Here is a 142,449-nt window from a genome sequence, read left to right as displayed (position 1 = left end):
GCTTTTAGCAGCCTGTTATGCTGTCTCAGGGACAGGGGTGTTTTGGGATATTAGAAACCGTTTTTGTGTCCAGCTTGTCTGGGCAGAAGGACGCTCCGCCTGTAGGACTGTGTAGATCTGCATGGATTTGAGGTAAGCTGTGAGGTGATGGTGCCAGCCCCCCGTCTGGCTCAAAGTAGACTCTGCCATATTGCTTCCACCAGTCCTGTGTAGAACACCCCTGCAGAGATCCGGAGAGAACTTCAGCCAACTCCTACACAGTTTGCTGTGCGTACTGTTACGTGCGAATCCTCTTAGGAATAGTTTTTTTTTTCTCCCCCAAACCATTAGCTTTTGTCATTGCCTCAGTGTCAGTGACAGCCCCCCCCCCCCAACCACCCACCTTCCTTCCTGTGTGTCTGATGTCACAGTTGTGCGCTGGTTGTTTTTCCACACTTCCCTCCAACACCATAGATAACATGCTATTACCTCCCCATTGGCTGTGAAGATTAGGCTTCAATTAAAACTGGCGATAGGAAACAGTTCATAATAGAAAGGCAGCAACAAGGAAAAAGGTCATGTGTTTGATTGCATTATAATAGCTTTGTTTGTGTGCTGGCGGTGTGCCCCCCCCCCCTTTCTTCATTGTGATTGGGAAGATTATTCTGCATGTGGTTGCTTATTGTTTGAGAAGGAGGGAGGGATTATTTTTTTTCGTCCTCTCTTCTTTCATTTTCTCCATTTTGAATTTCCTTGACTCACCCCCCCCCCCCCCCCCCCCACGCTACTCTGTCTCTTAAAATCTCTCTCTTTCTCTCAACACGCGTCCACACGACGCGCACACTCCCTCGGTGAAGATGTATGGCCCTGCATGAGGATGTGGAGAGTGCTGGAGCAGGGGGCGAGGGGTTAACATCAGCATGACTAATGGCATGCTGAGATAAGGTGGAGATAAGAGCTTCTCCGGCAGAATGAATGGGCTGTCAGGCCCTGGCACGACAGGCACACACACACACACACACACACACACACACACACACACAGGCGCTCTCACATACGACACACGCTCTCATATATGGGACACACAATTACATCTGTTTTCCCCAATGCGATGCACCCTCACACACACACACACACTTGCTAAAGGAAACACCTGGAGCGTGTTAGAGATCCTCCTAATCCATGCATATTGATGAGGGGTGAGGGGGGGCGGTGAGGGGGGGGGGGTGACGAGGGGGTGGTGAGGGGGGGCGGTGAGGGAGGGCGGTGAGGGGGGGCGGTGAGGGGGGGCGGTGAGGGGGGGCGGTGAGGGGCGGCGGTGAGGGAGGGGGTGAGGGAGGGGGTGAGGGAGGGTGGTGAGGGAGGGTGGTGAGGGGGGGCGGTGAGGGGGGGCGGTGAGGGGGGGCGGTGAGGGGGGGTGGAGCGGATCTGTTTTCATACCTTCTCTCCCTCTTTGTTTCCGTCTCTCTCTCTCTCATCCATTTTCATTGAGATCATGCCATGACCTCTGAGTACACCTCTCCTACCTTTTTTAAATGCAGTGTACATTGTAAATGCCTTGTTCCTGTCACTCTTTCTCCCTATCTCTCTTTAAGGTTATTTCTATTTCGCTCTCTTCCTTGCAATCTCTCTCTCTCTCTCCCCTTTTCATATTTCCTTCTGTCTACTCCCTATTCCTTTCGCATGATTGAACTATTTTTTGTCTTTTCTCTCTCCCTTTCATTGCTAATCACAAACCAAGCATGTATACTGTACAACGTGTGTATGTATGGGGCTGTGTGTGGGGGGTGAGTGTGCATGTGTGTGAGTGTTTATGGGCCTGTATGTGTGTGTGTGTGTGTTTCCCAGCCTTCATTGTTCCTTCTCCTCCGGGCCTGTCACTTCTAATAGTGCTGCCATGCGTCCTGCCTGCTAGGGACTGTGCTGCTGTGTCAACACCAAAGGGAGGGAGGGAAGGAGGGAAGGAGGGAAGGAGGGAGGGAGGGAGGGAGGGAGGGAGGGAGGGAGGGAGGGAGGGAGGGAGGGAGGGAGGGAGGGAGGGAGGGAGGGAGGGAGGGAGGGAGGGAGGGAGGGAGGGAGGGAGGGAGGGAAGGAGGGAAGGAGGGAAGGAGGGAAGGAGGGAAGGAGGGAGGGAGGGAGGGAGGGCTTAGTGTTTGTCTGGAATTCCAAAGAAGCGGTACGATTTGAACGATAAAGGAAGGCTTGAGTATGCATAATGCATCAGTTGACGGCACGCGTGCGGTAATTCCAATTAGGCGTGCGGCAGAGTTAAAGAGAGGAGAGAGGTAGAGGGAGGGGGATAAGGGGAGAGTTAGTGTAAGGTTGTGAATGACTAATTATGGGCTATTTACCATCCTGATCAGGAAATGTTTAGGAGTGCTAAGTAGACCCTGTAAAACTGCAAGGACCCCTTCCAGCCGTGGGAGGGGAGGGGAGGGGAGGGGAGGGGAGGGGAGGGGAGGGGAGGGGAGGGGAGGGGAGGGGAGGGGAGGGGAGGGGAGGGGAGGGGAGGGGAGGGGAGGGGAGGGGAGGGGAGGGTCATGTAATGATGAGGGTTCATTAACTCAGAGTGGGTGTGTGTATGTATGTGTATGCGTGTGTATTTGTAAACACAGCAAACAGATGAGACATATCCTTGTCATTTGCTGGGCGATGCAGATATTGTTTGATCATTCAAAGAGGACTCTGAAGGGACACACACACACGTACAAACATACACACAAAAATAGACACACACACACATTTTGTTTGCCTCTACAGGACCCTTGGGACAGGAGGGCCATGGATCTGTAGTCAGGCTGTGTTCTCTCTGGAAAGGGGTGGGGGGGGGGGGTGAGAGATGGATGTATGTATGGATGGATGGAGGGAAAGAGATGAGGCTGAGAATGAGGTTTACCTAAGAATCCAAAACACACAGACAGAGAGGGGAGTGCGAGGGGAGCATGAGGGTTGCTGTGATTAGATCATGCTGACTGTTGTGTGTGACCTGATATCGAGATGGAAGCCCTCCCCAGACAGACATGGTTGTCTGGTACACAGGCAGGCCTGAGGAAGGACTGTATTGAGGGTTAATCTGAACATCTCCAGCCAAACGATACAACTCACCTTCCTGGTAAAGAACCCCCCCCCAGAGAAAGGCGTATTTCCTATCCCCTCTGCATCTCGGTGTGTGTTATCAGTATTCTTCTCCATACCTCCATCCCTCCCTCATTCTCTCCCTCTGTCTTATTTTGACAACTGTTTTCAGCTGGCTGTCACTCAGTCTGAATCTAAGACTGAAATCTCCAGCTTTCACTGACACGGTCAAGCAGGAATTCTCATAGCAACCAGTCAGCCTTCAAGCTTTGTGTGTGTGTGTGTGTGTACACGCTTATATGTCTAAACTGATTGCTTGCATCTATCTAACTGGACGTATGGTTTGTGTGGGTGTGGGTGTGGGTGTGGGGGTGTGTGTGTGTGTGTGTGTGTGTGTGTGGGGGTGGGTGTGTGTGTGGGGGTGGGTGTGGGGGTGGGTGTGGGGGTGGGTGTGGGGGTGGGTGTGGGTGTGGGTGTGGGGGTGGGTGTGGGGGTGGGTGTGGGGGTGGGTGTGGGGGTGTGTGGGGGTGGGTAAGGCTGGTCTGAGTTTTCTCTCTAAAACAGTGGCATGTGAGCTGGGCTCAGGTGACAGAGTTGCATAACCTGCCAGTACATCTGCATATCCACAATCCCAGTGACGCGTCTATCAGTCTAGCTCTCTCTTGCTCCCTCTCGTTCTCTTGTCTTGCTCTCGCTCGCATTCTCTTTCTTTCCGCCTCTGTCTCTCCCGCTCTTTCTCTCACCTTTCATTCCCACTTCCCCTCTTCTAAATGTCGTTCTTTCTATAAATATATCTTCCTCTCCCCACCTCATTCTCTCTTTTTTCATCCATTTCCCTACACCTGCACAGCCACCACCCTTTCATCTCTCCTCATTTTTCTCTTTTCACCTCTCCTCACTTCTTTTCACCTCTCTCCATCTCATCTCTCACTGTGTCTCACCCCGCTCTCTCTCTCTCTCTCTCTCTCTCTCTCTGTGTCTCTGTGTCCCTCTCTCTCCCTGTACCTTCCTGGTTTCTGCATGGCACATATAGCACAACATCTCATTACTACTCAAGCATAACACGTCTGTTTCACCACTTGTTCATGTTTCACCTCTGCTGTGCACGCGCATGCTCTTTGGTGTACACACATACACGTGCACACGCACTCCCCTTTTACATCCAGAGGATGTTTTAAGGCTCATTACTCCAGTTTCCCTGAACAGAGGAACAGAGAGCGTGTAGCTTGTTCAGGAACGGAGAGAGACTGAAGAATCGAGAAGGAGAAGAACCCCTCGACTCCAGCTCGACTCCAAACACAACCAGACTCCCTCTGCTCCACATACACTGCAGCCCGACACAAACTCTACATTTATAATTGATACTTCTCTCCCGTGAAAACATCCCGGGAGGGAGAGTGAAGTGGTGGGAGAGAGGGAGAGAAAGATGGGAAAGGGAGGAAGTAATTGTGTGAGAAGAGCAAGAGAGGTGAAGTGGCTTAGCGTGGAAGAGCGAGTGAGAAAGAGAGAATGAAGCAGCCCGGGCGGAGCCTGTGCGCGCGTGTGTGTGTGTGTGCGCGTACGAGTGTGGAACGGCCGGTCTTGAGGGGCAATCTGAGGTCACAGCACAGGATGTGACCTCACGCTGGCCCCATCAGAGCCCCATCAACCCTGTCACACTGCCGACGCTCCACACAGACTCCAGAAACTCGACACAACTCGACGAGCACACACACACACATTTACATTTAGTAATTTTGCAGATGCTCTTATCCAGAGCGACTTACATTCCCCCCGAGGCAAGTAGGGTGAAGTGCCTTGCCCAAGGACACAACGTCATTTTGGCGGGGAATCGATCCGGCAACCTTCTGATTACTAGCACGACTCCCTGACCGCTCAGCCATCTGACTCCCACACGCACACTACAAACAGGCCGCACACAAACACACACCCACAAACCCCATCGTGTGTGCGTGTGTGTAACCAGGCGGTCTCCTCTCCCCCGTCAGGTGAACGCCTCGTGCTGTGACTCGGAGCTTCTCTCCCTCCTGCTGGACGGAGGGCTCCTGGTGGGCTGCGTGTCCTCGGCCCTCTACCCCGCCCTCAGCACCCACCTGCTCTCCAACCACCAGGAGGGGGGCTGGGACGTCGAGGGAGCCGCCGCCAAGCTCCTCCAGGCTGGCCACGAGGCCCAGGCCGGCTCCCTGCTCCTGGCGCACCGCGGGACTCACCAGGGCCAGTTCACCTTCAACACTGCCCTGGCGGTCCTCCACAAGTGGTTCTGAGGTGCCTGGGACTGATGCCCACCTACTGGATGCTACAGTGGGAGTGGGCTGAACATTTCTTGGTTTTGGTGCAGCAGTTCCATAATTGTCCCGACCATATCTGTGTTTGCCAGTACACACACACACACACACACACACACACTGGGTCGCACACACACACACAAAAGCACGGTTCAATAGCTGCTGCTGTCTTTAACTAATCAGTAATTATGTGTGTGTGCGTTGTTCTGTGACTAGCTCCCTTATTAGGTCTTTGTCATTTAACGCTGCCTCTCTTCCTTTGGTTTTCTCTAAATGATCACTTCATTATTTTCTTATAAACAAATTGGCCCTAAAGCAAACACATGCTGGGCGCCCAATTCGCATGAATCCAAGCGTGTGCACTAATTCCAGTGACGTAGTTGCACCCTAATGAAGTGTGTGTAGTGTGTGTGATTGGTGGTAGTTAACAACAGTTTTAGCTTCTGTAGATCTGGGCTCCTCCCCCATGTTCTAAGACCAATTAAGATTCTATGTATGTCCTCAGTCAATAAAATAAAAACCAAATCATTAAACCGAACAACTGGTGGTTGGTGTGTGTGGCATTTCTTCATTCCCAAACAGGAAATCCACCAGGGCACTGACTTCTGACTGACTTCTTTTATGTCTACCTCAGTTGGTGTTCTGCTGAAATGTATGGTTTTTTACTTCTTCAATTACCGTGTGAAAGTTTTCAATGTTGGCTAAAGGCAAGGGATTCTGATGTGGACTTTTATACAGCTATTTTTACTTGAATGGTTTGTATAAAAACGATTGTGAATTCCTTTTAATTTGCCGTTATTTGGAGCCTGGCTCTTTGTGGCAGGAGAGTGCCCACAGTCTTTCTCTCCATTGTTATCCAAGGTTCAAGTCTTTCCAGAAAGAATGCTTTTACAAGTGTTTCTTTAGAAATGTTAAAAGTTCACAAGAGCAATTAAAGCAGCCAAGTGATGGAATTAAGTTTGAGCAAAACATTCTCCAAAGGCCTTTCTGTCTTGTTACTAATGTGTGACTGTGTGTCGACGGAAGCAGGGAACCATTGGGAGCGACTTGGAATTGGAGGTATGCGTGTGTGTGTTCAATAAACAAACTCGGTGGCCTCAGGAGTGTGTGGGTCAACTCCACTAATCAAGACGGGTCACCCTGATGCGCCAGAGAGAATGAACCACTAATCCACTGTGTCTCTGTTTCTCTCCTTCATTATCTCTCTCCCTCTCTCTTTCTCTCCCTATCTGTTCTTTCCCTTCCCTCACATGTGGTTCTCCCTCTGTTCAACCCAAGCCAAAGGTCTGCTTTGATTGCAGACTCATCACAGGAGTGGCAAACACACACACATGCACGCACACTACACACATGGTGTAAGTACTTTGTCGTCAATTCATCAAGCACCGTGGGTGAATATTAACATTGTGGTGAGTGGGGGCTTGCCTTGACCTTCCATGTATTGCATCAGTTTGTTGTGATGCAAGTATTCAGGTTAGAGCCTTACAGGAGAACCAGTATTAACAGGCTGAAGACAAGACAGAGGAAAATGTGATTTTTCTCAAAGGTTGGCCAAAGTATGGACTTTGTTGTTGTTCCAGCCATGCACAAACATACAGTACATGTTCACTTATCAATGACTAATCACATGCTATAGTAACTCATCCAGGAGAACTCTGCCGCTGAGCTCCTGTGTTTGGTCTTAAACAGGAGGAACATCAGGTTTATGGAAAATACTTTTCTGTCTTTAAAGTCTGAGCAGTAGAGACAGACGTAATTAACTCCCTGTCCCACGACAAACTCTCTTGTCTTCCTCTCCCTCTCTCGTTGACAGGGAGAACAGGGTTTAACTGACGTTGATTTAATTTCCCAGCCTGCCAGGTCTGGTGTACAGTATGAGGTGGAGGTCCTTCTCAGCACTCAGTGTTTGCAAGTAATCTAGTGTACCTCTGGGTAAATTACAACAGAATTCTCCCTTTCAATTAACTGATATGTTGCCAAAGGAAATAAATGGATAAAAGTCGTATTTAAGTCTCAAACATGATCAACTGACATTTGTATTTATATTTTCATTACATGGAACGAACTATTTATGTAGCAAACATTTCAACAAATTCAGTGTTTTATGTTTTGCCCTTCTTGTGGAATGTCTTGGCTTGTATTTGATCTTACTCACTGTCCTCAGGTCAAATGTAGGCAAACAGCATTCTTTATGAACCTTCTGACCTCTACAGTGGAAGTCATGTGGATGTCAATCAAAGTGATCTTAACCCCCACGGCCCCCTGTGCTCTTCCTCTGTGTTTGGTATCTCTAGATAATAAAGATGGGCCAATAACATAATGAGTTGTGTTGTGAAGGCCAGCACCCACAGGGTCAGGGTCAGAGCCCAGGGCCTGTCTCAATACTCTGTATAGGCTTCCTCTTATTTCCTTTTTGGGCCCTCTGGTTATAGTTAAAGTTCCGCTTTTCTAGAAGCAAAGCCATCATTAGGATCAGTGATAGTTGACTGTTTGACAATGCTTTCTGGGGATGGCTGTGTGTTCATTAGGCAATATTATTTTTAAGAAATTACTACCTTTAGAAAAAACTGCTAAAGGGAAAGATGTCACAGGGAGTCTGGATCAGGAAGACCCCCTTGATGGTATGGCGTGTCCTTGAGTTGAGTGTCTGCAACTGTAACTAAATATGTACTCTGGCCAGCTTTGTCTTTTGTGAAACATGATGTCACATCCTGTTGAGCGTCAACATCCCATGAATCCGTCAGACAGCTGTTGGTGGAAGCAGTGTGAGCTCTCTGTCTAGAAAGGGAGAGAAAGAGAGGGGGAGGGCAGGGGTGGGGGGGGGTTGAGAAGTTGGAGGAAAATAAAGCATGCCCCTAAGGGGAAATGATCCTACAGTTGCACTCCTCTAGCAGAGAAGGGTTATCTCTTTGAAGCAAGGCATTTAACTCACGTCTACAAGCCCTGAGAGGGGTGTGCATGGGGGGGTTGTCGAAGAGAAAACAGGAAAAGAGAGAGGGGGAGAACGAGTGCAATCCAGGGAATCCCTCTGCCCCAGCCTTGTAAAGAGGTGGGATCGAGGGAAATCATCTCCACCCCCCTCCATCTCACTCTGTCCCCCCAACCCCCCATCTGTCTCTCTCTACCACGCTCTCTGTCTTTCTCTGCCAGACCGCCCATCCCTCAATCCCCCCTGCCTGCCCGCCCGCCGCCCCCCCAAACCAACCCTCCTCCCCCACCCCCTGTCTCTGTCCATGTCTCTCTCATTCTTTGTTTCTGTCTTTTCCAAATCTGGGCGGCCCGGCATTTGTGTGGTGGCATCTGAACACACACACACACACACACACACACACACAGCAGGTTACACAGAGAGGGGGCAGGTGGAGAGTGCTAGGTGGAGGTGGACAGAAGGGGTACATCAAAGTATGAGAGACGAGAAAGGAAAAGGAAAGGTCAGCAAAAGAAATAGTCGTTTGAGAACGGAGGAGGGGCGAGAGTAAATGTGTGTGAGAGGGAAGGAGGGAGGGAGGGAGGGAGATGGGATGGAAGAGGAAAGCTTTTGACATCACAGGGAACGGAAGATTAGAAGACTCCAGGCCCTGAGACTCCGCCACAGCTGGAGGAGAGACCTCAGGAAGAACTAGGACAGAGGAAAGATGGAGGGAGGTAGGAGGTCAGAGGGAGGGAGTAGAAGGAAAGTAGGGATTTCCACATCATGTCTAAAGAAGATTAGGGAAATGTTGGAAATGCCTTACTCAAGTAGATTAAAGTCAGTCAGATAAAACAAGATAAGTTAACATGAGTGTAAATGCTGACATGTATTTAGGAAGGTCGGCCATGATGGGTCCAAAATGGATGAAACTCTTGATTCTCTTGCTTTTCTCCAGTTATGGGCTACATTATGACATGGAAGCCACCTCAGGTGACAGTGCTGTCATGACTGCTAATAGGAACAGTACGCACTGATGCTGCTCTTGTCTCATCCTGAATTTGAGGTGATCCTGGGTCTGTCCCATATTCTGTTCTATTAAAGGGAGAATTATTCAGCCCTGCTAGGATTTTCTACACCAGTCCAAGATTTCTCATCAGTTGTGAAACTTACACATTAGTATTCAAGAGATTTTCTCTCCTAAATTGATGGAATTGAGAAAGAACTGAACCCAAATGTTGGCACCCACATGCCACAGCAAAATGATTCACCAGCCAGACAGCACTTTTCTCATTCACCATCTGAAGGTGCCAGCCAAGCTGTTCCAAACTACCTTATGGTGCCACTGCTATGAATCTTTTCTTCTCACTAGGATGCCTGTCTAAAAAGGTGGGGAGAGAAGAAAGATGCAGGAAATGAAAAGAGATGAGAGTAAGAGGAGCAAACCAAGATATTTGGAATAATTAATGGCGGGAGGGAAGGAGAACAAGGCAAGGACAGGGAGACGGAGAGAAGGAAAACGGGGGTGAATCACCAAATCGATATTTGCAGCCCAGAAGAGAAAAAAAAACAAGCTCAATGTGCAACAAAAATTATTTCGCTGTCTCTCTTTAAAGATGAAACACATCGACCAGAGAGGGAGAGGGAGGGAGGAATGAAGAAATGGAGGGAGCGAGGGAGGGAGGGGAGACAGGAGACGGGTTCAAAGTTTGGGATCAACAGCAGACTTCAGAAGCGGGTGACAGCTTTGGTTAAGTGAAGTTAATCTATCAACAGAAGTTTAAAGTGTGGGTCTGCATGTGTGTGCGTACGCGCACCCACACAGAAACCTCCGACCCCCCCCCCCCCCCCCGCTAAGTTTCCTCTGTGGAATCGCAGGAATGAGACGCTTCGTGACAACTCCCTGCAATTACCTGGTGTGTTATCATCGGGGCCTTCATGTTCTACCTCAGCCCACACAGTCTCTGCTGTCGTCCACTGCTCCCTCTTTCTCTCTCTCTCTCTCTCTCTCTCTCTCTCTGTCTCTCTCTCTCTCTCTCTCTCTCTCTGTCTCTCTCTCTCTCTGTCTCTCTCTCTCTCTCTCTCTCTCTCTCTCTATCTCTCTCTCTGTATCTCTCTCTCTCTCTCTCTCTCTCTCTCTCTCTCTCTCTCTCTCTCTCTCTCTCTCTCTCTCTCTCTCTCACATCGAGTAAGACCGTTTGCAGGCGACACCACCGTTGCGGGGCCGCTTCTCAAACAACGAAAGACGGGAATGAGAACCTGCGCCTCTCATGGTGGTGTGCGGTCTCTCGTGGACATCAAACACTGGAGCGCTCCCTAGAGAAGAGGGCCCAGCCATGCCTGTGTCTCCTGAGGAGGCTGAGGAGCGGGCGCTCCTCACCCAGCCTCACGGACGTGACAACCACCTGCCACTAGCACCGCTTCACCTGGGGACATGTGGTATTGCTCCACGGGGGACCTTCTCCCCCTTTCTTTCTCCCTCTCTCGTTCTCTTTGTCTCCTGGCTCTCTCGTCACTTTAGGTCTATTACCAGCAATTAATGACAACAGGTGGCGGATTTCAGAAAAAGGCTGGGAAGAAAGTAAAAATCAACAACCATGGCAATAGGACAACAAGTAGAGGTGTTTACTTTTAGTGTGATGGAAGTTTCATTATCAACTCAGACTTCACCGGGACTACGGGTGGGAGAGGCTTACAGCCGTTAAACTGGAGGTGGAGCCCAAATACATGTATCTGTCTTTCTGTCTTTCTCAATGTCTTTCTCTATCTCACTGTCTCTCTCTAATTTATCTCTCTCTCTCAGTCATTCCCGTTTTCTTGTCTGACATGGCCTTCTTCTGTTCAATATCCTTCCTTGCCACCTCTCTCTCTCTCTCCAGGTGCCCTCACCGGCCTGGCCATGGTTGCCAAGGTGACGATTCTGTCGGAAGGAAATGGCTAGCGTCTGAGGAGGGATGTCGTCTGCGAGTCCTGGGAGTCTCCCACCTCGCCAAATGGTGTCGGAGAGGGTCCCTCAGGGTTGCTGTGGCAGCGATAGAGGATATTACCATTGTCACAGTGACAGGTTGTATTTATTGGCCAAGAGGTGAATGAAAGATTGTGTCTCACTGAGAGGGGAGTCCAGGGTTAGTCAGGCTCACAAGCAGACGGATGGATGGACACACACACACAGACACACAGGCGGGCAAGTAGACCAGCCTGTCTGTGTCTCTCTATCTGCATGCAGACAGGCAGACAGGCTTAGGGGCAGACAGACAGACAGACAGACAGGCAGACAGGCTTAGGGGCAGACAGACAGGCAGACAGGCTTAGGGGCAGACAGACAGGCATACAGGCAGACAGGCTTAGGGGCAGACAGACAGGCACACAGGCTTAGGGGCAGGCACACAGGCAGACAGGCTTAGGGGCAGACAGACAGGCACACAGGCTTAGGGGCAGACAGACAGGCACACAGGCTTAGGGGCAGACAGACAGGCAGACAGGCTTAGGGGCAGAAAGACAGGCAGACAGGCTTAGGGGCAGGCAGACAGGCAGACAGGCTTAGGGGCAGACAGACAGACAGACAGGCTTAGGGGCAGGCAGACAGGCTTAGGGGCAGACAGACAGGCTTAGGGGCAGGCAGACAGGCTTAGGGGCAGACAGACAGGCAGACAGGCTTAGGGGCAGACAGACAGGCAGACAGGCTTAGGGGCAGACAGACAGGCTTAGGGGCAGGCAGACAGGCTTAGGGGCAGGCAGACAGGCTTAGGGGCAGACACACAAAGATTCACAGAAAGCCAGGAGCTCACTGAATTGGATTCAAGAAAAGATTGTAGCGTGGAGAATCGTCTCAAATAGAAAAAGGAAGGAAAAGAGAACTGAGGTGAGAATAAGCGCCCCTTTTAAGAGAGAGAGAGAGAGATGGGGAGAGATGGACAGACAATACAGAACCGGAGAGATGTGGGAAATCACATCCAATGATCATTGAGCTGAAATGTTAACTAACACAGCTGGCACCATGCTGGGACTGAGAGGAGAGGGACAAGCTTTTCCATAGTGAGGAGGAAGAGTGTGTATGTGCATGTACAGCATGTGTGGACCCTCCCCATGGACCCTCCCCATGGACCCTCCCCATGGACCCTCCCCATGGACCCTCCCCATGGATCCACACCATGAACCCTCCCCATGGACCCACACCATGGACCCTCCCCATGGACCCACACCATGGACCCACACCATGGACCCTCCCCATGGACCCACACCATGGACCCACACCATGGACCCACACCATGGACCCACACCATGGACCCTCCCCATGGACCCACACCATGGACCCTCCCCATGGACCCACACCATGGACCCACACCATGGACCCACACCATGGACCCACACCATGGACCCTCCCCATGGACCCACACCATGGACCCACACCATGGACCCACACCATGGACCCTCCCCATGGAACCTTTTCATGGAACCAAGTACATTCCACAGTCTTACTCTCAGAGAGCTGTCAATCCGCTGCCTCAACCAGAGTGGCTCCTTGTGATTGGTAACTGCAAAGACCAGAGTTCACAAGGGGGCACAATCATCAGGGGGAGTTATCTGCTGCTGATTGGGTCGTAAAGGACGTGCAAATAAAATGCACCCATCTTTGCAACTCAAATTCATAAATCTTCAACTAGAAAAATGAACTTTTCTTTGCATGGATTCAGATGTAAATGAATCAATTGTGTTGCAATTGAACCCGCATTAATTTCCCTCTTTCACATAATAACCGTCTAATTGATAGCTATGGTTTTCTTCAAAACATTAAATTACATTTACATTTATCCATTTAGCAGATGCTTTTATCCAAAGTGACTTACAACAAAGAGCTTTATTAAAGGTGCACAGGTCAATGATCATAAACAACTGGTACATTGCGAGCAGCCAAAACATGAAGCATACATTGTGAAAAGCAAATAAGTGCCAAAGGGTAGAACCAGAAGAGCATGTAGTTGAACAAATTACGATGAAACGACATGATCCTGGAAAGTGCTAGAGCGAAAGCAAGCAACAATCAACAGCAAAGAAGCAACAGCAAACACCACTCATATCTCTGAAAGCTGGACACACTCGATGCGATTAGATAAAACGTTCACTATTGTGATGCACAAACACATTATAGCAGGCAAAAACCAATAGGCTGCTACTTCCTAGTTAGAAAATACCCAGAAATGTTGTTGGTTTGTGTGTTGGTTAATAGTCAATTTAGTCCCTAATTCCACCCTGCCGTCCTTTCTGTGTGTGATGGGCACAGAGATAAACACCCTAATATAAAAGCTTTCTTTCAATTTGCCAGCGGATGCCATGGCAATAGCCAGCCACAATACCTACAAATGGTGTTTGTAATAGCTCCCGGCTTATAGAATGTATGTAAGTACTCGGTTTGTAGCACACATGGGATGCTGAAGATGAAGTAAATATGTAAAATGTTTGTGTTTACGCATATTGTTGAGGAGAGTATTTTACCCCGAGGGGGTAACGTTGGCCTGCCTCTGTCTGGCCCTACAGGCGGGTGCTCCATTCATGTTGGAGCTTAATGATCTATGCTTGTGTTTGACAAACAAATAATGTCTGTGCCTTCTCCGTCCGTGCACTTATCTGTCATTAATGTGTGATTTGCATAAGAGCGTCTTGCGGTGATGAGCCTTGGAAGAGGCTAAGTGCAGGTCTTTAGAAAGATCACTGTTGACATGAAGTGACAACAGAGCGAGGAGCGCGGCGACATTTCCTGCTGCTTTCTATAGGTGAGAGGGCTCTTTGCAGCGTGGGGGCGCGTGAGTGCGCGTGAGTCACATACTGTATGTGTGAAGTCTATCCGGCGAGAGTATGCATCCATAGAGCGCGTGTCCCGCAAAGTGTGTTCTCAAAGTTGAGGGAACAGCATGACTAATCACGTCGACTATCATCAGCTGAAGACCACGCACTTGTGTGAAGAATGGCTGACATTTCCACATGAACGTTGCTGAAGGAACGCAATGTCTGTCCGGCACGGTGACGTAGATGCAGTCGACTCCGCCCATCTGGGGGCAGTCTAGTGCGCCTGTGTGGCAACCGTTTGAATGCAGAGCTCAGTGGGTCTAGTTGAAGTGGAGTAAAACGTTAACATGCAGTTCTTAACCGAACTAAATCCGAACCTTTCTGGTGTTAGAAGCACCATGTGTTCCCTCTGGAGGAAAGAGCAGACAGCATAGCAAGACAGAAGAGGGGCCGTTGAAAGCTAGAAGGTTTCTACCTTGCATGTGGGGTGAGAAGATGAGATGAGAGGAAAGGGGGGAGGAGAGGACAGCAGATGGGGGAAGAGAGGAGAGGGGAGGAGAGGAGAGTGAGGAGGAGAGGAGGGGGGGAGGAGATTTGGGAGGAGAGAAGAGGGGAGTAGGAGGGGGGAGGAGAGGAGAGGGGAGGAGAAGAGAGTGGGGAGGACAGGGGGGAGGAGAGGAGGGGGGAGGAGAGGAGAGGAGGGGGAGAGGATGGGGGAGGAGAGGGGGGAGGAGAGGAGGGGGGTAGGAGAGGAGAGGGGGGAGGAGAGGAGGGGGAGGAAAGGAGAGGGGGGAGGAGAGGAGAGGAGAGGAGAGGGGGGGGAGGAGAGGAGGGGGAGGAGAGGACAAGAAGAAGGGAGGAGAGGAGAGGGAAGGAGGGTGGGTGGGAGAGGTGTCTAGGTAGGTCAGCACGCTTCCTCTCTTCCATTAAACTGGTGACTGAAGTAGAACAGGACAACCCCTCAAAATACCCCTAAAAAAACACACACAACAACACTCACACGCACACACACATATACACACACACACACACACATACTAGCCCCAGTAACTGCTTGTTCCTACTCTCTCTCTAGACAGCCCCTTCCAACCCTCCCCCCCCCCTTTTTCCAGCCGGACTCCTGGCAGAAGGGACGTGCTCCGAATCGATTGTCTGATTAAAACGGGAGACAAACACAATTTCTAATGGCTTCGCTGTGTGTTATTAACCAATGTGAATTATTAAGTGGGGTTTACTGTTGTAACATGTGGGCCACAGCATGTTTTCCCTACTGGTCTCTCCCTGTTGGTACGTAATCACTCGCTCCAACCAACCTGATTGGTCTCGGTCTCGTCTCAACTTCTGGAACCCCAAAGCTCTGCAATCACCCCTCAAACCCCCCCCGATCCGCAGCTCTGCAATCACCCCTCAGAACCCCGTCATCACCGCCTCCACGCCATGGAGCAGCGAGCAGACGGAGGAATGGTTTGACATTTTGTCAGGAACACGGAAAAGATCGGCTACCTAGCCATTTACCAGTCGCTCCCTCTCCCATCATCTGACCAGATGTAATTATACTCTTCCTACTCAGAGGAAACACTTTGAAGTTAGAGTGTTGAGGAAGAGAGACAGAGAGAGGGGTGGGTAAAAACGAAGGGACTGTACTTCAAGTGAGATGTTTACCTCGGATGCCAAAAAGAGGGGGTGGGTAAAAAGAAGCTACTGTGCTTACACTAATGTTTCCTTCGGAAGCCATCTAACAATTTGCATAATGTATTTTTCTCATCTTCATAGCTAGGCACAGCTTTGTCTAAAACTCCTGGTTAAGGTCATAGGTAGGAAGGCTAATGACATGTTCCATCTCCATGCATAGCTTCACAGCAACACATCGGGGTAAACACAACCTCAGCCCTCGCGCACATCACTGACACACACTGCCCTCGTGTGATAACAGACTCCAGCCAAAATGGCACGGAGGCACAAATGAGTCCACTTTCACGCAGATCTTTTCTGTCCCTTTCGGTCCCTCATCCCCCTCTAGACCCCTCCCTCCCAACCCCCCTCCCCCCTCCTGTCGGGATGTGGCCGTGAAGTCCTGTCTGTCTGATTAATGGCTGTGTGCAGCTCCACGCAGGCCTCCAGCCTCTCGCGGCATTCTTATCCAGCAAGGTTACTGCTGCTGCGAGGCGCCACTGAACCCGAGTGCTCCCTATGACCAAGGTAAACCTACACCCTTTAAAACAATGTAACCTTTATCCCAGAGCACAAACACTGATCCTGCTTGGTAGCTGTCTGACAGAGTGTGCAAATGCGATATATTTGTCTGTGTGCAGGTGTGTGTGTGTGTTCATATGTGGCAGTACATCTAGTCTCGTGGTCTGCATCCCTGGAACTGGATCCAATGGGGTCCACATAGGCGTGTGTGTGTGTGTCTGTACATGTTAAAGTATGTGCGTGTGCATATTTGTTTGTACATTCTTTCTGTGCATTTTTGTGAGTCGTTGTCTGTGGATGTGCATACCATGCCTCTTGGGTGTGTGTGTGTGTGTATGTGTGTTTGTGTACTTCCAGTTTGACCCAACACATTGTTTTGATAATCCTCACATGCGTCACTATCGGCACCATTGTCCTCTGTGTTACAGTTGTGTTGAGGAGAGAACAGAGGGATGTGAAAAGATGTGAGAGAGAGAGAGGTGGGGAGAGAGCAAGAAAAAGAGAGAGAGAGAATGAGAGAAAGGGATAATGAGTTTAAGCATTAATCCATATCCCATCTCCGGAGTCATGCTGTGTATATATGAGGAAGAGCAGAGGTGTGTGTGTGTGAGCATGCCTGTATGTGTGTGTGTGTGTGTCTTTTCAACATCCTCTTTAGGACTTTCTGTATGACTTGTTGCGTCGAGGACAGCAGCTGCTTCTCCCAGTGTGGTGTCCTTCTGTCCTCTCCTTCCACAGTGCACATGGTGAACATGCTGTAGGGCAGGCTGAAACGCCTCATCCCCTCTCATCCCCTAACTGGCTCTGGAACCATAATGGACAGCAACTGGTTGCTGTGGAAACCCGTCTTTGAATCCCTGGAGAAAAACTGAATAGGCAAATGTTATTTCAACAATCTGTGCGGATGCATATGTGTGTGTGTGTGTGAGTGAGTGAACATTTCAACAGACCAAACAATATTTCGCCCTTCTGTGTGTGCCTGTGCATGAGTGCGTATGTGTGTGTTTGCATTCGTTCCAACAGGCACTTCATGTATGCATTCATATGATTTACCAGCCGTAACTAGGGGTTGTCTAGACGTTGCTGTAATGTTGAGGTAGTGTTGCATAAGCACGACGGCAGAGCCCCAGCCTGTGGTACAGCAGAGGCCTGGTCAGGAGTTAATCATGCTGTTAATTGCTCTCTCCAGACAGGTTGATGTTTTTGTTTTTCTCCCTTCATCGGCTTCATCCCTCCTTCCTCCAAGACAGATAATAGCCAGACCCAATCAGTCACTCAACCAAGCAATTAACTCTCTCTTGTTAGGTACTGTGTGATGGATGTATGCGTGTGTGTGTGTGTGTGTCTGTGTGTGAGGGTGGGGGTAACATACATGTGTGGACACCAGTGTGTAAACATGCGTGTGTGTGAATGTATTCCCACAATAAAACTACTTTTGGCCAAGCCCATGGGTTTGGAGGAAGGCTTTATCTGTGGCACACATACTCTCTGCCAAGTGGTTCCTGTCAGTCCAGACCAGAAGCCTGCACAATGGAAACCTACTGAGACCTCGACAGAACGGACACATGAATTACACTGACTAACAGAATAAACCACTGTGGGCATTAAAGCAACAAAGAAAATAATATAATTCGTAATTCCAAAACAAACAAAAACTAAAATCATTGTTGATCTGATTCAATTTCCCCTCTGGTGAAGATGTTCGACCCTAAAGGTGGTGGTTAATTAAGAAATCAGCTTTTTACAACAGCGAGATAGAGGCGAAAAAGAGAGGGAGGGAAGCAACACAGGAGGGAAAGAGGGTTAGAGAGAGAGAGAGAGAGAGAGAGAGAGAGAGAGAGAGAGAGAGAGAGAGAGAGAGAGAGAGAGAGAGAGAGAGAGAGAGAGAGAGAGAGAGAGAGAGAGAGAGAGAGAGAGAGAGAGGGTGTGACGGGTTCAATGAGAGATGGAATAAGAAACAAGAGATCTGAGTGTGATGGTAGCCTGATCTTCTTGGACCACGGCCTGCTGTTTGATGACGAGATGGGAAAAGACATGAGAACGGCATTGTCGGGGTGTGTTTGTGTGTGCGTACGTGCATGCGTGTGTGTGTGCGCGCATACTTGTGCGTTTGTGCCGTATGTGTATGTGTGCACAGTGTGTGCAGGATGGCCTCAGTCTGGACTGTGTCCAGAGTGTTGTCAGGCTCTGAGAGGCCCGTTGGTCATGACTCAGACTGTTTCAAACAGTTGGTGTGCGTAGTTGTCTCCTGCCCCTCATCAAGCATGCAGGGCGGCTCTATTTCTGTGCACCTCAGTGCTCATCAATATTTCACCTTCTCTCTCCTATCTTTCCTTTTACCCTCCCTCCCTCCCTCCCTCCCTCCCTCCCTCCCTCCCTCCCTCCCTCCCTCCCTCCCTCCCTCCCTCCCTCCCTCCCTCCCTCCCTCCCTCCCTCCCTCCCTCCCTCCCTCCCTCCCTCCCTCCCTCCCTCCCTCCCTCCCTCCCTCCCTCCCTCCCTCCCTCCCTCCCTCCCTGACAGGAGGATGGGGCTCACGCTGTGCTCCACAGTGCTCCCCTGGAGGACATCCCTCTCTGCCCACAGCAGGGGAAGGGCTCTCCGCCGAACATCTGGACAGAGTAGAGGTTTGTGGTGATGAGGTCTTTGGACGTTTCTAATCTGTCTATTCTGTATGTTGGTGTTTGTCTTTTGTCTCAGCTCGACCAGGACGTATGGGTGTGTGTGCACGTTTGTGCGTGTTTGCGTGGGCTTGTGGTGTGATTGCATAGAGCATCAGGCCCCTGGTCTACGTTCATTAGCCTCCACATGATGGCCTTCATCGCAGCACTCCTGAACCTCTCCCTGGGAAACTCTTCCTTTTGTCATTTTCTGCACTGCTTCATGTCCAATTACTGACATATTACTCTCTCTCTGTCTCTGTTGCACCCCCCCACACACACACATACACACACACACACTCACACACACACTCACACACACACCTCACACACACCAAAGAATGCTCACACACACTTTTCTTGCACTTGATGTTCTACAGACACACATATGGGCATGCACAGTCCTCAGCCGCCCATACAGAGCTTCACACAGCTCCTCTCTTAACACAAACCTAGGAAACCTCAGGTTTTCTGGAACGTCTAGACTGAAATTCTGAATCAGGTTTGCTTACCACACTTCTCTTTCAAAATGGTCCTGTTTTCCGGTACTTGTATCTATCATGTGTGTTTGTATGTGTGTATTTGTGCTTACGACATACACCTTAACCACCACCACCTGGCTCAGAGACTGTGTGGTGTGTGTGTGTGTGTGTGGTGTCTGCATGTGTGAAAGAACATTAAAGGGAAGGTAGAGAGAGAGAGAGAGAGAGAGAGAGAGAGAGAGAGAGAGAGAGAGAGAGAGAGAGAGAGAGAGAGAGAGAGAGAGAGAGAGAGAGAGAGAGAGAGAGAGAGAGAGAGAGAGAGAGAGAGAGAGAGAGAGAAGATGGAGGAGAGTGTTATTTCTTGTCCCCTGCTGACTGCTGGGCTGGTGTGAGAATAGAAACTCTGCAGGGGTCACCCAGGGGTCAGCATCTGACTGGCATGGAGAGAGGGAGGGGGGGAGGGATGGAGGGAGGAGGGGGGAGAGCTAGTGGGGGGGTGGGAGAGGGACGGAAGGAGGGAGGGAGAGAGGGGGGGGACGGAGAAAATAAACAGAGTCATCCTAGAGATGCTTTTTTTTAGGTGACCATTGGAAAGCATCAAGGTATGTGTGTGTGTGGGGGGTGCATGTATGTGTGTATTTTTCGTGGAAGCGTGGAATCAAGGTGAATATTAGTGTCTGAAACCCAGTGCGCATGTGAGCTGTGTGTGTGCACGTGTGTGTGTGTCTTAAAGCCTTGAGCGTGTTTTTCTCTTAACACTCATTAAGTTGGTTGGCTGGTAGAGAGTGTGTGAGAGACGTGTGTGTGCGTGTGTATGTGTGTGTGTGTCAGAGAGAGAGAGAGAGAGAGAGAAAGAGTGAGAGAGAGAGAGCTTGTGCATGGCCTTGGGTCTTCTGTAGTTAATGATGAGGGCTCAGTGACAGCAGCACTCAGCGCTGAAGTCTCACCTCCATGTTGTATCTCTCCTCTCCAGAATAGATACATGCAGAGATAAGAGGATCTGGCATACATACACACAGTGTAACACTCATGGTATAAAGGATCCATTATTATGTCCATTATATGCATGTTTTCTCATTTCCGGCATATTCCTGACTTATGTTTTATAATAAAGAGACAAAAATGTCACGGTTTGGGTCCTAGCATGAACCGTGTGTGTGTGTCCATTTCTCCTGGTAAGGTAACAATGTGGGTTAACACTCTGAAGGAACCAAAGCATGCCCATCCTACAGGATCAGGTGAACACACCTTCTATCTGACCTGTCTTCTTACTCCTGAGACCACTTTGGGGATCATGAGATCAAGCATCCAATGAACTTTGAACGTAGGACAATAGATGTCAACACACTCCTCAACCACCTCCCAAACAATCCTCCCCCTCCTCTTCTCCTCTTCTCCTCCCTCCCTCCTTTCCCTCCTCTCCCTCCTCTCCTTCCCCCTCTTTCTCTCCTATCCTCTCCTCTACTCTCCTCTCCCCCTCCTCTCCCTCCTCACCCCCCTGCTCCTCCTCCCTGCTCCTCCTCCCTGCTCCTCCCCCCTGCTCCTCCCCCCTGCTCCTCCCTGCTCCTCCTCCCTGCTCCTCATCCCTGCTCCTCCTCAATCCTCTGGCCCTCCTCCACCCAGACCAAAGCTTCTAGCAAGCGCGAGGTTGTCAAGAGGAAGGGGTGAAGCTGCTTTGCTGCAGTCTTAAGTTCTCAGGGAGATTGGGAGAAATCAGGCATTACTTCTGCCCTGGCATGAGCTACTGCAGGAGAGGGAGAAAAATAAACCTCAAATCCACCCACTGGAAAGTCAGTGTGTACCAGAGCAGTATTTAAGGATGTACTGTGTCCTGTGTACGACAATGTTGTAAGGGGAGGAATGTTTGGGTGAGTAAAGGCTCTTTGACAGTCTGTGGAACCTACCTACAAAGGAGACATGCTGTATAAAAGAGATACGTTTAATAAAGAGGAACAGTTGTCAGTTCTACGTATTAGCTGATGTCTTCTGATCTTTCAGTTCAGTGGCGTTTCTAGAACATTTTACATGGGGTGGCAGAAGGATGAACAGAATTTCAGTTCCTGTGACTTAACACACCTGCTTCACATCCAGCTGGTAAACACACACACATGTCAGTCTGCTGTCCCCATAAAATAACCCCCCCCCCCCTCCTATCCCCCATCAGTAGGTTGTGACTGTTAATGGTGGATTTGAATTGTCGTTTTGACGGTTGGCAGTGTTTACATAGTGTTCCCTCTGCACCTGGTTCACCTGATGCCGGAGGAGGGGGGAGGGGGGAGTGGGGGGTGGCCCCCAGCAGGTCAGCTGTACCGCTGGATCCTCGTGTATCGTCTTGGGAGTGAGCGTTCAGATCTACAGTGAGCCGGTGGCTTGAGGAGCTCCTGCAGCACATCCGTGATCAAAAATGTCTATGGAATTAATTACCATGGCAACGCGTATCATATCAGTTATGAATACAATTTGAAGCAGAAGCCTGAAAGACAAAACAATGTCCACAGTATGTTTCTATAACGTCACCACTTACTCAACAGGTAAGGGATTCATCAGTGCTCCAGTCCTCACAGTCATGACATAATGATAGTGGATTCATTTAGCTGACACGTATATCCAAAGCAATACACAGAGAAATTTGAACCTGGGACCTCTTGACCCGCAGTCCAATCCTCTACCACTTCAGCTATACCCATCCCATTCATGAAACAGTGTTAGTGCTTGTGTAGTAATAGTTTTCCAGCATAAAGAAGTGACCTAAAACAGTCAAGACACGAGCCTATAGGAAACAAGGATAAGAGGCTCGTAACTACCAAAGCATATTAGAACACAGCCCATCATGTCTAGACAGGACTTTCAGCAGGAGGACAGAAGATGGTGAAGGAAAGGAGCGACGCCTATTGGGACCCAGCCCATCATGTCTCTATTAGTCTTATCCTCTTAAAGGCAGACAGGATGTTTGATGCTGTTCTCTCCTCCCCAGTACATTTCCACTGAGACAGCCCGGCTTATTCAGCTGGCAGCAGTCTAGCTATGATCCTCTGTGTCCAGCCTCATGCTCTCCCTGCACTGTGGCAAACCCCTGGGTGACTACATCAGCTTTGTAGCACAAAGGAATAGGAATACTCACGGTCCCCAGCCGCGCGCATGTGTGTGCACATGTGTGTGCACATGTGTGTGTGTGTGTTTGTGGGAGAATACGTGTTTGTTTGTGCGGGTGTGTGCGTTCATGCTGGCCACTATAGGTAGCCTTTGCTCACATGCTTGTCTTACATGGATAGTTATTCAGCCTGGCAGACAGCTTTAAGCAGCCCGTACACACAAGCTCACACACACACACAGGCAGGAGACATGACACTGGCTCGGGTTTCCTTAGTAACCGTATTCATTACTTACACATGCCCACTAACAGAATCAAAGGCAGAGACGTCCACATGTTCCACCCAGCGTGGTGCGCTCTCTGATGTCCACAGACTCAACACAGGAAGTTCTCTCTGACGTACCTCATTACAACCTGCCCTCGCAATAAGCATGCACACATCTGCATTCAGAAACGAGCACCCCCCCCCCCCCCCCCGACACACAAACACCCACACACATACAGGGTCATATCACAGGCTCACAGACTCTCCTCGGGCAAACAATGTTCTGTACATCATCTGACACGGTCACCTCCCCGGGCCTTTCAGTCGCTCTGCACACACATAAGAGTCACACAACACGCCAACTTCACACAACGCGGGCACACGCATGTACACACGCCTAAGCTCATCCCTCTCCTCCCATATAGAGCACGGGCTGCCCCCACTAACCTGAACTCACATCCTCATGAGAGACATGGTCACACACATACCGTATGTCAGAAGGAAAACAATTGACCAACAGATACAAACGTGCATCGTTTCCGAGGGACTGAAGATGGATGAGGGAGAAGGAAGGAGAACGACTGGAGGAGGAGGGGAAGGACAAAGAGTGCAGCGTCTCCTTCGGCGGTCGGTGTAGACGGATGGAGACATCAGGGAAAGGGAGAATGGAAAGGGGAGCAGTAAAAAGGTACTGGGTTTATAACAGACTGACTTCACACATCATTGTAAGATTGTAGAATCTCTACTTGGACCTTTCCATACACACACACATACACATGCCTCAAACAGGCATACTGAATCCCTTTTCACTCTAACACACACACATAAACAAAGAATGAGGACAACTATATCAACTCCCTGTTATTAAATGTTAAACTAACTTCAGGGATGCCACAAAATGTCAAGCCTTGTTTCTCATCAAAAAAAAAAAAAACTCTCCATGCAATCTAGAGGATACCTTTGTATCTGCTTTGTACTTAACTATTCATCCACACACACACACGCAGTCTGAACATATTCATGTCACACACTCATTGTGGTGCAGCACACCACACCCATACACACTCCTGCCTGGCCCCTTTGTCTGTCACCTGTGTACAGATTCACTCTGACTTTCACACAGCTTTGCAACAAACACACACTCCTTTCAACACACACACACCCCTTTCACAACCCTAAATCCTGTCTCAACACGCATGACTGTACTTGTCCCTCAACAAAACCCACCTAACTGCACACACAAACAGTGACCCAGCCATCCCTTTCTCTGGCTTCCCTTGTCTTATCCTCTTCCCCACACACACACGCTCACACACACATGACAGTTGGTCTGTCAAGGCTTTAGGCAAAACCAACTTGCTCGACCAGTTTCCAGTTTCCCCATTATTATAGAAACAGCAAGACTACCTACATAGACTAACCTGTTGATATCCGTGATGGATGGATGGACCGAAACACATAAACGTGGATGGTTTTGGCGACATGATCAGACATAAGAGTTCTTGGAATATTTAGACTTCTATGTTTTTAGTGCCTTACAAGAAGGGCAGAGTCATTGCTAGGTTCAGAGAATATATAAATTGACTTGAGGGTTTTGTCTGAATGTGCAAAATTGAAACCTATCAAATCATATATTGTTATCTTTAGATGAATCAATAACAATTCTTGATCCACTATAGCGCATCTGGAGGCTAAACCACGCTGACGCGCATGGTAAAACCATAACACTGCTAGGCAATCAGCGATCGAATTGTCTATCGTGTTGCCGTGTACAATAATTAAATAACAGACAGGTTATATTTACAATAAGGTGTGTGTGAGCGCGCGTGCTTGCGTGCGTGATTGTGCTGTGATGTCCGCAAGCGCAACACAAGCAAGACCTTTCACAACACATGCTTTTCATATTGCAACCTCTGTTTATTTTCAACCGAAAAACAAAGTCACTAACTCAAATACAAAAATATGGGGACTCAAATCCAAATCAATGTATGAATACACCTTTGAGAAACACACACGTGTGGGAAAATGACAATATTTTCCAAAGACAAGGGTTCACACAGCCAATGTTTTGTTTAGGCAACTGCGTACATAGCTGTAAGGACTGCCTGTTAGGCTACTGCCATGGCAGAACGATTGGGTTCGTCGATTCGCCCCGGCATTCTTAAGTTATGTTAAAGCTAAGAGTAAAAAAATAGAACGGAGCGTCTCCGGTGCTATCAAACAACCCCCCTCTCTCTCACCGTATAGTCTGCCGCAGCACGCGCCCAATGCAGAGGGGCGAATTCCACTATCCTCGAAAAACAAGCGTTGTCGGTGTGCTATGTGGGTAGAGGTACAAGGTCAGTGTTGGGCCAACGGAGTAGACAGAACGCGTGTCCCCACCCCTTAAAATAAAGGATGGACATAATTGTGTTTACATGGACGTTTTCACCAGTTATAGTCATTTTTTTCTCTGTGTCTGATATGTTCACAGCAATTCCATCTGTGTGTAAGCTTTTTAGACGCAGCCCTCGAAGCCTCGGTCTGCAAAATGCACGCAGCGTTCAAACCCAACAGGTTTGTGTGCGCGCATCTCTAGCGATTTGGAGAGAGAAGAGAAGAGGGAAGGGGAGCCATCAAACAGAATTCCAAATCACTCCTTTCCCCCGTTGACCAAAGACAACTCTTTCAGAATTCCGCTGGCGTCCACTCGCCTCCTCTCCCGTATCATCTCCTCCAGGCTTCGAAAGACAAGTGTGTGCACCCCGCTTCCAGACAAGTGGACCTTGAGAAAATACTGCTGCTCGGCGGAATGTGCCTCGCCTCCTGCTTTGAACTCCCGCTTCCCAAAACGACACCAAGCGGCGAAACTTTCCGAATTAGTCCAGCATATCTCCCCGCTGCTCAAACCAAGGTGGCCGGCTGCGTTTTGCATCACCAGGTCAGCGGGCAGCGGCCGGTAACGATAACGGTTGTTGACCACCCTTCCGTGCCGCCCGTTGCTAATCTCAAACAGGCTGTCCTTGCGAATCTCGCCCTTGTGGAGGTGGATAACCTGGTCGTTCCGCTCGTAAATAGCCCAGTGCGGTGCCTGTGCGGTTGCCACTAGTTCCAGCAGGTCTCCCGGCTTGCACATAGTGAGCAAAGTTTTGGCTGAGTACACATTCAGGTCCTCGTTCTCTCGGAGTTTGGAAAAGATGCATTCCTGTGAGCAGAAGGCGGAGTACTCCACCTCGCTGACCTCCACGGGCCCGTCCTTGGTGGGGCTCAGGTCCTTGGTGAAGCCGTCTGATGGAGAGCGGTCGTCCACCTCCTCCTCCTCGTCGGAGAAGAAATAGGCCACGCCGACCCGAAGCTCGTCCTTCTCCACCCCGGACGGATCCCCCGTGGGCAGCTCGCTGTAGTTTAGGTGGGTGATCCGATCCAGTTGATTTCCCATCAATGACGAGGCAGAGGAAAGGCATGGAATGCGGTGTCTGGGAGCAAGAGAGCATGAGACGTAAGAGGTGAGAAAGCACTGTCGTGTCAACTGCACAAAACACACAGTAAGCTTGAGTTGAACGAAAACATGTCATTTAAACATGAAAGTTTCAAAAGCAAATGCCCAATTCACCCTCATACTCGCAATAAATGCGTTGATTGAGTCGATATAACAACGCATTCAAATTCATTTTTGTCGTTACTCAGTAGCAGTGAGTAAAAAAACTGTTCCTGCAGTCACGTATGTACCCTAAGCGTCATTTCCCCGCTTATTGAGCCGACTGCTTTGAAAGAGTAGACTAACACAATCAATGATTCACTCCCTTTGCTCTACTCATACCCATTAGTCAATCATTAATTCGAGTGGACGGACACACCAAGGATAGGATGACAGGGAGAGAAACAAGAAAGGGAGAAAGAGAGGTATAGGGAGAAAGAAAGCGAGCTGTGGTCCCTCATTTGAGCAAAGAGAGGTTGTACACCCTTTACAGAGCCAGTAATGTACATGTTACTGAAATATGGCCGTGGGACCATGATGAACCATTTTGGATCAATTTTACGCATCAAGGCATAATGGGGAAAAATGTATATTACCTGTGCGCTACCCACGCGATTGGTTAAATATCCGTTCGTCCCATCAGTGCCATACGGTCTGCACGGTCCTCCGCTCTCTTTCTCTTTTCCTTCTTCTTTGACTGTTCTCTCTTCTCCAGCCCAGAACTCACGCAGCTAATGTACGTTTTACTTTTGAGTTTTCAGGCACCAGCTCAGTTTAAGTACCACGGATAGCTCCGCCTCGACGAGAAACACCTGCCCTCTGCGGAGCTCATTGGACAAGTATCACTTTTCTAATCTCACTGAACCAATCCACAGGACTCAATCCAACGCCAGTCAACACAACCTCCAATAACGCAGCGGCAGAACAGCTCGGGGTAATAAGCGTTAGTTACCGTGGCGTGGTTTTGTTGTTAGAAGGATAGTGTATTCTCAGCACACATTACAAAGCAACACATTACAAAGAATATATTAAGGAACTCATCATTGGTAGTACTAGCTACCTTGAATATTAGTTAAATTGACGATTTGACGGTAGTGCCTGGGGTAATATGATAAAGAATATAGTTAGTAGGCTAATAATTGATTTATCCCACTTTTTATCTGCTAGTTAAAAGTCTCGGTGTTGTCCAAACGTCTATCTGTCTGCATGCTTGTGTACATTAGTGTGGATTCATTAGTGTAGTTTTTGCACTGATGTGTGTGAGAGAGTGTGCGCGCGCGAGGGTGAGTGAGTGTGTGCGTGCCTGCGTGCATATTAATGACCGTGCGTGTCTCTTCCACGTCCTAACAAGCAGCGGTGTGAACGCAGATACACATCTTCATGAGCCAAGACGTCCTTGTTCCCCGTCTGTTATCATTGTTCCTCCGCACGTCAGGTGTGATGTTCCCCCCTGTAAGCCTTCAAGCAGCCTCTTCAAAGAGGCTCTCTGATTGCAGATAGCGCTCTAATCTACGAACCGCTCTGCTCGTGCTCTCTGATGTCACGGGGGAGCGTAGTGGCGTTATCGGCCGGCGAAAGACGACCCTGCACACGCACACACGTGTGCACGCTTACTGCTCACACGCACACCGATTGGAGTGATGATCAATCACATGCAGAGATGAGTGGATAGGGCACTGTATGGAAGACTATTCCTGATGTGGAACTATCGTGTAGTGTATTGTTTGTGTAAAGCTGTAGGTGCGTTTCTATGTGGACAGGATACTTGCGGGTGTGCCTAGCATGAAAGACATTCATGTACAGATGGCATACGAGGAGAGGGTGGGAGAGAAATGGATAATGAGTTTCGAATGGAATTCTTCACATGGGCAATGACACATACACACACGCGCCACACCCACACACGCACACCCAGACACACACAGTATAATGGGACTTTCAGTTGTGGCTTTGGCTGGAGCTCCTGGGGGTATGTGGTCCTGCCTCGTATAATCTACAGCGTGCTGAAATGAGATTCCAGGGTAGCACCCCACCACCCGCCCCCTCCCTCCACACACGCACGCACACACACACACACACACACGCACACACGCACACACACACAGACAATACACTGTACATGCACAGAAGAATGATGCAGCACAGTTTACTGATACAAACAAGGAGTCCCCCCCCACACACACACACACATACACACACACGCGCACACACACACAAGCAGCCATCCCATTGCACTAGATATCATACATGTATGCAGCCCTTGCAGTCATAATCAAGGATCAGACTACACAGGGATAACTAGTGACACACTGCTATGCCACCCCAATAATTAGAGACACCTCCGATCTTTAATTACTAACTACATCACATTGCCTGCATCACCACTCTTCATAGATTAAACACACAGACACACACACACACAGTACTAGACTCTACGCACACAACATCCCACACACAAACATCTGAACACATCACACAAAGCAGAAACGAGAACACAACCGCAGCTGCGGTATAAACTGTTATTAGATGTCGACGTGAGACTGAAAAGGGGTTGTATTTACACATGGTCTTTTTTCCTCCCAGAGGGGCTATGGGTGGGTGGGGGTGGAGAGCTTTGAGCGGGGACCATCGTAACTCACCCCCCTTCCCCAGCCTCCCCCCCCCCAGGTGTAATAGAGGGGTGGGGAGACAGGGAGGCAACCAGAAAGACACAGAGAGGTGGAGATAAGAGCTGTGTGTGGGTGGGGGGGTGGTGTGTGTGTGATGACCACAGATCACACAGCCCAGAAGATAGTGTCCAAACACATGTGACCAAGAAAACGCCTGTTTGCAGATGTAACGACCCACGTCTGCCCGCCCCTCCCTCCCCCCCCCCCCCTGCTTTGTCTGTAGGGAGAGGGTTACGCCTCACGCACACTGTAATTACAGAGCCGGCTCGCTTTCAGTACGGGTGACTGCGGGTTGACACCCATCGTGGTTACTGAACACGCTTGCTTGTGTGCTGTATGTCTTTGTTTAAGGACGCCATCTCGGAGCCTTCATATGGGACTGTTGGAGGAGGGATGTGTTAGCGCTGGCTGACGTGTGTCCTAAGATGGGCCCCTTGTAGGGTGTATGCAAATGAACCATGGGAAGTCTATTGTGGAGGGTTTGTTGCCAGTGCTGGGGATAAGACTGGCAAATTCTGCTGTGTGCTGGTGTCCCTGGCAGAGATGCAGCCCCACATATGTCAGTGGAGCTTCTCCAGAGATAGAGGTTGTCCTGTGGTAGGTGATTGTTTTGAGGGGGTCCCCTTCCACTCACAGCTCCTCTCTGTCTGTTTGGTCTGCTCCTTTTCTTTTCATCTGACCTCGTTCAGTTTTGTCTGGCTACATCAGGTCTGGTGTCTACGTGCAGCTGTGTGTCTCTGTGAGTTGTGTTGTGTCTGTTCTGCAATGTGGCGTACCAAGGAGCTTGTGAGAGTGGGTTCTACAGCCATCTGGTCTTTCTCAGTCTGTTTCAATTTGTGTATTTTCTTTCCTTTGGCATGTCTGTGTATTGGTGCTGGTACCGCCAGATCAGATGGGCAGCTTCCTGTGCGCTATCAGTTGGCGTCAGACAGCAGGGGGACTGAAGACCACATCTGTATGGCTGCGAAGGATAACCTTGTGTTCCCCAGGACCCTTGCCTCTGCAACCTTTACTTTCAGGCTGGTCTCGGGAATGTTTAAATGCTACGCAACATTTAGACATGCCAAAAAAATAATAATTCTGCAGCACTTGTTATGGCAGGAATCTTTTCTTATGCACCCTCCTTCCCTCCCTCTCTCCCTTCCTGCATCTCCTCCCTTCTTCTCATTCTTTCCTTCCTCCTCTCTCCCTCTCTCCCCCTCCTTCTCCTCCTCTGTCTCTCCCTCCTTTTCCTGCTCATCCTCCCAGTCTCCCTCCTCCTCCCTCTCTCGCTCTCTTTTTCGCTCCGTCCTCTCTCTGTCTTGTAGATTGGTATGCTTGGTGCCTCTGGTGTTTGCAGAAGCTGGATAGAAAGGTAATCAGTGCCAGTGAAGCAGCTCTTGTCCCGGGGCGCAAATGTGCAAACATCAGCAATGTTGTGGCTAGTGTGTGCGCGTGTGTGTTCATGCGTATTCGTGTGTGTGTGAGGAGTGTGTTTTCGAGACGTGTTTGCACACCAAAGGGTAAAACAGAGGTCAGTGTCTCTGACATGTGAAGGAACTCTTGTGTCCATACAGTTCCCATAACAATCATTAGCTTTGCCATTCAGAGAGCAACTACCTCAGCATGGAGGGAATGTAAAGCAGCCATGCCACTATGCTGTTTACATCCACAAGACATTGTGCCTGCCTGCCTGCCTGCCTGCCTGCCTGCCTGCCTGCCTGCCTGCCTGCCTGCCTGCCTGCCTGCCTGCCTGCCTGCCTGCCTGCCTGCCTGCCTGCCTGCCTGCCTTTAATTAATTCCTTCAGGCTGTCCTTACTTCATTCCTTCGTCAATTCCTTTCTTCCTTCCGTCCTTCCTCCTACTCCTCCTCTAACACAGAATTCATGAACAGGCCACACAACACATCAACGTCCCGGTCAGTTAAGTTGTCTGGTTTGAACTGTTGACCATCCAGCTGAGGGGACCCCAGAGTGTGTCCCCTGAGGCCTCCGGGAGCGGGGAAGATGGAGCCTTGCAGAGCTGCTGGTAGTTGAGGCCAGATGGATGAATGTTGACATTCAGTGGATGCTTAATGCTGTGGGCTAGTTTTGTCCTTTACCTCCTTATAGTCAAGACAGAGCTAGCAGACCCAAAGCTATAGTCACCTTCACTATGTTCATATCAGAAGTTTAAAAGTGTGTGTGTGTGTGTGTACATGTGTTTGTGTTCATGTCTGAGTGAGTTCAAACCCTACACCACAAGCATAGAAAACATGTGAACGAGCCTGTGTAAATACTGAATGTATCAGACACCATTGTGTGTCAGTGTGCAAGCAGGTGTGCCAATCTTTGTGTGTGTCTTAGCATGTGACTGCAGCATGTGTGGTCTGTCCTCCAGCCTGGCCAAGCCAGCCTAATCTGCTCCATCAAACAGCCCCAGTCCTTCACCTTCCACACTGGCTGCATGGCTGTGATTAGGACCAAGCTGTGTGTGTGGTGTGTGTGTGTGGCAAAGGGGGGGGGGGGGGGCATATACATGATGTACAGGGTTCAGATCAGGGACAGAGTAGAGAAAGAGTTTTATGGGTTGAGAATGGGGTTATAGTTCACACACACACACACACACACACACACACACACACACACACACACACACACACACACACATACACACACAGAAAATGATAAGGGTGCCCTGTTTGTCATGACCCACATACTTCAGTGGTAAACAAACACTTTTCACCCAGTCTAAAGACAGGAAGGGGGAAGAGGGAGATACAGAGAAAGTGAGGAAGGGAAGGAGAGAGAAAGAGAGACAGAGTGAGGGAGTGAGAGAGAGAGAGAGAGAGAGAGAGAGAGAGAGAGAGAGAGAGAGAGAGAGAGAGAGAGAGAGAGAGAGAGAGAGAGAGAGAGAGAGAGAGAGAGAGAGAGAGAGAGAGAGAGAGAGAGAGAGAGAGAGAGAGAGAGGGAAAACAAGAGAGGCAGAGAGGGAGGGAGAACAAGAGAGAGAAACAGTGGGAGCCAATAATGATAATAGAAGCACGCAGAATGGAGCCTCGCTCCTTCGTCAACTTCAGTCTCTGAGTACGTCCAAGAACACAATCCCAATCAGTCGCGAGCGCAGCACATTGGGAGTCAACATATGAGAGTCAACACGAATAGGAATGATTGGCACTCCTGTCGAGCAAAACACCTCGAAGACTCAAAGTGACTCCAACCCTCACCAGCAATCTTCAAGCCTGTCTGGAATTTAGAGCACGACTTCTCAGACCCGGCCTTACTCCTTTAATGAGGCTGGAAATGGAGACTCTGTCAGTTGGAGGTCAGACGTAGTTTGTCCAGCCGGGTTTGTTCACCCAGAACTCGGGTTTATGGCACTCTGGTTGAAAGGACTGCGCCACGTCCTCCAGGCTAAACTGCTTTTGTTAAATGCCAAAGGCCATTCGCACACGCACACACGAGCACACAAACACCCACACACTCACACATCAAAGCCTTCACAGAAGACCTATGGTGGTGCTCCTGAGCCATCTATAATTCCCCCACACAGGCACACTGTTCGACCAAGACATCCTCAGCACTTACAGGTGTCTGTGTGTAAGTGTGTGCCTTCTCCGGGATCTTATTTTCTCCCCGAGTGATTGGAGTGATTCCCGTCTCCCTCTGTGTCCTTGGCCATCCTCCTTCCCACCCTTCTCAGCTGCCTATGCTAGCCTGTTACATATCTGTCTCTCTCTCACACTCCATCTCTCGCTCTGTCTTCACCCTCTCGCTGTCCTTCCTTCCCCTCTGACTCTCCACTCTCTCTCTCTCTCTCTCTCTCTCTCTCTCTCTCTCTCTCTCTCTCTCTCTCTCTCTCTCTCTCTCTCTCTCTCTCTCTCTCTCTCTCTCTCTCTCTCTCTCTCTCTCTCTCTCTCTCTCTCTCTCTCTCTCTCTCTCTCTCTCTCTCTCTCTCTCTCTCTCTCTCTCTCTCTCTCTCTCTCTCTCTCTATCTATCTATCTATCTTTCTCTCTCACTTTTTATCAACCCATTCAGCACTCGACCCTTTCTGTGAATTACTCAGCTCACCCTCTCCTGGCTCTTTCCTTCCTCGACCCTCCCTCAGTGCTTCTCTTTCTCCCTGGTTCCTACTTATAAGTGCTCTCTCTCCCTCTCCTCCCCCTTCATGTTTCTCTTCCTTCTCGGCCCCCTTCTCTCCCCCTCTGACATTTGCAGTCAATAATCTCCAGATAAGGCCTATGCTTTGAATCTCAAAATGCCTACAATTTTCTGTTACTTTCCTCCCCACCACCCCACCCTCTTTCTCTCACTCTTTCCTCTCTCACGTGCACACTCTTTCTCTCGCTCTCAAAAGCTTTTTGGAAATCCGCATATCAAGGTGCACATTTGTTGATCAGTAGTTCTTTGGAGTGTGTTTACACTTAGATAACACACTTAGATAATTGGACAAGTTCTCAGTAGGTTCTGTCCACTTTGGAAGTTAGAAAGAAGCCTCTTCTGTCTGTTACTGTGGAGAAGTGTATCCAGTCCTCTGTTGAGACAATCCCATACCGGATTCTTCATATTTAGATTGTTAGCTTGTTATTGCTTTTCTCTCTCGTTTGTTTTCTTCACCTTCATCTCCCTTTGTGCTGGTCTGTCACATTGCTTCTTTCACAGTGCTTTAATGAGCCTCATATTCACTCTCTCCCACATTTCCAGCGGTCTCATCTTTCACACTCAGTCCGACCGCCCAACAGATTTTTCAGTCACTCCAAACCAGCACCATCAAATCTGAAATTGATGGCTGGCTTTCTTGGGAGACTATATTTCATAGTAAGGATGTTAAGGTCTATTACAATCATGTTCAGGCTGTAGTTTTGACATGGGTCCTATTTCTAGACAAATATTAAACTATTGTAGATTTTGATGAGCAGCTAAGAACATCAAGGTTTACATGAATGTGTGAAGGGTATTACAAAATATGACAAATTTAATTTGGGCTGTGCCATCTCAAAATCATTCAAAGTTCTTTCCGAGAGCAGACGTTAGAAGTGTGTGCGTGCGTGTATGTGTTTGTGTGTGTGTGTGCGTGAGAGAGAAATAGAAAGAGTTGATCTCCATTCTCCAGTTTGAGAGGTTATCATGAGTTTTCAACTATTGTGTAGCAGCTGTAGTGTTTTTGTCATACCGAGCTACGATAAGAGTGTCTGTTTAGATTACAGAGCTGAGCCATTCTCACTGAGACCCACACCAATAGAAGCTAGATGACAGCTAGTGACACGAGCAAACACACGCACACATATAATGAGGGTGAGACTGTGAAGTGTACGTGGTGTACGAACATGACGTGTGTATGAACATGAGGTGGATGGGGCTATAGTAGGTGTGCTGTGAGGTGAATGTTAGAATGGAATGTTGCGCTGGGGAGACAGCCCTTCATGGTCAACATCCAAGACTGAGAGAGAGTGGAGGAGAGAGGGATCTAGTCTGTACGCACACAAGGAGAACATACTAATAGACAGCATACCTCAAGGACAACAGTGAGTGAAAATGTATGTCTATACTAAGATGGAGATAGTCAGCAGGATGCTTTCCTTGGAGAGGTGAGTGTGTAGGACAGAGCTCTAACTACTGTCTGAAAGCTTTTGGCTGTGTGTGCGTTCATAAGTGTGTGTCTGAAAGTCCATGCGTCAAATAGAAGAGGAAGCCACCTTTCCATTTCCTTTCCCTTTCTGTGTGTGTGTGTGTGCTGGTCTGTTCAGCACATACACTGCATCCTCACTAAATGATTTGTCCATTATAATTTGACCTTGTGGAAGTGGGTCTGGTTCGTAAGACAAAACAACAACAATTATCTTCAATTACAAGTATCTGTTTTGCATCTTGAATTCTGGGATTGCCCATGCATACAGAATCCCACTGGTCCCAAACCAGCCTGCCAGGCATCACTCTCTGTCACTCTCTAACTTTCTCCCTTGTACTCTTTATAATTATTTTCCGCCGAGTCTATCTTGCCCTCCCTCCCTCCCTCCCTCCCTCCCTCCCTCCCTCCCTCCCTCCCTCCCTCCCTCCCTCCCTCCCTCCCTCCCTCCCTCCCTCCCTCCCTCCCTCCCTCCCTCCCTCCCTCCCTCCCTCCCTCCCTCCCTCCCTCCCTCAGTTCCCCTGTTTCTATGTCCACTGTGTATGCACATGCCTGAACGCAGCCATGTGGTTTTTATGCATCAAAGAACACATCCAGCCTTCCCCATTTGAACACATCAAATCGCAGCTCTTTTGCCCAGCAACAAAGACGCAAATAATACTAATATCCTGAATAGAGGGCCCATTGAAACAGGAAATCAATTATGTGTTTTAAATGTGAGTCTGTGAATCTGTGTTAAGGAGAGTAGGGATGCTGTGTGCTTACGAGCATGGATAAATGTGTGTGTGCAGGTGTGGGTATATGCACGTGAGCATGGACACGTGTGTGTGTGTGCAGGTGTGTGTGTGCATGTGTACGATATGTGCCTATGTTTACAGTAACACCTCCATTCTGTCATGGTCATTCTGGGCCTTGATATTGGTTCTCTGTCAGCAGGGTGAGAGGTGTAGACTCAGCCAGAAGGGACCTCTGCTCCCTCATACCAACAGCATACTGAGCAGCCAGACAGGCTGGCTCCAGGTTCCTACTGCCCGCTCTCTACATCAGCGGGAATCTGCTCAATAGACATATTTTTCATTATATCAAATAATTGAGCGGAAAGTGGCAAAGCTCTTCTCTCCTGTCACTACCATCACCAAGGGATTTCAGCTGTCTCTTTGGATGGTGCCATCTCTTTCTGATCCCTAGTGTGTGTGTGTGTGTGTGTGTGTGTGTGTGTGTGTGTGTGTGTGTGTGTTTGTTCCTGAAGGTATGTGTATGCATGTGTGTTTGTGTGTGTGTATGTGTGTGTCAGTGTAGTGGGGAGGAGCTAAGTGACTGTGTGTGTGTGTGTGTGTGTCTGCCTGTGTACACAATAAGCAAAAGATTACTTATCTTTCTATTTCACCATGTAAATAGAATCTGTTGGTTTCAGTTATCGGGATTTATGAAGTCTAAAGGATAAAGAGCTGACATCCCTTCCAAACAGATAGACAGACAGACACACACAAACACACACATTCAGACACACATGCTACACTGCTGTGTCTGAACCTCCCAAATCCTTCCTTACTGTGCACTTTGAATTCTGAAGAAAACAAGTTTATGTCTATTTTTTACAAATCATGGTATCATCTGTTGTGGCTCCCTGAAAGTAGTCGTCCCCTCTAGAAAAATAATAATGTAATTATCCCCACCACGCCTCAACTCATGCAACCCTCCTTCCTATACACCTACACATCTACACATGAACACACATTATACACTAGCATGGAGAGTTTTGGGCCCCTGTGCCACCATTGTGGCACCCAGTCAATATCTCTGCAAACTCCAATAACCTGACTTAATCTGGTTGTGCATGGACTGCACAATACATCGTGGTGTGTGTGTGTGTGTGCGTACCAATGAGTGTTGGAGTGTGTGTGTGTGTGATGAGGGTCATTACCTATGGGAAACATCACGCCAACTCATCACCATGGTGGGAGCATGAACCTCTAGGGAGAGAGCCATCATTAACTCTGGTAACTATCGCTCTCACACAAACCAATGGACATTTGCAATGTTAACACACTCAACACAGTACACACACACCCCTATTCACATCCAGACAGACCTACAAACAAACGCACACACACACACAGGGTTATCAGGGAGAATGATTCTTTCACAGAGGCTGAAGAGGCTCGGGCTATTAGAAGTAATTATGAGCGAGAGAGCAGGAGGCCATTCACCCATTACTCACAGACCAGAGAGCCTAAACAGAAGATCAGAGAGAGAGAGAGGGAGAGAGAGAGAGAGAGAGAGAGAGAGAGAGAGAGAGAGAGAGAGAGAGAGAGAGAGAGAGAGAGAGAGAGAGAGAGAGAGAGAGAGAGAGAGAGAGAGGGATGAGGAGAGAAGGAGAGGGAAGGAGTTGGAGGTGGAAAGAGAGATGGAGGAAGTTTGAAATGTGGGAGGGATCCCAATCAAGAGCGACACAAAGTGTGCAAAGGACAGATGTAATTGGAAAAAGAGAAAGAGGTAGAAGCGAAAAGGAGAGGAAAGGAGAGGAAAACTGCCAGATAGCAAAAAGGCTACAAAAGAGAGATGGAGAGGAGAGGATTCTAATATCGGGCAAATGACTGCTAGCTATTCTCTTATTGTATCACTGCCAATCACTTTGACTTTCATAAACATGGGCATATGTGTGTGTATTGGACAGTGGCAGTCTTCTGTTGACGTCTCTGTGTGATGTTGATGATAATGAATGGGTCTGTTATGCTGTTGTTGTTGGGTTGGATTTTAAGTAATGTACAAGCCAGAAACTGCTGTCGTCAAGAAGAAAGGAGACTGACAGTTTGGCTTAGGATCGATTGTAAGGACACACACACAGTTTACTTTTCCCAGATTGTGTGCATGTGTGTGTGTCTGTCTGTCTCAGGCGGTTGTCTTCATGTGTGCATCCGCAAGAGGACTGGCCATCAAATTGCCTTTAAATCTTCATTAAATTTGTGATTGTGATAGATGGAATTCTGCCTGTGTAGAATCACTTGGCGAAGCTCATCTTAAAGGGACGGTGTTGCGACACAGCACTACTGGGACTGGGGCTCAGACCCTAAAGGAAGCCAGTAACTTGTCTATAGAATGGAGTCTACTGACATGGTTTGGGTGTCATGGCTACATAGGGATTTTGCTGAAGAGCAATGACACAGCTCATGGAGTGAAGTATGCATGAGGTTCTTTTGAAAGACATGACTGTGATGGGATGTTTTGTATCACATATTTGATATACTATTCAGAATAAAACACACAGACACACACATTGAAGGACAGGGGTCCTATCTCGAAATGCTGAGAAAGAATTGTAGGGACATCCAACTTGAAAGGATGACAGGAGGACAGGAAGAGAGGAGGAGAGGAGGAGGAGGGTGTGTGATGTAGCCGAAAGCACCCACTCCCAGTACCGATGCTGTGGTCTGATTCCACACATTCCTGTCGGTCTCATTCACCATCAGCCCTGCCTGCTATTTCAACCGTCCTTTGTGCTTCACTCAATACCATCAGCAAGGCTCTCCTCTGGCAAACATTTATTTATTTTTATTCCAGAAAAATGATTCTGCATCAGATTACTCACAAACACACACACACGCACACACACACACACACACACATATACACACACAAGCAAGCATAAATTAATATTGAGCCATGCCAGCAGGCTACAGTAGTGTCAAGGATTTTATTTATTTATCTGTATTTGTATTGCAGTCTCCAGAGCCAGAGTACTACACTCCCACATTCGTAACTACTATTAATAACCAGCTCAATACAAACACAAGCATGGCAGGCTGGGGAGGAACAGCCAGCAGTGTGTGTGTGTCCAGGCACAAATGAAAGATTTCCTGAAATGATTAGCACTCTCTCTCTTTTCTCTCTCTGTCTTTCCCTCACTCTCCACACAGACATTGACATGTGTACCATCTGACAGCAGACCCACCCACCCACATACATGCAGCTCTGGAGGTCGGTCTTAGTTGAAGTGGGATGGTTTCAGCTCAGTCCGTGTTCCTGTCTCTGATCACAATGCCTGAGGACCCTCTTAATGGCCCTCATGGCCCCACTCTCAGCCCAAGGCTGGGAAAGACAGGGAAGATGGAAGTCAGCTGGTCTCACACATACACACACATAGGAATACAACACCCCTTAGTGTGGACAAGGCACTAAAGGGCATGACCAGCAAACCGGTAGCAGGTCAGCTTCCCCTTCGCTCCACAGAGGAGAGGAACGTGGGATTAGAGGAGGAATGGAGGATGAGAGCTATGGTAAGATCTTTGTCTAAAAAGCTGGAGGGGAGGTGGTCCCCAGGTTCAGCTCTCTCTCTCTCTCTCTCTCTCTCTCTCTGTCTCTCTGTCTTTCACACACACACACACACACACACACACACACACACACACACACACACACACACACACACACACACACACACACACACACACACAGGCACCCTGACTTTCCCCCCCTTTGTGGATGATTGGGTTTAAACTTTGATATTTCTTTCATGGTTTGTCACACTGGTGGGTCACTATGTGTGTGTGTGTGTGTGTGTGCATGTCTGTGTAGAGATGTACTTTTTGCAGTCTGAACGAGCATATTTTGTTCGTGTTATTGCACGGTGGTTGACTCTACCAACCCCCCTCTCTCCCCCTTTCTCTCTATCTCTCTTTCTCTCCCTTTCTCTGTTGCAAACTCTCTTCCATTTTGCTCTCCCTTATTGTTCTCTAAAGCCACATATCCTTTAGTCTCATCATTTATTCACTTGGTTCTCATCTAATGACAGATGCTTGTGAATGTTCAGACAATATATATAGTATTGGATTTGTCATCAAACTATGCAAAGGGCCATGCGAAAAAGCTAAGGGGCTTGCACATGCAAGAGTGTGTGTGTGTGCGCGTGTGTGTGTGTGCGCGCACATATCCACACATACATGAGAGAGAGGAGAGGTGAGGAGCCTGACCTTTGGCATGGCAATGCTGCATGAATACTTCATTAGAGTCTCACCACGATGGCTGACAGTCACATGACAACTGCACGCCGCTCCGAGGAGACCAATTAGGATTGATCATCTCTCCATATTAGCGTTGCTATGCCGACGTGAGGCGATTAGATAACGAGGCAAGACAACATGTTCCAGGGAAAAAGAACAGTGCTGAGAAGTTAAATTGCGAAAGGAAAATGTTTTGGTCATCCAGCTCATTCCGTCAATTGTCACCAAGGTGTGTGGGTGTGTGTTTGTGGGCATGCATGCTTGTGTGTGTGTTTATGATGCATGAAATGATAAGACATTAAATGCCTGGAACTGTGTACATCTGCGTACATCTGTGTACATCTGTGTACATGTTTCTACCACAAGCTTCCACACAAATCCATAGTCTAAAGAGAGGTCCGTGTGTGTGTCATCAGTGTTGTTGATGTGTGTTTACGACTCTCCACCCTCCTACCTAATGAGGGCCCGCGGAGACGCTGATGGCTGGATTCAAGCGCAGAGCACAGGTCCTGTAACCAGGTCCAGGTCCAGGTCCAGAGATAACAAAAATAGCAAAACTGTGTTTCTAGAAAAAGTAGTTACGTCAAGAGAAGTACTAGCAGGTTTAGTAGTGGCAAACCGAAAACCAATTCCTCACAGAGGACAGGATGTGAATGAGCAGTTTAAGTCGTGGCAGTAAGTGGCAGAGGGAGAACAGGTGAGTGGAATTTCTCTCTCTGTGTCTCTGTCTCTGTAGGTTAAATAGCTTGATGTACTTAGGACATATGTAATTTCCATGAATAATGAGACATAATAATGTCTTTAAATCCTAGTTGACTAACCCTATCTCTCATTCTCTTTCCCACCACCATCCACCCTCCACCCCCTTTCCCCCTCTCCCAGTGATTCTGGTGACAGGTCACACTGACACGGCTTATCCCAGCATTCCAGAGCCAGATCTTTGGAGTGCTGGGATAAGCATGCCAAGACCCGGAGTCGGGAGGGAACAGAAGAACAGATTTCTTTCTCATACCTACTTTCTCCTACTTTGTATTAGCAACTTTCTTTCTTTCTTTCTTTCTTTCTTTGTTCTGTCTTCATTCATCTTTTTCAGATTTTCTTTCCTTCTTCACACCTAATCCTTTCTTCAAACAGCATGTAGTTTTCTATTCTTATTCTGGTGAAGGCTTTTGGGCCTTGTTTTTCACATTTGGCTTTCAAGGCCCGTCTTTGACATCCATTCACTTCTAGTCCACTGTGGTGCAATGAAAGGGCACTTTATTTCCTATAAATATCAAGAACAATAAACAACAGTACAAATCATGCTGAGGGTGCTTGCAAAGCTGTAGTTAGCATGCTGTGATACTTAACAAGAAATAACCTTTCAAGAAGTGAAAGCTGATTAAGACCTTGAAATCACAATTTTGACAATCATTTTATTCTCAGTTAATTGTATGTAGGCTGTATGCCAATTATACACTAACAACATGAGTTTGCTAGTCAGTTGGAATCATATAATCTGATTATAAATAATATCTGTAAAACAGAAGGTGTACGTAGTAAACAATGTGTGTCTGGTAAACAAGTCACCACAGTGCATGTACAGTATGGAACACAATGCTACCATCCTCATCCCCTATGCATACTACTAGCAAGGTGGTTCACTGGTTTACCAGTGAGTTAGCACGGTTTCTCCAGAATGCCAGCATCTGTTACTGTATCCACACTCCAAGTAAATTGACAACAAAGGAGCACCTTGAAGGAATTCAAACATACAATTCAGAAGATGATTGTTTTTCGCCAAACTAAAATCCACACCGGACATTGCTCAAGCTCATAGAAACCTATTCCGAGAATGCCTCTCGGAAAGTACTATTCAAGCTTTAGTTTATAGCCTCCAATTCCCTGTTTTTCAGTGTTTGCTATAAAATTTATTGTCCTCATACATTGGAGCTGTGTAGTGTTTTATTATTAGGCTAGCAGCAGGTATTGAAATCATCCATTTGAACATTTTCCCAGCAATTAGTATTCAGGCTATTTTGGTTAGCTTCACTTATGGGGGATCTTTCTTCTGGCCGACCTTCTGTTTTTAGCATTAGCATCAGGGCTAACACATTAGGGTTTGCCTTCTCTCTCTCGCCAACGGGTCAAAGCCAGATTTACTTCTTTCTGGTTCTTTCTTCTGTTTTCCTAGCATAGAGATGTAGGAGCAAAAAATGCAATTAATGTTTCATAGTAGTTACTTTTTAAATCAGGCTCTATTGTATGGGCCCAAGGCAATACTTTGGATATTCTGGCTGTGTTTTATGCCGCATCAACCACTGGCTATGATTTAATAACGTCTTCCTGTTCTGCGTCCAGGGCTTTTTTATTAGAGAGCTTTAATTAGCTACAACACTGTCCCTCCCTCTCCAATGCCTGAAGACACCTTTACCCATCCGCTCCCTAGTTCCCTTCCTACTCTCCTCCTCATCTCACCTCCATCTAGAACTCCTCTCCTCAGAAGCACAGTTGACACTTGTCTTTTATCATTGTGTCAGTGTGTGTGTGTGTAGGAGGGGAGGTATTGTCTGTCCACAGCTAAGTGTGTGTGTGTGTGTGCATGTGTGTGTGCGCGTGTGTGTAAAGAAAGAGCATTGAAGTGCATCTGATTTGTGTGTGTGTGTTAGCTTCTTTTTTAGGTGGTGGGGTGCGTGTGTGTGTGTGTGTGGGGGGGGGGGGGGATTTGGTATTCATATGTCCTCTCACTAACCTGCACACGTAGTGTACTGTGCCTTTGGGAGTCTAGCAATAGGAAGGAATAGGGATAAGGAATAAAATACACATCACAAACACACAGCACACATCCTGCACCTTAGGACTTCAGGAAGGATGACACAGGTGGAGAGGAGGAGAGGATAAAACAGTTGATCAGTGCAACTGTCAGCAACTGGAAAATGGAATCAACATAATGTGGACATGACCAGCATACTGACAGAAGTACCAGCATACTCATTTTCTCTAACATAACTTTAAATCAGTTTAACCACACATCAGTACATACCATAGATTGTAACGGAGCTGTGTGTGTCTGTGCACGTGCGTGTTTGAGAGTAGAGTGTGTAAAGGCCTCCATGCTAGCGTATGATTCTTCTACACTGTATTCCACGTAGGCTTTGAGGCAGTATTTGACACTTTTCCAATACAGGGATCACCTTTTCATGTGACGTGGCCATACACTTATGTGTCTATATATGTGTCCAGGTTGTGCCTGACGTTCCCTATGGTTATAAAACTATGGTCTGTATTGCAAGCTTGAGGAAGTCCATACGGTTCTAAATTATTGTTACCTTTCCCATCTCCACATAGACATACACACGAATAGCCCCAGTTGATTCACCGTGCAGAAAGCTCAAAGTGTTAAGGCAACAAATTACATCAATGCTCTGTGACACATCTTGATTAAACTGCTTAGAGTTACATAGTTGGTGGCCAACCACATTCTCAAAGTCATTACCCCCACCCCTGGGAAAGGTTCTTGATTATTTTCATGGGGACAATTACACTAACTCTTCATAACAACTGAAGTGCCCCAAGAAGACCAGAGCAAATTGGCGGTTGAAGAATGTTGTCTGCAATCACTTGCCAATGAACAACGCTATTCAATGTTTCCTCTTTCATTCTGTTGAAAAGGCAGCGGCTCATGTGGATTATCTTAGCGTGTGATTGTGCTTTAAAAACACTTCTGCAATCAACAGTGGGGTCTGCACTTTGACGGGTCAAACAACGGCACCACCTCACACCTGAGAAAGCACCCCTACAATCCTAGCACAATGGAACGGTCCCAGTGCAGAGGAAGAGTCCAGCCTAATGACTTGGGGCTGATCATTCATCAGGCTTTGGGGAGTTACTATGGAGTCTCAGAAGTTCTGAGAGAATAGAGTTGCTCCTACAAAGCAACATGTGCATGTTTGACCTGCTGTTTACTCTGATGTGGTATGTTTGTACTTTAGAAATCACAGGGTTCACAACAGGTGCAGTAAGTAGCCAACTGTCAACATAAAGAATGTTCTGTGCTGATGTCAAATGGACTTTTCATTTGATATTTGACAGTGTATAAATACTGTGAGTAACAAAAAGGTTGAGTATGAACTAGATATGCGTCATTCACTTGAACAGTTTTGATTAAATGGGTAGATTGACTGATGTCACTGTAGTAGGTAAATCAATGCTAACACGTGGCAGTAGAATAATATTTCATTGTGTCTCTGACTGGATGTGGATTACTGCTTCTGGGGGACTTTTTTGTTGCTTTTGTGTTAATCTCGCAAATTGTGTTTGGTGGCATACACACACACAGTCACAAAACACACATAAACCCATACCGTCCTATGCATCTGTATTAGCATTCTGAGAGTTGGCCAATGGGCTTATCTCCAGTCACAGCAGTTGGGGGACTTTATTATTAATTGAGGAGAAAAGAAAAGCCATATTTCGATAGACTTCTGTAGGTCAACACTTTTTCAAAGGGGCTTGGAGTCAGAGCACACTGCAAGGAATGGCTTATATCAGCTAAAGATTCCTCTCACTCAGAAATAAAACTGAAAATATTTTGAAACTCACGATATCTGCTAAAAATGTTACTTTCACCATTTCTTTCTTTCTTTCTTTCTTTCTTTCTTTCTTTCTTTCTTTCTTTCTATGTTAAGTTATCTCTCTCCTCCATTTCCCCTCTCTCTTTCTCTCCTCCATTCTTATTTCCTCTCTCTCTCTATCTTTCTTTCTCTCCCCCTTCAATCCTATTTTCTATCTGTCAAGTCAGTCGAGCTGGTGTCGTTCTGATACCCATTTGTGCTTTCTGAATGTATTTTTCTTTTGTCCAAAATCACTCGCTTCTCCTCCCTCCCTCCAACTGTGCCAATGTTCAGTAAAATCTACCTCCTTCCCTACTCCATTCCTTTCTCCCTCCATTTCTCTCTATCCCTCTCTCCCTTTCTCCAACAGTTTAGCTGACCACTGCCAACCAGGCCATGGTGGCCTAGTTCCACACAATACCCTTTCCAATGACACACACACACACACTCACACACAATCTCTCTCACACACACACACCCACATTCTCACACACACCGACACACTGAGTGGTCTCACTGCGACTGCAGGACAGTTGGGAACACTCTTGGGGGAGTAAATGTTCCCCTGTGTCTCTACACTGGAGAGGTAACCTATTTCAGATCAAAAGAGTCAGAAGAAGAGAGAAAAATAGATTTTTAAAAAGAGTTAGAGGAACACAAGGAAGGAAAGAAATATGAACACCTTCATGCATGGGTCAGAGTGTACCTCAAATAACGATATTCCAATTTACGTAGCAGTATTCTTGTGTTTTGTGTTGTTGCATGCTCAAGGTCAAGTTTCTACACCAAAATGTTGCAGCAAGGAGCACCATTTTATTGATTTGTTGGTGATTTGCTTCCCTGGTTGGCTGAGGCGGTTGTGAATACTACCAAGTAACAAGTGATCAAGTGTTCTGAGGCTTGGTCGAGTTTAATACAAGCTTGCAGTTCACTCAAGCTCACTGTATGCACTCATTCATTGTTTAACCATTTATACAGAAGTATAGTTACAGTGTCAATCCAGTCATTCTTCAACAGTCAGTCCACAGCCTCAGCCAACATGTTCCCCAACACTGACCAGTTAGACACTGTGGTACTCTAATATCTCAACTGGCACATTCAGCTTGTTTCACACTGGTGTAGTTTGAAGCAATAAGATAATCCAACTGCATCCTCATCAACCCCCTCACTTCATAGCTTACCAAAGTAGGGGACTCGTAGTTTCTGGGTTCTCCAGATGGCTAATCTGGCCTCCTTTCTCAGTAGCGAATCCCTCTGAAAACAGTTCAAAGCTCAGAAATGACTCATCTGAATGGAGGGGAAAAAGTAGGACATTGAACTCTGTTGGTTAACCAACTGTGTCTCATTTGGAAGCGAGTCAAGCTGATTAAGACATGAGGATCACATTGTACATACATTCCTTCATATCCAATAGAATTCTTTCTCTGGCTCCCATGTCCCTTCCATGGTATGTACACTGGGGATGTTTATGTAAATGAAATGTACATAGAGCGTGACTATGTAGCTGGAAACATTCAAAACAAGTGACTAAAACTCCTTGCGGGCTTATCTATGCTCTTTTTCATGTTAAACAGTAATATGTAAATGAAGAGAACATGTTCCAATAAGACGACAAACTGTTAACACCATCTTTTCCGCTTTGAAGGCTGGAAAATGGCAGGAAAAGTCAAATCCGAAAGGGCATTTTCATGGACTCTCAACAAGAATTGGTTTTGTGTGTTTGTATTTGTACACTATACAGTATGTGCATGTGTGTGTGCGTGTGTGTGTTCTCCCTTGCGACAAATCCGTATTGGTGAAGGATGATGGAGAAATCAGAGACTTATTCAGCTTTCTTATCAGAAACAGGACATCAGTCCCTCGCCCTCCTCCACCGCCCTCCGTAGCTTTTAGACCCTTTGCTGTTCAGCACAATGTACCCACCACTGCATTTGGTAACATCATTTCCACTTCAATGTGCCAGAAACATGCACACACAAACACGCACACACACTCGTGCACACACACACCATGGACGACTATCCACAATGCTATTCCATAGCACATTCTAATAAATGAGTTTGTGAGGTGTTGATTAATTTTGGAGATGCGGATGCAGAGATTCAAGTGTACCAGAACTAGTGTGTTTATTATCGTATGTGTGTGTGTGTAGCAATGCATGAGCGTCTTTGACAGCAGGCTGTCTTTGGTAGACCCTGTAGCATTGATGAGGCGTTATCTGCTGAGCTCAGAGGAGCAGATCGCTCCCGGCTCCTCTCTGAAAAGACTTCTGACACAAACGTGCCTCCCCTGGAGAGGAGGGAAGAGAGAACGCAGATGGGAGTGACGAGGAACAGAAGTAGTGTGTGACACACACATCTGCAAGACAGAATAGACGGAGGGATAGAGTAAGTGTGTGTGTGTGTGTGTGTGTGTGTGTGTGTGTGTGTGTGAGTGAGTGGGGATGTATCTGGCAGGTTGCGTGTGTATTTATCCGACAAGGTCTGTGTGTTTGCTTGTGTGTGTGTTTTTTTGCTTGTACGTCTTCCAGGGTGTGTGTGGTGTGCGAGTATCCTGAAGCACATTTGTGTGTGTCGTCGAGCGTGTGTGCACACGTGTGAATCCTCCAGGGTGTGTGTCGGGGTTAATGCACTAACCCCTGGGCAGATGAACCATTTCTCTCTCTATTAAACTGTCCTTCATGTTGTAAGAGATGAAGCTCATTATATCAGAGCAGAACCTAATGACCAATAATCCTTTCCTACAAAGGACCCCCACACCATCACACAGGGAGATAAAGACAGAAAGAATAAGTGAAAGAGAAAGACAGACAGAGACGGGGATGGAGGGAGAAAAGGAAGACGGGAATGAGGGCGAGACTGTGAGAAAGTGGTTGAGGAAGGAAAGAGCCAGGAGAGAAAGGGATGCAGAGGGGCAGACATACAGTGGAAGCAAGGGAGCAAAGAAAGAGAAAGAATTCAGGTAACATGAGTCATTCTCAGAGTTTCTACATTTGAGCTTTCAGGCTCTGCTTCTGAATATTCTCTCTTTTCAAAATCTTCTATTCTCTCAGCTAACTCTAACTCTCTCTCTTTCTCCCCCTCTTCCTATTTTTCTCTCTTCTTCTCTCTCTCCATCATGCAGATCTGTGGGGATTTGTATGAGGGAATGCGGAGTGTGAATACATTACCGTCGTCATCATCATCAGAGGACCAGGGCTTCATCTGTCATCAGAGTGCGACGAACAGGGCAGTTTCCCACAGAGTGGGCTATTACTCTCCATTACTAACTACCCTCTCAATGCAACCCCCCCCCCCACACACACACACACACACAATCCATACCTTTATACAATTACTGTATGCAACACGCCACATATGCACACACTTCCTCAGGCTGCTGAGGCTCAGTTGTGCTTTCTCACACATTCTCTCACACACCATGACACCTGCCACAAGTCCACATGTAACCTTCTTTCATTGCAGAATGTATCAATCCATTTCCTCCCCAAATAGACGCCTATTGACCAGTAAGCCCTGAAGTTCTTCATTGTCTGAGGAGAAATCCTTGCTTGTAAAAATTCCACCAAATCCCAGACAGCCTGTCCCTGCGTACTGGGAGAAACATGTAGTTGAGCTAAAGGTATACACCTTCAGCAACAGAGAGATAATACATAAAATAGGGGGAAGACAGATAATGGGAAAATAAATTGTATGTGTATGAAAATAGGTATGTGGGAGGTTAAAAGAATATAAAAGGAAAATTAAAGGAATATAAACAATGCAGCTTACAGTATAGAATATGGATGTGTGAATGTGCACAATTTCCCCACCCCTCGTCTCCTTTAAAATGACAGCTGTCAGTTGAACCCCGTGATCTTACTACCTGTCAGGATTGTCCATGATCACATGACACAAATAGCTGTCACAGGAGGATACTCACCAGGAGAAACAGCAGTGTTTCAGTATGGTACCATGACACTTACTCCTTGTTCACATGGTACACGGTGTCGTTTCAAACTGCAATGCATTCTTTAAATAAAGCAACCATTTTGGGCTGAAAGACATAGATTGCAGACAAGCTCTATTACGCTGTCCTCTATACCCCCCCCCCCCCCACACACACACACACACACACACAGCAACATCATCAGTTTTCCTGGTGTGGAGTCCAGCTTAAGCCTTGCTCAATCATACATCCAAATTGAGAGAGAGAGACGTCAAATCACCAAAGGGCATGCAAAATATGAAGTAAATAAATAATCGAAGGCAAAGACAACATGATGGTTGGCCAATTAAATCAAAATGTCACATGTAGCTGAAGCCTGTTTCTGGGACAAACACATTTGAACCAAACACCATTCATACATTCACACAGAGGCTAATGAGCTTGCTGTATGATGAAAACAAACAGGAAAAATAGCCGGAGAAAATTGTGTGGCAGTAGATGTGTAGGTGCCCTCCATGTGACCCCAGCATGTTCTACTGAGAGGCTGGTAATAAAGAGACAGGCCCGCAGACGCATCGATCAAACTCTGGGTTGGTTTATTGTTGGCCCTCGTAATTGCAAGTGGGACCAGATTAGGCCCTAATGCAGGGTGACAGGAACGCAGCGGGACACAGAAACACAGACAAAGCTGACGGACGTCACATAGCTGAGAGAGAGAGAGAGAGAGAGAGAGAGAGAGAGAGAGAGAGAGAGAGAGAGAGAGAGAGAGAGAGAGAGAGAGAGAGAGAGAGAGAGAGAGAGAGAGAGAGAGAGAGAGAGAGAGAGAGAGAGAGGAGAGAGAGAGAGGGGGGGGGGTGCTTGTTCAAAACCATGTCTTCCCATATTTGATTATGTGATTGACAGGGTATCTCAGGAAATCCCAGTATTGAAATTACATTTTGTGAATTTGTTTGCAAGAAATATGGGACAAAAGAAAAAAGGCAGAATGAGGAGGAGAAAGAAAGAGCACTTGATTTATTATTGATCTGTTGACACTGTGATTTACTCTAATTTAGTGTCAGTCTATTTAAATATTTATTTATTCATTTGATCCATTGATTTGTAAGTGCTAAAAAGTGAGACTCCTCTCTCTCCATTCTCCCTCTTCTTGCTCTCCACATATTCAGTAGAATATATTCTATATATACTGCATATATGAATATATAAAATATATACTCCAAATAGTTTGTAGATTAGGGGGCTTAAGGGGATTAAGGACCTTATATAGGTTGTAAACTTTATGTTACTATAGAGTATTATGGATCATGATATATAACATTAGGATTTTATAGCAGAGTTAGAGTAAGATGAATACATGTGGGCTATTTATAATGTATTATATTATGTACTTTATCCTATATCATATCAAGTTCAATTAATATATAAAATTGCACATTTGTATTAATTAAATAAAAATTTACTGAATTCAATGTTGAGAAAGACAAACCCAGTGTTTTCCTATTTGGGGGTGTACCCACCGAACACCACACTAAGACGAGCCCAGATCTGATAAGAGATGGAGTTAGGCCATGTGTGGTGTTCTCTGCCCTCAAGTTCAGGCATCGTCACGGAGCTCGGAAGGCTGACAGTTGCTGTCATTAACAGTGTTTACTCAGGTTTGGTGTTGTCACTCAGGAGCCCCAGAACCTTCTTCTCCATGACAACTGCAACACAGCTGGCGGGGAAAGCACTGTGGTCTGAGACCTCTGGACGGATGGACGTGCACAAGGATGCGTAAAATTGCCTCGAAAATGGGATTTCTTATCCTGCTTCTCCACGGATGGAGACTGGAAATAAATACATCGATAATTATAGAAAACAACTGCAACAGGAAACCGAAGAGGAGAAGGAAGGGGAGGGAAAGGGATGGGAAGGAGAACGCCCAGGTTCCTGTCAGAAAAGCGCTGACTCGTGGGGCAACCAGCCTCTCTCTCTCTATCGCTCTCTCTCTCTCTGTCTATTTCTCTTTCTCCTCTTCCACACCCCATTACCTCCATGGCTGCACCTGCCCCTCACAGGAGGTGTGGAAGAATCGGGAGATGGAGGGATTGGGTGAAGGTTGACACATACACAGCACACACAACACACACACATTCACATACATACATACACACACACACACACACACACACAAACCATCCTCTCAAGGCAAGCTGTTACTGCAGTGATGGAGCGTCAAGGTGCTGAGGTTCTGGTTCGAGAGACATGGTTTGCAGACAGAGTCACATGAGAGGAGGATGGAGAGGGAGAGAAGGAGAGAGGGAGGAATGGAGTGATAATGGGATCTGCAGGGAAGGCAAAAGTCACGATAAACATATCCATCCTCATCAGTGTGATAACACACCTGTCATAGAGCGGCACAGGCAAGACATGGCTCTCCAGCAGCCCGTCTGTTGTCCTCCTGCTTACACACATTTGCACACTTTACGAAATGTCACAGCGGCCTGCAAACGAACCCAAGTTGAACGTGTTCAGACACATGCCGTGGCTTCATGTTGCCTCACACAGGCAGTGTGTACTGTACATGGCATGAGCTATCCCCTCCTGCCTTGGGGTATTTTTCTAACAAGGGTTTCCTGTGCATTCATCCCGTACTCTGTGACCATCCCCTACCCATGAGAAATGCTGAGGGAAGCACAGGCAGGATTAGCATGTTAGCCGAGGGCTTAGAAAAAAGCACTTTACTGAGCAACTTTAGCGGCCATCGCTAACACCCCACCCCCTGAACTCTGTGTAATTGTTTGTGTGTGTGTCTGCATTTTCGTCTCTGGGAAAGTGTACGTTTGTGTCCGTGTTTGTTCATGTGTGGGTGTGGGTTGATGGTCATGTATCTAGATGTGCCCAAGCACTTTGTGCTGGTGAATCTATGATGGACCTTTCAACTGTTCCAGTATCAACTCCTACTGGACATGTTAGATCCAGCACTTAGACACACAGGACACAAGCCACAGGTCCAGCTTACAGGTGACTAACCTCTCAAATCTGTTCTGGCATCCACCAGAGACACAAGCCCTAGTACTTATCCAAAAGTTTGAGTCATTTTTGGTAATGTTAGAGATCAGAAACACAATGTAGAGCAAAAAAGAAACACTCAAAATCTAAACCACAACAAACCTTCCAGAGAGTTCTGCTCAAGACATGATGTGTCTTTTTGGCCGCCGGTCTGTCTGCCTTGTGTGCGCTCAACCCTCTCACAGACAAAGAGAGGAGAAAGAGGGCAAGTAGGGGATGGAGGGAGAGTCAGATGGAGCGATCGATGGCTCCTTCTGGCAAATCTCCATCACCTTTGCCGGTAAAAAGACAATGGATTTGAAACTGTGGTGTTGGTGCCAGGGTTCCAAAGGCCAGGCCTTGCCTCATCAACTCACACCTGAGAGAGGAGAGGAAGGGTGGCATGGACCGCGGTGTGGAGAGAGGGAGGGGAAAACGAGGTCTACAAATAGAAATGGAGGGAGAGAAGGAAAAGCAAGGGTAGAGGAGGGAAACAATGGGGTTTGGTGGGTATCAGTGGGGTAGGACAAAGAACATTTATTTCATATAACACTTCCATTGTACTGGACATACAGACACACATATTTTCTCTAAGGCAAGCCAAGATAAAAGACATGGGAGAGGGAAAGAGAGGGAAAGAGAGAGAGAGAGGAAGAAAGACTTGTTGCCCCCTTAGGACAACACAAGCTCATCCCTCCAGGTGCTGCACCTGACAGCCAGTATAGATTCAGTCTCCCCATGCCTGGACTAGCTGCTTTAGTAATTGGACATCCATAGCTACCACAATCTAACTTCCAAAGGTGTGTGTGTGTGTGTGTGTGTGTGTGTGTTGAGGGACCTCGGGGGACGGGCGGTTGTAGAGAACACACGCAGGGCCTGCAGGGTGGTTACCCTCTGGCATCGACCTGGACCAGGTGTCAGAGCTCACCTGCTGCTCTGTCTACAGGTGCAGAAAAGCTGCTGGCATGGACTTGGCCAGACACACACATACACATACACACGTACACACACATACACTGACAGAGAGGAGGACACCTGCTGGGAGCTGTGGGACTGTACACTCTCACAGATGCATTCACTCATTAAACACACTCGCACACATAGACACACATGGAAATACACGCAACTATAGACACATATCCACCCATCCACAAGTAACTCTCATGCCCCCTTCATTCTCTCTCTCATTCTCTCTCTCATTCTTTCTCATAGTCTCTCTCTCTCATAGTCTCTCTTCCTGCCTGAAGCCAAAGCTGGGATCCCTCTGTAGGGCTGGGTTGTGGATGGCAGGCCTAGGGAGAGATGCAGGTAGATAGTGTTGACTATCACAGCTGATCTGGACTGTGGAGGACCTACACACCCACAACAGTCCTATAGTTGTGTTAATGAGATTAGTACAACCAAATGAGGCTCAGCGCTCAGGTCCATGGATGCACCCTTGTGCTTTTTTTCTCTGGCTTTTCTCATGTCTTCTCCCTCCCCCCATTCATATCTCTTTTTTTCTCCAATTCAAATTCCTCCTCCAAACTCCAAACGGGCGCTCGGTCTACAAGAGCCCAGGGTATCCATGGCAATAGGCGCCTATACTGTGCATGTGCTACATGCTGATATGAGTGTGGGGTAGCCACGGCGATAAGCGACGCCGCCTATGCTCTCGTTCATCTTGTTGAACGAGTGTCAGAGGGAACAGATGTACCTGGCTGCTTGGCTCACAGTGCGGAACCGATAGCACAGCCCATAAAAGCCATAAAGAGAAGGAGAAAATATGCCATGGGCTCAAATCCCCTTTGGAATCCCAGTGCTGTGTACGCTGTCTGTTCAGGCAGAGCACAGGGTTTGGAGTGACATATTAGTCAAGCAGGCCAGAAATGGGATTCACACAAAATTGAACGGAGGATGTGCGAGGGTCGAGATGAGTTTGGGTGTCAGCGTGGAAGGATCTACCCGAGATAGACACGCGAAAAGGGATAAAGAAGCAAGTAAGAGCGTGCGCATGAACGCATGCTCTCGCTAATATGCTCACATACACACACATGCAAACGTACACACACAAACACACACATGTGATGGGGGCGGGGGGGATGGGGGCGGGGGGGGATGGGGGCGGGGGGGGATGGGGGCGGGGGGCGCCAGTTCCTAAGCTGGTCACGCTCTGCCCTTTTCCTTTTAATTATACAACTGGCTGCCCCTAAATGATACATTTGTGTTTTTGTAACAGAAAGAAAGTTAGAGAGAGAGTGAGAAGAGCAAAGAGAGATAGAAATGGAGCGATGGCAAGAAAGAGAGTGTGTGTGTGTGTGTGTGTGAACGCGCTTTAAGAACAGTGACTGTGACGTGGGGCTATTTGTGTCTGTGCTAAGTGTGTGTGTGTGTGTGTGTGTGTGTGTGGTGTGTAACTCTCCCATCACTGAAATTGGCTGAGACAGTCTCAGACAGCACACATCAAAATATCGAATATCACCCATGGTGTCCTCCCCTCCCATCACCCTCCCTCTCTCACTTCCTCCTCCCCTCCCTCTCTCCAATGCTCCTTCACGTCAGACACACAAACTCAATCTGCTCCTAATGATTGCTTTATTGACGAGGCGGGGCCCTATTCGCTCACGCAACCTGCCGACGACTTGGGGCCAAATAAACCACAGTCGGGTAAAAACACAGCGAGATAGAATCACAGAGAACCAAGCGGGTGAAACAGAGGAGTGAAAGAAAAATGGCTCAAACTGATTTCAGTTTGTCCAAGATTTATGGTAAAACATTGTATCTGTTCTTAAAATACAGTGATTCTGGGCTGTGGATGTCAGCCACACATAAACACTCTGATATATGCTGCCCTCTCTGGTTCACTTGATGAATGTTATAGAATATAAAATGATTCTAGCCAAAACAGATACACAACATTTTATTATTTATTATAACAGCAACCAAAATTATTCAAAGCAAACCGCATTGGGGAAATTTCTAAACTAGTTAATTGTGCATGGAATTTTAACTGGTTCAGGAGTATTTGAAAGAAAAAGAAAATCTGGAGAGTTAGTAGTTAATGTGTTTCCTGGAACACAGACACTGGTGTCAGCCACAACAAGTAGCAGACACCCCAGAGAGTAGCAAGATGGAGGTAGCAGACTGGAACTAAAACACTTTTACTCATCTCTGCATGATGTATGAGTACGATTTCATACATTGCGGAAAATAAATGGCAAACTGCCCATGTGCCCTTTTAGATGAATCAACCATATCCGACAAGGTTTATATTAACATTAATTTTGTGTCGTTTGGAAGAAGAAAAAAAAATGTGGTTATTATTTGAAAGTGAATCAAAAACGCATTTCTGTCTGTTGAGTATACAGGAAGTTCAGCCTTCCAGGGTGTGGCAACTCATCATGACCAGGAAACTCAGCACACAGCCAGAGTCAGGAGGTTGGTGGGTTGAGTACCCAGGAGCTAGGGCAAATTTTTACCTTCCAAGATGAGATACTAGTCTTCGTTTATACAGCATGCTGTTGTCGTGCATGTGCTTTGTGTCTACGTGTTCTTCTTCTGTCTGTGTTGTTGTTCTATTACAGATAATGTGTCTCTTACCGAACTAAAGCAGAGTAGGCAACCACTGATGACAATGCGTTCATGCAAAGATAACTCTTCAATTTCTCATCTTCAGACCCACAGTCACCTATGAGCACGTTCGCTTAGTCTCACTTTTTTATCATGGAAACGACTTCTCACTTCTGTAAGACAGGCTAACTCAACCTCAGGGCACAGTAAGGGGACACTATATATTGAAGAGACACGTCTCTTCAATGTTGCGGCAAATGGTTTTTTAGCACACGCCATCGTGTATTTTCTGCTTTGAGATGCTGGGTTGAAGTTGAGGTCAGAAAGGTGCGTCCAATGTTTGTAATCAGGCAGAAGGAGCCATGTCTGCTCTTGTATGGGTTGGCTGTGGCCTCAGGGCCACCTGATTGGTTGCTGGATATTGAGCAGGCCAGCAGGGCGGTATTACCACTGCCTGCCACCAAGCTCTGACACGAGCAATGGCTAATCATACCACATGGATCAATAACCCTTCACTGAGAGATGGAGGGATGGAAGGAGGAGAGAGCGAGACACGGTGGAGAGAGAGACAGGGGAGGAGAAAAAACTGGTGGGGATGAGGTAAAGGGGGAGACAGAGGGAGAGAAAATAAAAAGAAAGCATTTTTTATGCTCTGTTATTGCTATGTTTTCATGTCTGCTGATGGAAGTAACATTTTGAAAGGAGAGTCCTTCATGTCACTTGTACTGCATGTGCAGGAGACACAGGTAACAAACATGAAACAGAACCATTCGACCAGGTCATGTAAACTAACTCAAAAGGAAATTTTGCCGACAGAAGAAAAAGTTGCAGGGATGCAGCTGAATCTGCACAAATGCATTCCTCCACATATACCTTCATTTAATCAGACACTGTTATTTATTTATTTACTTATTTATTTATTTGTGAGTCAATGAATTACTGGTAGTGCCAGCAAGATTCCACACAGCTTCATTAATTGCTGCAGCAATGCAGGTTGAAGTTAACCACACACACACACACACACAGCCTCAGCTGTTTCTCTGTGGTTGTGTTTTGTGTACCCTGGCCTGAACCAAAGCAAATTGCCTAGAAGAACAAAACGCAAACAAGGTGAACATCTGACTCCAAATGATGAATCCCATTCCTCTCTCTCTGGGAGGACACACCTTGTGAATGTGCTTATCCATGTTGAATATCTATTCATGATTGAATGTATTTGTGTGATCAAATGAATCAGTGTGAACATGGACATGCATCTGTTGAGGATCACTGTGGGATTCTGGCATCAATGATGGATTTCACTTCCTACGAATTTTAGTGCCCAGTCTGACCCTGTGTTGTTCTGTGCATTTGACAAGAAAATACTTGAACTTGAATGGATACATGTGAAAGCAATCTGCTGTGCATTCACTGTTCACTAGGCAGACCGAACTACTGTGCATTAACTAGATAAACAATCAGATTTCTTAAAAAATGTACTTGAAGCCCAGGACAGATCAAACTGTTTAGGAAAAATGACATAAAGCACATATATGCAAACACACACACACACTCACACACATGTATACAATGACTGACTTCAGTGTTGACACAAAGCAAATAACCGCTGCCTATAGAATATGACAGGTAATAAATCGCCCAGATATTATTATTAATCCCTTCTGCATGTCACATGTGAAACCCTGCGTAAATATCATGTTTGACACGGAACAAACCAACGCAGCCAACCTGCTACACCTCACACCGCCTGTGACACAGCCTGTGACACGGCCTGTGACACCGCCTGTGACACAGCCTGCTCGCCGGGGGACATTCAGAAAGTCATGTAAATTGGAACTGTCATACAGAATAGGTTTAGTGTAACATTTATTGCGTATACCTGCTCACTTCCTGTACATTTAATGAAAACGGGCGGATGCATTCTCATTGACTCCATCAAGGCACTGCTACGGTAAACTAAAATGTGTGGGTGGAAATAAAGAGCATTTCCTTATCTATTTACTGTGATTTTCTTTAAAACTGCCATGTTACAAGAGTAGATATAAAATACAGAAAATAACTTGAGTACTGCATTAAGATGTACATTGTGGACCTGATAAAACCAAATCATTTGTATTAAAAATACTTATTTATGGAATGGACACTCTCCATTTAATGCAGTAACAGATCAGAGCCTTACCAATGAGAACATTAATGTCATCTCAAAAAACATAAATCCTTTGAAGATGATTGCCATGAGGACTGAGCATGTTTGGGGGTGCTGCTGCTGATGAGTGTATATGTATATGTGTGTGTATGTGTGTGTGTGTGTGTGTGTGTGCTTTTTACTTCATAAAATGAAAGCCAAACCATTACAGTCCATTCTCTTTGTCCACGGGAGTAAGAGCCTTTCCAGACAGATTCATCAAGAATCAGAAAGTTGGGAGAGTGGCCAGATGAAAGTAGAGGCAGAAAGTGGGCCGAAGATGAAAGGGGGCAATCACAGGACAAAGACAAGCTTAAGCCAAAATGAAGTCAAATTGGATCCAAGATGGTCTCCTTCAGCAAGCTCTCCAAACCCGCGAGAAATACATTAGGTCTGACTTGTGTCTGGTGGAAATGGCAGAGCCACAATGGATACCATTCCTTTCATCTTCAACGTGCTTCTAGTCTTACACATGCCCCCAGTTCGAAGGTCACTAAGGTCAAGCAATATTGTTTTTGAGTCATTGGTAAAGTGTATTTTTATACCAAGTATGTCCTGTAGGGAGTTTATTTTCTGTTCAAATGGGTGTTTGAGTCCTTTACTGCCACTTCTGAGTGTCAGTGGGCTCGCTAACCAGTTAGTGGGAGAATAGGCTTTATAAGGACTGTTAAATGATGAAATTATTAAACTGTTACTTTGTCAGAGAAAGTAGGTGTAGTGAAAGAGAGAGAGAGGGGAGTGAGGGAGGGAGAAAGGGAGGGAGGGAACATTTTGAGCCAAATTCCATTTATTTTCACTGAGGCTCATTAATTCTGTTCTGCAGTGTTGTATGCCTCACCAAACCAGATAAACACATCGACAACAAGAGAGGAGAGGGACAGAGAAAAGGGGGAGAGGAGGGGAGAATCAAAATGGCTGAAGACAGGAGGATGAGGGAGTTAGAAAAGGTATATTCAAATCATAGTCCTCAAAGGCAGCATCCCTGAAGAAGTTAATTGATTTAGTTCAGATTTGGCTCAAGTTTACACAGCTCCAATTCAGTCATTTTTTGACGTATCAAGGTGAAACTTCCCAGTGTCACGTCATCTTCAAGCCTGGTAACGTCAAACCATATTTCCAAATGGAATTTCACTAATGAAGTCATGGATATTGAGACCATGTGAAAATGTACATAGATGCATACCATTCAGCCATTTTGTGTTTCTTTCCATGTTCTTTATCATCCTATAGGGAGACATGTATCCTACACATGTCGGACCATGATTAAAGCCTATTGGAGCTATGGATCATAAGAAGATTTGTGTAAAACTTCCGAAATGTTCACAATACAAGAAAATCCGTCAGTCTGACGTTATGGGTCCCAGAGGTCTCTTTGTTCCCCATGAAAAAGGAGGCATGTTTACCTCATGTCGCTCTCATTTACTTCATGTCTCTACCATGTCAGTTTTAAAATAGTGTGCAATATTGAGCAGGAATCCGCCATTGCTGCTTGTAGCTATATTTACAAAAGGTTTCTTCCTACCGGAGGAATCCCAAAAATATCACTAACAATAACAATAGGTTTTCTCCTGACAGAGGATCCTAAACAAAAATATACTGAAACTTAATTTAAATACATTGTGATGGAAAATATTTAACTCATACGAAGGGGCGTTCTGGAGTGCTATAGGTAGTTATCTTCTTAGAGACAGGGCTTACTGGGAAAAGGGTGGACCTGTCCATTGTTCTGACTTTAATTGCCTCTGCCATAAATTTGATATCAGCCATTTATTCCTAATTAGCATACCAACAGGGGAGACCTGGCACAGCTACTAACGTGACACTTCTGTGTGTATTTGTGTGTGTGTGTGTATATATGTGTGTGTGTATATGTGTGTGTTTGTATGGCAGTTTTAAATCGTTTTTTTTGTATGCATATTAAACTAACTTTAAACACCTGCACCTCACTGAACTGCACCTCACAGTACAGTGAGATAGATTCACCATCATGATACTGAACACTGATGCTAAGAGAGGCTGATGGAGATGGGCCTGGTGAGGCAGAGAAAAAGAGAGAGAGAGAGAAAGAGGGTGAGTAGGAGAGAGAGAAAAAGACAGAGAGACAGGTAGAGAACGTGGATCAATGTATAACTTATAGTACCGGAAAGAAATGACCACTACACCAGTAGAACCATGTCTGACGGGGCCAGAGAGAGGGCATCTTATTGCAAAGGGACTCTGACCTTCTTCCACAAAGTATATTATGTGGTGAGAATATACAGAGGAACAGAAAGAGGGCAGTGGACATAGTGAACAGCAGCTTCTCAGGAAACCAAACCAACATTCCTATTAATATATATATAAACTAACTGGGTCTAAGACCAGGTCTTTGTTCTCACTCTGGATTCATGGGTTCCGTTCATTTGTTCTTATTTGTTTGCCTCTCTCTAAAATCTTCATAAATAAAAGGAGGACTTCATGATGCCATTTGACCTGCAGTACCCCATGATGGACAGCAGATGCTGCAACAGCGCTAATGTGAAACCACAACTGAAGATCTTTACCAACTGTGGTTGGACTGCGTTTAGGTTATAGTTGGGCACTTATATGTTTTGTTGATTTTTGGGGGTTGCAAAATCATCGGCTGAACGGAAAAAACACAGACATCTTGGCTTTCTGCATGTCCAGCCAACAAGCTTGTGAACAAGGTTTCTGTCCTGACAGCTGGAGGAGATGGCCTGAGGGGAGGCATCTCTGATCTCAAGCTAGTTGAGGAATCGAGGAGAGACTACTAAAATACATCTTTGAACACAACATCGACCAATCCAAGTAATAACAGTTCGTATAACTGGTTGGTTGTTTTATTTTTGTCTCATTGTGACAATGACCCCCAGGCCGCACAAACCCTAATCCTAACCCTACTTTATTGTAACATTTCTCTGTCACTTTTTGTCATCATTTGATCCCTGGGCATTGATGTACGCTATGCCCACATACATACATCAACCAGTAAATACATTACACATAGGCGCACATCTGTTCTTTATTTTCTTTGTTTTATGTGTTTGTGTGATTCGAGCATTGCACACTTCCTATTATGGTTGATTGGGGGTAATTTGGTAGGTACCAGGTCCCTAGGAAGAGCAGGGGGGATGTGTTAAAGCAATTGTTTAGTTAGTTGTTGATATGGCTTTTTCCACCCCCCACATGTGGAGGGACATATACTCCATGTCTGTAGGGAGAGGGGGGTCTTGCTTGGTGTGCTCAGACATGTGTCGGTGTCTTTGTTGGGAACAATAAAAGAGAGATGAACTCTACCCACAACTCCTTGTGCTTTGCTGGGCGGTCCCTCACACTCATTAAGTCTTCCGTGTGCTTTTATTGAGCTCTTAGCAGACTTACAGCTCCGTAGTAAAAAACCCATGCACAACACAGAGGCAAAATCAGCATCCTAATCAACATTGAATCCTCATCAACATTGATATTGAAATGCAACAACCGACACAGCAGTACTGTACATGGTCAACTGGTCCTGCTTGGTTGGTGTGTCTAAATCCTAGCTTTCACAGGCAAATATGGGGCATGTTGCTCTCCCTCATATTAAGAGTAAAATGGCACAGTGGCACCTCACAGCAAGAATGTCCTGGGTTTCTGATTCCGGCTTGGGGCGCTGTTTGGGGTTCAGGTGGGCAGTCTCAAAGGTTTTTCTGCTTAGAGTTTGATTGTGCTCACAAATGGTTTCCTCGCATGGAACCACAATAAAAACATGTGAACAATTGCTATCCGGCCCACATCCCTGACCAGGCATTAGGTGAGCACTTGGACTTGGACTCTGGTCACATTGATGAGACTGATCATTCCTCCTTTAGCTGCCCACAGAGAATGGACAACAGAATGGGAAAATGGCACATTTCTATTCACATTACACTCCCTATGAGCGTGTGTGTGTGTATGTGTGTGTGTGCGTGTGTGTATGTGTGTGTGTGTGTGTGTGTGTGTGTTAAACATTTATGAGACGAAAGCATAGCCTTGTGACAACGACTGCCTGACTCAAGGGCTTTTCTTTTGAAAAACCTCTACACATTGTCACCCGGAAGTACTCTCTTCATGTGGTTAAAATGAAAAGGGAGAAGATAATCGAGTAGTGAAATAGCGTAGCTCCTGGGTGTAATTATGTTTGCGCAAAAATATACTGCTGTATCACACGTAAATTATGTTCTGCATCTACGTATACAGATCGCATACAGTTAAATTACTAGCGGTGACATTTGAGCTAAAGCAGCTTTTAGAAGGATAGAAAGCCATATGCACGTAACTAGCTTGTGTTTGCTAACTTATTAAAGTTGACTTACATTGTACAGATTTTAAGCGTATCCGCGCAGTTTAGTGCATATTTGTAGGCTGAGTAAGGGAGCCTATTGTATATAATGCAGATACTCAAAATATTGCAGAAAGTAAACCGAACACTTGCCTGCCCTTTCCAATCACTGTCATCAGGTATGAGATCAAGGTCAAACGATTCAGTATTTTGTATATTCTAGCCTATATTATTATATATGTATGTTCTGTATTGTTATACTATGGCCATACATTTGACAGATTTGGTGTTTGTTCCTCCCAAATATAAACGCCACAGTGAGATGGAGTGTGGCACAGAGCAGAGCCTGCTCCAGCAGTTCAACAACAGAGGAACGTGTCCCAAGAAATGCAGTGCTCCGACATCTAACCTCCAAAATCAAAGCCACGGGTCCAATTCCAGTTGCCGAGTATATGAGGGAGGTTCTTACCAACCCAGTCACGGTAAACAACCAACTCTTTTATCTGACAAAACTCATTCACTGTAGATGGCATTGATATACTTTTCTAATTAGCCTACTTTTTGTCCAGGGTTATTATGTCCGGAATGATATGATACGATCGGATGGGGATTTTATCACATCACCTGAAATTAGCCAGATCTTTGGAGAGGTATGTCAACACAGAGATGCAGGCTTCTTAACCAAGAGGCATTAAACTTGACCAACCGACCCACACTACTCATCCCATTACTTATACCACAGTTTGCCTCTACTCTTTCTGTAGCTGCTGGGGGTTTGGTGTTTGAGTGAGTGGATAGCAGCAGGCAAGCCCAGCCAGTTCCAGGTGGTTGAGTTTGGACCAGGCAGAGGCTCACTGGCCAGTGACATACTAAGGGTACGTACCTTCTCAGTGGTGCTGTCATGTCTGTTAATTACCAACAGAGGGAGCCATATTCCTGCATTATCCTCGAGCAGTGAAACTGTACTTTTCATTTGCTACTCCAACTGGTGTGCCCCTTTGTCTGTATGTGTGTGTGTGTGTGCGTATCTAGGTGTTCAGTCAGCTGAGGCCAGCCTTAGGCGGGGCAGCAGTTTCAGTCCACCTGGTGGAGGTGAGTCCTGGGCTCAGCCAGATCCAGGCCCAGTGTCTGACAGGCGACGGGAGCCAGGCAGCGGCCAGCGAGGATGAGGCCGTGTACCGGCACGGCACCACCACCACAGGCCTCCCCATCTCCTGGTACCGCCGGCTGGACGACGTGCCCAGGGGTACACTCCACCATTATGCCTGGAACTAGCCTTACACGTCATCTAGTTTGTTATAGGATAGAAACATATATATATGGTTGTTTATTATTTTTCTTTGGTCAGTTCAATTTTCTTTCCTTTAAACAGGGTTCAGCATCTACCTCGCCCATGAGTTCTTTGATGCATTACCCATTCATAAATTTCAGGTATATTTGCTTGCCCACCGTTTTGATGAATAGTAGGTTGGATTGAGCACTGTGTAAAGACAACTCACAAAGTCATGATGAGCCATGTGCTGAAGCGTGTGCTGTGACTGGCTCAGAGGACAGAGAAAGGCTGGAGGGAGGTGATGGTGGATATCGAACCGGAGGAGCCGGACAAGCTGAGGTTTGTCCTCGTGCCAGGTCCCACTCTGGCCTCCTCTACCCTCATACAAGTGAGTGCTGGTTCACTTTTGGTCACGAAAGCCGCTTTTTTAAAGGACCACATTTATTCCCTAATTTAGAGTGTTTAAATCCAACTCTGATGTTCTCAGATACTGTTTCAAAGAATAACAGAAAAGTTCCTCTTGTCGGTTGAGCCCTCGTTAAAGTATTAGTACTGTGTAGTGGCTTCCCAACAGCCCTTTTGCTCGGTGCTATGCATCTGTGTAGCTTCTGGCTTTTATTACCCCCTGTTTATGCACTAGATATACAGTACCAACCTATTTGATCTGGCTTTTCTGGAAGAGCAAGACACTTTGAACGCTCTGCCAGCGGCTTACATCATGAGTAAGAACCGTGGTGAAGCCCCCTGCTTTTACAATCCTGGCTAATGGGGCTTCGGCGCAAGCTTGCACATCTCAGGTTCCAGGCAGGCCTCAGCTAACCTCAAACCCAGACTGGACCCAGAATGGCCGGTTAAAAAGCCGTCCATAATCTTATCTGCTGCGCCCTCAACTCTGTGGATTAATGGGGTTTCCATTAGAGGTAGATAGAGGCTTTAATGCCTCTAGAAAGCCCCCCCCCACACACACACACACACGCACGGCACACACACACTCCCCTGTCCCAAAGACTTCAAACGTGTCTGTGGCAGACTGTCCCACCCTAGCAAGCCCCTCCTCTCCTCCTCTTAGCTTTGTTGCTCGGGGGGCTTGGAGCTGGTGCTAAGTGGAGATGAATTGGAAGTGAAGTCATGTATGATTGATGATGTGTGTGTGTGTGCTCTATGTACAGACAGAGGTAAACAGTCCCCCTCTGACACCCTTCACCCCCCAGGCAGATGAGAAGAGGCGGCACGTGGAGGTCTGCCCGGAGGGCGGTGTCGTCATCCAGCGCCTGGCCAATCGGATTGCGGAGGATGGGGGCGCCGCACTGATTGCCGACTATGGGCACGATGGCACCAAGATGGACACGTTCCGAGTAAGTGTCCGGAATCTTTCCACATCCTAGGAGGGTGTGCGGTAAAGTGATTAGCAGAAGCTGCAGAACTCAAGGAAACAGGAAGAGGAAGCAGGCATGTTGGCTCTCTGCTGATGACACACGGAACCCAGGGTCAACTGCCCTCCGGTTCTGTCCCTTGACTCCTCCCCCCACCCGCCCCCATCTGTCACTCATTAGGCATGGTGGGCTCTGCGTGGCTGTGCAGCTCCGGGACTCACTATGAAATGGTGTGTGTGTGTTTGTGTTTAGAGGGGGGAGGGGATCAAACCAACCAAACAACCCCCCGCTTCCCCAGACACATTGCGGGGGAAGCACACAGACGCATCTGTGAACAAGACAAGCCCGACATGAATCAGACACGCACAAAGCCTCATCGCGAAGCACTCCATTCATATACAGCGCACCGTTTACTACAGAGTTTTTCACAAAACGCCACTTTAGAACTGGAATGTTTTGCAAGCGTGTACAAGTTGGATGAAAAATAAATAAAAGAACAAGCCCGCTAGTTGAAAGTCTGTTTCATCTTGTTTTCCTCTTCTCGTCTTTCCTGCCCAGGGGTTCCGAAGCCACCAGCTCCATGACGCCCTCGCGTCCCCGGGCTCAGCCGACCTCACGGCCGACGTGGACTTCAGCTACCTGAGGAGGATGGCAGGAGACACGGTGGTCTGCCTGGGCCCCGTCTCCCAGAGGAACTTCCTGAAGAACATGGGCATCGACACTCGCCTGCAGGTGGGCACATGAACCCTGCGGATGAAAACATGCCTTTGGAACTCGGGTCGTTCTCACGCTGTCCTTAACGCTTCCACTGCTCCTCAGGTTTTGCTGAGGAACTGCGCCGAGCCGGCCGCCAGAGCCCAGCTGGTCCAGGGCTACGACATGCTGACCAACCCCAAGAGAATGGGGGACAGGTTCCAGTTCTTCAGCCTGCTCGACCGCAGGCGGCTCACCAGACCAGAGCAGCCTGACGTGGAGAAGAAGAAGCCTCCGGCCCCTCTTCCTGTGGCTGGCTTCAGTGAGCTCAGCTTCTCCTGAGAGGGGAGAGGGGGGGCAGGAGCACAGGCTCCCCAGGCTGTTGACTGTCATGATGGCACTGAGGGATCACGTATCTTGATTGTTGTCATGAAGCCCTAATCTGGAGGAATGATCCCTGAGGAACACGAGCTACATGAATGAGGGGAGGTCCTGATTGGGGATACTGAGCCATACTCGTTTCCCGTGTGTCCTAATCCATGCATTCAGCAATGCATGGCGGAGACGGCTTCTGGAGGCTGTAGGAGTTGATGTCATCCAAGGTCACAGAGTTCAGAGCTAAGCAGTGGACCTGCTTCATGCGCTCCCATAGGCTGAGATCAGTCATCTGCACACATGGTGAACTGTCTCCACATCTTGAAGTCATTTGATGCAGTGTGTGGAAGAAGGGGAATTGCCATCCTCTGTTTTCCTCTGCCAGGCGCTCCTTCGTTGCTCCAGTAGCAATTAAAAGATACTATTACACAGGGCGATTACCAGAGCCCAAATAACTAGCAGTCAGACTAAGGGGTGCTAATGTAGAGCTATCATGTTTAAGACGGATCATTAAAGATCATTACAAAATGTCCATGCGTGTGTCTTAAAACGCCCTTTGTCTCGGGTTAAATGAACATTCTAAGTATTTTCTTTCTTTGGAACGTGTTAATTCGATCAAGAGCTAAATGTTTTGACAGTGTATTGTTTGTTGCCGTGTTCATTTTCCCCTCCATGTGTCTACGAAAAGAGAATAGAATGTTTTTCCTGCTTAAACTTGTGGATAGTTTGGCTGCCTGTTTTTGGGACTTGGCCTTGAACATGTGGTGCTGTCATTACACAGCAGTAGTTAGCCATTTTCTTCCCCACAAACTGCTCTGTTGGGCTAGCATGTGGCACAGCGACTTTTAACAGGCTCCACTGGCACTTGGTGAAATTTGGGTTTAATTGCCCAAATTACATAGCTACGATTGAAGTCGGTTCTCCCCAAGTTGTCTTCCCCCTCAGTTTACTAATTAAATTAGGTAGACAGTCAGCAAAACTCTGTGAAAAAAATGAATTAATTCATACCGGAATTAATTCATACCGGTTATCAAAGACTGACATTGAACAAAACAAATAATGTACGACACATTAAGAGACAGGTTTATTAGATATGTCAATCCTAACATACAGAAAAACATAGCTTCTGCCAATCCAGTGGCAGAAGCAGAATTAAAATGATTCTCAGGATTAATTAATCACCCACACAAATGTGCTTTGTATAGCCTACTAGACATATACACTTACACTATGGCAAAGTTCATACCTAACTGATTCACAGTCCAAGTCAGTAACATTGAAAATCGAAAATATCTTCATACCGAAATAGAAAAGGCGAGAGGGAGTGGGGCCTACCACATCATCTTGACTGGATGACCAGTCCCCCCAAAAATATTGATATTTTCAGAGTTTGAGCAGCCACATGGCAACACACCACCACACAGTTTGAAAGGCATAACAGGCTGCATCCACCTCTCACAGCAAACTAACAACTCTCATCGTCTTCTTTGACACGGTGCAACATAGAACATCTCGCGTATCTGTATCACAAACACAGAGGCTTGAATGTAGTATGCTGCAGTCATGTGCTGCTAGCCTTGGTTTGTGTCCTGTTCCTTTCCTGAGAGTGTGTTGTCTCCGCCTGGTCGCTCACGGCACTGGAGGACCTGGCCTTGAACTCAAGTCACTTCTCCACATGCAGCAGCATCACACTGTAACAAAGGAGTCTATGTGATGTCATCAAACAAAGCGGGGGAGGGAGGGGGGGGGGGCGTTAAGGCAGAGTTTAGAAGGTGACATGAGTCGGGCGCCCTGTTAGCTCACTGGGTAGGGTGAATACCATATTGACCATAGCCCTGACGGGGTGGCCCAGGTTCGAGTACGGCTCAGGCCATTTTGGCATGTCTTCATGTCTTCCCTTCTCTCTCCCCCACATATCCTGTCACTCAACTGTCTGTCTGACAAAGCCAAGAAAAAGGGCAAAAAAATATATATATTGAAAAAAAAGAAGATGCATGACAACAAATGGGATGCTTGGAAAAGTCGACAAAAAAAAAAAAAAAACATTTATGGCTTTTATGGAGAGCATAACATCATTACCTTCATGTAGGATTCCAGACAGTTTTCAAATGTTTTTGGAAACGTTAGTGCTAACCTAAGGCCATTTGGATGAAAATACTTCTAAAAGGACAGAATGACGACAGTAAATATTCTTTCTCAGGTTTAAATCTCACCACAACGTAACAGCAACACTTTTTTCTCAGGCATTTTCTAAAGTGAGATATTTAAGACTGTGTAGCAGCTGCTGATTCCCAACTTTTCTTCATTCATGGCCAAAAAAGCCAACGATTCAAGGAGTAAACCAATAGTGCAAAAACATCACCCAAAAAGAAAGAAATATATATTCACTATATTCAAAACATTAGCATATTTCAGATGTAGTAAGTGTTCCAGTTCAATAGCATTTCATGAAACTTTTGAAATGAATGTTTTAAAAAATAGCACTCTCATGGTAAATGTAGTAACGAAAGTGAGAAGATTTAAAATACGCATGATACAAACATTAGAAAAATAGGCTACGGAGCTTGAAAGCTTCAACGTCTTTTGGAATGGTCCAAAAACATAGGCTGGCCCTTCCCTGGATTGAATGGCGGTGCAGAAGTTTATTTCTGTTGAAGGGTTATCCCAAAAAACACAGGACTTGTCTGTCAGGCTCCTAAGACGTGTCCAATATGGCTTGTAGAGAAAGGCAGTCAGTGGAGACGGAGATAAAGCCACGCGAGGTCTCTGGAATGTTGATGAAAACGGAACCGCCTGAATATTCGTCACTCGCCTTCTCAGGTCGTTCGCCGTGCTACCACAGAGACACCTGGGCAGCGGCTCCTGTCTGCTCCATGTGGTACAGTGACACCTCATCGCACGCGCAGTACATGAATGTCCATGTATCTCCCGTGTTAATCGAAACAGTGGCAGGCTCCAGGGAACGGGGAGTTTTACAGATGTGGCCTGTGGGGGCCCAGTGTGGGCTCCAGCTCAAACACAAGCGGGCGCTCCTCCAGGCCACTAGGGGTCCTCCTCCATGTCATCCAGGTTGGGCGCCATGATGAAGTGCTTGGGGTAGTGCAGGCCTCTCTCGTCGGCGTGCTCCTCCCAGCGCGCGTCGTCGCTCTCGTGCGTGATGTAGCGCTCGCCCCTGCGAGTCTCAAACTCTCGAAGGTCCAGCCAGGTCTGATAGTCCTGTAGAGATGACGACATAGGGGATTCTGAGTCCCAAAGGCACGTTCCGGAACACAAAGGGCTTCATGCGACAATCACAAGAACTCAAACCCCCGTAAGAGCAGCTTGAGAGGGCTTACCTGGAGCCAGGGGTGACAGAGAGACTTGTCCACACTGTAACGCTTCCTCATCTTCACCTGCAGCAAGTTGTTGATCAGATCTGTGGCTGTTGAGGAGCCAAACAAGACGGCATCAGCATGGGAATCGAAGAACACCCGATCAACTGCTTCTCAAAACCAGCTTCTCCTCCTCCTCTCTAACCGCTGACTTCACAGACCCGTAAAGAACACACTGCTCACAGCCTGCGTTGAAGCTCTGCCCCGCGTCTAATTCAAGACGACAGGCTGGAACTCTTTCTGAGGTGAGGGACTTCTCAAAGGAGCCCTCTGAGAGGTCAAGACCACCCGTTAAAACCACTGTGACCCTGGTAAACGGACACGTTGGTGGTCTTTATGCTCGCCCATGGGGAATTCAGTACAGTTTTGAGAGGTGCGTTTAGTCAGGGGCCTGGAGTAATCTGAACCTCCTACCACCACTGGAGATTGTCTGTGAATAGGCTGAATCAACAGTCTACTCTACAGCCATGTTGAAATGGACAATTAGATGGTGGTCGGGTAAGAGCATGGGTATTGTCTAAAAGGAGTTACATGGCAGCCGAGATAATTATCCAGATTGGCTGTGAACTTACTGGAAACTTACTTGATGTATGGATTCTACTGCACACTCTGCACAATCTCTGTATTTCTCTCTTTCTCTTCACACACACACACACACACGCACACACACACACGCTTCATCCTGACCTTCCCCAGAGATATCCTTCCAGGGGGCTGGAGGGTACATGAAGGCAGCGTTCTGGATCTGGTCGTTGATGTCCTCGTCCTCGTTGAAGGGGAAGGTGCCGCTGAGGCTGACGTACACGATGACACCCACCGACCACATGTCCAGCGAGCGGTTGTAGCCTTTGCTGCGCAGCACCTCGGGCGCCAGGTACGCCGGCGTGCCCACCACCGAGCGGCGGAAGGACTTCTCCCCGATGATACGGGCGAAGCCAAAGTCGCACAGCTTCACCTGTGGGGCGGGAAATAGACAGCGAAGGGCGGTGTCAGGGCTTCTCTTGTGTCTCTGGGACAACAGTGACATCACGTTGAGTCCTTTGGAGTTATTCCCCCCCTCCTCCCTCCCCCCCCCTCCGGTTTGAGAGTGCTGGAGATCTGAAGAGCTCACCTGAGGAAAGGGTTCTGCCGAAGCCAGGAGCACGTTCTCAGGCTTCAGGTCACAGTGGACAATGTTCTTGAAATGGAGGTGCCTCAGAGCCACCAGGATCTGTACACACAAACACACACACACACACACACAGAGGAAGAGGCTCACTCTCGGTTCTGAGGGAGGCTGTATGGGTTCTCAGTGGTAGAAGGTTCTGCACGCGCTCTGTGAGGCAGCTGGGCTGACCTGGGTGACCAGGAACTTGGTCAGACGCTCCGGGAGGCGACTCTTCTCACTGGACAAGATCATCTCCAGCATGTCACCGTGGAGCTTCTCCATGACGACAAACACCCTCTCGGGGGTCTCGAACATGCACTCCAGGTTCACGATCCCAGGATGGTGGAGGTTCTGACAGGAAGACCAAAAAGCATAAAACTCTGGGACTTCTGGCCTTCATTAAGTAAAATAGCACACTGTACAGTAAGCTCATGGACTGTTCTATCCTGTCCTGTTTTGAAACGTATAAGTCAATGTCCTAGGCTATATTCTGGGGCCAAATAGTTAGCTTGACTCTGTCTTCAGTCTCAAAATTGGACTCTGTTGGAGCAAGTCCATTGGTTCCACTGTGCCAAGTCATATCTATCAAGCACAGATCATTTAACTTATTTGAAAAAGCATGTGATGCAGGCCTGCTGTGCTATTATGCTCTCCTCTCCTACCTGGAGAATGGCCACCTCATTCCTCAGCTGGCTCTCTTGCTTGGTGGGGAACCGCATCTTGTCAATGATTTTGATCGCCACATCTCTCCCAGTCTTTCTGTGTTTACCTACAAACGAGACAGGACAAGATTCATAAGGAACCAGTGAAACATTAATACAATTCATCGCAGACTGCGACAATTTAACTGCTGGTGTTTTTCCCCCACTGTCTGAAACTATAGAACAGACAGACAGCAAGGAATTCCGCCAATAAAAGTTTATTTGCATAGCATAGAAAGAAAAACAAGCCGTGCTCCCCTCCCTGTGGAAGCCACTAGAAAGAAAGGAAACTATGGACATGCAGAGAACCAGCCGCCTGGCTGGAAGAGGAGGAGAAAAGGCTTGTCTTACCTCCGTATACAATCCCAAACTGCCCCGAACCCAGGACCTCATCAGCAAAGATCTGGTAGACAGAACTGATATCCTACAAGAGAACACACCGAAAACATAACTCTTCTTTAGACCTTCATTCATGAGCGATACTACTTTGCCCTCATACTGACTACACTGATTATGGGTTTGGCTTTGTAAACTTACCACGTTCTCTTTTATCTGGGAGTTAGACACAGATATGCTGAGAGAGAGGTCCTCTGTAGACACAAGAGGAACATCATGACAATGGAATCATCAAGGATTATATTTTAATTGAAGGCAAACTCAATATTTAGTCCAGTTTACTATTCTACAAAAAATCCCTCAAGCTTAAACAAAGTGGATTTAAAGCCCAGCCTTTTCAGTACATTTCCATGCAGGAACTAGGGTTAAGGACATTTGGGTCAGTGCCAGGGATCCATACTAATAGTCTGGTACTGGAACTGGGGCACCAGATACCATTTAACCGGGCCATTCACTAGAGAGAGTAGGCTTATGTAACTTATCAATACAACATAATACAGCCACAGACAATGTGTGCTCTGAGAAATACAACAAATCGATCGCACCAATGAGGTGCTTTAGTTCAAATGGACTCTTGGAGGAAGAGGGGCCTGTGTTGCTAGCCTCTACAGGTTGTTACCGTGTCAGTATCAAGTATTTCTGGAGTCTCGGCCCCCTTCAACTCTTCCCTCAGGCCATTCATTTACATCTGAATGTACCTGAGTAAAATGGGTTTTACCTTCTTATTTATTGATTTGTACTTGTACTAAGTATTGTGTCACTAGGGATTCACTGACTTGAGCTCATTTATGTATTTGAATCCAGTAATGTGGATTTTCACATCAGCGGCCACTTCTGTCTGAGAGAAATCAAAAGGAGCTGGACCAGAAAATCCCTGAAAATCCCTGAAAATCCCCAAATCTACTTATAATGTCACCAATGTCACAAAGCAATCTCTCTATGAGTTCAAACAAATATGTTCCCCTTCTCAACAAACACATAGTTTACATAAGCACTCCTCCATATTACAGCACATTGTAGATGTCCATATATCAACATAGATTTGTCATTTGATGTCTGCCAATGCTGTTTCAGTCATGCTAACAGCGTTGTAGCTACTCACTGTGGTCCTTTCCCTGTCCTGGACCAGTACAGACACTGGGCTGGGGGGTGACGGGCATCAGGGCCTGCCGGATGGCCTTTTCCCAGCCCTGGGCCACCTCCAGGCCCACACCAGAGGCTGCCAGCACAGGGTTATGGTAGTGGCCTCCATTATTCTCCCCTACATAGTACACCATTGTGGCTGTGATGACCTCGAAGTAGTGGGTGTTGCTGCCTTGGGCCAGGCTCTGGAAGTCCCGTGCCTGCTCCACCTGAAGGATCTCTGACAGGGGGATCTCCTGTAGACAGAGGTTGGTTCAGAGGTCACTGTGGGTCAAAGTTGAGCCAATAAAACAGCATGTGAGATCTAGAATAATCCAATCAGCTCTCAAAGGATCAGATGTCTTTAGATTCTAGATTCCTCAATAAATAAACAAGCCTATGGAACCAGGTTCTGTCTAACGGTCCGGCTAGTCTCTCAGCTGCGCCACTTTCTCGTCTCTCCTCTCATCTCCTAAAAGGCCTCTTTCCACTCCCTCCACTCCCTGACAGTCTGAGAAATGAAGTGAGCGGGAGCTTTTCAAGTCCACTTCTGAAATTCCGCCTTCCTCCCCTCTGTCAGTGGAGCGGGCCAACACACCCACCGGGAGGAAAAGCAAATGAAAGCGAGAGAACCCGGCCAGCCAATGGGCTCTCAGTCCGCCCGGCCGCCGCACGCCTCTGTCGCCAGTATCAGATGAATCCTGTGGTTTTGCAGAGCGAACCACATGACAGGGGGGCACGTTGGGGGGGAAGCCACCCCCCGATTTAAAAGGCAGGACGTGGCTATGCCCCCTCCCCCCCAACCCAGGCACGAGTACGGGCTGCCAGCCAGACAAACAAAACCAGCCAAACACACCGCAGGGAAGCCCCCACACCCCCCCCCAAACCACAGGTCCGTACCTCACTGACTCAGACTGTCTTTCAGACTGTCGCTCTCTCTTGCTTTGAGCTTCAAAGGATATGTGAAATTCGGCATGTATACTATGGGTCACATGCAACATGAAGCGGGGACTAGCTTGTGGTGAAAACACTGGGCCTTACACAATGTGGAGAATCAACTTCTACACTTCCTGAAGTATTATCCATCCTTATCTCACTAATTGCTTTCCTTGGATGAGGACGTGTAACGAGAGACTCGGCAACCAACATCGTACCTTGTAATACTTGGCCGCACTTTCGTTCTGAAACATGGTCAGACACTTGCTGTCTAACCTCCAGTAGTGCCTCTTCCTCTGAAAAATGAAACCAGTTTTATTTCTCATCACCTTAACATTTCAACAGCAACACATTCCTATAAACAGTCAAACAGTCAAAATATATATATATATTCCAGGCAGAAGCTGTTCCGGGGACAAAATGCACCATCTACATGGTTCAGTGGAAGCTCAATTCAGTTTGGTACCCAAATGGGCTCTGTCTTATCCAAACAGGTTCTGACCGTAACCTTTTAAACGCAGTTTCCTTTTACGTTCACACAGTTCTTCTCCCAGACAGCAGGACCTCTGAGGAACCACTTGGTCAACATGGTCCAGATGTGGAGCATATCTCACCAGGTTGTCTCTGCTGGTGTAGTGGACCATCCAGCCCTCCTTGACCATGGTGGAGCTCTTCCTTTTGGTGTGTTTGATGGACTGGACCACGCGCATCAGGGGAATGTTACTACTGGTGCAGGGGCTAAACACACACACACACACACACACAAAGACACGCCATATATTCAAATCTATCTATACACAACATATTTGTTTTATTTACGAACATAAGTTAACAGACTGGGCACTGAAATTCTTAAGACAAGACAACGCAAGCACCTGGCATAACATAACATATAAGTACACAGAACATAATTTACATCTATGCTGAGCTTAAATAAGTGAAACTTCCTAAATATACAGATAGCAATAAATAATCGACTATACTAACCCTAAATGCACATGAAACCTACTTTTAATTGTAATACTATAAATGAATTCATTGTAAAAGCTATATTTAATAGCCTTGATGGACCAGCGCTACCTAATAGCCTTGACTGTCTCCTCGTCCTTCTCGCCATCCAGACAGGACCCCTCGATGTAGAAGATCTTGTCGTCTGGGGTGGAGGGCTCCTCAGGGTCCTCCATGCTCTGGCTGCCCTCGCTGTTCACATCACTGTTGTCCACCTCCATGGTGGCCTCCGAGTCTGGGCCCGGGCTGGCTGGCTCTGGAGGGCGGGCAGGAGGAGGTGGATCAGGGGTGAGGTGGAGGAGGGAAAAGGAAGTGGAGGATCGAGTCCACTGTGTGCTGCATGAGGAGGCATTCCTCTGCTCAGCCAAGTGTCATGGATACATCACACCACAGTGAGCCAACAAGGAAACGTCCTTACCTCCATTGAAGACAACCTCTCCAAGGCAATCTCTTGGTATTTTGGCAGCACATCTCTTATGGCAGTTGAATTTGCAATCTGAAAAAAAGAATTTGCAATGTTTTGGAAATGTATTACATACATGCATTTTGTTAGATCCTCGTGAACTTTGATCTCTCCCTGGGTGGAGTCCCTCACCTTTGCACTGCATGCCCTGACGGAACAGGCCCTTGAGCAGGCGTTTGCAGTACTGGCAGATGGTGGGCCGGGTGTAGGTGTGGACCGAGAACGTGTGGGGCACCTTGACCCTACCCAGCACCATCTTCTCCATCCAAATGGGCCTGCCACTCAACAAGGAGTTACGCTTCCCAGCCCCCAGGAGAGGGCGCTGTTGAGGAGAGCAGGTCAGCACGAGAGCAGGAGGAAGGAAGAAGAAAGAGAAGGAGGGAGGAGTGGAATGGAGTGGGGTACATGGAACGAACAACAGATGAAAGTGAAGGAAACAGATTAGAAAACCATCGCACAGAGAAAGGTCCATGACAGAAATCAAACTGGTAGTTAGCATTGTGTGTGAAAAAAAATAATCTTCTGATAGGCTCAACCTGGCTTTTCAAAGAGTACATTTTAATTCATTCTGTCAGAATATCAGTCACGACTACTTAAGAAAGTATTGGCTGTATAACAGCATAAAAAGTAGCAATTGTGCCGCTCAACTCTGAAGGAGTGACCTTGGTGTACACGAACACAAGAGTAACAATTTGATTCGGTGATGGTGAACGGAGTTTATGAAAAGGCTTTGTTTCAGGCAGCTAGGTCATCCAGCTCGCCTGACTGTGCAGCATCTTGAAAACACACGAAATAGCACTGTTCACTGACTAGAACAAAAGCTCACATTCATATTTTCAGACCTGAAAAAACATGAACAGCAAGGACAGCTAATCAATGGGAGCATTGTATAACCACTAGGGGCAGAAGAACAGAGCATTATTAAGTTGTTTTTACTGTTGAAATGTTATCTTTTGTATGTCTAGACAGTTCAATACTGTGTGAGGTATAATGGAGAAGCATAGAGAAAAGAGGATTCACTTAAGCTGCAGGGTTTCTGCAGTGTAAAGGACTTAAGGTTTGGGATGTATACAGAGTGTTGGACACAAACACGTCTCAGGATCCCAATTATTAATTGGCCAGACTGGATGGAAAAACCATTGGTTTGCCTCAAGCCATTGCTCCTGAGTGAGTCTCGTTTCTGTGCCTGCCTGTACATGGAATGTGTGTGTGTGTGTGTGTGTGTGTGCTTTTGTGCAAAAGCATTAGTGCATGCACAAGTGTCTATATGTGTCTCTGCATGTTTCCGCATGCATCTAAATGTAATAGTTGGAGAAGTTTGTAATCCTTTTTGTTTTTGGTTACATATATGTTCTGTACAAAAATATGTTATTTTCTATACAACGAGACTATACAAGAGAGAGAGAGAAAGAGAGAGAGACCTACCCTCTCCCCTATCTCTTCCTGGGGTACAGGCACATGCTCAATAGGGGCTGGCCGGGGGACTGACAGCAGGACTCCAGGGAGGGACACGTTGGACAGCCGTCTCTTCCTCACACCACTGCAGTTGTTGGGGATCTTAAAGGCGCAGCGTTTGTGGTAGTTCAGCCCACATCCTGGGAAGGAACATCATAGAGGAACCAGAGTTAAGCCAGCAGTAGGTCTGTCTCTATTGGCTGCTGTGTCTGCTCAATGAGAGTGGATGGAGACAGATTCAGGTCACAGACAAAGTAGCCCTGCATTGACTTGACTTGTAATTCTAACAATTGTGGAGACAGAAACCAAAGTGTTTCAGCCCTTGTGATTGGCTGTAGTTATTGTGCCCCACAAAACCTTAACACCACATCTTGTGGCATAAACCTTCATTCAGGCCATGTACAAGCCTGGACTTTGATTTGAGGGAAGCCTGAAAAAGTGTGAGTGTAAGAGTGGGCCATCATCAGAGAGGCCCAGCCGAGGGCCCGGGGTGGGTGCAAAGGTCCAGACTTACCGTCACATTTGAGACCCTGCCGGACCAGGCCCCACAGCATCTCCCCACAGTCGTCGCAGAAGGCCGGAGCCTTGTAGGAGTGCACGTACAAGGCATGTGGACGGATCTGGAAGTCCTCGACGGTAGCGAGAGCTAGAACACACACACACACACATGCACACACTTAACGAAAAAAGGAAAAAAAAACACTAATGGAAACATAATTGATCTACTGGCATGGGAGAACTGCAGTTGAGAATCATGATATTTCAATAAACGCACATTCAAGGACACACATTATCAGGTCTGAGAGTAAAAGCCATCTCTGAGATGAGTCACGACCAAGCCATTAAAAGGCCTAAAACGTAAAGTGAAATGATAAACAAACAAAAAAAGTCCCATCAAACCATGGAAATGCAAATGGAACTTCCTTAATCGTGTGTTACCATGGACCATTTTTTTTTATATCAAGAGTTCTATTTGTGGCCCGGATCTCTAATTATACTAATAGCAATGTTGTTAGTCAGAGGGACTACTGTGTACTGTGTGGGCGGGTGTTTGATATTGTTGCTCGATGTTCATTCTGAAATAAGGTTGTCACTGTGACTCTCCCTTTAGTTGACATGACGCAGATAGTAGTGGACAGCGGTGAGTCATCTGAATGTAGATATATTTGGAGCTGGTGAGTGATGAGTGATACTTGACGGATGGCCAGCCTTTCCTCTCCTTCCTGCACACAAAACTCACGCCCGCCACGTCCATGTCTGATATTTCCCTGCTGGCACCAAGTATTTTTTGTGTCATCTCTCAATCTTTTTTTACTCTGTGCCCATCCTTTCGCTTCATGTCAGAGTTTTGTGAATTTTTCTCCATCGCCGAGATTAATAAAGTTAGTTCCCATGAGGATCGTCTCTTTCATTACAAAACACGAACATGAAGGACATCTCCCGAACCTAGCGATTGAAATGGAAAACAGCACCATAGCAACCACATTCCCAAAGTATACACAAGCCAGAACATTTTCAGATGGAGGACATTTTTCCTTTGGTAGAGAGGAGTGTGCCTCACTGAGAGAAATCCAGTGACGGAAAAATACACAACTGATCACTTATCTTCAGCGCTGAGATGTGAAACATTATTTGTTAATGCATGTAAATATAAACAGTGTACTCAGTGTATTTTAGTGTCTAATCATCAACAATCGGAAACTGATAGATGGGGAACTGTAGTGCACAAGTTTTTTTTGTGCTGATTGACCCTTGTGACACCATACTTAACAATAAGCGCCATCTATGATATTAACTAGAGTTGTAGCATGCACTAGAAGACACTAGAAGGGTGTGTTTAAGACCTGGTGGCTGAAGAAGGGTACTGTGTAAGGAAATATGTGCAACAGTCACATTCATTCAGTGTCACCATTATCAATATGCAGGCTCCGAATTACTAACTGGAATAAAATGACAAACACCGGTCATTTTGAGGTGAAAACCACAAGAGATCAGACTTGGCCACCTGCTGAGTGATGCGACCTCAACACACATTGAATACACTCCAGCGAACCTGGAGCACAGATGTCAGCAGAAGGTGAGGGGGATCGGAGGAGTGTTGAAGAGGAATACAGCCTGTCTGTCTGCTGGTCTGTCTGCATGCCTGCCTGTCTGTGTGTCTGTGTGTCTGTGCTGGCACGGATAGGAAACATGGCTTCCAACCCCAGAAGCACAAAAGCAACAGGCGCCTGCTGGTGAGGATGAACTGACTTCCTACCTCTTCAGCTCTGTGGGGCCCTACACCAAAACCCCCCGGGAGGAAGTGGCCCTGGGGCTGAGTCTTGTGCGGTCAGGCTCTATGTGGAATTGTGTTGTAAAAGACTGGGTGCACAGATGTTCAGGGGGGTTGGTTGGGTTTCACACCTAAACCTTTCAGCCCTTGGGGCCAAAAGACACAGCCAGAGGAAATGAGAATCTCACCAAAAATATTATACATGGCCTGTTCAGGGTGTCACCGTGAATACAAAGTGGTGGTACAGGAAGGCCAGAAGGATTCAAAGAGCAGCCCTCATGGGTGTAATGGGGGGTTACTGTGTCTCACACTACCCTTATATAAGACACCATTATATTAGACCAGAAACTTCCCCCTGAAGTCTGACTCCGCCAATGCATCAGAACCTTAATAACATTGGGCTACGTTGCTGCAAAAACAATGACTAGGGTGCCAACAATGTTTATTGACTTTTTCATGAATAGAGTACTGTGTAAAAGTCTTAGGCGTGATGACATCTAACATAACCTAACATTTAATTTATTTTATTCAGAGGTCTTTCGTCCGCTTTCTTGTTGAGTTGCTGGCTTTATGGAATGACGCAAAGTATCTACCAATACGTCTGAAAACCACTCACCAGAGAGGACCACCTCAATCAGGTCGCCCTCGTGGATGTCCTCCGCTGACATGAGGCGCTGGAGGATGTTGTCGGAGTTCAGGTCATGGCGGAAGAGCAGGATCTTGTCGTACATGCCGAAGAAGCCACACTCTGGGAACTGAGAGGAGGGATGGGGGAGGGTGGACAAGAGTACAATGTAAACACTCATTGGAAATAGGTTGCAGTACTATATATATATATATATATATATATATATATATATATATATATATATATATATATATATATATATATATATATATATATATATATATATATATATATATATAGCCACTAGGGGAAATAGTAAAAACCTATCTATGAGACCAACTAGAATTGAACTTCAGAATTATTAAGATGCATTGAGTCTGAAATGTACATTCCTTCATTTAGCAGCTAAAGCCTTATCGTGCATATAGCAAGTTCAGTGGATCATCAAGGATGACAACGAACAGGAAACAGGTTGGGGTGCAGTTTGCATGGAGCGTGCAGCTCCGGTACGAGTGACAACAGCAGGAAATGGAAGCCGCAGGCTGCAGAGCGGAAGCGGCACGTCTCTCATTAGGAGCGACTAATCTCCCCACAGGTCATGAATAATGCCTGAGGCCCTGCCACTGACACCCTGCCACCATCAGCCTCAAGGTGCCACGCCACAGCCCCAACAATGTGACACAGGAACGTCAAGACGCAGCACAGCCGAAAGCAACCTGCCGCCGCCTGACAGAGTCAAACTGTGTCAACACCCCTCCTTCCTCCCCAGACTGAACCACACCATTCCAAATCGACCCAATGACAAGCGACTTACACGCAGACGTACCACAAAGCCTCAAACCAAGTGAACAGAAGGACGCATTCAGAGAACAGCATCTTTAACAACCTGACTGCTGCTTGACTTGAAGCAGGGATTCACAAGTTCCTCAATTACAAGAACATGCAAATATTGTAGGCAACGTGTTTTTTTATTGCAACGGTACCAACGATAAACTGTTATCTCCTCTGTCAACGATGGAAGAATACCTTCTGTCGATGGCCATGCTAGGCTTAGAGAGGATAACATTTTAATATTGTCTGGTGAGAGGTGTTATATTAATATCTAATCAAGATTGTATGAAGGATTATCACACGAAACACTTGACCCTGTGATTTACACTTTCGGCCAACTTCTTAGAAGAGGTCAGGATGGAACATCATTTGCAATCCCCTTACAAAGGCCATTGTCAAAACAACCTCATAGCACTTCCCTTACACATAATCTCATGTAGGCTTCCTGGAAATAACCTTCACACTTAACAACAACTGCCCAGGTGAGAGAAGAGCTGTACCAACAAGAAAAAAGGCATCTGCTAATGAAAGCTTTTGCACACTAACTAATGTGAGCGCCCATTCCATCATTGCGTTAAGCCACCATTAACCTGGCTTAACTCTTCCAGACACAATCCCTCCTCTGCAACACTCCCCCTCACCCTCACCCACTCATCAAACCAGCTGTGGAATTCCGATGACTCAGAGTCGGCTTGGCGCTTTCTGGATCAGGTGGCCAAAGATATTGTGGATCAAAAAACTCAAAGGCACAGTGATTGTTTTGCCTTCCGACCCGAAGATGCCTGCTCTCTACCCAGGAATGATGGGTAGAATAGCCTAGTCCCAGTGGAGGATGTGTTTTACATAACTCTGCCATCTAAACAGCTGGGTGCCTACCTCTAATCTGCAGAGCACTCATGCCATTATCTGAGCCCATAGACTTAGTCTCCATTGAGCGTAAATAATCTAGGTCTCTTGGGTGAATCTGACCTACAGCACTCTTCTCCTTCTCCAAAACGTGCTGGCTTGCATTGTATAGTGTAGCCTACAGTTTCATAATAAGACCAGAATACAGTGGGTTAATAACAGTCAGTGTTTCCCACAGATTAGAAAGCTATGTGTGTGTGTGATGCACAGGAGGAAAGTGGTTTGAGATGTGTGAAAAATACTACGCCCAGTGATGCATGAGCGGCGCTAGCATCAATAATGCAATGTGCAAAGCTGCTAACCTGCGTACCATCTGAACCCACAACAGGTGCAAAGACAGTGATAAAGAACGGGGAGCAGCCGTTTAAAAAAGTCAGACGGGCCCACTTCTTTAAAGCTGCATCTGTCAGTTTTGTTCAGTTAGCGAGGAGGCTAAGGACAAATCAATGGGAAATGGTCATTTGCTTGTTGCCCCTACGAGTCTTGTCACCTCGCTCAGGCTTTCCTAAGAGAACAACAGGAAGCAGGATTGAGCGCTTCAAGGTCGCTCTGACGTCTGCGGGCCTATCACCAAGCCCTCGGCCCTTTGTTGCTTTCTCCTACAATGGAAGAGCCTGAATGAAACTCTGCTCTTCCATCATGTGCTTGTTCATCTTGAGAAATGCACCTAAAACTACATTTTCGTATTTGGGGAGGGAGTACAGTTTGTTCCCCCACAGGTTTCTGCCAGAAATACATCCAACAACATGTCCCCAAAATTGTGTCATTTTAGTACAAATGTTAAGTCGTCTGCTATCTATCAACGCCATTAAACAAAGCCTTCATCCATTCACTGTGCCAATGCAGTGTCATCAGTTATGGCAGCCCTGCCTTGCCTTCTGGGTAATTACTTTAGATGCATTTACGTTAAATGATGGCTATCACATCCCATCTAGCCTACCTTTAATGCACTTAATTATAAAAACATTAAGTCCACCCACACAAGTACAAACTTACAAATACACACACACACACTGTATTGATATATTGTATTACATACTGTATTATTATCTACAGTTATCACTTGAGCATTGTCAGAAGAGTACACTAGCAGAATACTAGCTTGTGAGCCTTCCATTGGTTAAAATGCACTCTAACAAATAAGAAGGCTCCTGCCCATTTTGTATAACTGTCACTGTGACAACAAGAACATATTATGTCTTCAGCTACATGTGTTTACCAGGGCAACACAATAACTCTGAACCCAGCACCTTTGATAGGAGCTCTGGTTGTGATGCCACCATGTGATAAGCTGCTGAGCCAAGTGAAGGTTGCGTGCATGTGTGTGTGCATGTGTGTGTGTGCATCATATATCCTCTAAAAGCAGCCACTCATGTTCAGGCATGCATATTATTACATTAATCTAAAGCCCATACTCTTATACAACATCCAGCTGTGCATTCTTCAGGAAGTATCTTAGCACACTATAAACATCAAATCAATGTATATTTTTCTATATACACTCTAGAAGAACATTTTGTCTTACTACCAAGTAAGTACTACTCATTCTCTTTCGGATCCTGTTGTCGTCAAGAACTAAAGGAGGTATTGCTCTGAGGATTCACAGCCTCACGACTCGATTAACAATGAGAGAGATGCAAGTGTGTGCTTCATTCTCTCAAAGCAACTTGGTCGAGAAAACTCTGTTTCTGTGCCTCCCACTCTGATGCTCTCACTACTGCAACAGAGACAATCCATATAAGGGCAGCAAGTACAGAAAACTGGGTAGTTGTACACAATATTTGTACCTGAAACACACAAAATACCCAATTCTGTGGGAATAACTGCTCTCAAGATTGTGTTTTTGGACAGTGTTCATTGTGTAAGTGTTCCACCGTGTTAAGTTGATGACAGTTGATAGCAAACATACAACACACTATTACTGTTTTCAGTGCTGAGCGAGACTGTCACTCACAGACTCATCATTTTAGTTTGTGCTCAAGCAATAATCCATGACCTGTTTATTACCCGAACAGGCATTCCTTTCACATTACACAGCTCTTCCTGTGCCTCCAGTGCCCCTCCCAGTCAACGGATTTGGTAAGTGTGTGTCTGTCATTGCATAACATCATCGCTGTCCTAAACTCCAATGCAGACCCACAGCCAGCCATAGTGTTTTACCAACTCAGGGTGTTGGCAAGGTTATCTTATGAACAGCCAATGTAAAAGCCACCGACTCTGCTCTTCTTTGTGTCTTTCCCCTGTGAGACTTCTCTCTCTCTGTGGCCTTGTGTTAGTGACTCCTCTGTCGTGCAAAGCGCAGCAGACAGACAGGCAGGCAGGCAGCTCGCCCTCCAGCCACACTTATCCACAGAAAACCTACACCTTTGTCTTGAACGGATATGAGCTCTCATCCCCCTCTTTTGTGGAGCTGAGGAAGGGAAACACCCCTTCATCACGCGCAACAGGCAGAGCTTTTTCACATCCAACGACTGGGGAGAGATGGTGCACTTTGGTTGCTGTCAACACAGAAGAACTCTAGGACAAAGAAACACGTGTGTGGGTTTTGATGAGTCAAAAACGAGTATAAACCTAGGATTTTCTTTAAGCAATGTGTTACTTTTCTGTTGTTTTCATAGTTACAGAGAACATGGCTACAGGGTAATCACTCTGCAACCCAACCTGGTTCTCACCAGTGTGCCTCATTAGGACAGACCACCCCAGAGAAATGTTTCTCATGGTGTTTCTTACACGGACAAGCAACACCAACGGAAATGACTCCAATTCTTATGCAACGTAAATGGGAAAACATATACCAAATAGTAGCGCATCGACAGTCTGTTGCAATACTTCTCCCCACAACTGATGATACACTTCTGACGATATATGGGGGTAGATTGTACGTCTGTTGCATCACTGATGCAGACTTGGGTTGGGCGCTAGCAATGACTGCGCAAAGTGGCAACAAGATGTTACCATTAGATCATTACTCACAGTCACTTATTAAGTAAATAGAATGTATGAGAACAGAGTATGTTAGGAAGCTGGTGGAAGTTCAGCAGGTGAATACCTTGAGCTTTGGCAAATTGTACCCATTACTGGCTATACATATACTAATACCCTACTAGCAGGCGCTCCTATAGTCTTAGTCAAAATGCAAATCAGAAATCAAAGCTTAAAATATCAGATTTTGCATATTGAATGCAAAAGGGCAGTCTAAACATTGATAATAAAGTGGGTCAGTACACTACTTCCTGTTTCCTTCTCCATCACAATTCCAAGACCTTCTCTTCCTACTCTATCCAATCGCAGGTAAGTGAAGGAACGGGAGGGTTAGGATGTGACAAATTAATCACTGCTGTTTGCGAAATCATAACTACTCTACAGTATTACCATATAGTGTAATGGCAGGCACTTTGGTATTAATCATTTCCTGGCCAGTGGATGAAACCCAGCCATTCTTAATGGAGATTGTGTAACCATGCCCTTCGTATCATGAGATAATCCCTCAGCAGAATCCAGTGTTTCCGGAGCTGATGGACAGCTTTTTTAACCCGGTCTCTGGACTGAAGGGCTGCAACACGTAGACTGACCCACTTGGAACTCATCCTCGGACCTCCAGGGAAACAAGAAACCAATGTGTATGTAGCATGAACCCAAATTCTATAATGATTATAAATAACAGCGAAACATGAATGATAACTCCATGACATCCAGGTCCCTACTGGAAGTGACTTGATTTTCCATGGTTTTGTTTATGAGAAGCTAGTCTGAAGGGCCACCTCTATTCACTCAGTGCCAGCCGCTTGGCTCCGTGTGTTTGCGCACCACAGTGGATCTCAGGATGGTGCTAATGCCTGCCGGTGGGCAGGTTAAGTGGAGCCAAGTGGAGAGCACAGTCCCCTGTTAGGTGCAGCTGTGGACGCCTCTGCCTTGATACCCCTTCTGGTCCACCTGATCCGTGCATTTGGTTGCCATGTCAACGGCCGGCACGGTAGTGATACCACACAAGTGGGTTTGGGAGAGTGGGAGAATGATGGGGCAGGGTCGTTTTAGGGGTCATGTATCTGTTTTTTTGTCTCTCTCAATGTTTTAACATGTCCTTGGAAGGCCAACTAGGTTGCTTAGAATGGAGAGAAGCACAATAACTATATTTTTATACTGCTTGTCTTCCCAGAAAAATCTTCTCCACAACGTAATTTATTAAAATTTAAAACAGAGCCTCGAAATCATAAAACTCACATGGTTCAATTGATTTGATTAAGGCCACAGCTGTGTAACCATCATTCATCAGTTACTGTGGTTTACTCGCCACAGCCATCAAGAGACCACACACTCAAACAGCTGCCATACGAGATCAACAAACCCTGCACTACCAGATGCATGCCGTTCTCTCAAGACAAGATACATCCCAGGGAGTTGAGGTGAGGTAAACTATTCATTAAACTGAATTTTGAAGGCAATCTGTGCAGCTTTTTCCATTCCATAAGCCAAAGCCCCATGATATATACTTTTGCGCAAATTAAAAGGTTGCGTAGATTGGAGGCATTGGAAAACTGGACCTAAATAGTAGCATACATGTTAAAGAAAGTTTCAATTAGATTATGGTCTGAAAGACTGCTGTTCTATAGCATGCATGGGTTTAAAAAAAACTAAAAGAGTGATGTGATCACTTCCTTTCAGCTGAGCCTCAAGGTTGCAGTACACTGCCGGTGGCAGCTGGTTCCTCTGTTATGTTCAAAGGTGTTTTTGTCTCTCACTCTCAGGGGATGTTTTACATGTTTTATAAGACTGTCTTAAAGTTCGATGCAATGCACCTCTCATGTCTCTGGTGTTTAGGGGCTGTACATACAGATCTGACTGCTATTAAACAGATAACAAACCAAGCCTGAGGTGAGTAAACTGGGACCATATGTGCCTGTATTACGGCGTGATAAGGAAGGTTTGCTCTCTCCCTCTCTCATGATCTCCCTCCCTTTTTCTTGGCAAGATAAGGGCAGTGCAGTCTAGCGCACCGTCTGCATGAAGCAAATTATTTAAGATAATATTATTTTCTGGGGGTGCGACACAACAGACTCGTTGTTGGACTACGAGTCTGAAATAAAAGCGCGTTGGACATTCTGACATCCATTTCGACACGCACAAAGAATGCTCAGTGTCTACTGGGTCCCAGCTCTGCTGCGAGGCTGGGTCATCGAGCAGCCTGGGTCATCGAGCAGCCTGGGTCATCGAGCAGCCTGGGTCATCGAGCAGCCAGGGTCAGGGACATACCCTACTCTATTGAGTTGGAACAGGCAAGGCAACCTTAAGCCAAACAGCATTATAAGGTTGCAGGAGATCTGGGCCCTGCTATCAAGTGAAAGCCTCTGAACAATAATACGAAAGACCTGCTCCATGGGCTTCTGCTTGTCCTGGTTTCCGCTCATTGCTGACAGGGTCTGTATCGATGCCAGGCAAATTGTGTTTTAATCTTCCTTTTGTGGAAAGGTAACAGGGAGAGAGGAAGACTTCACACGTTATGGCCAAGGTGTTGGTTTGACCCTAATACTTTCCATGGGAATGTTGAGCGTCAACGGGGATATTCCATCCTGATATAGCATACACTCTGTTAGGCCCTTGCACCAGCGTGCGGTTAGGACTGCTAACCATGTGCGGTTAGGACTGTTAGCTGTGTTAGGACTGTTTTCTACCAACTTTATGAAGAGCGTAAGAAATATCTGTCTCTACTGCGTTGCATTCTCCATTTTACTGTACCACACTACAGATGAACAGATCCTACAGATATTCACCAGGACATTGTACTGATGATCAGCAGGAATCAGATGATCTTGATAGTTTTTCAGATCTTCATTCTTCCTCATTGTTTCACTTTGTGGGAAACAAATGTGCATCATGCAAACGAGCGCATGACAATGCTGCCTTAGGCACCCAGAATACAACACACAGTGTTGTCTATCATGGGGAAATATCAACCGTTTCAACACTCAGAACCTAGCTTCTACATTGCATCTAAGGTCCTTCGTTATTTGGTTTTTTTTTGTGCACAAGACTATTTCTGTCCATTTCAGCAGGCAGGGCATAAAGAGGATGCTGTCTGTCACAGCGAGTGCATAAAAGAGGATGGTGTGTGTGTGTGTGTGTGTGTGTGTGTGTGTGTTGGAGAGGAGCTGTACTTCGGGGGCCACTGCTTGTTCAACAGGGATGAGACCTCGCCGCCTTCACAGGGTTACAAACGTTGCAGTCCATCAGACAGCTCGGTGCGCGTCGAGGAGAGAAAGAGCAGAACAGACTGGACAGACAGGGGAGATGGACGAGAGAATGGATGGTAATATTTCACCAGATGGGAATGCAGCCGGCAGAGATTCAGTCCAATTACCCAGAAGTCCCCCCGGAGTCCAGACACGTTGCTAGGGTGCTACACACACCAAACACAGAGCCTGGCTCAGCCACACAGCGTCAATGGCGTACCTTATTGTGGGAGACCCCAGAACGAAGACATGCATTGCCTGTGGGCCATACTGAGGGGTGTGATACATGAAATCTTGTCAGGCAGGAAGAACCAGCGTGAGAGAGAAAATGTGTTTTGGAGAGTTTGTTGAAGGTTTCCTGGCAGAATTCATCAAACACAACAAGAGCAGCTATGGGATAATGGGACTGAAACTCAACTGTGCCTATTCACTAACAACTTATGAATTAAAGTTAGACTGTTTAATCCAATCTGGTGTGCACCCGTATTTAATATGAAAAAGGCTATTGAAAACCACACTGTCTACTGAAACGAACTCATTCATGTCATGGCCTTTATTGTAAATACCTCAGATAATGCATGGCCAATGTCAAAATGTCATTACCCATCACCATCACAATTAACTTAAGATTCAGAGATCTCTCTGCTGTCTGGACACAGACAGACCAACATAACACATGGTTACCATTACATTTTCATTTGGGATGTTTTATCCATTAAACAGGTCACAGAGATGTTACGCAAGCCTAAGGCTTCCAGAGAAGGATCGAAAATACTTAAATCTAAACACATTCTCCAGGAATGTGATAATGACCCTTTCCTGTCGAATAAAGAGTAAGCATGCCAGTAGTGTTCAGAGGATTCCATAGAGCCTGCTGATCCATTCTGGTGATCCTATAGGAAGAACCCCCAAACATTTATCCCTTTCAAATGATTCCACTTAATACGCATAAGGACATTTAAGAGGATTTTAGATCATAAAACGAAAGTGCCCTCCTCAGAATTAAAATACGACAGGTTATAAATAATCCTTTGGAAGAGTGCCTTAAAAGCCCACCACATTCCCAGTAAGTGAAGTAGTTAAACATAGTTAATGTAAATGTGAGTTTAACTAGCCTAACAGTTGACATGCCATAGAACGCTGAAGAGCTTCTGAAGACAATTTCACTATTTAATGCGCTCTGTGTGGCATGAGAATTTCTCTCAGATCCTCTCCCTTCAACACAGCAATACTGGAGAGTGTGGTGAGGAGAATGCAGTCAAAATCAACACCACAAAACAAGCATCTGAAACTGACCAGCGGTTGTCATACAGTTATGTGTTCAAACAAGAGAGTGAACAAGCTGATGAGTTCACTGGTGTTCCAGTCTTTTTCTGTTAACTGGCTGTGACTAATAGTTAGCATTGTGAAGTCATAGCACTTGCGTGCACTGATTTCACAGCACAGTTCCACAGAATCGAGGGGGCTGGGCATACAACCCACTACCAGTCACATTGTCATGATATCAGTCAGACAACACAGTGCGTGTGAATTGAATTGTGCACCTCACAGCAACAAGGTCTTGGGTTTTGGTGCTCCTGAGGGCCCTTTCTCGTGTTTTTCTGTGTGGAGTTTGAATGTTCCCCCTGTGCTCACAGGGGTTTCCTCTGCAAACAACCCCAATAGAAAAACGTGCAGAACAGATCGCTCTCCTGCCCAGGTCGATGGCAAGGACCTGGGTGAGCACTTGGACCTGGCCCCCGGGCACTGCTGTTGTGGCTGCCCACTGCTCCTGGCTGCTCTTGGAGGAAGAACAGCAGGATGGGACAAAGTCAGAGACTCATTTCTGTGGTAAACACCCTGCCTTGCATGCGTGTTTGTGTGTGTTCCGCCACTCCCTGCATGCAAGTGTGTGTGCCACATTTGTGAGATAAAAAGGATCCTTCATCCAAAACTATGAAGTGTCAAATATGCAGCCAGACGTCCAGGTACTGTAGATGGCAACATTTGGCAATATGCATTTCTAAGAACCTGTTAGCAGTTTGCCAGTCAGCATATTTGCAACAGCTGTTAAACATTTTTGAAAACTAACATTAGTCAACTGATATTCCAGATCATATTGTCTAATTCAGGTGACAATAGCCCCAACAAACTGAAAACGTGTTCTCTAAATCTCAAACCCTACAGGCAGTCAGATCTCTGCTAAAAGGCTGAGGTCATACAGGTCTATTGAATGTGTGCCTTTTCAAACTGAATCATTTTCCATTGTCTATTTGTTACATCAAAAGTGAATGTTTTTTTAAAGAACATGTCCCATTTTATGGAAGAACGTGCTTTCACAGATTTATTTTTTTTAGAGCCTCTTGTTTCAGCTCTTGTGTCGGAAGCCGGCATGGCATTGAGCCTGCTGCACCTCTGCAGCACCGTTCTGTCTGCAGACTGGAGACCACAGGCCTGGTGTGGCTGAGTTAAGGGGGTGGTGGTAACGTGTGTGGGAGGGGGAGTGGGGGGGTATGGAGCCAGGAGCCTGGGAAGGTGTAGAGGCCTTCATGGGAGGGGAACTTCCCTAGCAGCTTCCTGGACACCCCAGGGACTGCCCCCCCCCTCACCCCCTCCTCCTACAGGACCACAAACATGATCTAATAACTGTACATTTGGGCCTGGAGACTCCGTACTCCACCCAGACTGAGACACTGGGGTTGGTGGGAGAATTTCCTGAAGTAGCAACATCTCGTAAACCACAATGAGAAATGTGTCATTGCACCCACATTTAAAATGTGTAATTATGTTAGCAACTGACATTGCTTCAAGTGTACTCTGTGAGGTCAATACAACAGCCTACATTTAGACAGGCAACAAATAGCCAGCATGCATCCCAACCATGTCCTTAAACATGGCAAAATACTAGTTGAAATTGAGGAAGAAGAAAATGCTGATATTGCATATGTTTCTCACACAGTGAGCTGGGTGTTACAATGTTACAGCCATTTTCCTCATGGCACTCATGAAATCAGAGAGCACCAGGACAAACATATCTGACCTAGCCTGGCCATGCATCTCAGCTGTGAAACAACTGTGAAAGATGTGACACCATTTCTAGGTGAAATAGTAAAATGCCGTAATGCATTCATGCCTGAAATAATTAATTTTCACTAAATTATCATAAGAGTTACTGTGTCAAATCAGGGTCAAGTTAATACAGTTATTGTACACTTCAACTGTGCCCTTTTTTTAAGTAGTTGACTGCATTGACCCCATTTTCAAACCCTAATCCAGAGCTCAAGATTTGAAAACTAGTAATGATCTAAAGCTGCAACAATACACACTGTTCTTTGTGTATGGATTACAAGAGTTTCACAGGTAGGAAATCAATAATAAGTAGGCTAGACAGTAGAAATGGTAAAGAGACTGCAGACTTCGCACCTCTGCTAACACGTGCCAAGAAGTTTTTGTTTGCTGACAATGGATAATTTGTAACTGTTGTGCAAAACACAGGTGCCACATTTACTGCAAAAACCCAAACAGGAGATGACACCAACATCCAAAAACCACAACATACACTCTGTTTTCATTTTTTCATCCATTCTTACTCTGAACTTCTACTACTACTTTTTCACATTTAAATGGGAAATATAAGTTTCAATACATTGCATGTTGCATACAAAATTAAAGCTGACGGCCAGGTCAAATGACTGTCAATATCAATGAAATTATCCTTCAAAAGAATTACATGTCAAATGAGCAGGAATGTAGGTCAGACTGAAAATAATGCAATTTGACTTACCTTTTGATCTACAATGGAACATACGAGCTCCTTCACTGCAGAGAGGGACACGTCGCTGGCGTCAAGGTTCACTGTTTCTCTGGTCAGTCCAATTTGGAGGAGAAAAGAGACCCCGTGGAAAGAACCCCGAGAGTTGGTGGGGCTCGGGGCGCTTAGACTTCCGTTGGACAGTCGGCTGTACAGTGTGGCCGGCGGACTTGGGGACGGTGAGGGTGTCGGAGGGGCTGGAGGTTGCGACACGGGGTATAATCGAGGTAAGGGTGGAGGGGATGAGCTGCTGCAGGCAGACATGGGCTGACAGGCAGACATTGTGTGGCTCACGACTTCTTGACGGGGAATAATCGCAAAGTTGACCGACATTGAATGTAGCAGGTCTACTGAAAATGGTAACTCAAAAGTGCTCTCAAAACATCGGGTACTTTGAAGTGTATCTTGCCTCGCATTATAGCCTATCCATAATAAACAAGTGACAGGTCTACTGCATCTGACATGCAAACTGGAGTCGCAGTACACTTTCATGTAATGACATAGCCTATTCTTTAGATGGGTGGAATGATAGGCAACTTATGCGTACAGCATTCTAGGTTCTACTATGCTTCACGCCATCTACAAATAAAAAATCCTGCTCCGAACCTGTTGATTCTTGCTTCACAATAACTACCAAAAACGTTCCATCGTCACCATGTCTGAGTGCCTTTACTAAAGAGAAGTACAAAATCAAGCCTCCGAACATCGGCACATTTTCTGCCCGGGGCTACAATTATTTATACGGAGTAGACTCTAAATTCCACGTCTGCAGCTTTGAAGTCGCTTCTTGAAGTTCACAACCTTCCGATATCTGCCAAGGGGGAAAAAAATACATGTAAACGTTTTTCCATCCTGTTGGGGTAGAGGTGGTTCAAAATCGGAACAACACTCGTTTGATGAGCAACGGCTGGCTGAAAACCGAAAATATCCCCTCTAGATTTCAGAGTAGCCTGCTCTTCTTAGTGGCACAATCTTGGTTGCCACGCGAAAGGTCGGTGGTTCAACACATTTGTGGTCATGAAAAACTGTATTTGAAGAATCGCGATGATCTACACAATCTGAATTTATTCAACCTACATTAATTGCAAAATGTCAATACCAACTAATAGCCTAATATTTGTGATATAGGCTTCTGCGTAATCTATGCGTAATTTCCACTGTTTAAGACATCTAGAACAATAATGAACATCTGGATTTGAGTCTTATTCGGACAGCTACACCCGAGATGAAAAAAGTGAAGCATGGGCTAATTAACCTATAATTGCGTCGCATTAATGTCTCTTCCATCCCAGATACTAGTTTGCAGATAGGCCTTCAATCAATCTCGATATACGTAACCTATGAGAATATATTTAAGTACGTTACCTCTTTCAAAAGGGCGGTTTTCCCCATACAGAGATGCAAAATTGAGTGATAGTTCCGTTCCAAGAAATTCACATGTGAATAGGCTAATGTCCGTAGAGGAAAGTTGGTGGGTTTGTTTCCGAAATCTGTTTTCTTCCGAGTAAGAGCTCTGGATAGTTACTGGTCACATTTACCAACTTTACTTTTCTTTGAAAACTTTCTCCCCGTAGTCAGTTACATCCAGGCAACCAGTTCATGCGTATCCTATTATCGCTGCAGCGTAATAATCCTCCCGTACACTCACATTCGATAACAGGGACCAGATGGGCTATGGGACTAGAAGTTCGAAAGCATCCCCTTTCATGCGCCATCTACTGATGGTAAAATAGTAAAACACAGCATTACCCAACATGCACTAGAAGCATGACGTGCTAAAATTATAACATGTTTTCAATCCCCGTTATTTAGCGATCTAAAAACAGTATGATGGCTGTGGAATCTGCGACCTCTAACGGTGCAGATGAAAACTCTAAACTAAAAGAGTACAAGAAAGGATGGTTGTCCAAACGTACTCATTTTACGCACCGATGGAAAACGACGTGGTTTCAGTTGAAAGACACTCAGCTGATGTATGGTCAAAATGAAGAGGTAAGGTCGGAAAGAGCTACACGTTGTTATAGACAGCACATTAAACGTATCTTTTCTGAACTGTGACAAAATATTACATTTGTATTTTGATAACTACTACAAGGATGAGCTATCTGGAGTTACTTCTAAATTGCATCTGTATAACGAGTGCTACTATGCTAAAAACGTTGTTGTTCTGTTACCATAGCAGCCTCATCTTGCGTTACTACCCATAATGAAACAGGCAGTTTTTCGCGGTCACAACAAACATGATGCCACACGATGGCTAAGGTTTGGCATAGGCAAACACATGGGAAAACATTTTACTCTCAGTGCATGATTTTGCAAACACAATCAATCTTCATAACCTTAACATTTAAAAACTCAAATGTCATCCGTTCATCCAGAAGCCTGTCAAGAGCATCGACTTAGTTGGAGCTGTGGTGGAGACTGACGAAGGAGGTGGCTCACATGGATGGACAATTACACCTAAGGACAGGACCCGGACCTACTACCTGAGGGCTGAGTCTGTAGTGGACCAGCAAGGATGGATGCTGGCTCTCTGTGAAGCCCAGCTGACCTCCAGGGAACATGCCTCCAACGCATGTGTACTGCAGTAGCCTTGAGCCTAAAGTTTGGCATAGATCTAGTTTCATACTTTTTAACTTATTGAAGGAGCCTGCTGGGCAGTCATAGAACTGGCAAATAGAGATTTTGTATTTAGCCTCTCGTCTTCCATTTAATAAGTCATGGTACAAACTTTAGATAAAAAATATTTTTGCATAATTTTGTTACTCAAACTACTTAATGATAAAGTTTGATTGTGTCAATTAACTCCTTGGTAAAAGCTTTGTGTATAAAGCCACATCCTGTTATATAGTATGTGCATAATACATATTGTTCCCTGCCTCCCACCCCCTTATCTTCATCTATTGCACGGAAGTGCTGCTAGACCCGGCCTGAGTTGACAGTTGCTATGGAATAATTACCACTCACAGGAATCCTGCGGCTAAAAGATTGGCCTAATAATCTATAGATCTGTTTGCCTTTTCTTTGTAGAGATATGGAAAATACTCTAGATAGAACGGGTACAATGGAAATTAAAACTTTAAATGAAGGAAAGATTTAGTCTTTTCAAAATTAAAGTGTCAAGTCAATGAAGAAACTAGAGTAAGCTAGGCTGTGTGATGACAGTAAAAATCAGTTTCTGTTCCAGGAAGTTTTTACTCAAACCAGATACTCCTAAAGTAAACTATCTCAACTTTATATCAAACAGTGTACAGTATCAAATAAAGTAATAAAGGCAACCAAAAAATAATGTCCTTTAATGATCGACCTTAGCTGTAACACTATTATGTATGCCTATTTCTAACCTATATGTTACTATAATGTAGGATTACTCCAATTCACAAGCCATTCTCTTGGCATTCATGCAAAATAAAATGAGTGAACTCCTCATTATTTGCCAGGCGAGGGAGCTCTTTGCCAAAGTTCAAACCTAAATTCATACACCTAAAATCAACCAACAACTCAAACGCTATAGTCTCGGGAATTAGGTGAGGGTTGACTAGTTGATATGAGGATTTGGTTAGGATGATAATGTTAATTTAGCTAACTAGTCATTATCAGATATGAATATAGGCAATTGATTAGGCCTACGTAATTTTTAGGGCTACTTATGTATAAATAACAAATGTGTTAAAATGGCTCTAACTATGTCACTTTCGAAATGCAAAAAATTCAAGGGAAAATAATGTTTCAGAAGACATTGGAAATCTAATTATAGGCTTGGAATCGGTTCGACCTGATTTAAACAGTTGTGTGAATTTTGCCCCAATGAAAGTGTTAAGTCTGTCAGGAAAAAATGAGGTCACATTACTATAATTATGCCTAGTAAAATATAGGCCTAATGGCAGTTGATAAAACAACGTGTTAGGTTGTTGCCTTAAAATTGCGCATTCTGTTTGTTTTGTATCCCATGGTTATCTTCATTGTGACTATTAAATCTCTAGCGGAATAGAGGGGAATGGCCTGAAGTGTAACCCGATCCTCCCGCCCCTAACTTCGCTCGTGTTTGCTCTGTTGCTCTAAAGGAGTGTTGTTTTCACGCGCATGGGTCCAGTAGAACCATAGGCCGTAGCGCGAGAGGTGTGCGAAGACTGTCTGCTTGTAATACCGTGCACTTTAGGTCCTAGTTATATGTGTGTAATAGAAATCGTTCTTTTATCACAATGTTGAATTATTCGTTTGTGGTTTGTTAGTTAGAATTTGGAATCTTTAGGAAACAAAATTCGCTGAAAAAACGGGTTAATTAGAGAAATGGATCCAATTACCAAGTGGACATCTAAACAAGTTGTCGACTGGATGAGAGGTGAGTCTTAGGCCCTTACCCTATTGCCTTTATTATTGTCATGTGTTGCATTTGCTTTGTTGTGATTGTTCAAACAAAACAACAACTTTGTATGATGCAATAAAAGTTATGTTGGGGACCCTTGGTTGACCATAAATTAGTGGAATATGCAGTTTACATTGACAACTTTCCTCAAATGATGGCATTGTCTTGAAGTGTATTGGGTCACTTAAGGTATGTTAAGGAATTGTCTTTCATAATTGTTATTCAATACACTGCATATAAGCTTTTGTTTTTTTGTGAGGATTATGGGATTGTCTCAAGCAATGTCTGTAAGAAATGGTGTTTACATTGAGATCGCTTCAAAACTCTTGTTTTGGTTGGTATGAGCTTGTTGGCCTTGGTACTACAAGCACAAACTGTTCATTAGTGTAATTTCTCTACAAAATATGTAAATAAATCTAAATATATAATGAAATCAAGTTTTATACAGTTCAGTGCCCTGCAGAATCTTACCCTTTCTTCGTCAGGTATAATGTTCATTATGTTATACCTATGTTCATTGTTAACTGCACTGTCCAAACTATGACCTACAGTAGTCATTTGTTAAACCTATTTGGCCTATAAAGGATGTTTACCTACAGATGGACTCTAGGCTGCCGCTAGGCCTAACAAGCCTAGCTCCATAGTTTAAACACAACCCATGGTAGATCAATCGTGCAGGACACCATAGCCACTGGAAGTCTTTACACCTTTTCTATGTATTCATCCTCATCGGCATGTGTTGTTAAGCAAGGAATAATAACAGCCAAGCACGCTTGACCTGCTAACAGATCACCCCATGTGGAACCAAGGGTCACCAGAGCTCCATGCATTTGCAATCAGCCACCAGAAGACAACAGTGCTCCAGGAGAGATGCTTTCATGAATGGGTCATCTAGCCACCTCACTTGATCTCTTATAGGTTGACTAAAGCCATATGCCGCTTGTTTGGGTGAAGTTTCAGTCAATTTCACTGAATTTATGGAGACAAATGAAAGAAATCCAGAGTTCCAAACGGAAGAGTTCTTTTCCCATTCTGCATACGGAGCTTCACAATGAATTCACAAGCATCTAATTTGAAGCTTTTGTCCGTAGACAACTGACCATCTGACACAGCCGCCCCATGGACAACACCCTGACCATCCACATCTCTTTAACACCAGCCACAATGGGCTAGGCAAGCCGCAAAGCCAGACAATAAAGGACTAACTGAACAAGAGCTCTGTCCATAGGTCAGCATCATGCTGTGTGCAGGGGACAAAAGGTCACACCAGGAACTCACCACCATGAAGGGGATGAAGGCCTCCAAAACAGGAGTCCTCTAAGCACAGATCCCACCGTGGGCCTTCAGGCTGGGTCAGTGCCAGCAGAGGATGTGCACGTGTCCCTGTGTTTGTACATCCTGCTCACTCTGTTTACACCAGGGTTCTGTGATTCCAAAGAGGATTGTTCTCTCCAGCTATGGCTTGGGCTCTATATGTTTACACCAGAAGTCTGACTCAGGCAACAGGTCCTTTTATGAGAGGTTTAGCTAGTGCCATTAAAATGCTTCTGTTTGACTTGGCACGCTTCCCAGGGCTCAAACCAGGGACTCCCACCAGTTAAAAGTTTCTGTAACGCTATCTCTCCAGCTTCTTCAGTGGACCAGGCATGCACAAGTTCCAAAGAATTGGAGAATCCTAATCCACAAACAAACTAGCCATCCTCATCATTTGAGTGAGAAATACAACTGATGGAGTTTAGTAGAACTCTACTATATACAGAACACAGAGAGCATGTTCAGACCAGTCCACAACATATTTGAATGGCAGTACAATTATAGAGGAGTGTTGTGATTGATTGGAGATCAAGATGGAGCAGACCACTTAAGATTATGAGGAGGTTATCATTATGTGTTTGTGTATGAGTTAGGATTCATGATTGAGGTATGGAACGAGGTGCCAAATGCCTGTCAAAGTGCCAAACTGTCAACAAAGTGCTTGCTTTAGTTGTTAATTCCCATTAGATTCTCGTCGACAGGGTTCAGTTATTTACAAGACAGGGTTGGTGTACACATTGGAGCATCTAGTTTGTTTGCATGCTTAGAGGGAGGAGGAGGATTCTTGAGTCTTAGAGACACATAGTCACAAGACCTCTCTCACCCCGCCCCCATTTTCTCCTGATTGGAGTGCTTATCAGGAGGGAAACCAAGCTCACTGGCTATGCACACTATATAACAGGAAACTTCAGGCATTCTGTCATCCAATCCTCTTTTCCTGTTACTATTCAAATTGTTCTTTATAATTACAGCCAACCTTTGATCGCAATTACAGAGTGATTTACCACACACTTTTCATAAAATGAAATAACTGAGGTTGACATGTGTTTATTTTGCAACACTTTAATCCAAAGTAACACACAAATAGTGCCTCTGGTGAGTTCAAGAGAGAATCAGGACTAGAAGTGCACATTAGGAACACACATTAGGTTAGTGCCAAGCAAAAGTTTGTGTTATACGACTACAAGACTACAAGAAGAAAGTGTAGGTTAAAGAAATCTTTCTTAAATAGGTTCTCAGTGAGTTTTTAATGTGATGCCTCTGAAGTCTGTGAGTATGGATTGATAAGATGCATAAAGGCATTCTAATGACTTGGCTGCACTTAATTTGAGCAAAAGTACATGTTGTTCATGTTACCTGTTCCATTCCTCTGACGTAGAACACTAATATTACAGCTTATCTGTGCTGCCTATTACTCAGAATAATTGGAATGACTCAGTATTAAGCAGTAAAAGTTACCATGAATACAAAGCTTCTAGCGGGAAATCATGCTTCCTCTACCTTGTCATCCAGACTACGTCAGTCGCTCAAAATAGTGTCCATGGGAACATAATGCCATAGATTAACTTTGAAACCTCCTCATTGGTTGCATAAAGTCTGAGAATTCTGAAGTCAAAGCACCTTGTACTGAACACACAACAAGCAGGAAACAACAAACCACAAGAAACTCACCACTGGACAAAGCCCAGACAATAAACACAACAACCAAAAACAATTGTATTTTCTTGAAGTTCAGCAATAAGATGATTGTTCAGAACAGTCAAGGAAGTCCTTTTTCCTATGAATCTGTATTGTTTTGAGAAAGGCTGTGTTTCCTTTCCCTGTCCTGCTTAGATGAATGACCTCTGTGTACACTGGACAGTTGGAATTGAGTGACGGAGACAAAGTGACCCTATGAATAGTCGGAATACTTTTTAGCCACTCTTCCTTTCGAATCTCCACCCTTGTCCTGTTGTGAGAGGTGGGGTAAACATTCCCTTTGTTGACCCCAGCTTTGGAATGCAGGTCCAAACTCTACTCATTCATAGGCTGTCGACCCCAGACAGCACAACACGTGCCTTTGTATGATGAACGGGCTCATGCCCGAGCTCAGGCCTGTTAAATGGTGTATTGATCCACACCAAGCACTAGTTGAAAGGGGAAGCTTCTAGGCTGTTAGCTGCAGCAGATACAATGTACAGTAGACACCCTTGAACTGTTTTAAACACTGTATTTTTAGACTTTTTCTTATCTTAGTTTTGATCTGGTTGACATGTTTTGACACTGGATTTGTTGGAGTGGAATTTATTTTAAACTCTTTTAGTTCACTGATAACTTACAGTAACATCAAAACAGTCTGTTTTCTTACTTTTATACTCAATTGTAGCCCTGATCTGCATAGACTGCATAGATGACATGTTTAATGTTTCTTGAAATTCGAGAATTGATCAAAAAGCAATTTTATAGTCCTCTTCTAAAGAGTTGAATTTAAGGCAACGAATTTGAGTATGAAATCATTGATAAAAGATTGATTGAATTACAGTTTTATTAGACAAAAAAGTAGAACAATTGATGAAATAATTGAATAAAAATCTAGAAAGTTTTGAACATGATAAACCATCCATCTCAGAAGCTTTGATTTGTATGAAAATGCCGACATTAAAGAGGGCTAACACACAATTCTTTTGTTTGTAACAAAACCCTGAAAAAAGGCCGTGTTTGAGGGCCCCCGTAATACTTAGCCTCATGCTTGCTGGCCTGTGGATTTGGGACTGATCTATGTCAAGATTAGTGTAGTTAGGCTTTTCCTGAGCTTTATTCAGGGTAATTTTCTTGTGTGAAATGTAGTGTGAAGGGACTTTTAGAACGGATGTATTGATGACCTCAGAACTATTGCACATTTAGAGTGATTACATGATGCTGCACATTCCATGAAATAGTCTAAAATATATCTTCAGCCTATTACATCATAACCTCAATAATTGAATAGAAGGTGTCCATTTTATGCAGTTGAGTTTGTAGTGTGGTAATCTAAAACAGTGCAGTTGCATCTACCCTGTCGACCATTTTGGCCTTTGTTGATTGCATTCAAAGGTAACTGATACCAACAAACACTCCCAGGTCCTCATGTTCTGGATGTAAATATTTAATGTGTGTGAGACGCTTTAGAACCTGCCCGGGGTACAGCTGCCAGTAACTAAGCAGAGATGGAATTGTTAACACAAGGCCCATTTATTCAATTGTATTTCTAAAGCCAATAAGATTTGGAGGTTTCTAGAGATATTTTAGTGTGGTGATCCATCTGTAAAATTAGGCTTTGAAGCTGACTCCAAGATGGGTCGGGGCCAAACTGAAAGGCGTTGACGTGGGAATTCTCTTTAAGGAATGAGAAAAATGTTTTGATTGTACATTTTCGAGATAGATTTGTGGATGGAGGTCCGGATGGACAGAAGAGTTGGATTCAGACTTTACCGGTTGTAAGCGATTGGTTGCGTGACATCAGCTATCCTATGCTGCTTGAGAATACAACAACTGCTCCTCAGGTGACAGTAATAGGATCTGGCAATAAATTAAACCATCTGAGATCATGATCAAAAACATCTGCCAACGCATCGGAAACTAAACCAAACAGCTTTGTGACCTCTGTAAAATATATCTGGGAAAGATATCATTTAAAAAAAGGTAAAATAAATTTACAAATTAATTGAAAAAATAGTCTAGTCATTGCAATGCTAAGTCTTAGCTTTCTTCAGTTAGCGCTCAAATCTATTTATCTTGTCCCGGGAGAGACTGCAGCTGTTCACTCATTCAGGAGGTCTGTCAGGTTAACTCCTCTCTCTTCTTCAGCCTCTCTGAGATCCTGCCACATGTTCCTCCTTTGGCTTGTTGTCCAACTTTTTTCACTCAACTCTGTCACTACAAAGTACTCAACAAGATCGATTACACCAGTCACTCCCACTTTACAGCCCCACGGCAAACATGTGGACGTTTGTCTTTGTAAAAGGCAGAAGTACATCTAACCCTTAAAGTTAAGGTGACAACAAAAAGTTGACTTCATAACTGTTGCCTGAAATATACTGAGTCTTAAAACAGCCATTCTTGATTCAATAAGGTCTTAGGAGCACGCTTCCAAATGTAAATGTTAATATCCTCAGATCTCTAAAATCAGATCAACTGTCCCTTAAAGGTTTTAGTATAAAAAGAGGGTTTAAGCAGACTGCTTAAGGGTCAGCATGTGTTGTGAACATCTTGTTCATGTGTGTTAACACAAAGGAGGCTAGAGACACTTTTTGGACACATTCTTAGCTAGTCAGAAGGCGTAGCTACTCCTCTGTCCTGCTAACCCAGAGAGAACCATCTGTCGTGTGCTGGCATTCCAAGCCAACGGGAGCCAGGATTGCCTTGTGTGATTTTAATGACCCCATGTAGTGGCAGTTGCTTTTGTCTTCTTTATTGTTTACACAAACACGTGCATTTGGGGGCCAGTTGCTAATTCAGTTTGATTCTGAATACCTCAACAGATGAGGGCGCTGATTTGTGTTGGCTTAGCTCTTGGACCATAGCGACTGTTGTGTGTGGGATATGGAGTCCCATTCTGGATGGCTTGATGTGGGGTCAGATGATGATGAGATTTACTTTGGTTTTCGCTGGACAGTGCTATCCAGATAGATGCCTTTTTGAGTGAAGGATTCATGGAAGAGCATGGAAGAGTAAATTGCCGGTATTGACTCACGACCACTGTTTGCTTCTACACTTGTGTGGTATTAGAACCGGCCTACTTCTCACTGCTCCACCAGTCTGAAAGGAGCTCTTTGTCTCACAGCAGTCTCTCTCTCTCTCTCTCTCTCTCTCTCTCTCTCTCTCTCTCTCTCTCTCTCTCTCTCTCTCTCTGTCTCTCTCTCTCTCTCTCTTTCTCTCTCTCTCTCTCTCTCTCTCTCTCTCTCTCTCTCTCTCTCTCTCGGTCTCTCTCTTTCTTTCTCTCCTAATTTCTTCACTCTCTCCTTGCACCTCTCTCATGTGTTCCCTGTGTCTGTCTCCTTCTCTCCCATCTATCTCCCCCCCCCCCCCACAACAGGTCTGGATGACAGCCTCCAGCAGTATGTTCCCTCCTTTGAGAGGGAGAAGATTGATGGGGAACAGCTGCTGAAGATCTCCCACCAGGAGCTGCTGGTGCTGGGGGTGTCCCGGATCGGACACCAGGAGTTGGTACTGGAGGCTGTGGACCTGCTCTGTGCTCTGGTTTGTAGTCTACCCATCCTACCTTATAGAGTACAAAAAGCAATTGCACTACAGTCCTCAGACATGGATGTCTTAAGGAATATATTTGGTGCCCAAATCCAGTAAAACATGATTGTACTTGTACCATTCATTAACCAGTCTCTTTTAGATGTGTATCTATATCCAGAAAGGTGAGCACTGGTCAACCAAATACATGAGCACCTCGAGCAGGGTCTCTGTGTGACGATTGCCTTGTCTGAGCGTGTCCGTGCTGCCCGTTAGATGGGAGAGGCTGGCATTGGTCAGGAAGCTGGGATTAGAGAGGAATGTCCGGTCAGCTGCCTGTCTCTCTGGCCGCGCTCTCCTCCTGCAGCCCAGCAGCATCCAGGGGCCTCGCATGAGAGTCCAGGAGGACAGGGCCTCACACACACACACACACACAGGCACATATGCACACATTGACATGGCTATACACACAAACATACATGCACATAGATGTTCACATATGCACACACACACACACAAACACCACAGGAAGGCTCTGCAGTCCATTACATCCATAGCCCCAGCCATAGCTTGACATGAGTTATGGACAACTAGCCCCCTGTCTGTGAACACTGAGCAAGAACATGTTCTTCATAAAATGGCCTGATAGAACTGTTCCTTAGGGTTGGTTCACGTTAGAGAACGTCCGACATGTGAGAATAACATGCTGTCTTACAGTGACCAGCTCTAAAGAGGGAAAAAAACGATACGTGATAGGGCCCCAGACACAAAGTACAGTCGTGTCAGTGTGCAGTGGGTTGCACAGTGGCTCTCTGTAGGGATGTTTGCATGGGGAAATGTAACCAGTGTTCCAATCTATTGGGAAGCTGTGGTAAATAGGGACAGTACCGAGCCCCCCAGTGTGATTTGTAAGATGAAGACACGGTGAATGACTCCGAACGGAACTATAGACGATGCTGACCACCTATTATGAAAATGCAGAATGCCCACAAACATGGGTTGTCTGTGACAAGAATCACATTAACTTAACTGTGAGTGGGCCAGCACAATAAGTCTATTTAGATGGTTCCACTGTGAATTTGTCGGTCAAGCTCTCCTGAAGTTTTTTCCCCCCAACTGCTTTGTGACCACAGGGTCCTTTTATGATCCACAGATGGGAAAGCTCTATGGGCGAGGACAGGAACCTGGGAACCTGATCATGTCCAAAGTTAAATTGATTCATCATCTTTCCTGTGCACCGTTATGACACAGACAGCAGGCTTGACTGTGGATGGCTGGAACTCAGAGTTTTATGTTCTCAGGGTAATCTCCTTGTGGGGCAGGAAACAGATGTGACCCTCCCACCTGTCAAAGAGCCCCCCGCCCATCCTACACATACACACACACACACACACACGTACACACACCAGTAAGACTCTGCAGCCCATACACAGGCCAAGACACACACACAAGCACACGTACTGTGCACTCAGGAAAAGCCATTACACCATTGTTCCAGAGGTTTCCGTCCGGTAGTGTCAGATGATTCGTTGCCCCCCTGCCTCTTCACTCCCACTGTATCCCATTCATCAGAACGGTGTACACCTCCACAGAACCACTTTCTCCTCTTCTTTCTTTTCTTCCCTTTCTCTGTTTCTCTCATTCTTTCTCATTTTTTGTCTCTCACTCTCGCTCTTTCTCTTTCAACTGTCTTTACCTCTACACTTTTCTCTCTGTCATTTTCTCTACCGCTCTTTATGTCCACTCTCCTGTCTCTTTTTTCTCTCTGTCTCCTTTCTCTTTCACTCCCCATCTTAATCTGTCTATCTCTTTCTCTCCCTCTCTCTCTCTCTCTCCCTCTCTTTTTCCATCACACTAAACAGGCATTCCATATGCAGCAGATGGTTCCACAGTGTCTCTGCTCCAGGACAGAAAACAGAAAGATGCTGAACATCTGTCTAGCCAGAGGCATATAGCGTGCGTGTTTTCATCAGCTGGTTCTTGATTAAAGAGAGAGGAGTTTTTGATCTCAATCTGATCTCAAGTCCTCCCCCCTCCCTCCCCCCTCTCTCCCCACCTTTCACATCCACGTCCCTGGTTGGTCTGGGTTAAGGTCTAAAAGAGACAACCACAACGGACCCCCTCAACTTTCTAGATGGGGCCAATGAATCTCCGGAGTTTCCCCAGTTGTTAACCCCCTGTAGTTGGGCACACACATGTAGCCTTCACTCAATAACTAAACAGGTCACCCAAAACGCTGATGAAGGGATTCATTGCTATCGATGGCCACCCGACCTTTCACACACAACAACACCCTGCCCCCAATGCTCCGCGGGCCCTAGATGGGAGTTCATTAAGGTTGATGTTGAGCAGAATATTTCAGATGACGTCTGTGAGCAGGCTGCCATGGCGACCGGTTGTCAGGAATGTTGGGTGACTTTGAAATTGTCTGGGGGTCATGAGAATAACCTCAGTGTCCTTAATCCCCTGTCAATCCAAGTTATAATAGAAGGGTCATAATGCAGCAATCATGTTTCCTAGCCTCTTAAGTGCCTTTGATAACGGCAGACTGGTAGACGGCATCAGAGGTGTGATAACAGAAGAATGCGGGTGACTGGCTGACTGGATATCTCCCTGTAATGGAGTTGTATTGTAACGCATTCAGTTGGATGATTCCTTCATCAGAATTATGGCGTAGAAACCGACAACCTGAAGACTCTGGTGGGCTGTATGAGGGCTGCGACCAACAACCTCCACAACTCGGCGTCTGAGCGCAGAAAGAACCCCTGCTATGACGGGAAGAACTCCCACAAGCCCCCCAATGACTTCCTCACTGCCGTCGTTGAGCTGATCGCAGCTGCAAAGAGTCTGCTGGGCTGGCTGGACAGGTACGTCTAACACACACACACTCACACTCACACACGCGTACATTTGACAGCCGTCAGAGGAATGCACATCATTAGACCATAAGTGACACCTGTGTTAACATCGCTGTTATCTCGTAAGGGTCCTGACTTCAGTACTGTCATCAAGTCAAAACACCCGGTGTCTTTCCAAGTGAGGAAACACCCTGTTTTTTCTCCTGTGCTTGTCTCAGCTTGAAAACACATTCTAGAACACCTAGCCATCAGTGTTGAGACCTCACAACAAGTTCTACCTCAACAATAATATTTGCTATTGACATGAACAACCGAATCTGACTGAATCTGACTGAAACTGACTGAATCTGACTGAATCTGACTGAATCTGACTGAATCTCCTGCTTCCTGACAGGACGCCCCTGACTGGGATCAGTGATTTCACAGCCACCAAGAACAGGATCATTCAGCTGTGTCTGGAGCTCACCTCTACTGTTCAGAAGGTAAGAAAGCCTCGGTGCTCACACTTAAAAAGGTTCCTACAAAGACCTTGATCACACACTGGCTTATGTATTGGGAACATTGGATGGGTTAAACCCAGAGGCAAGAAACACACATAAAGGCCCCTGAAACTGTTGAAAGACACAGGGGATTGTGACTGAAGGAAAAGATGACTACCTTATTCCAGAGGATTATAGAACCCACTTTACATTCAAGTTGGGACTGGAACGTCAAACGAGACGCTAGGATTCAGATGATGGTACTGAAAATGTTCTAAAGTGACGTTCAAGGGAACCTTTCAATTGATGTCACTGAAAATGTTGCGTGGCAACCAGACTGTCAAGTTAGACAGTGCACCAGGAGAAAGTTTAACCCATCTTTTGTTTTTATTTGAAGTTTGGTCTATTACACTTCAAGTCAAATGGAGATGTTTTAGCTGAAGGTGTGTCCGCATTTGCAGTAACCATAGTAATTCCTGGGATGATAAGGGTTACAGCGACATACTGGCTAAGCGCATGTTTTCTCTAATGAGACCATCCCCAACATGGACAGGAACATGCTCAATGAGCAGGTTCTGCCGGCTCCCCGCTGAACGCAGTCAAGACCAAGATGGAGGCGCTGCCTTCTATGCCTCGTTGCTCCCTGTAGTTAAATAGCACCCCGCAGAACTGTCATGCAATTATACTGTCACCGTGTTTACAAGAAGCTGTTATTTAGATGACCACAGGAGGCATGGTCTTGTGTATTTGGGGGACTTTTGCATTCCCCATTGGTTTCACCCCAGAGATTTTCATTTCTCGAATGTTTGCTTACCGCTTGTGTTTGGCCTCTGTGTGTACCATCCCTGCTGAGCCTCAGAGCAGCTTGGTTGGACTGGTCTCATATGTTGTATGTTTCCCTTAATTGCAGGACTGCACAGTCTTTGAGATGGAGGAGAAGATATTGGAAGTTGTAAGTAGCAGTTCAGCTTTTCCTCTAGACAGTGATAGATAGGTTAATCCCTGGACGTTCATAATAAAAATAGCATCTGTAGGAAGACACACACACACACACACATATTTACACAGACATTCACTCATACTTACACACACATGGATGCACACACAAGCAAACGTTCCTTTTGCAGACGCAGACAGGCACACATGCACACACAAACCCTACTTCCCTTTCCTGTGCAGTGAATCCCATGGCTCCTGTGCCGTGTTGTGGTGTAGTGCAGGGGGCCGTGTGTTTATACAGGTCAGTGCTGTGATGAACCACAGAGGCCCTGCTTCCACATCCTGTATAAGATAATGCTGCTAAGCGCTGGGGTCTGTCACACACTGAACATTTCATTAAAGTGATAATATTGGTGTGGATTAGCCATTTCCTTTCAAGCCTGACCCTCTGTTTCACCTTCGCCAGCTAATGTTCAGCCATGTTTAATGTCTTGTTGTATAACGCTGCTCATGCAAGGCTGGATCCGGCTCTCACGGACAGGATTTAGGTTCCTGGAGAGGTTATACACCTCTGTTTGTTTAGAAGCTCCCTAACTACAGCTTCCAGGAATGATGACAAAGCATTGGCATCATGTCTTGTCAGAAGAGGACCCAGCCCATGGCTGAGAATGAGTGGTATTTTGTTTCTCAATTGTACTCCCTATGATTCATATAAAATCAAAATAATAAAATGCATGACAACAAAACACAGAGCTGTCCCACCTAGAATCCTTCAGAGAATAACCAGAAGCTGTTGACCACAGAGCTGTAATTACTAGACACCCAGGTCCCAACCAGTGACACCCAGGTTAAAATGCTGAAATGCTGCCAAGCAGTAACTCAATAAACAAACTTTAATAAATATCTTTAATATATCTTGTTGTTATTACCAGTGACCTATGCACTTTGTAAAGCTCTCTCTTGGAAGTCGTTTTGGATAAAAGCGTCTGCTAAATGAGTAAATGTAAATAATCTAAATAGACTAGCTGAGACACATTTAGGGTGCTAAATGTAAAACTAAACACATTTATATTCTAAATATGTAGAACATGTAAATAATAAGCCTGTGTTCTTCTTTGTTTGTCTTTTAGTCACGATCTCTGAACGGGATCTGTGACCAGACGGTGAGGATGACCTCTGATCCCCTGAAGAGTCACATGGCCTGTCTGGAGGAGGTCCACATCACCAACATCAGATCCGGAGAAGGACTGGTAAGAAGAACCTCAGGATGCACAGTCCTGCTGGATTGTCTATCCCACACTGCTCATAGACCAACATCCTATATATGTATTGATGTAAGCTCACCTGGCAGTCTAGTTCGACACACACATGGTAGCAGGAAGCACAAAGGACTTTTAACCTTTTCGTTTCTCAGAAACTACATTATTTTGCTTATCCCTTATGTTTTTCTTTGTCTTTCAGGGGATGTATATCAAATCTACCTATGATGGGCTCCATGTTATCACCGGAACCACCGAAAATGTGAGTTTCCAGCTGAATTGCTGGATAAAGCACTTACTGTTGGCTATAGTCACTATAATCACCTCCCAAGGAGGTTATCTCAGCACTTTGATCTTGTCTTTGCTCACTGGGCTCCACCTTTTCTCTAGTCTCCAGCAGACCGAACACACAGGATCCACGCAGGGGACGAGGTCATCCAGGTCAACAAGCAGACAGTGGTAGGTACCTCTGACCTGTCCGACCAGACAGACAGCTCACAGGCGTTTCCCTGGCAATGAACTGGCACAACACACCCAGTATGAATTCATGCCGAACGTGACACCCAAAAACGGTGATCATGCAACATCTTCAACTACACAGTTGAAAGACGGGGGGGGGGGGGGTGGATGCAGGTGTGATAGGTGGCTGAAGATGGGTGTGGTCCTGATAGCTCCTGTTTGTGATTGGTCCAGATGGGCTGGCAGCTGAAGAACCTGGTTGGCAAGCTGAAGGCTGATCCCGAGGGTGTGGTGTTGCTGGTGAAGAAGAGACCCTCAGGAGCCTCCTGCAACTTAACCCCCGCCCCCCTGAAGAACATGCGCTGGAGACCCCCCCTAGCTCAGGTACCCCCCACCCACCAACCATGTCTAGTCTCAGATTCATATTTGGATTTCTCATTCTGCCATGCATGTGCGAGGTGTGTGTGTTGTCCTGGAGCTGTTTTTGTTTGGGAAGGGAGATCTGAGGAAAGGAGGCTAGCTCTACTACCAGCCACCCAGGCTGCTGTTGTGGGTGGGTCACTGGGTGAACAATGAGTCCCTTCTTCTAACTTCTCCTTCAGGAAGAAAAAAAAATGTCTGTGCATTCACTGGGGTTGGTGTTCAACATGTTTGGAAGGTGACTCATGTTCAAAGACAAAGAGTGTGATGGGACAGGGTGGGCTTTGGTTTTGCATTTAGAAATGAGGCCAGGATGTGTGTTTTGGAAAGATTGCATAGAGTCCCTAAATGTCACTAGGAGGGCTGTGAGATGGTGTGCCCTCTAATCTTTGAAACCTCCGAGGTCTCTTGTCAAAGTCTAGCCCATCCCTGGCTGACGAGGTCGTCTCACCATTCAGGTTTCGGTTGAAGTCTAATCTCCACCCAACCCAAAGGTCAACCTGAGAAAAGACCAAACAGAAAGTTGTCCACATAACGTATTTGAATCGTTTCGATTTGTTAAGGCAATAGTATTAATCCTGAAATGACTTTATTCTGGAATAAATTAGGAATTGAGTAAAAGCTGTCCCAGCTTCAGAAAAATGGTCAGGACGCAATTAAAAACAAAAGCATGTATTGTTTCGTAAGACGTCTGTGACTATGTCCTTGCCAGATCTTACTTTGGTACATTCTAAGTAACCTCTCAGAGCCATTCGAGTAACCTCTCAGAGCCAGACTCTAATAACCTGGGCAGAATTACCTAACCAATACCCATATTTCATATGAGAAAAATCTCAATTGTAACACACAGATAGATTTGGTGTTGTGAAATCATTCTAGTGATTTAGTGTTTCTCAGAACGGAACGCTCAGAGAACACCAAACGAGGAATTTGTCGAAGAACAGTCATCACAGTGAAACCACTTCTAACACATCTCCCCTTGTTTTGTGTCACAGGGTGTCCCCAATGTTTCCAAAAGTATTGCTGATGTTCCCCTTAGAAAGAAAGAGAAGCCAGGCTTTCAGGACCTGTACATCCCTCCTCCCCCAGCTGTGGCCTACGCCCCGCGGTAAGAGCCTGTCTGCCAAACCAGTCTCTTTTCATGTCTTCACTTCACTTGCTTATACTAGACCTACTTCTAATACTAGACCACAGTAAACCAACAGTCTCTCCCTTCCCTATCACTCTCCTAAGAGATGGGAAGGCAAACGGCAGTGCGAGTGTCAGAATGAGACCCAAGTCTCCAAACTCCTTTCTGGATGTCGAGAGCAGAAGACGCTTCACCATTGCAGACTACGAGAACAAGATCACTGTTTGTCCCACTGATCCCCCCGTCCAGCCAGCCCCGGCCCCAGCCCGCTTGAGGCAGCGCTGCTCCACCCGGGGTACTGCCTCCTCACACACACACACACACTCACACACACACACACACACACACACACACACACAAACACACACAGCCTACAATCTGTCAGGTCATTTAATAGATTCCATGTAAAGAGGCACGTTTTACAATGATGGACTATTTGAACCCCTTTCAGGTAAACCCCGACCACTCTCCATGCCTGTGGACACATGCTTGGGCATGTCGGATTCGTCCTCCAGGCCATGGCCTCATGGGAGGAAGGGTAAGCCTGCTCCACCTGCCTGAATGTAAAATACCAAAACAAAGCAGCCTGCTAATCTACACTGTTATCTGAATGGGCATTTTACTGCCTCACTACAGCTGCATGAACAAACCTTAGCAGGATTTGACCTGCGTGCTCTGAATTCTTATTGGGTTGCTTATTAACTTTGGGGTAAGCCCCGGCAGGACCACAGGACTATTCAGCCATTATTCCCTCATTACACTCCATTGCACTTCTACTGACAATAGTCTGCAAATTTAGCAAAAGAGATATGGTGTGTGAATGTCCATTAATAAAATATATATACTTTTTGTCTGTGCTAGTGTTAGATACGTGCAATTCTTTACTAATTCATCAATGATAGGGTATGAAACACATTGTCAATGCAATATGTGTGTATAGTGCAGGTACCTGTCAGTAATCTGTAACTAGACGAGATTCTCAAACGCTTGCTCCTGCCCCCTTTAGGAGAGGACATCCTGCACAGATACCTGAGTAACGAGCGCATAGCCTCCATCTCAGAGGAGCCGCCCTGCTTCCCTCTGCCCTACCGGCCCCTAGGGGAGCGCCAGCTGGTTCGCGGCGTGGACCACATCAGGGGCAGCCAGTGTTTCATCAACGCCGACCTGCACAACAGCGCCACCATCCCCTACCAGGAAGCAGCCTCTAAAAAGAGCCCTGCTCCCCCTGCTCCTGCGCCTGCCACTGCTACTTCCAAACATCCCTCCCAAGGACACTCCTCATTCCTGGGGGGCTGGCTGGCTCGTCTCAAGCTGCTGACTCACTGACGCCCCCCCCCCCCCCACCACTACCCCTTTTGGTCCTTCCCCCGGGTGGAGCATGTCCCCAGTTCCCTTACGCAGCCTTTCCACGATGGTGGGACATTATCTCTCAGTATTAGAACACTCACCTGAAATGTTCTGCTGGAACTTCAGGCAGCCTCCACTACAGGTTTCGCTTGGGAACTCAGATGCATCACCATACTGCATTTCAAACCTGCGTTGTGTTACTTCTGTATGCATTTCAACTCCTTAGAGTGGCTTATTGTTCGATTCAGTTCAGATACCTATGTTTGCCAGCCTTCCTGGTGGAGGTGGAGAAATCATAACAAGTGAAGTATTGTTGTTTTTAATTAGCATGGCCTGTTTCTGCCTGTACTCCTCCTTCCACAGAGAGGGGGATTCAGCTTTAGGAAACATTTGCCTTGCCTTCATTGTTGACTATTCTATGAGTGTGTTAAATTATTTCATGTGCGTCCAAATATTTCTTGTAAAAATGTCTAATTCTATAAGAAATTTGATTTCCTTTGTATTTTGTACTTTGTTCTGTGTATTTTATCAGGTTGAATGGTATGCCAGTACTTTCTTCTGAGACAAAGTGTTTTCTTTTCTGTCATTTCCTGTTACAAAGGTTTGGAGCAAAAACATTTTTCAGAGGTGGACTTTGAAGCTCCAGTGCTTATATGTTGCTTTTGCAGTGCATGGTTATGTCTAAGTAGAGACATTTGCACAATGATTGTTTTTTGATCAGGTAAAACATTCAGACATGTGTGTCTAACTTTATCTCACTAACAGGTGTTCACTAATTCAGGTGTCATAGTTTGGCACTATAGCAATGTCTTGACCAAATCACAGACATCTTTGTATTTTTGCCTTAGAAACAGAAACCTCACTTATTAAATATTCTGAAGTGTTTCTCATGATAAATGTAGCCTACTCAATAGGATAGACAGTTTAATCGATTTTCTGATATTAAACAACTTATCTGTGCTAATTAAAGATGGACCATATCAAGTCACTGAATTCAGGAATATTGACTATTTAAGATTATTTAAGTGCTTCTACTGTTGATACCTCTCTCTTCAACATGGTGAGAACTGCTAATAAAAGTGCAATTCAATGTTGTGCCCTTATTTCTCAAAAATAAAAAGCATTCTTTATACTTACAAAGGACGGTTGAAGCAAAATCTATAAGAAACATGAATACAATAATGCTTTAACGTAATGTGGGAAAAGTATGGATATACCTAGCAAAACTTCTAAATTAATGAGGACCAAAGAAACTCCTGCATAGATGGAGATTTGGTATTAAACTAGACCTAGATTTAGCCTCTCATAAAACAACTCCTGTTTTGTAATGTGACTATAGCCCTCACTATAGTCCTAAAACGTTGTAAAAAGGAGTGTTGATCTTAATTTGCCATTTTTAGCTTCAAAATTACTATATGTTGGCTCAAATATTTTGTGCTTGTGCTGCAAACTGAAATTATTGAATATTCTATGACACAACGGCGACATCTACTGGTATCTGAGAGACATATACACAAAACAATGTTTCATTTGCTCTGAAATGCAACATACGAGAGAGACATAAATTACATTTTGATCAACATAGCAACGTTACAATATTTTTTTTATTATTTATTATTTTTTTTTAGTTGTGTAGCTGTTGCAAACCCTATTTGTTATTGGTAGAAAAATGCTGCCCATGGATCAAACAATCCTATCAAACACTATCACATTGGTTATAGCAGGTACACAAATGTTATATTTTCTATTAAAACAAAGGCAGTTTGACAATTTCATTCAATTTGACAATCATTAATTGATTTGTGTTGTTGTCACGAGAGAAAGGGAACACATATTTGATAACCACCAGCTAGATACAGTATTACATTTTAACTGAGTCCCCAACTAACTTCCTAGGGACAGTGCTGGCCTCACTGTCATTTCTGTCGTCTAACAGCAATGACAAACTACCAGAACGGGTGACAAACATGAGACCCACAGAAAATCTTAAACAGGATGTCACTGCTCAACCTGTGGCTTGGCAGATCGTGTACGTCTTTGTATTTGAATGTGTTGGGGTGGGTGAGAGGCCGGGGGGGAGGGGGGGATTGGGGGATGTGTTGGTTTGCCTCCTCCTTCAGTGAGTCATCTATCACTCTGTGAGGCCCATGGCTGCAGAATGCTGCTGAGAAGCTACAAGGTGTTTTCTCACCCCCTGTTCATCTCTTCTCTTTCTGCCTGGAGCTCTCCTGGCCACACACAATCAGGCCTGGGGTGTGAGGTAAGAGTCCATCATTTGTAGGTACTCCATTCACAGACGTTACTAGACATTTGGTGCTATTGTATGACTAGGTCGCCTAGTTTCCATTTCAGTCTGTATCCTCCATTAGGCTGTTACAGAAAACACCTGTTTTCATTGGCACGTAGGGGGACTTTGTATGCATGTATTGATGTGTGTGTGTGGCAGGTCATGCAGCCATGAGTAGGCGTAAGGTCTCTGTGAAGGAACTGGGCCAGGTGGACTGTCATGGATGGCTTCACAAAAAGAGGGAGGGAAAGGGCTTCCTTGGCATCAAATGGAAGAAGTACTGGTTTGTTCTGAAGACCACCTCTCTTTACTGGTACATCTGTGAGACGGTTAGTTCACTCATAAGCAAAATCAAACTTTGTGACTCTTATCGGAGATTTAAATTCATCGGAAAAATTGAAAAGTTAAAACCAAATTGTGTATCCTTGAGTTCTACCGGTGTTCCTCAAACCCACATTTCCCTTTTTCTACATCAGCATGTTGTCTTTAATTCTGTTTATAGGCAGAGAAAGCAGAAGGATATATAAACCTCGCCGATTTCACTGTTGACCAAGCCAGAGAATGCAAAAAGAAACAGTAAGATCTGCTTGTGCACCTATAGAAATGGGGACCTAACCTGTGATATCATGCCGCCAGGCTCAGGCTCTACACCTCTTAAATGTAGTCTTTAGTATAAACACATCACTTCCCCCTAAGATGTAGTTTTAACTTTCCACTTCTGTGGATAAATATGATGCTGCCGGTTTAATTCTGCTTCACTGTCTTTTAGAAATATGATTTCATTATGTTATCACGCCTTCTAAAAGCTGGCTGTTAGCCATCTGTCTCATGCAAACTGTCACAGGAACTCATTTAGAAGTGTTTATCATGTGGTCAGTCCAATACTTCCCTATCAAAAAGGGGGTAGCTGTACAACATTCTGTGTAGTCATGTTTGCCTATCTTAATCAGACGTACTTAACATTTTCAGAATAGAAAAAGGAAAATACTTAGTATTTCCCTCTGCCAGTTAATGCTGTTATGATGCTAACCCCCAGAAACTAGTTCTTACTGCCATTTTGTTTACCTTGATCTTTCAGTGCTATGAAGGCCAGCCACCCGCACATTGTGACTCTCTTCGTGGCAGCTGAAAGCATACGGGAGATGAACAAGTAAGTGTGAAAGAAGAAGAGGAAATGGGTTACCAATGTATAAAATGGGTAGCATAACCAACTGAATATCTATGTCACAGGTGGCTGGCTAAACTATCTGTAGCTTCCACAATGACAGAGCCTTCACAGGAAATCAGTGGAGGTAATGACGACTGAGGGTTCAGGGTATCACTGAAACTGGGTCCTGCTTTGTGTTGTTTTGGGTGTGTTTCTGTATGTGATGAGAACGAGAGATAAAGAGAATGGGTGTCTGAGAAACCTGTTGTATCTGTGTTCAAGTGTCCTCTGTGTGTGTTTGTTCAGAGTGCTACAGCGAGGCTAGTGACCAAGAGGAGGAGTCTGTGGAGACGCCCTGTCCTCTGTCCTCTGAGCAGCCGACCATAGACTCTGTCAATGTGAGTGCTCAGTGGTGTCCTCGTCTGGACAACTCTCTTCGGGACTGTCCTAACCTCTGCCATGAATCAGGCCTTGAGAGGCTTTCCGTGCTTCGTTGTGAATGGTAAGATCCAAACTGTGTCTGAACCTACGATGCTGTCACCAGGGAGACGTCCCCCAGCATCGCTGCACGTCCTCCTCCCCCTGTCCTCCCCCCCTCGCTACCCCTTCTCCTGCCGCCATGGTGATCCCGGAGAGCAGCAAAGTGCGTCCCGCAAAGCAGACCGAGTCCTGGCTGGAGGTCCTTCCTCCGGGGGGTCCCCTCAGTGGTCCGGCCCCGCCCCTGCTTGTGACAGAGGAGGATGGAGCTCCAGGGGCGCAGGGGGTAAAGGAGGGTGAGGCAAGCGTCTTTTCTCTACATCAAGGCTGGCCAACCCTGTTCCTGGAGAGTTATATAGGTTTTCATTCCAACTCAACATACCCAGTATACTCAATTCTGATAGTTAGCTGGCCAATAAACTAAATCGTGTTTGATACAACTGTCGCTGGAGTGAAAACATACAGGAAGGTAAATCTCCAGTGGCAGAGTTTACAAACATACATTTTTGTGTTGTTAACTAGAGGGGGAACCAGACTGAGTCAGTTGACACAACTTCCTGTGAAAAGTAACCAACCATCTTGCAATTTTTCTTTGTTTGATTACATTTAGAAAATACGTCTGATGAGATGAGTAGGTTGTTCGTCCACCTGAGAGAGATGAGAATATCTCCTACTGGTCAGTTCAGACCCTGCTCCCAGCGAGACTTCAGAGTGTCTTTCATCAGGCGCTGCAAAAACGACAAGATCAATGACTGGCTGCACCTGGTTCGGACCCTCAACAGCACTTTAAAGGTCAGTGCTGGGTCTAACACAAAGGTCAAACTGACCACAGGATCATTTATTTTATACGTACCAACATTTTTGGAGAAAGAACAAAGATTTTCTACCATTGGTTTGAACTGAAGATCAATTTATCCATGTGTTTCTGTGGTAATTCATGATCGATAGTCTTTTTGTCTTCAAGGCAAAAGAAGCAGACCTGTTGAGCATCCAACAGTTGCTGGACGACCCTACTCTCTCCGCTCTAACATATCGCTCCTGGAAGGTCTGCAACGCACTGTTGATGCAGGAGATCATTAAATGCCAGAGTCCTCCAGAGGGCAGTAGAGAGTTGCCTGTCAGGGCTCACAATGAGGTCTGTGTCGACCAGCCCGCTGTGACAACAGTCAAGAAAGGTGTCTGAAGGCTTTAGGGGAAACAACAGAGACTGTTCTAATTCAATATTGTTCTCGAAGACAACATTATGTTGCTCATTTGAGTGGAGTAGTTCCTAAAATGTGTGCAGCTTTTGTCAAATTGTGTACAGTTACATGCAGATGTATTAGCTTCTATAACAATGATTTAAATGCATTTTCGTTTAGTTTGTTTGCTTGTGCAGTATTTGTATGAGTGACGTGGAGTAGAAGATGCCTTAATGAAAAGCATTTAACCTCATGCTACATTCATTATATTTTGCTGGTTTTGCACAGGGAATAGTTTTTGTTTTTATTCACACTTTTGTTTGTTGTTTTCCAAAAGGATTAGGTTATAGTGAGCATGCTGTCATGAATGTAATTACATTCATGTCACATGACTGGGTCTTGAATGCAACACACAGGCATTATGCTGTAATTAGATGATTAACAATAATGTCTTCATGGTTTTAATGGTAATGTATTTTTGACTGTTAATTATAACTCCTCGTTTTTCAATAATTACTCATTAATATAACTTTTCATATCAAAATACTGCCAATAAATGTTTGAGCTATATATTCCATAGTCGTTGTGCTCTGAATCAGACTTTGCTTACTAAAGTTCCATAACGGGTCCATGTGGAAGCCATTAGAGCTGTTGATCATTCTTCTATGAGGCCGTATTCACACTCTAAAGTGAGTATTAAAGCACACCATCTGCGGTCACCACAGAATATTTAGTATTGTAAAGGAACTGCATGTTAATGCACAAAAGTCCTTAAAAAGTCCAGTGAATGAAGTTGACAAAAAGTAGCTTGGAAGACGCAGATGATATCTTGCCATCTGTTGCCTGCTTTTGTGTCAAGGAACAAAGGCAACTTTGCTGTGCTGGCTGCTATTCCTTCAACCCCAACCCATATATAGGCTAATTTGAATGAGAATTGAGTAATGGAGATTAGTTTCACTCTTTCACCACTGGGGGTCCCTAGGCAGCCTGGTGCAGGGTTGGGGATAAGATTGAATGTTGTTAAACCTTAACATAAGCCTTCAAGGGAACTAAGCTTGCAATGTTTTTAAGGTAAACTGAATATAACCATGTTTGTCTGGAAAATAAATACATTTTCTTGGAAGGGGATTCTTTATAATACCCCTTAGGGCTAACCCACTACGTCCTGCTGAGGTCAGACAGAAGGCAAGGAGAGAGAATGCTGCAGAAGAAACAACTGGACTGCTCGGCAGTATAACAGTGTTATGTTGTTTAATGACAAGGCTTCTCAAACTGCCTGTAAGTTGGATTGGTTTGTGTCTGTGGTCCATGGTTATAATAAATTCAGTGTTAGATGGATTGCCACAACATACAGTATCACATTGGTAGTGATGAAGGAACAAGACAGAAACTACCCAGCAATTTAAAAAGAAAATATAAAAGAAACAGTTTCTTGATTTGAGCTCTGGTGAAAGAATCATGACAACTGAGCAAATAATTGTAGGACAGAATTTTGGGAGAAATTGCTAATCTCATTCCCTAGCTTTGATAACAACATTCCATTGTAAAGTAAGATTTAATCATAAACATTCCTTTTGCATTTCTGTCATCAAACCATTTTTCTGCATGAGCAGATTCTGCAATACCCTGTTGGGGTGCTGCTATAATGAGGATTCTCAGGACCGTGCATATCAAGCAGTCCCAGGCATGCTCCATTCAAGCGTACAGATCTTAATGTAAACAGCAAGTCCAATGCTGTCCAAAGATTCAGATCAAAGCCACGTGATGACCACGATTTTTTCCATTAATATGGTTCTAATCCACTTATACATTATTCTATATCATGCTCATCACATCTGCATTTAAATGAATACTCCAGCACAGCTAGCCTCTACAGAGCAGGAGGAAACTCCTAGTTGATAGAATGTTCATGGACATTACTTTCATCTCCTTGTCTGTGTTGAACGTGGACTTTCTGAGGACTCTTTAGTCAGTCAGTCCTGGAGGATGGGCGTATGTAGAACTTGATGTTGCTTGGAAGACGATGCCACACATTCCTTACAGCGCCTGTGGTTTAATATTCTGCTATGCTACCACTGTGGGGTCAGACAAACTAGGCTGCTAGCTTCAAACCACAGTAAGTAAGCAAAACAAAATCTCCTCATCCTTACATTCTGACTCATTTTACTACTTGGAACAAACATCCAATAACAAAAACAACATTCTTGCACTCTCCCTGCCCTATCCAAAAATAACAAGGGATTTTTTTTCTCCCATAAGGATGATATATTGAGGCAGTTGGAATGGCAGGTTTTATGTTTTTGAATGTAAACAGTGAATCAGCCTATGGCATTGACACAGTGCAAAGAGGAGCAGCTGTTTTTAACAGCAAAGCTTCAAAACACTGTGAATATTCATGTCAATATTCACAAGAGTCGCAACTAGGTACCCCTAGGTAGGCGTTTCTCCTCGGACGCACTCTGTCCCAGGAGAGACGTCTTGGGTCTGGGCTCAGGCATTCATGTCAGTCTCTCTGGTGATGATGTTTCCGCCTCACTGGACACAGATGAATAGTAATGTTGATTGTCCCTGTGTACTGTTTGCCCACGGCCAGCCTAGATCCCCCACCAGCTACACTACGCTTCCCCTCTAACTGTCTCCATATCTGAAATTCTCACCTCTCATCGTGATTTAGGGCCTTGTGTCTGATGCCCTGTGGCAGTAATTAAGTGGTGTGTGTGTGCGTGTTGAGCGTTTCCATCAAAACAAAGTTATCGTATCAGACGATGTGGGGAATTCTTAATGGGCTTGCAGGCAGAAACAGAGAGCCTCAGTGATATCTCAAACAGGCCCTGTGGCATTTTGGCAGCGTGTGTATTAAAACAGGCATGCTTCTGTATTAATGGGACAGCTTGTCAGGGCCAATGGGGCTTCACCTAATCCTTTTGGGGGGATAACCACAAGTGCAATCCATCCCACTGTCCCCAGTCATGTCTTACTGACTCATCTTTTAGGGTAGATTATTGAGTACGAGGTGTAACCAGAAAGTACATGAACCCTACATATACCAGCAGGAACTTCAGTCTCTTGGTCTATGTGGTTGTTTAGTACTGCAGAATATGGCCATGCAGGACAAGTGATTCAGTCATGAGTGAACCCAGCTCTGCTCTGCTCTACTTTGGCTTCCTCTCCCACACACCCTCGGCAGTCACCTGTCCCTGGGGAATCCTGCTGAAAATGAGAAACGTGAGCCCAGGTGGACTCCCACATGCTTTCATTTCACAGGCCAGGGGAAGTGTGTGTGCGAGGTGTAGATGAGTGAAGGAGAGGAGGGCGGCAGGGAATGGAAAGAGGGCGCTTGGTTGTAACTGGTGTGAAGGTGGCCCACTGGCAGAGTGCTGGGTGTCTCAATTCACTTACAGTGAAATGAGGAACAGTGGTGAAAGCTGTTCTAAATAGTGACTAAAGAGGCTCTGGTTTGTCTTAATTTTATGAAGCTAATTAACTGGATGCATACCCTGTGAGCATTGTTGAAAGCTGCCTGTTGTGAGGAAGAACAAGATTAAATTGGAATCAGGCTCTCTCTTGTTAGTCAATTATGAGAGCATTCTTGGCTCGATTTGTGTTTATGGTGTCGACTTTCCCCGAATTTCCCTTTTTTTCTTAGCACAGACCAAATGAAAGTATTCTTATGCGATGGCTTATTCTCACGTCGATCCGTTGCATAATAGTTTATGTTACAATATTTATACCAAACATATGTTAATCCTATTATCGAGGCCGGTACACTTCCACACACTCTATAATACAAATGGTTAAGAATAAGGTATAAACTTATATGATATTAATATGTCAAATAATAACTGAAGGCATTTGTGTAAATGTAAGTAGAAACTTCAAACCCCGAGTTCTTTATACACCATTATTTAGGATATTACGGCGGGGGTGTGGTTTCCACCTAAACATCGATGTACTGATGCGCGTACTGTACAATTGGGAGTGGACAGTGTTGCGGAGGGTACTTTTAGTTATCGAGAAAGGACACCTCATAGTATGAACCTACATAGACGCAAACAGAAATAGTGGAGTAATTTGCAGTTTAACACGTTTGGTAAGTAGCACGATTTTATTTTTACATTATTCCGAAACCACACTGTGCACTCTAAAAGGTAGCTACTTTTGGGGAAAACATTGCAGCACTGCAACTTAGTTTATCATAAGCTTAAATACAGTTCACTCATTTGTCGACTCATAGGCAACCCGATTTCCACTTTAGCAGCTTTTTCTCAAACATTAAATTTAAGTACGTAACCCCCATTTGATGTTATATATAATCACACTAAAACGGAGAATGTTTAAAACCAGACTTTGCGCTAGATTGACTGTCACCGTTTCGTTTTGTTGTAGCATAAGTCTCTCGGCAGTTTTTCAATAATTCAGTTTCTCGCAAAATGGGCATCATAGTCTTTCATACTGCCATTAAAGACAGTGATAGTATAATATACACACAAATATCATTTGTATTTAATCATATTAAGTGCTGTCTTGAAAGTAATGTAGGCCTACAACAGCTTATTTCTCCCCCTTGATTGCACTATATTCGATTTGAAAAAGATATGTCAGGTATCATGAAATTACTCTGACCTGTAGAACTCCATTCCCCGGTTACGAACCTCTTTTTTTGCTGTCTGAAACACCTGCTGTTCTTTGTCTTCCACCAACTCAATCATTCACAGAAGGTAAAGTTACTGTTATATTCTAAAGGTTACCCGTCCCCCATCCCCAACTGTATTTTACTATCATATGAAGCCCAAGCCCATCCATGTTGCCAACTCAACACTAATTTACACTGCAAGAAATCCAACAAGAAATTCACCTCATGTTGGCCGTGTAACTGTCTCTATTCAGCCTCCATTAAAATGCTTAAATCCCCCCATAACCACCTGAGGTGTCTTTGTTGTGGTGGATGTGGTGCAGCAGAGCTGGGGAAGACCTAAAAGCGTACAAAAGGCCAACTGGAGTCCTGGAGTGTGGCGGCAGGCAGCTCAAAGACAGCCCAGCGCCACAGGGAGACTGTGGCATGTTGATGGGCACAAAGAGAGCTCTGTCAGAGAAACCCAATCCTGCAGTCACCACTCCATTGCTTCTACCCATGTAGAGACTGCATCTGCACACACACACACACACACACACACACACACACACACACACACACACACACACACACACACACACACACACACACACACACACACACACACACACTCTTCTATTGGTGATGCTGGTGGCCACACCATACTGTGTGCTTAGAGAATTAGAGGTCCAGTGTGTCCAGTCAAAGAGGACCTTTTTGAAAGAATCATCTTTCAGCTGTGTGAAGATTTTTTGCAGTACATTTGACACATAAACGGTAAAGAATAAGGCTCATACTATTTTCTGATGTCAGTGCTACTTTGCAGTAGCACATTTCTAGTGTGTTGGTTGATGTTATCTGCAGTGGCCCCAGTGTTTCACTTCAGTTGAGCATGGGCCCAGACCACTACCATCTGGTTATCAGAAGGAAAGGCTGGCAGGCTCTGCATGGCCTAGTCTAATGACTTTGGTCCACCTGATTATTGTTGTTAGATTGGAAGCATGCAGCGGTCTACCATAACTGTGGAGTGTGGAATGCCCCTCGCACTCAAATAACACAGTTCTGACCTGTGGACTGACAGGTTTTCTAACGAAGCTAGTTACCTTTGTGCACTAGCAAGTAAGACTCATGTAAACTGCTGTTATTATTATAGGGAAAGTAGACCCCTTTCTGTTATGTCTGTCTTTTACTCCAGACCAAATAAATATTATGTTGATACCTGACACCAAGGACTGTGTTGATGTGGCAACCATAGGCATCATCCAACTTCCAGTTACGTCTTTTTGGGGAGAGTTTTGTTCCAAATAAAATGAGTTTGGACAGTGGACAATACGGTTACAGAAATATATACGTCGTGGAAATGGCATTAACCCTCATCCAGGGTGCCCTTACCTGGCCCCACAGTGGGACTTTCCATTATCTTGCTGTCTAATTTGATGGCCATTTGCACCCCACTGTCAAACGGGTCTCAACCTCAGTGACCATATGGTCAATGGTCCAAGCAACTAATGAACCCCTTTTAGGTCCTCAGATAATTGTATAATGAGCTCCATGAAGCTGCTTTGAAGATTTGCATTTCAAAGGCCAGTTGACATTTGAGTGTTGAAGGTTGATGGAAAGCTATGTCTTGCGGTTGCACCATCAAATTGACAGCTCGGTGACAGTATTGGTTTTGCCGTTTAAATGAACGACCAACTTGTTCAAATGGTTCTTTGTGTTAACCAGGTAAAAATAACTTACCCTCGATCAATAATCATGAATCATTACCCTCTTTAGTCTAATGGATAATGATGGCTTCTCAGATGTGACCAGGGAGATGAACCTTTAAAGTGATCACTTGTTTTGCCATATGTCCCCTAATGGTTTAACATTCTGTTCCAGCAAGGTAATGAATAGAATGTTGAATGATCTGTGACTAACCCTTCTTTATGCCTCTGTCTTGTTAATGAGAGACAATACAAGACTGGTCATTGGTACCATTTTCAATCAGGCCATTTGTAGTTCTTGTAGTGTACAAGTGAATATATCTCTAGGTATTAGAAATCTGTTACCTTTTGGACTGAAGGCGTTTGTTTACTTATGTTGGGGGTATTTTATTTCTTGAGAAGATGGAAAATATTTTTGTTTATGTGCTGCTGGCTTCTTATCAGCAATGTTCTCTAACTGAGTTACCGGCCTAAATTGAAAAGTTTGAACGGTAACAGTGATGAATGAAACAGCAGTAGCCCATTGTGCAGCCTAAAACAGGCTCTCTACAAAAGCCAAACATATGCTCCCATAGACTTGGAAGTCGACATGTTAATCCCAGGTTTGTTCCTGTCTTTCATACAAAGATGATGAAGTTGCATCAAGAGGTGGGCTCCATTTTCCAGGTCTGGTCAGTCTCAGGCAGGGAGAGCATCTGCATCTCTGGTCCAGTGGTTGCTGCATGTCTCTGTGGGATGAAGAAGCTCCCTCTCTATTCGGCTGTCTGAACGGCTGCCGGCTGGAATGTGTTGTGGATTTTCTACCTAATTAACCCCTATTTTCTCATGCAAGCAGGCCGTTTGTATTGGATGAAGGAATGTATTAGGCTTAGCTGTACCAAGGGTTTGTTATTTTTGCACAAAGCCATCTTGCTCACAACATCAGACTGGGTGTACCAGGCATGAAGAAAGCGTGTCATCTGTTGGTGGAGAGCCCCTATACATATTGCATTGTAAGGCACGCGAGCAGCCCTGATACCATCTGTATTTCAACCACCTAAAACTCAATTATGGGAGGTAATGCCCCTGGCCAATAAACATAATTGGTTCATATTTTCATCATAATGAAGACTTAAATGTTGACCTCGAAGGGTTAGACATTGAAATAAATTCCAAGAAAATGTACTTAGTGATTAGATTAGATTTGATTGTTGTTGAAATACTGCCGGAGGACATGATATAGAGACACTGTATTTATGGACATTTAGACACCAGAATAGAGGCTGCTCATGATCTGATGTTAAATTCATAGACAACTTGTTCAGCTGGATGTTCCTCCAGCGAGCTCTGTTAAGTATGCTGAAGCCACGCGCCTGCAGCGAGCTACGGACACCCTTTTGGGGAACCAAAGCCCCATTGAGTGTCATCGAGTACATGATGCTGAAAGTCAACATGGAGAGGAAGAGAAGGGTGCTGTCCCCGAGCATACCTTAACCCAAATTAAACAAGGTATATACTGTTCTAGCCAAACAGACACACACACACAGTCACATGCATGCACTCTCAAGCACATCCTCTCTCCTATTGGGAGGAAAAGTAAATAGTGGATTCAGCTGAGTTATGTGTTGCTGGTCTGCTCTCAGTCACTTCAGAGCACCAGCCCGGCAGGGGACTCTCTGAAAGGAACAAAGGACCAGACTTTAAAGGTCCTGAATATGAATTAGTCCTACAGAATTGCTCCCTCGCTTCTACATATTGCCCTTTAATGAGTGTCGGCCGAGTGGGCGATTTTGTCCCACCGCTTACTTACTGGAAGATGAAGTGCCTTGAGCTGTGCTGTCTTGCAGTAGCTGTTACAGTGTGCATATGCTGTGTAAGCATGGAGACCAGAAGTCTGCTCTGTAGACATGGATCTCCAGAACCCCCCCGAAAAACACCACCACCACCTCCACCACGAATATACATGATTTACAAGGATGAGGAAAACGTAAGCATGTAGCCTATGATCCAAAAAGGATGACTTGGTGCCCACATGTGTCTTTGGGTAGTCATCTGTCTACACCGCTGGTCCTGGTGGCTTTGCTGGAGAGCTGAGGGGGTTAGAGGGGGTTTGGGTGGAAGGGGGACCCTTTCTCCTGACAGGGCTGGAAAAACTGGCTGCCACGCCGCAGTCCAGCCACACTGGAAACCTGTGGCTGTCATTAGGCTCTTATTGATGCTATTTTACAGTCAATTGGATCTTATCATTCGAACCAATGCCGGGGCCACTCGTCTGCCTCTTTTAGTGCTCGCCGCATGGTCATTGAGATACAGTCCAATATCCTCTTTCAGTTCCAGGCTTTGGTCACACTAGGCAGACCATGTACTGTCAGCCTTGGCTAGACAAGATGGGCAAAATATTTCCAATGTTTCCATCTGAAATCAGTGTCAAATTGACGCCATGCTAATTCTTTCCCTCTGGAGAACCAGCAACAGAACAAGAGACAGACAAGCAATCGTTAATGTCAATTTTCTCTCCCTATCCCTGGAGAACGACAGTTTTATCCAGCCAAGCGGTTTCATAATTGCAGTGGTTGGTTCCATTCGTACACAGAAAGATAGACCGGGAGGTGGTGGAGCAAGTTTCTTCGAGTGAGTTTGAGTATCCTTCCTCGTTGTTATTATGACATCATCGCTAAGCTTTTCCCAGGCCTCCCTCCTTTCTAATGAGAGGCCCATAACAAGGCCTTGTGTTTCACCAGTCTTTATGGCCCTCGCAGTGGCACAGCTGCATTTCATTACCAATCTAATAGTCCTCTCCCGCTCCTTCACTCCTTGTTCCCACAACAGATAAGCCCACTCTCACACACACACACACACACACACACACACACACTCTCACACACACACATGCCGTCAGCTGAAGCTGAGTATTTTTGTTCCTCAACTTGTTTACAAACATAGACATGCACTCAAGAGGACCCGCAATCCGCCACTTATGAATCCATCCTGCATCTCATTTCCTCATAATGGGGTCCCTGCATGTCACAATAACGTTCATATCCGGCTGTCTCCAATCGCCCGGGGACTCATCCATCCACGCCAGCTCAGCTGGAGCTCCATTCCCCAGTGAGAGGGCCGGGGGGCCGGGGAGAGGCCTTACAGGAGCTGGGGAGGTCCCCTGGGGATGGGAGCTGGACATGAGTCGGGGCCCTGTGAGGTTCCAGGGTTTTCAGACAACCCCCCAGTCTCATTAGATTGGAGTTTAGCCCCAAGGGGTGAGTGGTGGACGTAATACCCCCCAGATTAAGGATGTAACGTGCACTAACCGAACCCCCCCCTTCCTCCCCCGTTGACTTCCCACAGTGGATTTATGGGAAACTCAGCCAAGTCATCGTTTATCACCGTGCGTTACACTTGAACACAGGGGGGTGATGAGGGTTAAGCGTTTCAGTGCACGGTATGCAGGCACTGCGATCAATTCAAGAGTGGATTGTGCAAAATGCGCGTGCGTCGGGGAGTGCACAAGTGATTTCACGAGAGGGACACATCTTTTACCCGGTGCGTCAGTTTTTTCCACTCCTCGCTCGCTTGCCACCCCTCCCTCCCTTCGCTGTTTTCTTCTCCCCGTCTCTTCTCCGACAGCGCACACGCTGCAGTACAAATGCTCTCTCTCTCTCTCTTGGTTTTCTTTGGCACAGCCCCGCTGCTCCTTTCTGGCTCCAGCCGTCATTGTTTTCCACTGCGCTCGCCGTCCTCCCCAGCCTCTCCCCAGCCTCTCCCTGGCCTCTCCCCAGCCTCTCCCCAGCCTCTCCCCAGCCTCTCCCCGTGTTGTGTAAGAGGAGGGCTGGAGTGAGGAAGCCTCTCCTAAATCCTCTGTGGTTCCTGGTGAGCTCAGCTCTGTGCCTCTCCTCCCGACGTCCCCCCCTGGCTCAGGACGGGCGGGCGGCCTGTTACGTAAGACGAGTCGAGGGGCTGGTTTTGGGGGGGGGGGGGTTTGTTTATGCGTTCCCCTTTTTCGAAGAGAAGTTAGCTCGGCGCTGTCATGCTTCAGCGCTCCTTTCCGAAGTGAAGGATGCGTTTTGAACTTCAGCTAGAGTGAAGAATTAGATGTTATTGGGAGTTACGATATGTTTCGAAGATATTATGAAGAGAGATTTAGCAGGGCTCTTCAGTTTGTCCATCAGGGGGTTGTTATCATGTTTTACCCCGACCCTACGATGACAGCAGGACAGGAACAGCAGCGGACGGGATGTTTGACCCTGGGAGACCTGTGACTCACATTCTGGATAAGAAAGGAGCACTCCAATTGGTTGGAGACCAGCTGAGGGGAAGACGCCTGCCGAACCCTACCCGACAGAGGAAGTGACTACATCCTGTGTGTTGTATATGCTTTACTATGTGTGTGTGTGTGTGTATGTGTGTGTGTGTGTGTGTGTGTGAGTGCTCATTCGTGTGTACCCAAGCGTGTAGCGAGGTGCATGCAGGGTCGTGTGCACGTGAGAAAAAGGACAGAAAAAAAAGCTTCAGGTCAGATCACTCAGATCAACCTCACCTTCTCATTAAACGGACGGGTCAGCATAATTCCTAAGCCGTGTGCACAGCCCGTGTGGACTGACCGCCAGCAGGCCTTTTGTCTTCAGAGTCTCTGCCAGAGGTGTTTTTGCACAGCCCTTCAGGCGAGGAGATCCGAGCTGCTCTCCCCGATCAAGATCATTTCCATGGCTGTGGACTGGCAGTATAGGCCTGCCAACAGTGCTCAGTCAGGCTACAATACCCTGCATGAAAATAAAACAGGGGGACACAATTGGTGGATGTGGTCCAGAGGTTTTCAGTTGCTGTACTTTGTCAAGTCTGCTGTAAAACTTTCGCATTCCTCCCGGGCTGAACAGCCGTTTACCACTGACCTTAAGGAGAAATAGGCGCGGTATTCAACTTTAAGCCATTAAAATCCGGGGATTGTTGTACTTAGTTTTCTAAATGGCCCCATTCTACCGTTATTGTTTAAGTGTACTTTGTCCACTCAGTTGTGCACTCAAAGGAGGTTTTTGTGGCGCGCACGACGGATCGATAATGCTAAGTAGATCTTAAAAGGAGTCCACTGACCAAAGACAATGCATCACCGTAGCCCAGCTTAGCCAAAGGAGGTGCTTGTTTGAGTTGGTGTGAGTGTATGTCAGTGTACATGTGGGTTTAAGCTGGTGTGAGTATGTTGGTGTGCATTCGGGTTTGAGCCGGCGTGTGTGGACGTTAGCGTATATGTGAGTTGGTGTGTGTGTGTCTGTTTGTGTTTAGAAGGGCATCGGGTTGGTCTGTGGTATCCCTGTGTTTACATGGGCTTAGCCCTAACCGCTACATCCTGCTCATTAGCGAGGGTGGCCGTCCACAGCTCCAGCCCAGGTGCGCGGAGCCTCTCAAGCAAACACAGCACGGCTCCCACTGCAGGACCACAGCCAAGTAGGGACTCGGAGCCAAGAAGCTGAGGCTATTACCGACACCAGATCCAGTCTATGAGCTCATTCAGTCTGGACCATCCACAGCTCTCCATCTTCTCCCCTTGCTCCATTAAAGCCCATTTGTTGACATGACATGCTTCCTTTTGAAGATCTGCCTCTGCCAAAGGAGTGTTGCCAACATATGGCTTCCCTCACACAAAGAGCATGTGCGACCGTCGCCATTCACCCACCACCAACCGTGTGGCACCCTGTTTCCTCATTTAGCTTGGCATTGTACCCAGCATGTGAAGGCCGGCCTTTCCGTCGTCGGGGCTCATCGGAGTTCCTGCAGCTTCTTTCGATATTGAATGCGGCCCATTGATGGATGGAGCGAGGGCCAAAGGGGGCTCGGCGGCGGCATCTGGGGGCTGAATAGAAGGGCCTGCGCCAGGCACCCGTCCCCGCTTTGTAGCCTAGCAGCCCCACCCCCCAACCCCCATCCCTCCTCCCCCACCCCACCAACCCCCATTCCTCCCCCTACCGGCCTCCATCCTCCTTCCACTGGCCCCCGTCCCTCCCCCCACCGGCCCCCGTCCTCCTCCCCCCCCTTCGGGACAAAGAAGCGCAAAGAAAAGAGGAGTGTGTGCTCTGTGGAGGGGAAGCCCTCCCCCCTCCAGCGGGGCTTGTCCTCCACTCCCCACCATGTATGGTATGGGAGGAACGTGGATGTGGCCTGGCTGTCCATCCAGGGGATGGATGCCAGGGTTCTCCAGTTCTGTGTATCAGTGTAAATCTCATGGTCGCAAAGCTGGCCTTTCATGTACCACGAAGGGTCGCGATGCCGTTTGGCGCTAACCTCACCCCCTCAACACCATCGTGTTTACCAAGCGCCTGGACAGCTGCACTGCTGGATTGATTTCCCGAACTCTAATTGACAGATAATTTGATTAAAACCCTTTTGTTGGTGTTGGGAAGTTGACAGACACAGTCAGAGGGTGGATGTGGCTGGATGTGGCTAAAGGGAGGTCAATTCAATTAGGAAAATAGGTCAAATGGAGTTTCGGTAATTGGGAGAAGCTAATATTGCATTTGCGAATAAATTGCTGTGTTTGTCAATATTAAAAAAACGTTGAGAAATGCTTGAGAGAATGTCCCAATCTGCCTTTACCCGTACTTCTAAAACCAATCAAGATGGGTCAAACCCCATTAGACCAGAACTGCCTTATATGGAGAGTTCCAGGTGCCCTGCCTTGGAGGGCACAGCACATATGAGCCAGTGTTCCTCAGTCTGTTTGATGGTCCAGAGGAGGAAACAGCTGCAGGACCACACCAAACCTAACATTTGGCCCCGCCTGGTTCCAGCAGGGCCCCCGCCTGTCTGCCCACAGAGAGAACACAAGGGCCCCCTCTCACAGAGCTGGGGAGGAAACAGGCCCTCTCCCCCAGCCTCAGCCCCAGCCCCGGGTCCGGCCCTGGCCCTGGCCTAGCCTCCAGCCCCAGCTTGAGTAGACTTCCTCTGACGGAGCAGCCCGGCGCCTGCAATGGTCCTTATCGAGGCCCTTTGTGCTTTCCCATGGGAAGTGGAGCTCTCTCCACTCCCCTGGCCACCCCCCATACAACCCAGCACCCACCCCCCCCGCCTCTACACTCCCAGACCCAAGCCTGCCACCAGACCTGGGAGGAGGTGAGCTCCTCTTGGCTGGCTACCAGAGGGGGGGGGGGGGCGGTGAGGTTGTGAGTGTGTGTTTGTGTTGGGGGTGGGGGGGGGGGATTGAGAGAATTGTTGTCTACTTCATATGGCTGGTTTCCTGTGACTGTAATGTGATATGACGGAGGTGAGAGTTGTGTCTGCCTAGTCGGCCAATTACAATCCGTGGAATTCTTAGCAGCGACCAAACTGTTTGTTTGTGGAGACTGTTGTTAGGGGTTTTGTGTTTCTATTCATGTTATTACTGGCCTTGTATACAGGTCATAGTCACATTTGAATAGAGCTATTGATATACTAAGCAGCATGTGTTCATGTCATACAATTGTTTCTAAATGAGTACGTGCACTGGCAAAGCCCAGTGGGAAAATCCTTCCCTGGATAGCCTGGTGTTATTTGATCGTCAGACTCATCAGACCTTGAAATGTTAACCGACGTTTGATTTAGTCATGGATGTCAAACACCTGCAGCCAAAAACGATCCCTCGTCCTCACCTCTGTGTTCCTCTCTACCTCCACCCTCGGGTGTGTGTCCTTGTCCATGTGTCCATCCATGCACGTGTGTGTGTGTGTGTGTGTGTGGCTAGCCTGGATCCTAAGTTGCGGTGTGGCAGTTGAGGTATTCCAGGTCAAACAAGAGACCCAGTCATGGTTGACTCCCAGGTGGCCAGCTGCCATACCCACAGCCTCCATAATCACCCCTGCACCTTCACCCCCCCACCCCCACCCCCCACCCCCCTTCACGCTCTCACCCCCAACTCCCCCCTCACACCACTAACCACACCCTAAACCATACCCACAGCCTCGGCCTCCATAACATCAGCACCCCATAACCCCCACTCCCCCATAACCCCCTCCCCCCTCACCCCACTAACAGCACCTCAAACCCCTGGCTGGAGCAGAACAGCACCCTCAGGCCAAAGCCATGCATTGTCAGGTCCCGAATTAGACCGAATGTAGACATTGTGCAACGTTTTTTTGTTGTTGCTTCTAACAGAAGGTGCCAGTACGGTAGCGACTAACAGAGTGGCTTGGTTGGTGTGTGTTGAGGTTGGTGTGTGTTGGGGTTGGTGTGTGTGTTGAGGTTGCTGACGTCCACACATGAGGCTGTTGGCAGGTCTGACGTCCCCAGAGAGCTGGGAGGTGTTTCTGTTTCCTTTTGTTTATGGTGTTTCTGTCCTTCCTGTTTCCGGCCTCAGGAGGAACGCAGCATTGGAGGGGGGGGGGGGCATCACTACAGATGCTGAAACTGTAGGGGCTGGAAACACACCCACCATAGCCTTGTGTGTCTAGATATAGCTGCATGGGAAATGTATATTTTTTTAATAATTTGTGCGTGTGCTTTATTGTGTTTGATAACTCTTATCAAACACAATAACTCTTAACTAAATATCACGTCATCTTTAATCAGCATTGCTCAGAGCCCTTTTCACATGCAATCACAATAAGGCTCTACAGAGGTCACCACCAGAGACCCAACCTGAACTCTTAGAAAAGACCAGTTAATGACTGGGTGGATAATGTTCCCAGGGAAAACATCCCAAAAAATAAAGTAAGCCGTAAGAGAGGAAGCCTTATTCAGTCATGGATCTTCTCCTCCAAACACTGTCACACAGACACTAGCGTTAGTTATCCAGTCAGATACTGCGACTGTAGTGGTCATGAAAGCATCGTACCAATGGATCGCAAAACCCGATGTTCCTTTCGGTGTTCCTGGCTTCATGCCGGTGTTGCGATGACATTCTTGTGACAGGTGTGGAGTGGATGAGGGCCGGAGCCCAGTCTGCTCTCGGTTTGGTGTTTCGGAGGCTTGGCTGTTTGGGGTGTTGTCAAGATCAGCCATGCCCTGTCAACTCTTTATCCAGTTAAGGTTATGTACAGCGGGAGTGTTTATAGTCCCTCCAACACAGAGCGACAGGCGGGAGGAGACCGAGAGGCAGGGACAGAGGGAGGCATCCTCTGGCAGCCTGAGCAGGCTCTCTTTCAGTATGACCGGAGAAAAACAGGGAACACTTCGCCATGAGTCGAGATAAGAATGCTCGCACAGCAAAAACGGTGTTTGCTCCGATCCACTTTGATCTTGGGACGCATTTGAATGGACGCGACGTCCGTGTCAAGGGCAGGTGGCATTCCGATGCACGAATGCAAACATGCTCGCCGGCACGCAAACACACACACACAAAGAGATGAATGGTCTCTGAATGATAGCATTAACTCTACCACGAGAGCTGCTGCTCGGCTGCATTCCGCTGCAATACGTCGGGGCTGGACTGCGTACAGGGGAGACTCATTGTGCCTGAAGAAAGCCAGGGTCGGGGGGTGACAGCCTCCAGCCTCGGAGGCGGCAGATGGCCTATAGCGCCGTCACACAACAGTGCAGCCTCCTCCACCATTCACGCCCGCTCGTCTGAGCGCGAGCCGACTCCTGGCCACAAAGCGTATGCTCCGCCCCCTACAGCACAGGCCCTCGGTCCCGAGTCTTGCAGACATCGGCCGGCTCTCAGAGAGAGCGGTGGCTGACTCGGGTCACCCGGGTGCAACCTGCCCTGGTGACGGTGCTCTGACAGCTGTGATAATGACTATTCTGTCCTGGAGAATACCCCCCCCCCCCCACCTGCTGCCTCCTCCTCCCCAGGAAAGTCATTTCTCTGTTGTCCAGTTGGACGTTACAGCTCTGAAGGATTCTCCCCGTGCTTTCTGCTCTGTGTAAATGAGAAGGTCAAAGGTTGTGTTTGGGGAAAGGGGTGGGATGTATTGTACTGGACCCTCCTTTCTCCTGTCCTCTCTTGGTGGAGGGGCGCAGGGACAGGATAGGCGTAGCGCGGCGTTAGTTACCGCAGGAACTCTGTGAAGCACCGTCCACTCTGACCCCTGACCCCTCCAGTCTCTCTCAGGAAATGAGTCTTTTGCAAGACGTAAAAGTCCCAGAGTCTTTTTCTTTGTCAGGAAATATTGCAGTTGTCCTAATTCATTTGTGTCATGTTGTTTAGAACATATTTCAATCTGTTGACAGCTGTAGTGGTGGTCCCTTAAGACTTTGTTGTCCCAGTGACCGATTGGATTTGTCAGTCTATCATTTTCATTTTGTGTGTGTTGTAGCGTTCCTAAAAAAACTATTTTATAAAATTGGGGGCGTTGGGAGTGGCGGTACCTAAAATAGTACTGTCCAATGACTTCAACCTTTAATGTTGTTAAAGTGAAGAAAAAAAAGAAAAAATAAGTGGAGAGAAAATTGCTTGGAATTCCAGAGAACCCAAAAATAAATAAGAGACAGAATGAAGTCTGCTTTTGAGAAAGGTCCTTGGGCAGCGGTACGTCATGGAAGAGGGTCTGGAAGAGGGGGGGGATGGAGAGTGGAGAGGAGGAAGGGTGGGGGAGGGGGGTGAGGGGAGGGTGGAAGTAGTGGGGAGGTGTGTGGTGGGGGTGTTTAGTTTTTGGGTGGGGGGTTGGAAAGAGGGGGGGTCCTGACCGCAGTGGGCTTCACACAAGGCCAGTCTGTGTGGAGCTAACCCAAGCCCCTCCCTCCTCTGTTCCCCTACAGATGAGCCTGCGAGGGAGAGAGAGAGAGAGAGAGAGAGAGCAAGAGAGAGAGAGAGAGAGCAAGAGAGAGAGAGAGGGGGCAGATGCGTGAGTGTGTGTGAGCGAGCGAGGCGCTCAGTTTGGAGGAGCTCACACAACAGCACAAAGCTGGCGCGCGGACGAGGGGGAACACAAGGGGATTATGCCCAAAAGTGTCTGAGTTTGTCCCACGGACCTACAGCGGGTAAGACAAGCTTTGTTTATATGTTGCTTTCCTCGCAATGTCCTGTGTGCCTGCGTACCGCTTTTATCCTCTTCACTGTTTCCATCTTTGTTTTCATCTACATCATGTCTCACTGGGGTTTCTATTTTTAACAGATCAGAATGGGAAACACTGACAGCCAGTACAGCAGCTTTATCGCTCCGGGGAAACCGAAATCCTGCACTCTAAAGTTCCACTCCAGGAAAGAGGAGGTGCAGTCGCCCCACTGCTGGTGGAGGGGGAGTGAGGCGGGCTCCGGGTACAAGTCTAGAGGGGCGGGGAGGGGCTACCTGCCCCAGCACAAGAACGGCCAGCCCTACGGCCCCCGCCACTACGAGCACCTCGCCAAGGGAGCGGGGAAGGGGGCCACCTGTGGTAAACCCAGTTCCCCGCTGAGGTACGGCCAGGGCGACGCGTTGCGAACCGACGGCCATCGCTACGGTTACCTGGAGAGCAGTGGCGAGAGCGTGGGGCCGGGCGCCGGCGGGCCCCCGGAGAGCCGGGGCAGCCCCAAGGTGCTGCTCAGCAAGGACGGCAGCATGCGCGTGGAGTTCACCAACACCAGGAGGGTCCCGGTGGAGAGCCAGCCCCTGGCGGGCCACCCCTCGGCCCCCCAGGAGCCCTCCCTCCGGACCAGCAAGGGCAGCTCGCTCAGCTCCGAGGGCTCGTGGTACGACTCGCCGTGGGGAAACGCGGCCGAACTCGCCGACAATGTGTTCGCCTGCGCTCCGCCCGCCGACGCCAGCAGCGGCTACGCCACCTACTCCTCCATCCGGACGGAGGAGACAGGCTGCGGCTACACCGGCAGCAGCGGTTACAACACCTTCTCCTCGGCACGCACGGATGACATCTCCCCGGGCTTCAACACCAGCCTGCTGTTCCAGACCGACGATGGCACCAGCCAGTATGCAAACACCGGCTACAACAGCAACGGCTACAACACCTGCTCCTCCGGCCGCACTGAGGACAGTGGCATAGGGGACTCGGTGATCCTCCACCCAGACCAGAGGGACTTCAGCCTGGGCTCGCCTCCCGTGTCCCTGGCTGAGCTGTACGGCACGCCCAGCATAGCGGCCCCCACAGGCCGCTTCCAGGACGTCCCCCAGCACCGGGCCTCGCTGGCCTCGGTGCTGGACGCCGTCATCCAGGAGGAGGGCCCTGACGAGCAGCGCTACTCCTCACACACGTTGCCTTGCCGCAAGGCCGGGACCGTCGCCGTCAACGCCGCCGCCGCCGCTGGCAACAGCAGGAAGGACTCCCTCAAGAGCCGAATCAGACGCCTGAGTGACTGGACAGGAAGTCTGAGCAGGAAGAAGAGAAGACTACAGGTGAGAGGAGAGAGGAGACAAGGGAAAGGGGAGAGGATAAGGGGTGACGGAGAGACCTCGGTAGAGAGAGACAGAAGGGTATGGACTGGGCATGTACAGATTTGATCATATTACTGGCCCCCACTCCTACCTCCTTAGAGACCCCTGTCTGAGTTTGTTTGATGGTAATCTTATCGTTGGAGTTGTTTTGGTCACTGTGGTGGCTGCAGGTCCTTCTAGATGTCTAGTCATGCGGAACACAACATTTCATTGTTCAGGCATGACTGTCCTGTAAAAGTCACAACAATGCCTTGTTGATCACATGACTCACATCAGTAAACTAGGATAATCTGTGATAGCAGTAAAGATTATTCCTTTAAACAAAATGTCAAATGTCTCTGAAACTTAAAAGGACATCGCACAAAATGGGCTTTGATTTTAAGAAAACAAAGACCGACAACCATCTAAATTGTCTTTGCCGTCTTATCGGAAGAAATTATGTAATAGCTGATAGGGCCTCTCAAAGGCAATTTGAGGAGCATTTTCAAATATTTACAAGACAAGGAGTAAACCTTGTTCATGGGATACTGTTTTCAGTCTTTTCAAAAGGAAAGAATAGCTTTAGATCCGGATACCATCTGACAACACATTCTTCACCACAGTGTGGCCTGGATGCACTGGTGGATTCATTTACTGCGACAAAGGCCAAGAGAAGGAGTAATGAAATAACAAGACTCATCATGGAGTCTTCCAGTGCCTTGGCTCTAGAATGTGCTGGCTTTAAATCAAGCCTGCTGGCCGTGTAAGACGAGCCTTCATACCTTTTTCTTTTGAGAGGAAATTATAGCTATTAAGGAACTTGAATAGGGACACGGAGTGATACACGGTCCTCCTCCTCACGCCATTAAAGAAATGTGTGAAGTTGGAGATATTAAGATACACAACCTCTGATTTGGTCCAGATTATATCAACGTCTTTTATTTTCAAAACAAGTTGTCTTCGACCAAATGATATCTGGGGTTTGCCGAGTCGAATGTACTTGCAGACTAGGATCATGTTATGTTATTCAACAAAAGCGTCACCGTTTCGCATTGTAGCCAATGAATGTTGTATAACTGTCATCTTGGGCGTTGCTATTGACCTCCGGTAATAATAGAGCTATTATATTTTTAGAATTGAGATAATTTTTCACACAGTGGACTCATATTCCATATTCCTTCAGGAGCCGTGCGGAGGGGATATCAGTGCGGTCTTCCGTGGCCCCTCGGACCCTGGCTCGGCTGAGCCAAGCTCCCAGGTGACCTGTCCCTCATGGAACCCCCTCCACACCCAGAACCAGAACCAGGCCTTCTCCGCCTGCTCTGGATCCTTCCGCTTTCCTCCGGGCCAGCAGAACCCCAACGACGCCCTGAGGCAGAACATCTACGAGAACTTCATGCAGGAGCTGGAGACGGGCGGCGGGGGCAGTGGGCCCGAGCGCCCCGAGCCCTCAGAGGAGGAGGCCGACGGGGAGGAGGGAGGCGGCGAGGCCGGGAGCAGCAGCGGAGGCTCCCTGGGTTCTCTGGAGCAGCTGGACCTGCTGTTTGAGAAGGAGCAGGGCGTAGTGCGCAGGGCGGGCTGGCTCTCCTTCAAGCCCCTCCTCACCGTGCACAAGGACCGCAAGCTGGAGATGGTGGCCAGGCGCAAGTGGAGGCAGTACTGGGTCACACTCAAAGGTACCTTTACCTCCCCCCCCCGCACACGCGCTGGAGATAAGCCTCCTGTAGATGAGAACGTGAACAGATGTGGGATGAGTGGATGGATGACTGGATGAATGGATGGTGGGAAGGAACGAAAGAGAGAAACGACTGGGTCTAAGCTGCTGTCCACCCCTGTCCCAGGCTGCACCCTCCTGTTCTATGAGACCTATGGGAAGAGTGGACCTGAGCAGGAGCTGTGCCCGCGCTACGCCCTGCTGGCCGAGGACAGCGTCGTCCAGGCCATCCCCGAGCACCCCAAGAAGGAGAACGTCTTCTGCCTCAGCAACGCCTACGGAGACGTCTACCTGTTCCAGGCGAGTTCCCTCCCACGCTCCTCCTGACTCTCCTTCTCGTCCGTCTGCGCGGTGACATTGTTCCGATCTGCTCAGAGCCTTATCTTTGCGTCTGTCTTTTCAATGTTTCAATCTGCAGTGTGAGTGAGCATGTAGGGGGTTTTCTGTGTGAGTATGTTGTCTTCTGTGCTCCAGGGATGTGGGGTATGACTGTAAGAAAGGGTTAGAGAAGCGTGATGTTGGCACGTGATAGCTCTTCCAGTCCGGGCCCCATGCTATGTCCATGGGTGAACCACAAGCCTGGACTGGCCTCTGGTGCATTTTAGGATTTTTATGTGTGGCTGTTGTGGTCTGTAATGACTGTGCTGGTGTAACTCATATCCTGCCCATACTGCCAACCTCTCAGTTCTATTGTCCTCCATCATGGAGTTTAAGTGATGGGGTTGGAAGAAGAACGTTCTCTCCTGTTGGCATAGAGCTGTTGACCGCCTTTTTTCCAGACTCCACACAAGGGAAAGTCTTGTCTCCTTAATGTCCTTCGCACCAGTTTCACGAGCGTGAAAGTACCTTTTTTTTTCTTCTTTCTGGCCTTCCATATGATTCGGTTACGGAGTGTTTACCAGACACACAAATCACACCGTCCTTCTGTCTTCCATGCATCACCATGGCAATGGGGGGGGGGGGGGAGTGCCTTGGCCCTGCTCAGCGAGAGAAGTGGGGGGGGGGGTAGATGAATGTGCAGTGGGGCTTTTGTCTGGCACTTAAGGATCCTCGTCTGCCCGGAAGAAAGGCCCGGGTAATGAGAGCCATGTTTGTCCCCTCGCTCCTGGGCACTGACTCTCCTGGCTTGCTTCCCTCCATCCCCCTCCCTTCCCTCAGGCCGCCAGTCAGACCGACCTGGAGAACTGGGTGACGGCCATCCACTCGGCCAGCGCCTCCCTGCTGGCCAAGCGGCAGGGCAAGGAGGACACGGTGCGCCTGCTCCGCAGCCAGACCCGCGCCCTGCTCCAGAAGATCGACATGGACGGGAAGATGAAGAAAATGGCCGAGCTGCAGCTGTCAGTCATCAGCGACCAGAGGAACAGGAAGGCCATTGAGAGCCAGGTGAGTGGGGGGGGGGGGGGGTCCTGGGGCGGATATCCCTGTGTGGAGAGATCAAAGGGCCGGGGTGAGCCCGGGCCGTTCAGATAAAGCGGTGAGGTAAATTGGTCAATTTGGTCATTAGTTTCTGGGGTTGAAATAGGAACCAGGGTGTTCTGAAGCCAGTGAAGATGAGATATCCACCTGTATGACATCCTTCTGGTTCTAGGCCTCTGCCCTCTGCATCATTACTCTAAGGCGTCCTTATGGAACCTATTCCTAGAAGTTCTGTCTTGGGAAACACTGTAGAACATACTATGTTGCCGTCGCATGTGCAGTTTTAATGAACGTTCCAGATGTTCTTCGCTCCACATAGAGCTTCACTCTGACAGGAAAACCAGACGAGGCCTTCTTTTTTTAACGGAACACACCAAATGCTGATGTGTTGACAGTGAGTCAGCCTGTGGCCCATTGCTTACCATTAGACTACCCCCTGCCTACGAGAAAACAAGAGCGGGTTTACTGGAACCGAATTAAGGCTACTTAAACATCCTTTGTTCTTAATGATGCAGGGTTGCGGGGGGGTTGCAGGTCAAGGCCAGTTTGCGGGGAGGAGGTGTGTTGGGGGTGGGGGGGGGGGGGACAGGGGGAGGGTTAGGGGATCAAACCCCTGGTACAGCTTGGATCATCTCCAGGCCCCTCGCTCTCTTTGATGTTCTCTCTCTGAAAGTGATACCAGCGCTCTGCCATTTGAAGTGAGGCTCTTAGGGTCTCATCTCTAGATTAAACTCTTATCTCACGTCCATTCAGTCAATTACAGAGCCCTCCTGAGTGAAGTAGACGAGAGAGAGTCCATGCAGAGAGATTCCTCTCGTTCCTCCTCACTGGTTGCAGTGAGAGATTAGATGAGGCGGTGTGGCTTGTTTGTATTGAGACCATTTGCTGAGGGCCCCATCCTCCTGTGTCTTGACCTTGTATGTCTGAATGTGTGTGTATGTGTGTTTGCGTGTGTGTGCGTGTGTCTGTCATCTCCCAGATCCTGCAGTGGGAGCAGAACCTGGAGAAGTTCAACATGGACCTGTTCCGTGTCCGCTGCTACCTGGCCAGCCTGCAGGGCAGTGAGCTGCCTAACCCCAAGAGTCTCCTGGCTGTGGCTGGCCGGCCCTCCAAGACCACCCTGGGCCGGCTGGGCATCTTCTCAGTGTCCTCCTTCCACGCCCTGGTGAGAACCTGCAACACCCCCCCCCCCCCAACACACAGCCTTTCTATGAGGTTTCTCAGAAAACCCGATGGAGTTTGATGAAAGTCCAACTGCTTTTCGTACGACTGAACTTCAGACACGCGGAAATCCTCTCGGCTCCTCGTGAACATAATCTTCAGATGAGGTCTTGTACTTGAGGTACTTGAGGTGGTACAAGTACAAGACTCGAGTAACCCCCCCTTCTCTTCTGCGCTCAGATCTGCACGCGTGACGACGCCACCCTGCGGAGGCGCTGTCGCTCTCTCTCCCGGGGGATGCGCAACAAGAGGGGGGTCTTCTCGTCCCTCAAGGGCCTGGACAGCCTGACCAAACACAGCCGGAAGCAGTCTGCGTCCCAGGTACTGTTCCATTTGACCACCCCTGTCCTGCCCCCCGCCCCCCTGTGATTAGGGTAACCAATAGGATAAACTTAAATTGCAACGGTGGGCAGGAAGGGTCAAAAAGGAGGACAAGAAAGGCGGAAAGACGGACACGCAACAGCGGTCCAAACAAAAGGTTGGAAAACCGGACTGGTCAGTGGTACTTGTGATGTGAACAACACAGTGGAGTAGCGAGGTGAAGCTGAGCGCTAGCTAGCTTCTGTGGATTAGCCTGGCGAAGACTCTATTAGACTGGTTTAGCCTATCAGCTGGGAAGGATTTGTGGGGGGCTACACCCTTTTGGTGGTGCCGGGCGCCCCATTTGCCATTTGCCTCTCTCCTTTTTATCACCTGTATAAACAACGGTTTACAAGGGACCCCTTGGCTCCTGACTGGACGGCACGCTTTTTTTTTCTTTTTCCGTGGGCCCTTCTGTTTGGAACAGAGAGGCTGTTTGATAAACCCATCGGGGCGGCGGGTTCTTGGAATGTGGTTTAAGCGTTCCTTGTGGGCCGCGACCCATAAATCACCCCCCCCCCTCCCCACATGCCCCGTGCTCGTTTCTCGTACTCTGACTCGCAAGCAAGGAAGAGCAGGGGAAGCACGTCGTAAAGCCGTCTTCTGAGGAGGTTTGGAAGCGCTCCAGAGTCAAAGCGTCCAGTGAGGGAAGACGTTGTTTCCCCCCCTCGGGGATGTGGCGAGCTGCTGATATCTCCCATCGCTCATTCCTGTGTACACAAGCCAGCTGCACAGCAAGCCAGGCTCCACAGGCCTCAGTTAGACCCTTCAGAGTGGTCTATATTTAGACTGAGGGAGAAGCTGTCATCAATGTTACCCCTGGTGGAGGACATATCTCTCTGCTCCCCCCCCCCCCATCAATGATTTGGTTCTTCCAGAGGGATGACATACAGACATGTTCTCTTTCCAAACACGTGCTCTCTGTTGACATTCCCTCAATGGCCTTCATGTGCACACACATAAACCCTATCTCAGCCTAGTCCTGTGGCATGGCCTCATGATGGTTCAGACAGAGATGCAGCAGTTGATCATGCCCAAGGGGTGTGCTAATGTGTGACATGTCCATATATGACTCCCTCCTGACTGGCAGAGGGAAGGAGAGAGAGAAAGAGAGAGACCTCCCCAGCAGTCAAAGTCATGAGTCAGAGAAAGTACCCCTCTCAGACAGGCCAGTCAGTGGAACACAGATAGAGGAGCCATTACTACACGCCATATGTGGTTAATTGTAGCAAGCTGCTGCAGCGTGCCAGTGGGAACAAACAGATGGTTTGGGTAAACCACACTGTCCACTAAACGTCCAGCAGCATTACACCAAGGGGGGGGGGGGGGGGGGGGGGGGGGGGTAACTCTACCCTCCCCGCTCTCTACCAGCAGCCCACTTTTATGTGAGGGGGTCAGAGGAGGGAGTTATGTAGTCAGTCACAGAGTATGTTGTAATTGCTTCCAGAGAGCTGTGATCGTGAGGTGACATGAATCCCCCACTCCCCACGCCGTCGTCCCCCACACCCCCCACCCCCCTCCTCAGACACAAAGGACCGGAGAAAAAATACTGGATCAAAGAAGAACTTGTGTTTAGGCGGAGCACTAATGAGGGCACTTTCATTCTGGGATGCCGTGATACAGAATCACGGTTGGCGCAGGCATGCCACCTGACCTACGTGGAGGTCCTGTCCACAGTCTTTGGTGCCGGAGGCCGGGGGGGGGGGGTCGTGCGTGGGTGTGTGTGTGTGTGTGTGGGGTGGGGGGGTGTCAGACTGGCGCGTGCGGCTAGAGGAGACAGTCTCCATCCTCTGGCAGGCCTGATTACGGCTGTTCCATCTGCCTGACTCCTAGACCTGTAATTTCAGCCCAGCCAGACCGCTTATTCCTTCCCATGACTCCTCGGGGTTCATTTTGGTTTCTATCTGGATCCGAATTAGTATCAAAGTCTTTAGTATAGACAGATAGCTTTTAATTAAATGTAAATATAGACCCCTGTTCTATTATTTTGAGTGCATTTTTCTTCCGAGTCACTCTTGTGAATGTGTGCGTCCTCTTTCTGTGTCGCAGGTCTTCGAAGGCCAGAGTTTCGGGCTGCGAGGCCCCGCCCCCAGCATGTGCAGCTCTGAGGTACGGTCGACCTCGCTAGATGAAATACATCTTTTGTTGTCGGCTAAATGAATACAGATTCATCATACCGTGCTTCACTTCTTGTTTGCACTCCCAAACTCCTATTTCATCCGGTGGTAGGTTATCAAAGCCTGATGTCGCTCATCACCTCCACCCCCTCCACCCCTCTCCATCCTCTTGTTGAGTCTGCCCCCATGTGTCCCCTACTCCAGGTGCTAGGCTGCTTTGTGGCCCGTCCATTCCTCAGACTCCGTAATCCTGGGATGGAGGAAAGAGTTGGTGTGTGGGGGGGGGGGGGGTATCTCCATTCACACGGACCCGGGCCTAGTACAGCTGTCACAACAGCCTGCTGATCTGTTGATTCTGCCTCAGTGCAAACAGGCAGGCGTGAGGCGGGCTGCAGGATCCTTGGGGGGAGGGGGGAAAGGGGCTGGGGGGGGTGCTTCTGGATGGAGTTCCTTTATTCCACTAGAACACCATTGTCACTCAGTGTTAATCCCTCTGTGCTGTCAGAGAATGCCTCTCCACTTGCCAGTGTGCACACACACACACACACGCACACACATGCTGACCTGTTGCTGAGCGTATTCAGTGGCTTTTGGCTTTGGTTCAACAGACTCATAAAACAGCTGTGAGGGACATGTCAACATAGGTATCTTATGGGTTCTAAACTGGTTTTAATTATAGATTTTTATGTTGTCGGTTTGTCGGTGAAGTAAATATTTAATGTTTAAGTGCATTCTCAGGCAGAGGTCCGCTAAGACAAGATTTTTACAAAGGATTTCAAAGATGTGCTCATTTATTTATTAAGCTACAAAGTATGTCCACACACTCAGAAGACTAATAAACACTTTCTCTCTTTTTTCCCCTTCTCTTACTCTTTGTCTCCTTTTCCTGCTCTCAGAGGTTGGACGTGCCTTCCAAAACACAGCCAGCAGCACCCTCTGAAGGTCTTCCGTGGTACTGCACCTTAGAACCTCCTGTCTGTGTGAACATGCCCGACGACCAAGCTGTCACGCTGCCCCTAACGCCAGACCTGCTCGTATCAGACGTGCTGTCTTTGGCATGTAAGGTAAGCACAAACTCGCCCTACTCATCACTAAAACATGTTCCACACAAACCAGCTGGATCTGAAACCCCAGTGTCAGCAGATTCCCAGGAATCCTCTGGTGACTGACTGGTACAGGGAAGAGGATGAGATGATAGGGGAAGGATAGCTGTAGGGGGGCTCAGCCGGTTTAATTGCTCTTGATACTTTCATCATTCATACCTTCCCTGCGTTAAAAGAGCTGGTTCACCACATCCTGTTGGCTGAAGGGGGATTTGAATGCCTCCTTATTCATTCAGTGGAACAAGCTTGGGTCTCACTTGATCTTTCTCTCTCTGCTTCCAGGAGAGGCAGCTGGACCCCAGCCAGCACTGGCTGCGTGTGAAGAGGCGACCAGGCCAGGACTGGGACCTCAGTACCCCAGCCCCCAGTGACCCAATCAGAAACCTGGTGAGCCACAACATTCACAACCCCCTCAGTCACTATACTGTCCAATCCTACTCTTTCATTCCATTGTTACACCTGGGGTGGGAGTGAACACCTACAGGAGGGTAGCTCTCCTGGAGCAGGGTTGAACAGCCCTGTGAAGTCATTCTATCACCACTACATCATTAGTCGTTGTCACTACTCCTTATTCCCTGAGGACATTACACATCGATAAGATGTGATCAATGATGATGATGATCTTCCTGTGGTGGACAGGTGTATGAGGAGCTGGAGGTGTTCCCTCTCAACGTGTTCTCCATACGGCTCTCTCGCCCTCACAGCGCTGTGGACTTTGGTGAGTCAGACAATAACATTGGATTTGAATGGGCGAGAGAGAGAGAGAGAGAGAGAGAGAGAGAGAGAGAGAGAGAGAGAGAGAGAGCTTGTTGACAAGCTAAATAGCTGGGGGTTGAAGTGAAAACCTACAGGAGGGTATCTGCCCAGGACTAGAGTGGGACAGCCCTGCTGCACAGTACAGAGTGGGACAGCCCTGCTGCACAGTACAGAGTGGGACAGCCCTGCTGCACAGTACAGAGTGGGACAGCCCTGCTGCACAGTACAGAGTGGGACAGCCCTGCTGCACAGTACAGAGTGGGACAGCCCTGCTGCACAGTACAGAGTGGGACAGCCCTGCTGCACAGTACAGAGTGGGACAGCCCTGCTGCACAGTACAGAGTGGGACAGCCCTGCTGCACAGTACAGAGTGGGACAGC

General features: G+C 46.7%; 8 protein-coding genes across 11 annotated transcripts in view; 6 read left to right on the top strand and 2 right to left on the bottom strand.

Moving 5' to 3' along the window:
* nbas (NBAS subunit of NRZ tethering complex) overlaps positions 1-5,880 on the top strand; it is a 95,726-nt gene extending 89,846 nt beyond the window's left edge. Inside the window, exon 52 of the mRNA XM_084700126.1 lies at positions 5,043-5,880. Within this exon, the coding sequence (XP_084556252.1) occupies positions 5,043-5,318 (276 nt within the window). The 3' untranslated portion in view covers positions 5,319-5,880. The remainder of the gene's footprint in view (positions 1-5,042) is intronic.
* An 18,732-nt stretch (positions 5,881-24,612) lies between these two features.
* Positions 24,613-26,911, bottom strand: lratd1 (LRAT domain containing 1). The gene is made up of 2 exons (XM_084700395.1): positions 26,773-26,911; positions 24,613-26,174 (listed from the first exon to the last, which is right to left on the bottom strand). The coding sequence occupies exon 2, from the start codon at positions 26,135-26,137 to the stop codon at positions 25,352-25,354; it is 786 nt and encodes a 261-aa protein (XP_084556521.1). The 5' UTR covers positions 26,138-26,174; positions 26,773-26,911; the 3' UTR covers positions 24,613-25,351.
* A 33,898-nt stretch (positions 26,912-60,809) lies between these two features.
* ndufaf7 (NADH:ubiquinone oxidoreductase complex assembly factor 7) lies at positions 60,810-65,440 on the top strand. 2 transcript variants are annotated; one of them, XM_084700841.1, is made up of 10 exons: positions 60,810-61,188; positions 61,328-61,491; positions 61,579-61,659; positions 61,774-61,884; positions 62,042-62,255; positions 62,382-62,440; positions 62,557-62,670; positions 63,494-63,637; positions 64,214-64,387; positions 64,475-65,440. In XM_084700841.1, exons 1-10 carry the CDS (start codon positions 61,119-61,121, stop codon positions 64,688-64,690), a joined length of 1,347 nt encoding a protein of 448 aa, XP_084556967.1. In that variant the 5' UTR covers positions 60,810-61,118; the 3' UTR covers positions 64,691-65,440. The 2 variants fall into 2 exon arrangements, with proteins under 2 accessions (XP_084556967.1, XP_084556966.1); XM_084700840.1 differs by having other exon boundaries at positions 63,452-63,637.
* Positions 65,441-65,794: 354 nt separating this feature from the next.
* LOC146286986 (serine/threonine-protein kinase D3-like) lies at positions 65,795-91,596 on the bottom strand. The gene is made up of 19 exons (XM_084699375.1): positions 91,342-91,596; positions 89,950-90,787; positions 78,211-78,349; positions 75,837-75,968; positions 75,293-75,462; positions 74,000-74,189; positions 73,823-73,900; positions 73,477-73,660; positions 73,011-73,134; positions 72,615-72,692; positions 71,441-71,717; positions 70,480-70,532; positions 70,294-70,366; positions 69,904-70,010; positions 69,431-69,592; positions 69,206-69,304; positions 68,782-69,049; positions 68,059-68,144; positions 65,795-67,939 (listed from the first exon to the last, which is right to left on the bottom strand). The coding sequence occupies exons 2-19, from the start codon at positions 90,466-90,468 to the stop codon at positions 67,766-67,768; spliced, it is 2,913 nt and encodes a 970-aa protein (XP_084555501.1). The 5' UTR covers positions 90,469-90,787; positions 91,342-91,596; the 3' UTR covers positions 65,795-67,765.
* Positions 91,597-91,677: 81 nt separating this feature from the next.
* LOC146286985 (rho GTPase-activating protein 24) lies at positions 91,678-93,538 on the top strand. 2 transcript variants are annotated; one of them, XR_014758413.1, is made up of 3 exons: positions 91,831-91,968; positions 92,156-92,238; positions 92,355-92,493. XR_014758413.1 is itself a non-coding variant. In XM_084699378.1 (2 exons), exons 1-2 carry the CDS (start codon positions 91,804-91,806, stop codon positions 92,565-92,567), a joined length of 378 nt encoding a protein of 125 aa, XP_084555504.1. In that variant the 5' UTR covers positions 91,678-91,803; the 3' UTR covers positions 92,568-93,538. The 2 variants fall into 2 exon arrangements, 1 of the variants encoding a protein (XP_084555504.1); XM_084699378.1 differs by lacking the exon at positions 92,156-92,238 and having other exon boundaries at positions 91,678-91,968; positions 92,355-93,538.
* Positions 93,539-94,079: 541 nt separating this feature from the next.
* Positions 94,080-110,838, top strand: LOC146286984 (connector enhancer of kinase suppressor of ras 3-like). The gene is made up of 13 exons (XM_084699376.1): positions 94,080-94,318; positions 100,710-100,873; positions 103,523-103,725; positions 104,111-104,198; positions 105,106-105,147; positions 106,265-106,384; positions 106,596-106,655; positions 106,784-106,852; positions 107,087-107,236; positions 108,268-108,380; positions 108,506-108,696; positions 108,853-108,939; positions 109,408-110,838. Exons 1-13 carry the CDS (start codon positions 94,267-94,269, stop codon positions 109,725-109,727), a joined length of 1,659 nt encoding a protein of 552 aa, XP_084555502.1. The 5' UTR covers positions 94,080-94,266; the 3' UTR covers positions 109,728-110,838.
* Positions 110,839-111,877: 1,039 nt separating this feature from the next.
* Positions 111,878-115,400, top strand: ipcef1 (interaction protein for cytohesin exchange factors 1). The gene is made up of 9 exons (XM_084699377.1): positions 111,878-112,008; positions 112,195-112,364; positions 112,538-112,611; positions 113,114-113,185; positions 113,266-113,327; positions 113,489-113,580; positions 113,727-113,955; positions 114,270-114,451; positions 114,624-115,400. The coding sequence occupies exons 2-9, from the start codon at positions 112,206-112,208 to the stop codon at positions 114,840-114,842; spliced, it is 1,089 nt and encodes a 362-aa protein (XP_084555503.1). The 5' UTR covers positions 111,878-112,008; positions 112,195-112,205; the 3' UTR covers positions 114,843-115,400.
* A 3,416-nt stretch (positions 115,401-118,816) lies between these two features.
* tiam2b (TIAM Rac1 associated GEF 2b) overlaps positions 118,817-142,449 on the top strand; it is a 31,446-nt gene continuing 7,813 nt past the window's right edge. The window contains exons 1-12 of one of the 2 annotated variants that reach the window (XM_084700562.1): positions 118,817-118,930; positions 131,797-132,018; positions 132,153-133,364; positions 134,566-135,058; positions 135,224-135,396; positions 136,255-136,479; positions 137,492-137,677; positions 137,914-138,054; positions 140,143-140,202; positions 141,107-141,274; positions 141,596-141,700; positions 141,953-142,031. In XM_084700562.1, coding sequence (XP_084556688.1) covers positions 132,159-133,364; positions 134,566-135,058; positions 135,224-135,396; positions 136,255-136,479; positions 137,492-137,677; positions 137,914-138,054; positions 140,143-140,202; positions 141,107-141,274; positions 141,596-141,700; positions 141,953-142,031 — 2,836 coding nt within the window. In that variant the 5' untranslated portion in view covers positions 118,817-118,930; positions 131,797-132,018; positions 132,153-132,158. Of the gene's footprint in view, positions 118,931-125,192; positions 125,495-131,796; positions 132,019-132,152; positions 133,365-134,565; positions 135,059-135,223; positions 135,397-136,254; positions 136,480-137,491; positions 137,678-137,913; positions 138,055-140,142; positions 140,203-141,106; positions 141,275-141,595; positions 141,701-141,952; positions 142,032-142,449 lie in introns of those variants that run through there. The other variant, XM_084700563.1, reaches the window with a different exon arrangement.

This window comes from Hypomesus nipponensis, chromosome 6 (genome assembly GCF_054491055.1).
Source record: "Hypomesus nipponensis isolate SF chromosome 6, ASM5449105v1, whole genome shotgun sequence".
Taxonomy (NCBI): domain Eukaryota; kingdom Metazoa; phylum Chordata; class Actinopteri; order Osmeriformes; family Osmeridae; genus Hypomesus; species Hypomesus nipponensis.
This window is presented reverse-complemented; position numbering and strand designations above follow the sequence as displayed.

Coding starts and splice junctions, on each gene's coding strand:
- LOC146286984 (XM_084699376.1), top strand. CDS start 94,267: ATGGATCCAATTACCAAGTGGACATCTAAACAAGTTGTCGACTGGATG. Junction 100,874..103,522: donor TGGACCTGCTCTGTGCTCTG/GTTTGTAGTCTA, acceptor TTCCTTCATCAG/AATTATGGCGTAGAAACCGA. Junction 107,237..108,267: donor GGAGACCCCCCCTAGCTCAG/GTACCCCCCACC, acceptor TTTGTGTCACAG/GGTGTCCCCAATGTTTCCAA.
- LOC146286985 (XM_084699378.1), top strand. CDS start 91,804: ATGATGGCTGTGGAATCTGCGACCTCTAACGGTGCAGATGAAAACTCT. Junction 91,969..92,354: donor TGTATGGTCAAAATGAAGAG/GTAAGGTCGGAA, acceptor CCGTTCATCCAG/AAGCCTGTCAAGAGCATCGA.
- ndufaf7 (XM_084700840.1), top strand. CDS start 61,119: ATGCAGATACTCAAAATATTGCAGAAAGTAAACCGAACACTTGCCTGC. Junction 62,256..62,381: donor GCTGGACGACGTGCCCAGGG/GTACACTCCACC, acceptor TCCTTTAAACAG/GGTTCAGCATCTACCTCGCC. Junction 62,671..63,451: donor CCTCCTCTACCCTCATACAA/GTGAGTGCTGGT, acceptor CTCTATGTACAG/ACAGAGGTAAACAGTCCCCC.
- ipcef1 (XM_084699377.1), top strand. CDS start 112,206: ATGAGTAGGCGTAAGGTCTCTGTGAAGGAACTGGGCCAGGTGGACTGT. Junction 112,612..113,113: donor AGAGAATGCAAAAAGAAACA/GTAAGATCTGCT, acceptor TTGATCTTTCAG/TGCTATGAAGGCCAGCCACC. Junction 113,581..113,726: donor CGACCATAGACTCTGTCAAT/GTGAGTGCTCAG, acceptor TGCTGTCACCAG/GGAGACGTCCCCCAGCATCG.
- LOC146286986 (XM_084699375.1), bottom strand. CDS start 90,468: ATGAAAGTGTACTGCGACTCCAGTTTGCATGTCAGATGCAGTAGACCT. Junction 69,050..69,205: donor CGGCAGAACCCTTTCCTCAG/GTGAGCTCTTCA, acceptor CCCGCCCCACAG/GTGAAGCTGTGCGACTTTGG. Junction 67,940..68,058: donor TCTGTCACCCCTGGCTCCAG/GTAAGCCCTCTC, acceptor TCATCTCTACAG/GACTATCAGACCTGGCTGGA.
- lratd1 (XM_084700395.1), bottom strand. CDS start 26,137: ATGGGAAATCAACTGGATCGGATCACCCACCTAAACTACAGCGAGCTG.